The sequence below is a fragment of the Crinia signifera genome, chromosome 19 (genome assembly GCF_055691185.1).
Source record: "Crinia signifera chromosome 19, ASM5569118v1, whole genome shotgun sequence".
Lineage (NCBI taxonomy): Eukaryota > Metazoa > Chordata > Amphibia > Anura > Myobatrachidae > Crinia > Crinia signifera.
In genome coordinates, this window is record NC_139226.1 from 130810300 (window position 1) to 130954478 (window position 144179).

Here is a 144179-nt window from a genome sequence, read left to right on the forward strand (position 1 = left end):
CGATCATTACATATGCACGATCGGGACCAGTGTGTAGCGGCTCCCTAACACAGCCCCCTGCCAGCTCTCGGGGCTCTCCCTCTGTCCCCCACAGCCCTCCTTCACCTCCACAGTGTCCGGCGCAGGCAGGGAGGCTTCCTTCTCCCTGCCTGCAGCCGTCCTCCGGCTCCCTGCGGCATTCGCCGGGGGGGTTAAAATTCGCCGCCAGGGGCAGCGAGCCCCTGAGTCGTTGAATAGGGGGTGAGGGAGGGCTGGCAGTGAATGCTGCAGCCCTCCGGAACCCGGCGATTGTGCAGCAAATCCAAAACAGGATTCGCTGCACAAGGGGAAATAAAGTATTGAATACCTGCCTAAGAATAGGAATACAAAAAAATTGTATTCGTATTCTTGATATGAATGACTACGACTGCATACGTCGTATGCAAAGTTGTGTTCGAGGGGAATTTACAAAGCAGTCAAATACGGCTGCCTTGTAACCCTCCGATGGCGTATTATTTCATATTAACGGACGTATATTCTACACAACATATACAGTATATACAATTTATATGTAAATTTTACATTATGATATAAATTATAATATATTATGATATATTTTACACATGACAATTCCTTTTTTGTCTTTAGGCTTATCCTTAATTTGTTCCTACTGTAACTGGGAATCAGGACTCCTTTATCATGGTCCCCCCCCCCTCCCACACCACACACACAAAATCTCCAGATACTGTGATTGCAAGTGATAAAAGTAAGAATTACATACATGATGTGTTTTTGTACCACCGTAATGGGAGACAAATGCAGCCGACTTGTTGCTTTAACTAGAAAATAACACTTAACTCATACAATTAAATTGCAATTTATTGAAAAACAAACATGGTATAAAAATCTCTGCATATATACTCAATACATCATGTAGCAATTTGTCACATTTCAGACATGAAGATTGTGTTAAAGCTTTGCACAGTGTACTGGCTGCACACCAATAGCACACCGCACTTACAAGGCCTGGAATGAGAAGGTTATAATGCGATTTATGAAAACAAGTCAGTGAAGCATCGTAACTACAGTACTCTGTAACAAGGGTTCCAAAATAACACAGCTGACCATAAAAGCATCATCAACAGTCCAATAGAATGAGTTCCGAAATACCTGTCACAGGGGAAGTAGCCATTTTGTTTGTTAGACCAATACTTATGAAAATGCGGAACCGCATCAGTCTCATGCTTATTGGTACTCCACTTAAAATGTCTGCATATACTGTGAGCAAGTTATTGTGCTCTTTAATGTAACATAGTCCAAAATGTCCTTTAAAAAATTACTAATAATAATATAATAAAAAAAAAAAGAAGATACATGATATTTGTTCAGGATCCTTGTTGGGGGATTGGGTCGGAATCCCGGTGTTCAAAATCCCGACGCCGGAATCCCGACCGTCGAAATGCCGAAAAGGGAGGGGGACACACACGTGGATCGCCCCCCCCTCCTCGTGGGCTCGGCCCACTAATTTATTCTCCCGCTATGGGTGTCGTGGACACCAACAGAGGGAGAAAGTGTCTGGAGTTGGGCGGTCGGGATTTTGAATGCCGGGATTCCGACCGCCGGATTTGTAACTGCATCCCCTTTAATGGTCTTTATCTCTGTGCAATATAAATCGTTTATTCAGCAGTATACCTCTTATAGGTATGTTCTACCTCTTAGCTAACAGCATAAAAGGTACCCTCGCTCATTGCAAATATACAGGACGTCTCCAGCACTGTAACAATGTATACAATCTTTATTGAACCCTTGAGATGTAAACTCAAACTAAGGGGCTCATTTACCATGGAGCGATAACACTTGTGCATAAATACACTTCTTGTGTAAGATAAATGGAGTCACACCCCATCAGCTCCGGTCATGGTAAACAATGGACATTTAGGAGCGGATTGGCTGAAGCAACATTCGTCATTTCCCACTCTTTGATAAATCCGCCCCTAAATATGAAAACATCAGTGAAAATAAAAACCATTGTAGCAAATAAGATTTGACCCAATTCTTATGTACAGTATGTTTAATTTGGGTGGCACTGCCAGCGATTTTTTTTAAATTGATTTTAAGTCATCGCAACTGATCAATGTCAAAGCTTTACAAATGGAAAGCACTTTTTTTTTAATGCATAGTAAAATGTAAACCATGCATTCAGTACGTACAGATTTGTGTACATGCGTTTTCATTTATTTTTTAAACCGGTGTAAGATAAAACAAGAGCTGCCTTTGCCAAAGCCTTGTGTTAACGCACTATCTTCAGATGCACATTTGGCAGTTTCCCAGACTTAACTTAAGGGGCCCATATATCCGGCAGACAATCAGTCAATCCCCTGTCCTGACCAGCACCGGGTCAGGTGACCAGGGAAATCCAAAATTATTCAGACCAAACAATTGTGATTGGCGACTACCTAAGTTATTCGATTTTCATCAATGATCATTGGAATGTGGAATCACGCCTTTGATGTGTGGCCTGCATGACGAGTCTCAGCAAGCCGTCGTGCTATTTATTTATTATTAAATCTGGTTATTGTTGTATTGTGCAGGGCTGACTTATAGGTAGGCTTATATATTTGTATAGCGACACAATGTGTTATTTTAGCTGTTTACCAAAACAATAAAAATACTGTATTATAAAATAAAAATGGTTTTACAGGGCAGACTAGCAGCTTTACTTTGAGGACATTCGGAATAAATTTAGGGCCCATACACACTAGGCGATTTTGAGTTCTAAAGGCCCCCCATACATTAGGCCGACTTGTCCTAGGGACAAGTCGGACCCAATTTACCTGCGAGCCGCCCGGCAGCTCCCCGGGAGGCTCACATACAATTTGGCACTTGATGTGCCATTTTTTACATGGGATAAATCGCATGCGATTTATCCCATGTTAAAAAAAACCCGGGGAGCTGCAGGGCGGTGAGGAGTAGTGGGGGCGGGCAGCGGCAGTAGTGGGGGCGGGCGGCGGCTGCGGTGGTGGGGGCGGCCAGCGGTGGTGGTGAGGGCGGCCAGCGGTGGTGGTGAGGGCAGCCAGCGGTGGTGGGGGCGGGCGGCGGGTGCGGTGAGCGCTGCTGACCTGGCCGGGCAGTGTACTTACTTACATAGCAGCAGGGGGGACTGGCAGCGCAGTGGCGGCAATTATATTTTGAAAATACTTGTCAAATGACCGGCCGCTCTCTGATTGGCCGGAGAGCTCTCAGCCAATCAGAGAGCGGCCGGTCATTTGACAAGTATTTTCAAAATATAATAGCCGCCACTACGCGTCCCGTCCCCGCCGCTGCTATGTAAGTAAGTACACTGCCCGGCCAGGTCAGCAGCGCTCACCGCACCCGCCGCCCGCCCCCACCACCGCTGGCCGCTGCCCGCACGCACCACCGCCCGGCCAGGTCATTCAGCCGGTGCTCAGGGACCCGCTGCCCGCCCGGTGTCTGCATGCATATGCCTGTCAGGTGGCAGGCATATGCATACAGGGAGGTCGGACGTGATCGTATGTACAGACCGTCCGACCTCCCTGATCCGGTCCGATGCGCACGGGACCGCGCATCGGATCAGATATCACACACATACGATTTTGGGCCGATTTCATCCGATTATCGGCACCAAGTGCCGAAATCGGATAAAATCGGACCAAAATCGCATAGTGTATGGGGGCCTTTAGTAGCTCACTTTTGGCATGAGCTCAAATGGCAAGTGTTTATGATGGGCAATGAGTGGTTCTGCGTCATCGCCAGCCGACGGTTCACCCCCAATGAAAATTTCTCAGTGTGTATGCACTGAGCAATTTATCAGCCAGCGATGAACACAGCATCGCTCAGCACTGGGCCCAGTGTGTATGCACCCTTGGGAATTAGAGTGGTTTTATATGTAGCCCCCTCTTTTTCAAGGGCCCAAATGAAACTGGACAGTCAAAGCAGCTCCTAATGCAAGTGGAAGATGCCATCTTTAGGCTGCAAATACCTTCCATCAGTGTCACTTGCATGCTCAGCTTTGTCACAGTACTGTAAGTACTTATTGTGTACAGCACAGTAACGACAATGACTTGTTCAGGAGGAGTGGTTAAAGACACTAAAGAAAAACAAAAATTAATATTAACCTAAACAGCCCATACACCAGGGTAGGAAAAAGGAAATTCCTAGTTCTTCCAATGCCTGGGTTGGAAGATTGAGGATTTCCAACACTGGATTTCACCAATTATTTACGATTCTGAATACAAAATTATCTGGAGATTTTTTTTTACTATTTTCCTGACATAATCGCTTATTCTCAATGTTATTTATGCAAAATAAAAAAAAATATTTTTATATAAGACAATGGACAGTAGCATTATCTCAGTGGTTCTCAAACTCGGTCCTTAGAATCCCAAACAGATCAGGTTTTCCAAGTCACCCAGCAGGTCTACACGCAAGTCATTACTCAACATACACAGGTGGATACAGTTCTATCATTTGTGTTTCTGTGAGGAGAACTGGAAAACATGAACTGTTCTGGTTCCTGAGGACAGAGGTTTAATAACTTATATAAGGCAGGTTGAAAAAAGCTATTTATTTTGTAGAGAAACATACACCCCCAATGGAACACTCTTCTCTGAAGTTTCATTTGGAAATATAATTAACTCCAACAGTGCAGAAATACACCATGTATGTGGGAGTGTTTTTTCCTATAACCGTTTTGGAAATAAATACTTGGTGGGGGAGTTTTGTTAACTGCAATTGCATGCATCGTTAACGATACTGACCATACACACTGGACTATATACATGCAATATTGTTTACTATTCCTGACCCGGCCATCAGGAAATCAAGAGTATCAGAATAAACAATAAGAACAAAAACTGGGGAACAAAATATAGAAACCCCTCAGTTATGATGGTAAGTCACGATGGGACTTGTAGTTCCACAACATACAGCCAGATGTAGCGGGTGACCAGATCTGCCTTTCCGACAGTATAAATACACAATTCTTCCAACAAAGTGGACAAACTGGTGGAGTTTCCAATGGTGTATTTGTGTACAGGTACAAGCACAATGGTAAACATCATTACAGTGTATCACAAAGGGCAGGCGGTGGCTGGTACTGCTGTAGTACGCGAGAGACAAATCTATTAGACAATTTGGCCGCTACAAGCTGAATGATTCCCTTATGTTTGCAGATGGCGGTGGAGAACGCTGCGCAGTTAGGCGTCGCTGTCCTCCAGCACACTGGCAGCTCTGTACAAACCCGTTCTTGCACATTGCTCAGAAATAACTTGAATGTTCTTTAAAACAAAAAGTATTCTAGGAATCAATCCTTCCATAGGAAGAAAACACTGGAATAGAATAAAACACACATTACTTGGGATAGAGAACACAAAGCTTATGTGTAGTATTAATAATAAAACAACAAATGAACAGCAGCCAAGTTTACCTTTCCAGTACGGGATACGGTCGCATGGTTGACCATAAAATGGTCGACAGTCATTAGGTCAACACTGTTAGTTCGACAGGGGTCTAGGTCGACAAGGGACTAGGTCAGTGATGGCTAACCTTGACACTCCAGATGTTGTTGAACTACACATCCCAGCATGCCCTGCTACAGTTTTGCTATTTGGCCATGCTAAAACTGATGCAGGGCATGCTGGGATGTGTAGTTCAACAACAGCTGGAGTGTCAAGGTTAGCCATCAATGGTCTTGGTCAACACATGTATTAGGTTGACATGGGTTAGGTCGACAGTCAAAAGGCCGACATGGTTTTTTTTAAATAGTTTTTGAGCCGACGTGCCGACAGGCGGTATTTCATGCCCTACCATCCACTAGAGTGTGGTGGGAGAATAAAATAGTGTGCCAAGCGCAGCGAGTGATGTGAGGGGACGCGGTACACTTCAATTTGTGTCCATGTCGACTGTGTCGAAATTTGGGTTAAAAAAAAAACAATCAAAAAACCCATGTCAACCCATTCAGCATGAGTTGTAGTTTTGCAAGAAATTGTAAAAGTACAACTCCTTCCACTAGCATGGCACGGGTCACCCAGCAAAGGGCAAGGCTGCCTGCCTGCGCAGCTTAGCTGTAAAGGAAATCGTCAGGCCACCATTTTTCCTATCGTAGTGGCCGTGTGTGATTTCAACAGCCGCTACGACAAGCCGCGCGGAAACATTCTGGACCATGCCGCGTCGACGCTCTCCCAATGCTGCGTTGCCGTTTGAAGCTTCATAGATAGGCGGAGAGTCCTAGGGGGAGGGTTTCAATAGAAAGAACGGAAGGGGCAAAGTATTAGAGGTGAGAGTGGGAGGAGGTAGTCATTTGGTAGGAGAGGCAGCACCCAATTGTGGAGCGAAGTGGGTGGGCTGGCATGCGAGATAAAGAGGTTCTGAACGTGAAGATAAGCCAGAGCAGGCTTGTAGGAGAGGAAGGCAGATGAAGTATGTTTGGAGGGGAAGATGAGAGGAGGGTACAGAAATCAAGTCAGGAAATGGCCAGTGAATGAAATAAAGGTCTTCTTTTCCTACAGGGTGAGAGAGGGTCTGTTCCTTGAGCTATTTGGGAGATGGAAATGGCAGGAATGACACGGGTACTGGATGTGAGGTTGGAAGGAGAGGTAGGAGCAAATAACAAGAGTAATGGTAGACTTAACTTTGTTAACTTTCTTCGAAGGTTCATGGTTCCCACAGGGATAGCATTGGGGGGTTGTAGGTGGATCCAGAGGACTGGGCACTAATCAGCTAAGTTCTTGGGACTCCCAGGATGAATGTCTCCTCTCGTTTTAAGGACAGCCCTGTCCGTGTGAAAAAGAAGACCAGCACGAAAGTGCACTAAGGTCAGATACATGTCTGGCTGACTCTATGGCTAGCAAAAAGACGGTCTTTGCAGTGAGCCATTAAATCCCACGGGGCCGTTGAAGGAACATAAGGAGGCTGAATACTTATTACACCTTGAAGAAAAGTATGTAGATCAGGTAAAGAAGACGTTTTTCTTTGAAACCATATTGAAAGGGCCGAGATATGAACCCTGAGAGGCCAACCTTAGACCCAGATCCAATCCTCTTTGGAGAAAAGAAAGAATTCTTGCGGTCTTGAAAATCTTGGTGTTATAATGTCTTGAAGCACACCAGAAGTACGTATGAGATACTCTATCGCAGTGGTAGCCAACCCTAGCCCTTGAGAGCTACCAACAGTTCACATTTTCCAGACAACCTAGCTGCTGCACAGCTGCACTCATTAATCGCTGACACATTTTGAAAGATCCACAGATGGAGCTAATTAGCTCACTTGTGAGGAGACCTGCAAAACATGCACTGTTGGTAGCTCTCGAGGACTAGGGTTGGCTACCCCAGCTCTATAGTATATCTTTGCTGAAGAAGGTTTTCGGGCCATAATCATAAGTTGAACTACACGGTCACAAAACCCTTTTTGCTTAAGGATGGCAGATTCAAGCGCCATGCTGTCAAAGACAGCCACTGCAGATATGGATGCATGCAAGGACTTTGGCTGAGATGGTCTGGCCTGAGAGGTAATAGTAGTGGCTGGTCCACTGACAGACAATGAAGGCCGGGAAACCAATGATGTCTGGGCCAGGCAGGGGCCACTAATATGAGGTTTCCGCCTTCCTGTTTGAGTTTCCAAAGAACATGGAAACTGGAGGGCTGCAAGACGAAACTTCCACTATATTTATGGTGCGTCTGTAAATGACGCTTCTGAATCTTGGGACCATGACCTGTAAGCAGCTACCTTGAGACAGTAGCGAGACACCATCAGGTCCACATCTGGATGATGGTCCGCTAGAAGTAGGAACACTTCTGGGTTGAGGGACCATTCTCCTGGGTGAACATCTTGGCGACTTAGGAAGTTCTGCCTCCCATTTCAAGATTCTGGGAATAAACACTGCTGACAATGCTGAGACGTGTTGTTCAGCCCAAGCCAATATATTTTAATACCTTTCTCATGGCTTTGACACAATGCCACAGTTGTGACATTGTCTGACCGTACCTGTACCGGTTGACCCCGGAAAAAGTATTGTGATTGGCGTAGTGCATTGTACACTGCCCGCAGCTCCAGAATATTTTTAAATAATTGAGCCCAAGTCCATTTTCCTTGTATGGATCGGGATTCTACTACGGCACCCCAGCCTCGCTGGCTTGTGTCCTAGTTAGAAGAACCCAGTTGTTGATCCAAAACGGCCATCCTTTATTTAGGTGATGATTGTTTTGTCACCATGTCAAAGACACCCGCACTACTGGAGTCAGAATCATGAATTGTGACCTGATACGATGCTGCTGGCCATTCAACCTGAGTAAAATCATAGGATGTAGCGGACGAGAGTGATATTTCAACCATCAACACCATCAGCCCTACAATTTGCATCGCCTGATGAATTGAGACCCTGGGGTGTCAAAGAAACTTGTCTGGTGTCAGAAACAGTTGTTGTCTACTGGAATCCAGTATTGCACCTAGATGCAGCATCCTCCGTAACAGGACCATGGAGGATTTTTGCCAGTTGAGGATCCACCCATGTTGTTGAAGAAGTGTCAATGTTCTTTGCCAGTGTTCGGACAACACTTCTGGTGACTTGGCTACAAACAGAAGGTTGTCCAGGTATGCGGTGAAGATGTGCTGACATAGCCGCCATGATTTTTGTGAAAATTCTTGGCGCCGTGGCTAAGACAAAGGGGAGTGCCTGAAACTGGAAATGTCGGGACAATAAAGGGAAGTGGAGGAATCACTTATGTGATGGAGCAATAGGGGTATGTAAATAGGCATCCCATATATACAAGGACATTGTGTAGTCCCCTGGTTCCATCGCCAACACTATAAGTCCACAATGTTTCCATCCTGAACCTGGGCACCTTCACAAATTTGTTTAGCAAGTTTAGATTCAGTATGGGTGAACGTCCCATTTGGTTTTGGGACCAAAAACAGGGGCGAATAATATCCAAAACCCTTCTGGTGCTGAGGAACAGGCACTATCACATTGGACTGTAGTAGGGATTGTAATATCACCTTGAGACTATCCGCTTTGTGAGCCTCTGACAGGAAGCCCATGCAGAATAATAGTACTTCCCCTTTAAAAAGTAACATTTCTAATGTCCTTTGGACTCCAAATCAGCTGTCCATGGTCGCAGAGCATGCAACGAGCCAGCACTAAGTTTGCGGAGGCCTTCGCAGCAAGCACACCTGCGTCAGCAAGAGCCTCGTTAATGTAGACAGCAGCCTGTCTAATATGAGAGAGGCATAGCTTACAATCCTCTGAGGCATCTGCAGGCAGCTCCTCCTCTATTACCTTCAGCCACGGTACCACAGCTTTAGCAGCCCAAGCTGCAGCCACAGTGGGCCTGTGTATAGCCCCTGTGAGTGTGTGAAAAGACTTAAGAGACTGCTACATTTGTCTATCAGTTGGGTCTTTTAAGGAAGAACCCCTGGTAACCGGGAGTACAGATGAGAGTGGACTGGGGGAGGAGTCTCCCATCATTTACAATCTTCCGGTGGAAGAGGGTATATAGAAATCATATTTTTTTTTCACATAGGAGACCTTTTACCCAATCTTTTCCACTGATCTGTTCTGATTTCCGATAGTCAGAACGTGGAATTTGAGTCTTGATGACCTTTTCTTTTTTGCTGCTTTGCAACTAGTGCCGGTTCCTCATCCTCGGAAAACAGCACCAGTTTAATAGCATTAATTAGGGCCGGTACATCAGCTACTATTTGAGATTGTGTTAGTGTCATCCTCTTCATCAGCCTCCTCCTCAGATGTCTCATTTGTATCAGACACTAAGGTAGACTGAGAGGAAGACCTAGGTAGTGGTCACCTAACAGCCTTACTAGGCAGTAATTTCTGCATTGCTGCTGTAGTCTGTGCCACTGAGTAGACAACCCATGGCGGCGGTGGCTGTACTAGGGGTGGAATAACATGCATAGGAGGACCCATAGGAGTATGAAGGCGCTCCATCAAAGCCCCTAGGAGCTGTTGAAAAGCAGCCCAGGGAGGCTCCTGTACAGGAGCAGAGGGATGACCAGGAGGGAATGTAACAGTTTATACATAAACCATCCTGAACAACATCCTGTTCAGACAGAGCTGCAGCACAAGACCTAGGAGGACTCAACCTCTAACCCCTGTGGTTACAGAGTGTAGGTAAGCAGATGAGACAGCAGTAAGATATACTTAGAGCAGACAGCACAAATAAACTAGCCCAGCAGTCACATACAATGCAGAATATATACTGTAAGTCCAATACCGGTACAAATAACTGCAAATGCTGCTCCAATCAACTACTGTGCTGTTTAATGAGCAAGTAGAATATGAATACTGTGAAAAACAATCAGCAGCAGATGTTTTTACAGGGGAGTCTAACCCAAAACACTTCTGGGACCAGTGATTACAAACAGCTTGAGGGTGTGAAACTTCACAGTGCATCGACGCCCAAAGCCAGGGGGGTGCCGGATGCGTTTCCGACAGTCGGGATCCCGACCGTCATTTACCCGACGTCGGGATCCCAACTGTCAAAACGCTGACAGCCGGGTGCCCGACGGCCACCCGCTATTTTCCCTCGTGGGGGTCCACGACCCCCATAGAAGCTGCAGCGCTGTAATGACTAGGACTTGCAGCGCTGTATGCTCATCAGTGTAAAAAAAAAAACTCTTCAAAAAACTCTGCTGAATAACATGGTGCACCAGCTTCCTGCTGGCACCAACAAAAATAACTGACGAGCTTAGCATGGAGGCGGGGTTATATGGGATATGAGTTGTGCATCATGGGAGTTCCAGGAACTTAGATAATTGGTGCCTGGGTCCTCTGGATCCACCTACAAATGTTCTCCCTGTGGGACCATGAAACCCGAAGAAGAAAATATGATGTGTACACACAATATGGTCGCTGAGCGATTTTGGCTTAATATCGCTCAACAATATATTGCTCAGTGTACCGTTTTCATCAGCGACCAGCAATTTTGGCTGAAAATTGCAAGGAATTGTGTCTCATTTTGTCTGTACCTCATTTTGACTAGAAATCGCAGGTTGGTGGTGCACAGTGTATTGTGCACCAGCAACCACCATAATCGCAGGAGCATGTTCCTGCGACCAGCGACCATTAAGGGCTGGAAGCAGGAGCGCTCCCCTAACAATTTATCTCACAACACAAACAAAATACACTGGTGATATGGTCGCTCAGTGACCATTTAGCCAGTGATAATACCTTAAATCGCCCATAAGTACAGGGCGACAGAGCATTTGCAAGCCAGACGAGATTGTGGTAAAGTCAAAAGATAATGAAATGATGGGAGGTGAGTTTATGTGGGAATTTGGAAAGATTATCGGCTCAGTCTAATAGGGCCTAAATAAGAAGCATTTTCTAAGAAATCTCACTAGATCACTTAGAAAATGCCCCTAGGCCCCATCACTCCATAAGTAGGGGCATAGCAATGGCGGAGAAGGTGGTCCATACGGTCAAACGCAGAAGAGAGATCAAGGAGAATAAGCAGAGAGTAGTGGCCCTTGGATTTGCCAGCAAGGAAGGTCATTGGTGACTTTAGACAGAGAGGTTTCTGTGGATCAGATGAAAGCAAGAACGAAATAAATTGAGCAGGGAGTGAGAGGAAAGAAAGGGCAGTTGTAGGCAATACGCTAGCATAATTTGGAGGTAAATGGGAGGAGAAAGAAGGGGTAATATATATATTATATGTCAGGATCAAGGGTATTTTTTTTTTTTAAAGAATGTGAGTCTAAATAGAATGCTTGAATGTAGAGGGGACAGTTAATGATAGGGACAGATTGTAGCGATAAATAAGGAGGGAACAGGTAACAGGAAAGAGAGAGCGCAGGAGGCAGGAAGGTGGACGGGAGGGGGAGGGGGGGGCTTTCCTCCAGATACGGAGGAGATTTAAGTTATTTACAAACTACTATGGTTATTCTTCACACCAGATACTGACCATGTATTGCCCTAATGGTATAAATAATTGAAAAAAAACAACAACTTACTTCTTTCTCTCAATCCTTGGCCAAAGCTGCGATACACACGGTACAAAGACCAAAACAGCACAGACTTAATAACCACAGAGATGAACGAGCCGGTCACGGCCGCAGCTTCCAGGGTGTACGAGTCTCCTTGGCCCCATTCCATGGCCACCTGATGGCAAGATATGAACGTTTCAAGTCAGTTGTCTGACACAAAGAATACAAACAAGACCTACCAGTCAGCAACAGATACCTCAATGTCAGATAGCACAGACTGAGCTAGAGGATGACAGCTGTAGTAAAATAACATGTAGAGAAGGCCATTGCTTTTGAAACTCCATTTAAAAGTCAGTATAACAGGATATTTGGGCCTTCAGTGACCTACTAGGACCAGTACGGATATAACAACAGTACAGAACTCTCCAGGATTCAGATATCACTTTGGTTTCAGGTTCAGGCTCAGAGCAGAGGTCCCGTGGTTGTGAAATGATCCTCAGGGAGTGGGATCTGGACACGTCGACCCCTTTCCCACCAGCCAAAATAACCCGGGTTGATGTGCGGGGAGGCGCATCGACCTGGTTTTTCTGCTTCCCAAATCTCTCACTTTCTGAATCTCTCATCCTATTACATTTCACCCCTAGTTTATCCACCCAACTAAATGGCCGATTTTCATTTTGATGTCAATCCTTTTCGGTACTTATGTAATATCTGGGCTCCCGTTTTTCTTATGAGGCCGCGTCCCCTCGCCACGCTTCGGGCACGGTGGCTCGCTGCGCTCGCCACACTATATAAAATCAACTCCATGCGTAGTTGGATAGTAGGGGTATGAAAAAAATGGGGAGCATTTAACATGGGAGTCCAGATAATACATAAGTACCTCCTTTTCTAATGTTGAAATCCTGCCATATTTGTGAGGTTCCTCTTCTTCGTGACCGTTTCACACTTCGCAAGCAGTTTCTGAAAACAGGTGGTCTAACGCCATTGTTTAGCACACTAGCATTCCTGCATTCCGGCTACTGATAACACATAAGTCCCAAATAATAGCATCCGCAGACAATAATCCTGTCGGCTTCTTCACATTCAGAGCACTGGAAGCAGTCCAATCCTCCAGTACGCAATATTTGGGAGTATTCCAGAATCTGCGCATCACTACTGAACACAGCAACGGAGGGGGTAGAATGCTCCACACTGAGGGACCAGCTTATGGCACCAACGATTAGCAGGAAAGAGTACACTCGAAACAAAACTCCCATCTCATCTATATTTTAGGGTGAAGCTACAACTGCTCTGTCCTCTCATTTCCAATGGACACAGAATATGTTTGTTATCGCGATTTTTCTTCATGTACTTTTCATTCAGAATGATCAGAAACATCATTCTCATCACATCTCTTGTACTTGATTTATCCCCTAAAAACAAGTTACTGTATTACAGTTGTGCAAATGTTTACAAAAATATTGATTTTACCTTGTATAAAAGGTACACCAGGTAGGCTACTTCTGGAAGGTTCTGCAGGAGAAATATCCACACGAGAGGCTTCAATTCTTTCAGAATCTGCAGAAAATATTAAAAGGGTCAAAATAAAAGGAAGATTATTCAGAATCAGTCTATACAGTAGCTACGTTAAATAAGTTTGTCCCAGTTGCCCGGAGGCAAAACACACACACACACATACTGTACAACGTTCTTCAAAATATAGTCTGTTATGAAATATATACAGGGCCGGTGCTAGGGTGTCCAGCGCCCTCCTGCAAACCATACATTTTGCAGCCCGTTTGTGGGAGTGTATGCAACATGCGATCCTATGAAAGATCTCGGGTGCATGTACATGTATGCATACACCATCTCAGTGCTGTGTCCGCAAAATGTTGCAGGCACTAAAGGTGCCCATACACGCTGCGAGAATTGCATACGTTATGGGCTAGATCGCATCGCACGGCATGCATGCAATGTGTGTGCGATGCGATCCGAAAGCAGTACAAAAAGTATGTGACTGAGGGGGAAAGGAGGGGAGAGAAGGAGGAGATAGAGGGGGCGGAGTGTTGAGGACTGGCAGCGGCACTGGCACAGCACACTGAGAAGAGGGAAGGAAGGGGAGGCGGCGCTGCTGCCGGTTTGTTATTTGATTGACAGCTGACAGGCGCAGGGAGCAATGGGTAGGGGGCGGATCCGGACATGACATGTCATCCAGGCATTCACAGACAGCGCTACATGCCTCAGCGCAAGTGTCCTTGAGGAAGAGGGGGCAGGTCGCAGGAGGAGGACAGTGTGTGCGCGGTGCAGGGAGCTGCTCAGCCTCTCCATACAGCCACCCGCTGTCAGACAGGCGCTGCGGGCGGCATGCAGTGACAGTGAGGGCTGAGGCAGCTTTAGCAGAGCAGGGAGGGAGACAGCGCCTTTGCAGCATGGCGCCTCCCTGCTTTGCAGGAGCTGCTGAGTGGGTAGCGCCGGCCCTGAATATATATTATATACTATATGTATATACAGAAAGAGAGGGAGAACACATATATATTTCAGAACTCAGCCACAGAAGCGATTTTGATGGCTTTCAATTAATGGATTTAAACTGGCAGTGGTGGAGAGGTGCCCCCTTGAGAGCAGGAGCCCGGCGACAGATGACTCCATTGCCTCCCAGAGTTTTGCCTCTGCGTTAAATGTACGGTGTATTCTTTTCATTTCTTATATTTTATTTTCTAATATTATGGAACAAAACTTTCATTTCTTCTCCAACAGGGCAGTAGTTTCCAAACCGTTTGCTGCGATTTTTAACCATTGATACATTAATGGCAAAATATTTAAGAAATGGAAATATTGGTATTGATACGATGATGATTATTGCGAATTTGGTTTTATTCCATCAGACTCAATCCTGAGGAGTGTTCTAAGTATCTTTTTCTGGCCTAAGACTACCATAATAAAAATAATCAATGAAGGCCCCATGAACCAACAAAGTTTTGGAACTACTACTGTAAAATATTTAATGTGTGTTTCCTTGGAGAAGCAATGCTTTTGTACAAACCAGTAAATGGCAAGTGCGGTCTATGGGTTTATAACCGTAGTATAAAGCAAATAACATTACTGTCCACCACTGTAAGTTCTGTCAGTGGATAAGACGTTCAGATATGTATTTGTGAATACAGGTCTTCTGCACAGTTATCATGTAATATCGGTTTTTATGAGCCTTTGATACAACTTCAGAGCCGGCGTCTCCTGCTGCCTTCTCCATATAATTTAATAACCCTGTTTGACCATACGAGAAAAGAAACCCTTTCACGCAAACGTACTGCGCACAGGATTCAGGATAAGTTCCCAGATCCATGCGTTTTCACAATCACGGAGCAGAAAACTGGACAGTTATTAGGAATTTTTTTCTTCTGCCTCTGGGCAAGTGGAAAAAAATCTCCAATACGGTCGGCTTTAGGGGCTAACTGTATAGTGACCAGGGGGAACAATTAGATATTAGAAGTTATACATTTACACAGCAGCAAGGATCCGTCAGTGCTCTCTGTATACAGTAGAATATATTTTATGCATATCTTTTTTTATACACGTGGTACAGGATATGGAGATTTAATGACAGCAGTGCATTCCTGGTAGAGGAACTGAAGATTATTAGTTAAAGAAAACAGGAGTACAGTCCAAATGGATATACAGAAGGGAGGTTTTAGCATTTCATGCAAGGGATGCAGTTTAGATTCCCTCATGGTGATGCATCATTTCTAGGCTTAATAGCAAATTTGTGTTTCGTACGGTCGTATACAGTAGCAACATTAAACCAGTCATTCTTCTCAGGGCCAACACCAGTGGCGTAACTATAATATATCTCCCCCCCCCCGCCAATAGGTGAGTATATTGTGTGACTGTTTGTAGTGTGTAATAGACTTACATTTTTCTAATGTGTCTGTGTCTTATTTAACTATTTGTTATGTCGTAGAACTACAAGACCCAGCGGGCCCACGCGGTGCAGACTTGCTAGGACTTGTAGATCCACAACATAACACAATTTTTCATCTAAATTGACACTTGAATCAGCCTGGTGCCCACCGCCCTGTGGCACCGGGGACAGCCCAGGTCTTTAGCCCAGGCAGGGTTATTGCTAGAGGGGAGGGGTGGGGGGTGCACTCCCCCAGGGCCCCTGCCTGGGCTGAACATTCAGGGGGATAATGGTTTGGCCGGAGGAACTTATATAAATAGTTTCCCCCGGCTGTGGCATACGGGGGACCTCTACTCATTTTGTCCCCCCCGTATTTGGGAACCAGGACCAGCCCTTGAGCCCAATGCTGGGTTTAGAAATTACTGGGATCCCCTATGTTTTTTGCCCCCTGAATTTCTAAAACCAGGAGCAGCACTTTAAGCCCAGACTGGTCATAGCCGTGAGGGTGGCGGGTACCCACGCCATTTTTTTTTTTTTTTTTTTAAATGTATATGATTTTTCTTCTTGTACACATTGAAGCCTGCACGGATCTGATTGATCCGAGCAGGCTGACGATGCGTATTTGTATTTGGTGGTCGTATATACTGCCGGCAAATATGAATACGAATGCATACCGCCGCCTACACCATAGGGAAATCCATATCCTGTACATACGGCAGATGCCCTAAATCTGCCCTATTTACAAATTGTATTTTCTCGAAAACACCAATACCGTTTTTTATGCATTCATATCCGGCCGTATTCATATTTTTTGTAAATTTCAACGAATTTGTAATTGCGTGCGAGACCCTTAAATTCACTTGTCTATTACAATAGTAATCAATAAAATGCATTTACATGTTATCACACATGACTGCACCACCCAAATACATTCATTGTCTGGTTTAGGAACATTAACGTTGAAGATACAAACATTAATACTCACAGCCAAAATACCAATGGTGACTTTCAGAAAAGCCCAGATCAAGCCAATGGTGAGAATGATGCTATGAAGAGTAGAGATTTCGTATAAGCCGGAAAGGAAGACCAGGACTGTCAGACAGAGCTAGGACAAAAAACAGGTTCATATTTAGTGGTCAGACTCCCGTATCGCAGTTTATCGCTGTGTAATCATTTCCATCTTATCGTTATCAATGCTGAACTTTTGCAAGGAAAGATGTCACCAAATCTACCGGCAACATTTGAGACAGTAACATTTTTTTTATTAAGCATACTATTTTTCTTATACAAACACACCGCCCAGCGAGATAAAGAAAGTGTTCAAAGGCACCCGATGTCTGCACACAATGGAGGCTGCCATATTGTGGATGGAGTCAGAATTCATGAGAATGCAGCCTATCAAAACACATCTATGTGAGACTTGACAGGGATTTACGGTACTGGGGCCTAGTTATATGCTGCTTTACCGCAGGGCTGCCCCAAGTGTCCGATACCAATTCAAAAAGTCTCGCACTCTCCCCTATATCTAGTAAAACACAAGCGGTTTGTCTCAGATATTCCACTAAGACACAAAGGGATCTATTCAATGTGGCGTACGAGGGGGTCAAACGGCGGGGATCATCGAAAACAAGCGTTCCTCGCTGTTTAACCCCCACATCGGCCCTCACCCTAATTCAACGCCCCGGGGAAATCCTCGTTGTCGGACAGCAAGGATCGCAGCTAATGCAGGGAGCCTCGCTGTTTTAGCGGCTGCACATGCCGTTTCCCCCTCGCGCCAAAAACCTAGCGAGGAGGCAAACGGCATGTTGCAGGGGGGTCCGTTGAATACTGACCCTGCGCGCCGTGACAGCGAGCAGTCAGCCCTGCTCGCTGTCACAGCTCGTAGAAAGCATTGAATACACCCCAAAGACTTTTCATCATAAAACTACACAAGTTTAAGAAAAAAAAAAAGTGTATCCCTTTAATGGAAACAAAAAGGCGGATGAGAAACGGAGAACATACAGAAAAACAAAAATGATAAAACGCCTAAAATTAGGTATACTGTTATTTGTGCCGTGCAGATTGCATTTAATGGAAAGTGTAAAAAAAAAACCGCATAATATACTTTCGTTCAATTTCACACCACACTCAAAACATCCAAACTTCGTGGACACAGCTGAATTATTTAGAAGCCCGCAAAGCACATTATTCCCATTAACCATTACGGGAAGCAGAAAGGTCCATTTTTAGCAACTTCTTTCCATTTCAGCTCTACTAATCTGTTTCCCTACAATGCCACATCCTGAACTGAATCTCAGTAATGGTTACAGTCAAATTTCCTAGGTATTCAAGCCGGATAGCAAACGTGATATTTTCAGTACCCCAGAGGTCGCTAATTCACAGCGCTGTCAATTAATGCCGGCACATATTTCTAGGTTTCAGCGGAGGTTGATAAACTGCAAATTATTTTTTTTGTATTGTTAATGTAATATAATGGCGCTTCATGAGGAGAAATAAGTACTAGGGCCGTGCAAAATAAGAAACATTTTTAAAATGTACAATTAGCCATAGGAAGGACTGACAGAGAGGTAATGTAATAAGGTCATCGATTATATTTATGGAATTGCTGGAAAGTTTATGGGTAGGATAATAATCTGACTTTTGTTGTTCTATTATATTTTAGCCTGGATATACAGGACACACAGTCCTATTAGGTGTATATGTATACCAAAACAGGTCTACGATCTTGTCCTCAACGCACCCAACAGCAGTTGTGCAATATGAAGTGCCTACAATCAGGGGTTCAGGGAGGGGGACAGAGTCGTAATTACTGGGGCCCTGGTCTGTTGCGGGGTGGGGGGAGTTCTCCACCTGTGTGGGTGTTCCAGTTTGATAGCTTCCCAAATAGGACCGGATTCTGGTTCGCTCGGTAAGCTGAGAACATCGCAGCTTACCGAGCACCTGAGATGCCGATCTGCCAAATACCTGCCCCCCGATTCCCTTCGGTACCATGCGAGGGGACGTGTAATGAAAACACATTCGCTCGCATGCCTCCAATGCAGGAGAAATAATTTGATCGAATGATTACCCCTGCCTTTGCAGATACAAGTCAGTGAAAGCGGACTTTTATTCACGCGTGGCCTGACGAAGGAAGACAGGGCGTCCCTGACAGGCATCAGGCCTGTGTAACCATGGGAACAAACATGTGTGTGCTCCATTCCAGCCGCCATCTGCGCCTGGCCCGCCCTGATAATTGCGTACGGCTCGGCGACTATGCGCATAATAGACCATGTGCAGTCCCTAAAACATTGGGATGGGGCCAAACTGGCAACATAGCGAGTAAATCAGAATCACCCCTTTACTTCAATGCCACCATCATATCATCACATTGCCTCTCTCACATGTAGTTCTGTCCTCACTGACACAATGCTGTCACTACTTCTAAAAAAAAGGGGTCAGCACACAAATCTCCTGAAATATTCTGTGCTGCTGTGAACAATCCAATGATCTGATTACTGAGCAGAGAAAGTCAACTTGAAGCTAAACTACTATAGGCTGAGTCTCCCTTATCTGTGTATTCCAAAAACCAAAATATTCCGAAAACCATGTTTTTTTTTTTTATATATTTTAGGTTTTTTTTTTGTTTCCCCCTCCTCTTTTTTCATACTGCTCTCGTCCCCTGGTGTCCACGGCGGCCATCATAATCCTCTTCGGTAGCATTCCGGTACTAAGGATGCATTGTGCGGGCATGCCGGTGACGTCACCGGTGTACGCGCGCAACGCATGCCTGGGATCAGATGCCGCTGAAGAGAATTCCGAAAGCCACCGTGGATGCCGGGGGACAACGCCAGAGGACCAGGTAAGTAGGAAAAAATAAAAGATCCAAAATCCGCAGAAATTCCTTATACAAAATGTTCGTGGTCCCGAGCATTTCGGATAAGGGGTACTCAACCTGTATTACCTTGGTACAAATACAGTGGTTTGCCGTCACCCCACATTGCCAGTCCTGTTCGGTCTCTCAGGTAAGGGATGTTGTTTTACTAAGGCACGGCCAAGAAGTTGTCTGATCAATAGTAACAGAAACCACAGGTCAACATTACTAATGAGAAACGGTACAAAGGGACCAACCAATGTCCACTCCTAGTTGTCCAAACCTATCTTGCATAGGAAGCGATGAGAGGAGGAGACACTTTATCACTGCACGCTTATTAATAGAAAATGTCAAGTACAAGTTACATTAGCGATAGATGTACATACACATACATACTGCTGAATGTCGGTGTAGGAAGACATAAAGCAGACTTCCTCTATTTCAAATGTATGTTCTCATCCCACAGTCATACTTCAAGAACCTCATCTGCTCCCAATTTTCTAACTTCCTGCCGCCCACCCCATCTTGACTAATTTCTTTACGCTCTGTCCTTTGACTTTGCCACGTACTTCACATCCAAATTTACTTCATACGTGAGGACAGCACATACAAACAGATGCTCAACAACTTGCCACCTCCTTTCCCTGACCACCCCTCCCAATCCATTTCACCATTCCCACCTTGCCCATCTTCTTAAACTCTCCATCTCATCAGGCACTGCCCCTCTGCCTTTAAGTATGCCATTGTCTCCCCTATTCTTAAAAACCTCCCATTGTTCCTAACACTTTCTCCCACTACCGACCCATCTCTCTTCTTCCTTTTGCTTCCAAACTCATCGAGCGTATGTCCACAACTTTCTTATTGCCTTTCTTCCTCCCACCACCTGCTTGTCTCATTTTAGTCTGGCTTCTGAACTCTCCACTCCAAAGGGTGGCCCTTTGTAGCATCAGATTCTCCCCACTGTAGCAGCCCATTCCTCCCTCTTCTCCCTGTAGCAGCCCATTACTACCTCTTCTCCCCGCAGCAGCCCATTACTACCTCTTCTCCCCGTAGCAGCCCATTACTACCTCTTCTCCCTGTAGCAGCCTATTACTACCTATTCTCCCCGTAGCAGCCCATTACTACCTCTTCTCCCCGTAGCAGCCCATTCCTCCCTCTTCTCCCCGTAGCTGCCCATTCCTCCCGCTTCTCCCCGTAGCTGCCCATTCCTCCCGCTTCTCCCTGTAGCTGCCCATTCCTCCCGCTTCTCCCCGTAGCAGCCCATTCCTCCCGCTTCTCCCAGTAGCAGCCCATTCCTCCCGCTTCTCCCAGTAGCAGCCCATTCCTCCCGCTTCTCCCAGTAGCAGCCCATTCCTCCCGCTTCTCCCAGTAGCAGCCCATTCCTCCCTCTTCTCCCTGTAGCAGCCCATTCCTCCCTCTTCTCCCCGTAGCAGCCCATTCCTCCCTCTTCTCCCCGTAGCAGCCCATTCCTCCCTCTTCTTCCTGTAGCAGCCCATTCCTCCCTCTTCTCCCCGTAGCAGCCCATTCCTCCCTCTTCTCCCTGTAGCAGCCCATTCCCCCCTCTTCTCCCTGTAGCAGCCCATTCCCCCCTCTTCTCCCTGTAGCAGCCCATTCCTCCCTGTAAAGCATGAGTGTACGTGACATGGTAACAACAATGACATTATTACTGGATCACCTACCAATAACAATCTAGAATAATACAGTGTTACAGTACCTGTGCCTGCAGGTCAAAAGTCAGCAGTGAGAAGCAAAGGCTTAACATGTTGTACTGCAACTGCAGACTTTCCAGAGCACCGCCAACCCGGAACGCCATCATATTCTGCCCTAGTACCAGGCTCAGGGCGCAGACCACATGGATAAGACCCACAAGGAGGATCACGATAAACCGCGGCTGAATGGACAAAACAGCAACAGAAAGATGTAATAGTGACTGAAGTAATAAAGGACATAAGCATAGTAGCTTTTGTCTGACGAAGTGAGATCATAACAACATCATACAGGAATAGTTGACTTATAACATAATTCCAGCTGTCTTATGAGATCATTGCTTACTATAGTATGAATTAAGACCACATGGGGTTCTAGACAAAATGTTATAATGGGTCCCTATATACAGAAAATAGCAAAACAAAACAAAAAAGTACAACTGGGTTACAGTGAAACAACGGGCCCGAGACTAGTCTGATGCTCACCAGTATAGGACCTTGCAAACAGCAGCTCTTCTGATCAATGCTTATTAACCTAAACTACAAAGCAAAAATGTGCGGTACTTATGTAATAGCCGGGCGCCCAATTTACATACGTACGACACTGTAGTGAAATCGCATGCGTTTTTTTTTGCATGCAATCCGATCGCATGCGATGCTATTTTCCTATGTAATTTATTCACTGCTCTCTGCCCTTGGGCGGTGCGATGAGATCGCATCGCATGCGATCGCATCTCACCTCCCGCAAAATCGCATGCGATTTTATAGGGTGCATTGCCATTTAATGTACAATACACTTGTATGACATACAATGGGATTTAGGCACCCCCCCCCCTTCACTATCCAGGCCACCCCAAGTGTGGCAAGCGGCGGCGGTACGCGTCCTCCCAACCTTTTCATACCCCCACTATCCACGTCGGCGTGGAGTTGATTTTATATAGTGTGGCGAGCGCAGCGAGCCCGAAGCGTGGCGAGCGCAGTGAGCCCCCCGACGGGACACAGAATACATGTAATGTAATTCGCGTGCGCTTGCCACGCTTCAAACTCGTAAATAAGTAGACATGGTCTGAGTTGACAATGGCCAACATGTCAATTGTCGGCACAATTTTTGAAAAAATTTTTTTGACCAACTTGTTCTTACTTCAAGACCAAGTGGGCATAGACGGAGAATATAATAATGGATGAAGCATGGCAAGGGCAGCCCTTTCAATCCATACGGGCACCACAGCCCCACCTAGCTCTCTCTGTCAGACCTACCCACATTATGCAAACCATCATTGTGACACCCATTTTAACATGTGATGGTAGAAATGCCGGGCCACCTGCTTATGCATTCCCCCAAAGCTGAAAGTTGCCGGGCCCTGGTCATGTTCCAGAACACATTTTAAGGGGTAAAACGTAACAAACTCACTTGTATATCAGGTTTAGCATCTTTGGAAAGAACACTGAAGTTGACAATGGAGCGAATCATTTCCAGCAAGATAGAGAGTACAAATACAATGAGTTCCTGGCGATTCTCCTGTAGGATGCCCCGAGTCACGTAATAGATGCAGAACACTGATAAAGAGAACACAATTACCAAGAATCAGAGTATATATATATAATTATAACCCTACACATTATAGCTCTAACAAGTCATTTATATTCCTGCTGCTTGAGCCAATCTGTGGCAACGGTTTATAAACAAGTCCCAGCATGCTTTGTCAGCAAGCGCTACAAGTAGTAACATGGAATGCTGGGACATTGAGCTCCGCGCTAGCTGGAGACCCATGCGGTTTGAACTGATTCTTTAAGGACATTTTGGTACTTGTGTATTTTGGCGGCGCCCATCGCATCGCATACCATAACGCATACGATGGTATGCGATGCGACGCGATATCGTACGATAGTGCACGATGGCATACAATTTTGAAATTGTATGCCATTGTACATGGCATACAATGCCATACGATGCGATGCGATTAAACATTGTATAAGCACCCTAATGGGTGCTTACAATGTTAAATGCACCCCCACGCCACCCCCCCACTATAAACGTGAACCCGAAGCGTGGCGAGCGCTGCGAGCCCGCGAGGGGCGGCGGTACGCGTCCTACGACCTTTTCATACCCCCACTATCCACGTCGTCGGCGTGGAGTTGAGAATAGAATAGTGTGGCGAGCGCAGCGAGCCCCGCGTATACCTGTGAAGCCCGCGAAGGGACGCGTTTACCGGTGAAGGTATCCGCGTCCGCTCGCCTCGCTGCGCTCGCCACACTATTCTATTCTCAACTCCACGCCGATGTGGATAGTGGGGGTATGAAAAGGTCGTAGGACGCGTAACGCCGTCGCTCGCCACGCTTCGGGTTCACGTTTATAGTGGGGGGGTGGCGTGGGGGTGCATTTAACATTGTAAGCACCCATTAGGGTGCTCAAAAGCACCCTTTAGGGTGCTTATACGATTTTTTATCGTATAGGGGGTCAAAATCGCGTCGCGTCACATCACATCGCATGCCATCGGGTACATGGCATGCGATGCGATACATTCATCGTACGATGGACATCGGGGGTGCCGCCAAAATACACAAGTACCGACATTTTAAGAAACAATTGACTATGTTTGAAATGCAAAGACGTGAGCAAAACAGATGGGAAGTTACAGCAGATAAAGAGAGACGAGAAAGAACCACCCCAATACAAGTATTGTGCCCCAAATAAGGACGTGTGCACACGTGTGTTAAAACTACTAAAAGAGGTTATTCACATATAAAAGTGAAACATCGGAAAGACTTAGGGCGGCATTCAATGTGAATACCGGCGACGTGCAGCGAATCCTGTTTAGGATTCGCTGCACATTCGCCACTGCTCGCTGCGTTCCGGAGCCTCGCCGGCTCCGGTATTCAACGAGTCAGGGGCTCGCTGCCCCTGACTGGCGAATTTGAGCTCCTGCGGCGGACGCCGCAGGGAGCCTGAGGACGGTGGAAGGCAGGGAGATAGAAGTCTCCCTGCCTGCCCCAGAACATTTGTGGGGGGGGTGGGGTGGGGGGGGGGGTGGGCAGACAGGCTGCCCCCCCGGGGGTGCCAGCAGGGGACCGGGTATATTCACTACACCCGATCATGCATATGTAATGATCGGGTGAAGTGAATATATGAATATCTAATGAGCGGCTCGGCTCCGGCCCCCTGCTGGCTGGTCTGTGTAAAAATAATAATATAAAATAGCATGCCCCTCCTCAGAATAAAATTCCAGATTTTTTGACACCAATTGTAAAAAACAAAACACTTTGGCCCTTATTCTGGTTGGTGCGGCCGGAGCCGCACACGGTGCTCCGGCCGCACAAACCAATCCCCGCCCACGAGACGGATCGCCACGGCCGTCCGTACACGGACGGCTGGCGATCCGCATAAAAATGGTGGGGCGTACCCCTCCACCATGGTGGGAGCTGCCCCCTGCATTCGATGGTCGTCGACCATCGAAGGCAGGGCCGCACGCCACAGCAGCTCCCGCAAGCTGAGACCACACGGACAATCGTCCGTGTGATAGCTTGTATGGGGGCTGAGAGCTGACATCCGGCGACGTCAGCTTTCCGCCCCCATCAGTGGCGTCATACCCTGATTAGCATGCATACGCCCCGCGTTTGCATGGGAACGCCCATGAAACGCGGGGCGTATACATAGGGAAATGAGGGTATGAAGCCCCTCACGCCCCTATACGCCCCCTTTGCGGCGGACGAAATACGTCTGCGGCGAATGGGGCTGCACATGCGCAGATTGACCTCTGCGCATGTGCAGACTAAAAACATCGGCGGTACGGCCGCACGCGGGCCGTACCGTCCGATTCAGAATAAGGGCCTTTATTTTAAAAGTTCACCTTCCACTTCACCATAAAAATATAGCGATTGCTACTCGGTGAATCATGGCGAAAAAAACCTTGAAATGTGTTCGCTATCTGGTCATTGAATAGGGTGATTCACCGTTTTAGTCAGAAATTCGCCTTACAGGACAAATTCGCCATAAAAACCTGGCGAATCAGCCTCATTGAATACCGCCCTTAATGTATGCTGTATTCATAAAGAAGTAAAGACCATCCAGTCTTCAAGTGGTTAAATATACCATATTAATTATAATATGACCATATAGTGCAATGAAGGAATATATATAAATATTAGGATCTTTAACAGAACAGGAAATACATTGTCAAATGTCAATAAAAAGCATTTACAGGCTAATATAAATACATTAACTGTCTTTATAGGATTTGGTTTTGAAACACCAATATTAATTAATAGCAATAAACACGCCTGTATACAAAAGGGATAAAACTTTTACGACACGACTCCATTTTTACGGCTGGAGTTTTTAAAGATATAAAACAACAACACAACTGGGGAAACTCCACACTTTAACACACAGACACACCCAAAAGGCAAAAGTACATACACAAACAATGGCAAACACTGTCTAACATTGTGTTTACAATAGTATTAAAGTATCTCCATTTAAATATTATAATTATTTCCTGGGAAAATGACTGCAATAATTCTTAGAGAAACCTGTGGTGAGAGGATGATGACTTACGAAATTACTAGGAGCAGGTTTGCTCAGCACACATCAAAAGAATAAAAAATGAGCCAATAGAGGGGAATTCAAATGTTGGGCACCCGAGCGCGCCCGCCATTAAAATATTTCTGGCGACGGGCATGCACAAGTATTTTCAGCTAAAAAAAGGTGCCAAGGGGGACTTTTCTCGTCGCACCCATTAGTTTTGTCGGGTTTAGGTGCTTTGCTCTCCTAAACTCGACCTTAATGGGTGTCAAATGTGTGCTAAAATTCACCATTTGAATATAGCCAGGTGATCTCCCGTCAACTTTGAATTCCCCAAATTAAGTCAGAAGCCAACGCATTTTATAGATTTGTTTAACATCTGAATAAAAGTACACAGGACAATGACCTAGCTGGGAACCCAGCAACTCTGCACAGGTGTCTAGCAATACTCCATAATAGTGTTCCGCTCATATTAACAGAAACCAGTAATATTTTCAGTAGAAGACCCCCCTTGCCGAGTAGAGCATTAGAGGGGAACATTTGTACGGAAACAGCTCTCACTAGTAACAGCTGTTACTGCAATTCAAAGCGGACCCTGAGAAAATGGTTGTGCATGTTTTAGCTTGGGATGACTTTCTTTGGTTGGGTAACTGGCTACCTCTAATACAGGTCAGTACAGTTCCCACATATCCAGGCTTAATCTTAGTATGACAAAGGTCAATTTACAAACTAAATGAATGACTTTGGGCTCTTTGTCTGTCTATCTGCCTTCAAGCCCATACACACTAGACCAGGGGTAGCCAACTCCAGTCTTCGAGAGCTACCAACAGTTAACATTTTCCGAATTTGTAATTTGGCAGTGAGTAATGAGTGCACCTGTACACCTGCTAGGTGGTCTGGAAAACATGAACTGTTGGTAGCTCTAGAGGACTGGAGTTGGCTACTACTGCACTAGGCGATATTTATGATGTTCAAAAGAGTCAGCGTTTTCTATGAACTCCAGGGCAAACAATATTGAGCATACAAACTGAGTGATATTGGAAAACAATATCATTCAGTGACTGCTAAACATGCCGGTCATTGGCTATATGTTCAGCAGACTGGAGGGGTCGTTAAGGCATGGAAATGATATTGGGTGTCACTCAGAAGGCACTTTCACATTTTGCCACTGGGATTTTTTGCCCATTCCTCAAGTCAAAACTGCTCCAGCCCCTTCATGTTCGATGGTTTCCACTTGTGAACAGCAATCTTCAAGTTGGTCCACAGATTCTCTATTGTATTGAGATCTAGGCTGTGACTAGTAAATTCCAACCCATTTAAATGTTTCCCCTTAAACCACTCGAGTGTTGCTTTAGCAGGATGCTTCGGGTCATTGTCCTGCTGGAAGGTGAACTTCCATCCCAGTCTCCAATCACTGGCAGACTGAAACAGGTTTTGCCCAAGAAAATCCCTGCATTTAGCACCATCCATCTTGCCAATGACTCAAATCAGTTTCTCAGTCCCTGCTGCTGAAAAGCACCCCCACAGCATGCTGCTGCCACCACCATGTTTCACTGTGGGGAAGGTGTTCTTGGGGTGATGGGATGTGTTGGGTTTGCTCCAGGCATAGTATTTTGTTTGGTGGCTGAAAAGTTAAATTTTAGTCTCATCTGACCAGAGCACCTTCCTCCATACTTTTGGGGAGTCACGGACATACATATTGGCAAACTCAGAAAGTGCCTTCTTATTTTTGACACAAATTAATGGCTTGTTTCTGGCCTCTCTTCCATAAAGCTCAGCTCTAGGGAGTGTATGGCTTATTGTGGTCCCATGTGCAGACACAGCAGTCTCCGCTGCGGAACTCTGCAGCTCCTTCAGGGTTACCTTTGGTAACCGTGCTGCCTCTCTGATTAATGCTCTCGGTACTTGTTTCCTAGCACGGCGCCCATCGCATCGCATACCATAAACCATACAATGGTATGCGACACGATAGGCACCCGATGGTATACAATTTAAAATTGTATATGGCATACAATGCGATGCGATTTTAATTTGTATAAGCACCTTAATGGGTGCTTACAATGTTAAATGCACCCCCACTATGAACGTCAACCCGAAGCGCTGCGAGCGCAGCGGTACGCATCCTCCAACCTTTTCATACCCCCACCATCCACGTCGGCGTGGAGTTGATTGTAGATAGTGTGGCGAGCGCAGCGAGCCACCGAGACCGAAGCGTGGCGAGCGCACGCGTATTACTTTACATGTATTACGCGGCACACCCCGCGTAATACATGTAAAGTAATACGCGTGCGCTCGCCACGCTTCGGGCTCGGTGGCTCGCCACACTATATAGAATCAACTCCATGCCGATGTGGATAGTGGGGGTATGAAAAAGTCGGAGGACACGTACCGCCGCAGCTCGCCACGCTTCGGGTTGGCGTGGGGGGTGCATTTAACATTGTAAGCACCCATTAGTGGGTGCTTATACAATTTCAAATTGTATTTTGGGGACATCTAACATTGAATAAACCCATTAGGGGGCTTATACAATTTAAAATCGCATCGCATATGGGCATATGGCATGCGATGAAAAAAATGCCATGCGACTGAATATCGTGGGCGCAGTGCTAGGAAACAAGTACCATGCTCTCCTTAACCAGTGACTTTTGGTGGGTGGCCCGCTCTTTCCAGGTTTGTTGTTTCCATTTGAAGATAATGGATTTGATGCTGATCCGCAAGATCATCAAAGATTTCCATTTTGTTTTTCTCTTTATAACCCAACCCTGACTTGTACTTCTCAACAACTTTGTCCATGACTTGGAGAGCTCCTTGCTCTTCATGGTGTGTATGATGCCTCTTGCTTAGTGGTGTTGCAGCCTCTGGGGCCTTTCAGAAAAGGTGAGTTTATGCTGACAGATCACGTGACAAGATTGCACACAGATGGACTTTCATTATTGTGTGACTTCTGAAGGTAATTGGTTGAACTGTTACCAGGGAGCCCTCTTTATGGCTGGACTTTTTCCAATAGTGGAGTAGCTTCAACAAGGAAGGCACTAAATAGTGATGACTCTACAGGATTAGTACCCACCTGTAGCAGATCCTCACATACTGTACAGTATGCAGCAAATCACAGCTACTGAATAGCCCCATTCTTAACCCCTTCCCGACATTTGACGTACATTTACGTCATGGCCGGGATGTACTTCCCGACACATGGCATAAATGTACGTCATGGCTTTAAACTGTCACCGCGTCTATAGACGCGGTGACAGTTTGGAGATGTCTGCTGTCCCTGACAGCAGACATGTCCCAGCATGTCCAGGGGGGGCGGCGATGCCTCCCCCCGTCGGCGATCGCTGTGATTGGCTGTTCAAATGTGAACAGCCAATTACAGCGTTTTCTGTGTACCGGCGAATAACGTTCGCCGGTGACACAGGGATCGGTGGTGATTGGTGCTGTAAAGTACAGCACCAATCACCACGGGGTGTAAGGGTGACACTGGTGTCACCCCACCTCACCCCACCCGCCCCCAAAGGCCGTGATTGGTTCGTCGGACCGACGGACCAATCACAGCCATGGAGGGTGATTTAAACTAACGCCGACTGCACTGCAGACGCCATTCCGGTCTGGAATTGCGTGCAGTGCGGTCACCGTGCCTATCTGCCGTGATATACTGACCTGATCCTTGCAAATACTTACCTGATCACTGCTTGTAGCGTGCTGGATGCTTCCTGGATCTTGTGACTTCCTGTGTTGTGCTGCTGCAGTGTGATAGAGTTATAGATAGAGAGAGATAGAGAGAGATAGAGAGAGATAGAGAGAGATAGAGAGAGATAGTGACAGAGTGCTATATTTTGTGTCTGCTGCCCCCCCCCCCCCCCCCTGTTGTGCTGATCAGTATATCTGTGCTGATCAGCACCTTTTTGGGGGTGCTGGTTTTTTTTTATATATATATACAGCTGTGCTGCGCGTGCAACTGACTGCTGCCCCCCCTTTTGTGCTGATCAGTATAAATTAACTGATCAGCAACTTTTTGGGGGTGCAGAGTTTTTTTTTTATATATATACCTGTCAGTGCTGCTGCTGCTGCAGTGTCATAGAGTGATAGATAGTGAGAGATAGAGAGATAGAGAGAGATAGTGACAGAGAGTGATAGAGAGTGCTAGAGAGTGCTATATTTTGTGTCTGCTGCCCCCCCTTTTGTGCTGATCAGTATATCTGTGCTGATCAGCAACTTTTTGGGGGTGCAGAGGTTGTTTTTTATATATATACCTGTCAGTGCTGCTGCTGCAGTGTCATAGAGTGATAGATAGTGAGAGATAGAGAGATAGAGAGAGATAGTGACAGAGAGTGCTATATTTTGTGTCTGCTGCCCCCCCTTTTGTGCTGATCAGTATATCTGTGCTGATCAGCAACTTTTTGGGGGTGCAGGGTTTTTTTTTTAATATATACCTGTCAGTTGCTGCCAGTTGCACTGTCAGTTGCACCAAAGGTTGTGCACCTGCTGCCCCTCACTGGTAATCAGTGTCGCATCAGTGATCACCTTTTTTTTTTTTTGAGGGTGCTGTGGGGTCTTTTTTAAATTTTTTTTTTACAAACACTGTGATTTTGTGGGTGTCCTGTGGCCACTGTGCGCTGATCAGTGACGTACATCACTGATCAGCTTTTTCGGCACAGGGTTGATCTATTTTTTTTTTTTTTTGATCAAATTCCTGTTGCCTTTGAGCGCTGTTCAGTGACGGACGTTACTGACCAACATCTGTGCTCAATTTTTGGCGCAGGACCTTTTTTTTTTTTTTTTGCACTACATACACACTACACACTACATACCCCCCCGGGTTGAAATAAAGTTTGTACCCCCCCTACACTATACACGTGTTGAAACATTTCACTACCAGAAACACAAAAATAAAAATGGCATCCCAAATGTCATCCCAGTCATCCAGAAGAATGTATTCAGCGGAGGAGGCATATGCCATGCTTGCCTCTAACTCTGACACAGCCAGTGATGCAAGCGGGGAATTTGAAGGATTCATCTTAAGCTCCTCTTCCTCCTCTAGTGATGAGGGACCCCCTCAAAGACGCCCCCGTAGAGCAGCTGAGACCCCCCCCCAATAATTGATCTCGTATGGACCCCACCACCAGACAATTTTGAGCCCCAGGTTCCTGAGTTTTTGGCCATCCCAGGAATCCAATTTGATTCCACAGGTCTCAGAGAAATTGACTTTTTCAAATTATTTTTCTCTGATGATTTTATAAATTTAATGGTGGACCAAAGTAATTTATATGCCCAGCAGTTTATTGCTCAAAACCCCACGTCATCATTTGCTAGGTGGACCCCTGTAGATGCAGTAGAGATGATGACGTTTTGGGGTCTGGTGTTTCATATGGGCATAGTAAAAAAGCCAGAAATTAGGCAATATTGGAGTACAGATGTTCTGTACAGCACCCCACTTTACCGTATGGCCATTACCCGGACTCGTTTTGAGTTAATCCTTAAATTTTTGCATTACAACGATAATGCACAGTGCCCACCCAGAGATGATCCCACCTTTGACCGGCTATTCAAAGTCAGGCCGGTCATTGATCATTTCAGTGCCAAATATGCAGAGATGTACATCCCAGATAAATTCATTTGCATAGACGAGTCCCTTATACATTTTAAAGGAAGGGTTAAATTCCGCCAGTACCTTCCCAATAAGAGGGCAAGGTATGGCATAAAAATGTATAAGCTGTGTGAAAGCACCTCAGGGTACACCCACAGGTTTAGGGTATATGAAGGGAAGGATTCAAGAATTGAACCGCCAGAATGCCCCCCCTCCCTCGTAGGTGTTAGTGGAAAAATTGTCTGGGATTTAGTGCACCCCTTCCTGGATAAAGGTTATCACCTCTATGTGGATAACTTTTACACTAGCATCCCCCTGTTTAAGGCCCTTGGTTCAAGAGGTACAGCAGCTTGCGGTACTGTGCGCAAGAACCAAAGAGGCCTCCCAAAAACGCACATTGCCCAAGTAATGAGAAGGGGTGAAAGCAGGGCACAATCCACCGAAAATATGTTGTTGGTCAAATATAAGGACAAGAGGGATGTCCTTATACTGACAACAATTCACGGAGACAGTACCACCTCCATCCCTGTACGCGGTACCAGTACCCACACCTCCAAACCTAATTGTATCCTGGATTACAATAAGTACATGGGCGGAGTGGATCTTTCAGATCAGGTACTGAAGCCGTACAGTGCCCTGCGGAAAACAAAAATCTGGTACAAGAAGCTGGCCGTGTATATCATCCAGATGGCACTGTATAACGCTTACGTGCTATTCCGTTCTACCAGCCAGAGGGGGACATTTATGCACTTTCAAGAGGAAGTCATAAAGGGCCTAATATTTGGGAACCAGCAGGCAAAGGGCCCCAGTACTTCTAGTACTGGCCCCCGTATTGTACCAGGGCAGCATTTTCCTGATGAAATCCCCTCCACTGGGAAAAAGGGCAGGACACAAAAAAGGTGCAAAGTTTGCTATAAAAAGGGAATAAGAAAGCAAACTATTTTCCAGTGTGACACTTGCCCCGACAAACCCGGCCTATGTATAAAGGAGTGTTTTAAAATATACCACACATCTATGGCTTATTAGGTTCATCATTTCACCGTGCTTCGGGGGTCTTGCTAATGCCACATAGCACCCACCATTCATTCCACCAGAATCTGAGCCGCAAAATCCAAAAATCACTCCTTCCCTTCTGAGTCCTGCCATGCACCCAACTGGTATTTTTTGGTCACATGTGAGGCATTGCCGTACTCGGGAGAAATTGGGGCACAGATTTTGGGGTGCTTTTTCTCCTTCATTCCTTGTGAAAATGAAAAATCTTGAGCCAGAACTGCATTTTTGTGTAAAAAAATGTAATTTTTCATTTGCACAGCCCAGTTGTATCAAAATTGGTGAAACCCCTGGGGGTTTGAAATGTACACTATACCCCTAGATGAATTCCCTGAGGGGTGTAGTTTGCAAAATGGGGTCACTTGTGGGGGGGTTCCACTGTATTGGTGCTTTGGGGGTCTTGCTAATGCGACATAGCACCCACCAACATTCCACCAGAAGCTGTGCTGCAAAATCCAAATATCACTCCTTCCCTTCTGAGTCCTGCCATTTTTGGTCACACATGAAGCATTGCCGTACTCGGGAGAAATTGGGGCACAGATTTTGGGGTGCTTTGTCTCCTTCATTCCTTGTGAAAATGAAAAATTTTGAGCCAGAACTGCATTTTTGTGTAAAAAAATGTAATTTTTCATTTGCACAGCCCAGTTGTATCTAAATTGGTGAAACCCCTGGGGGTTTGAAATGTACACTATACCCCTAGATGAATTCCCTGAGGGGTGTAGTTTGCAAAATGGGGTCACTTGTGGGGGGGGTTCCACTGTATTGGTGCTTTGGGGGTCTTGCTAATGCGACATAGCACCCACCAACATTCCACCAGAATCTGTGCTGCAAAATCCAAATATCACTCCTTCCCTTCTGAGTCCTGCCATTTTTGGTCACACATGAAGCATTGCCGTACTCGGGAGAAATTGGGGCACAGATTTTGGGGTGCTTGGTCTCCTTCATTCCTTGTGAAAATGAAAAATTTTGAGCCAGAACTGCATTTTTGTGTAAAAAATTTAATTTTTCATTTGCACAGCCCAGTTGTACCACAATTGGTGAAACCCCTGGGGGTTTGAAATGTACACTATACACCTAGATGAATTCCCTGAGGGGTGTAGTTTGCAAAATGGGGTCACTTGTGGGGGGGGTTCCACTGTATTGGTGCTTTGGGGGTCTTGCTAATGCGACATAGCACCCACCAACATTCCACCAGAATCTGTGCTGCAAAATCCAAATATCACTCCTTCCCTTCTGAGTCCTGCCATTTTTGGTCACACATGAAGCATTGCCGTACTCGGGAGAAATTGGGGCACAGATTTTTGGGTGCTTGGTCTCCTTCATTCCTTGTGAAAATGAAAAATTTTGAGCCAGAACTGCATTTTTGTGTAAAAAATTTAATTTTTCATTTGCACAGCCCAGTTGTACCACAATTGGTGAAACCCCTGGGGGTTTGAAATGTACACTATACACCTAGATGAATTCCCTGAGGGGTGTAGTTTGCAAAATGGGGTCACTTGTGGGGGGCTTCCACTGTATTGGTGCTTCAGGGGTCTTGCTAATGCGACATAGCACCCACCAAAATTCCACCAGAATCTGAGCTGCAAAATACAAAAATCACTCCTTCCCTTCTGAGTCCTGCCATGCACCCAACTGGTATTTTTTGGTCACATGTGAGGCATTGCCGTACTCGGGAGAAATTGGGGCACAGATTTTGGGGTGCTTTGTCTCCTTAATTCCTTGTGAAAATGAAAAATTGAGCCAGAACTGCATTTTTGTGTAAAAAAATGTAATTTTTCATTTGCACAGCCCAGTTGTATCAAAATTGGTGAAACCCCTGGGGGTTTGAAATGTACACTATACCCCTAGATGAATTCCCTGAGGGGTGTAGTTTGCAAAATGGGGTCACTTGTGGGGGGCTTCCACTGTATTGGTGCTTCAGGGGTCTTGCTAATGCGACATAGCACCCACCAAAATTCCACCAGAATCTGAGCTGCAAAATACAAAAATCACTCCTTCCCTTCTGAGTCCTGCCATGCACCCAAATGGTATTTTTTGGTCACATGTGAGGCATTGCCGTACTCGGGAGAAATTGGGGCACAGATTTTGGGGTGCTTTGTCTCCTTCATTCCTTGTGAAAATGAAAAATTTTGAGCCAGAACTGCATTTTTGTGTAAAAAATGTAATTTTTCATTTTCACTGCCCAGTTGTACCACAATTGGTAAAACCCCTGGGGGTTTGAAATGTACATTATACCCCTAGATGAAATCCCTGAGGGGTGTAGTTTGCAAAATGGGGTCACTTGTGGGGGGGTTCCTAACTTTTAGCATCTTATGGTGCCTAGAAACCTACATGGTGCCTAAAAAATAATCTCATAAAAAGGAGGCTCCAAAATCAAGTAGGTGCTCCTTCTATTATGAAGCCTGTGGTTTGGTCAACGTGCACACTAGGGCCACATATAGGATATTTATGAAAACAAAAGAATTGGGGGAATCAATTTTAGTCACATTTCTCTAGTAAAATGTACTGTGTTCCTTAGAAAAATGTATTAAAATTGAAAATCTGCAAAAAAAATGAAATTTTGAAATTTCACCTACACTTTGTTTTAATTCCTGTGAAACACCTAAAGGGTTAACAAACTTCCAAAATGCTGTTTTGAATACTGTGAGGGGTGCAGTTTTTGAAATGGCATCATTTATGGGGGTGTCTCACATACAAGTCCCTCAAAGTCACATCAGAACTGAACTGGTCCCTAAAAAAAATCAGTGTTTGAAATTTTCTTGAAAATTTGAGAATTTGCTATTCATATTTTAAGCCTCCTAGTGTCCAAAAAAATTAAAAAGGAGGTTGAAATAATGATGGCAACATAAAGTAGACATATGGTCTATGTTAGTTATTAACTATTTTGAGTGGTATGATTATTTGTCTCACAAGCAGAAAATTTTACATTTTGAAAATTGCAAAATTTTCCATTTTTTTACGACATTTTGGTATTTTTCACAAAAAAACACAGACTGTATCGACGAAAATTTACCACTAACTTGAAGTACAATGTGTCACGAGAAAACAATCTCAAAATCACTGGGATAAGTAAAAGCAAAAAAAAGTTATCACCACTTAAGTGATACATGTCAGATTTGAAAAAAAGGGCTCTGTCAGGAAGGCAAAAACTGGCTGCGGCGGGAAGGGGTTAAGGGGTGTACACATGGCACAAATTTGGCAGGTGATTCTGACTAGTCAAAATCACCTAGGTTAGCTAAAATTTCACAGCGTGGGTGATAGCGATGCGCGGACTGCTAAGTCAGTATTGCCTAAAGCCCTGTACACACGGGGCGATATATCGCTCACGCTGAGCGATATATCACTCGGTGTCCCATTTGCATCAGCGACCAGAGATGGTCGCTGATGAAAAAGAAACTGCCGGGGGAGCCCGTCAGTGGAAATCAGCTACAGGCGATCACTACGGGCAGAAAACGGGAGCACGCACCGGGCGATATATCGCCGGTGCACACTCCCATCGCTGGCAATATGGTCGCTCAGCGACCATATTTCCAGTAATATTTGCTATAATCGCCCCCATGTGTACGCACCATAACATAGATAGACTGCGCAGGCAAGGCAATTTTGACTAGATCACAGACTATCATTAATTAGACAAAATCGCTAAGTCAAAATCTCCAGTGCACCTATCCAAAACTGCTTGTGCATCTCGTCAAAATTGGCAATTAGCAAATATACAGTGTGTACACAATTTGACAGTCTTTTTGTATAAAAGAAAGTCCTGCAAAGTATAGTGTGGGCAGCTGATAATGTGCCAGGTCTTCACTGTAGCGAAGCACACGCACTTTAGCAATGTTCCTACAAAACGATGGTATCCCGATGGGCCCACAGTTTGGTCCCCATCGGGAAATGGGGCTTCAGTGTGAAAGGTGTCATATTAGCTGCCGCAGTTCATTCCAGTTACAATCGTTGCCAATTAAGATCAGCCTCAGGGGTGTATATATTTTTTTAGGGGGGGGGGGGGGGTATTTTTACTACATTGCTTTTATAAATAGGAATTATTTATACCAACTTATTTATAATTTCTTACTTGTGACAATTTTTATCAATTTATTTCCAGTTCCTTATATAGCGCAGCAGATTCCGTAGCGCTTTACAATTGTAGACAGTGATAGAACAAACTGGAGGACAGAGACAGACAGACAGCCATGGAGGTAGGAGGGCCAATGTTACTACTCTAGGATCCAGTCATATCATAATCAAAACAACCCGGTTTACCCAGTAAATTCCTGCATGTCTAGAATTGACAGTTTTAAAATGATCGCAAAAGTAACAAAAACAAAAAACTACACAAACAAGTTCAGCTGCACCCTAATAATGTTTTGAAATTAATATTTGCGAAACCTAAATCTTTATCTGGAAAAAGGGGAACTTGTGCCTTAGGCTCTGAGTGAAGACAGGTGCGTCGAGGGCATGGAACAATTTGTCTGAATGGGTGCGGTATATTTAGAAAACCTTAAGAGACACCAGGTCGACAGGTACATTACGTAGACAACAAAAATGTCAACGTGTCTATAGGTTGACAATACGCATAGTCAAAGTGTTGTTACGGTCATAACGTCAACATTCCAAATCCAGTCGACTATAACAAAGCATGCTGGTTAGTGTAGTTCCACAGCAGCTGGAGTGCCTCATGTTTCCTAACTCCTATGCTACACAACTTGATATGACAATAAGACACATCAGACAATACGGCGGACGTGGCCGACTCGGTTTGTCGCATTATTATTCTACCCACTGATTACAATGTTCTTGTCAACCTAATGACCCTGTCAACACTTTGGTTGCCTACATTTTGACCAGGTTGATATTTTGGGGTTGAGCTTAGGATTGTCTAGAATTCTATTATCAATATCTTGACTACATCCATACAAAGCATTGCAAATACTTATAGAGTGCATCATTTCTTTAGTTCGGAAGTCACAATTGTCGCAGCTAGTCCAAAGGGGATAATCACCCATACAGAGGTATAACCAAGGTGAGGGAGGACCGCACAGATTAGAATTCACTATCTGATTGGTTCCTGTGCCAGCTCTAGGGAACATTATATAAATCTATGGGCCATGCCGTGAAAATGTTCCTATACGCCACACTGTACATGTGTTTTATTGGCTTTTTGTGGAAAACATCCTATTCACAGAAACAAGAACTAATGTTCCCGTACACACAGTGTTAGCATTGCAGTAAGCATTGGTGCAATTTCCTCTGGGTAACTAGCAGAAGTTGTTCCGAACTATGAGGACAGCGAGTGACACACAGTAGTTAGAGACAATCGCTGGATCGGCTTCCACTCAGGGCATCTCTACATTAGAAGGTCTGTAGCGCTTCCTGGAAATTTAGAAAAAACAAAGTGTACTCTTCAGAAACAGGAAGCAAGTGGAGGCGTAGAAGAATTGGAAGCGAGATGTCGCAATACAAACCTATGTGCAATTATTGTTGTTTAAAAACACAGAACAAATATATACGCGTGTGAAAATACAGATTAAAAGGGCCACTAACCCCCAAATGAAAAAGCTTCAGCAAAGAACCCCTGTTAAGCGCATTGGGTGTAATTCAGAACTGTCGCTTTGCTGATGTTTTCACAATTGAAAGATTATCGCGACACTGCGCATGAACCGCGAAAGTAATGTGCATGAGTAATGGTGGCTTTGCGAGTCCGCTCACAATGAGCATTCCGCTGCAGAGTGATTGGCAGGAAGGAACCATTTAGGGGCGGTAACGGGGAGTGGCAGTACAAGTGCAGACATGAACATGTACAGAGAGAAACATGGTGCCTTTATCACTACCGCTGTGCCCAGTTTGCATATCCATAGACCTACTCACCCGGTGAATGTTCGCAGTTATTATTGTGTATAGGCTGCACATGTGTGTGAATGAGTTGCTATAGCTACGGTGGGCAGCTCTTTTCATCCTGCACAGCAGCTTCACATGCGAACATTAGCAGTAGCAAAGCCTAAAAAAAACCCTGTAATCGCATTAGCTTACAACTCTGAATCAGGCCCATTGTTCATCGGTAAACTGACTTTCCACACAGCTCAGCTAAAAAAAATATTGGTACTTATGTAGTAACTGGGCTGCCGATTTTGAAATCGGGTCCATCGCATCGCATCGCACCCGACCATATCGCATGCGATGCGATGCGATGGACCCGATTTTTCCATAGGATTCAATGTTAAAATGGACTGAGTCCATTTTAACATAGAATTCAATGGGAAAAGGGGTCCTTTTCATACCCCTACTATCCAAGTGGGCATGGAGTTGGATATAAACCTGTGGCGAGCGTAGCGAGCCACCGAGCCCGAAGCGTGGCGAGCGTAGCGAGCCCCGCGAGGGGACACAGAATACCGTCCGCTCGCCACGCTTCGGGCTCGGTGGCTCGCTACGCTCGCCACAGGTTTATATCCAACTCCATGCCCACTTGGATAGTAGGGGTATGAAAAGGACCCTTTTTTCCCATTGAATTCCATGTTAAAATGGACTCAGTCCATTTTAACATTGAATCCTATGGAAAAATCGGGTCCATCGCATCGCATCGCATCGCATGCGATATGGTCGGGTGCGATGCGATGCGATGGACCCGATTTCAAAATCGGCAGCCCAGTTACTACATAAGTACCAATATTTTTTTTAGCTGAGCTGTGTGGAAAGTCAGTTTACCGATGAACAATGGGCCTGATTCAGAGTTGTAAGCTAATGCGATTACAGGGTTTTTTTGGGAAAAATCGGGTCATCGCATCGCATCGCATCGTCGTATGCGATGCGATATCGCATCGCATCTGATTGTATGCCTTAACTTAAGGCATACAATCAAAAAATCGGCAGCCCAGATACTACATAAGTACCAAAATATTAAGTCTACACTTCATCAGAAACAACCGAAACACCTTCCGTACACTGTATACAGAAAGGAGTTTCATGCATATGAGCCGCTGAATCATCACGGGCCCAGGCCCTATGAATGAATAGGCCAATGAATAGGCAAAAGCAATCTGCTTTGTAGTCAGCCAGGGCTTCTTCACTAGTTAGCAATGTGCTTTAGTCTCTATTATGGCAACTTCTGCTGGAATAAAAGTGGGATGATCGAGATATAGAGGCAGGTTGCCTCGAAACGTCGGTTTTCATGTGTGAATTCAAGAATTTATCTGCACCAATTCCCGTGAGCGCTGCGGCAAATCTTTGAGCACGCATTCAGTATATCTACGACAGACCCCCTGTGCGAATACCTGCGGTATGTGTAACCCTCGCCGAGGCATTCACATGAGCAAGAGATTTTAGGGGGGGGGGGGACTTCCTCCATTTTTTTGGGCATCCTCATGATAACGCTGGGTGTTCCCCTGGGAAAGCAGGCGAGAGGCTGATGTCAGCACCCGCCTAATTGTTGTTTGCATTCTACGACAGTAATAATAGTCAGTTCTGACTTATTTCTGAAGGGGGTGAGAAATCATTTGATGGATGGGGTGTTCTTTAGTTTCCCGTATGACCCTCCTGTGGCTCATAGTAAATCGGTACCACTTAGCCTAATCAGGTACAAGAATGAATGATACCATTTGGATGAAAACGATGAAGAACTTCGTATGTGTACCCACTTTCCCTTTGTGTGTTATAGTATCCCACGTGAATGTATTTTTCCACTTTGCGGACTTGTATTCAATAAAAGTACAATACTGTATGTATACATAAGTGATTGGACAGCCCCACACAAGCGTTTTCATGATGTATAACAACCAGTGGAACGGTAGAGGTGTGTATTATGGAGTGACAAAGCACGAGTTACACTTGTCACAGGAGAGGAGCGTATTTGGGTTTGGTGATTGCTAGGAGAATGTCTGATGTCAGAGTGTACAGTAGCTACAGTAAAGCATGGAGGTGGTGACTGTTTCAGCTGGTTGGCATGGGCACACTAGGTGTATTGCATGGTCACATTACTCTTGCCCCTGGTGTTTGCAGTCGCCGCGTAGCCCAGGACTTACTTGATGGATGCAAACAAAAAAGCTGTTCCGGACGGCTGCTGAGGTCATTTCCGCTCACCAGCAGGCATAAACATGGCTGCGTTTTTCCAGAAACTCCCAGCGTTTCGTGGGGCACGCCCACGGTTATTGCTGGCACGCGGATGAATCGCCCCAGATCTACCCCCATGTGCCCAATCCTTGTCAATCACGCTGCCATCGGCTTGCAAGCTGAAATAAGTAGCCCAAACGTTGGCCAAACCGATGAAATCTGAATCGGACCCTTTGTGCACTTACCGATTCCTATGAGCTGAATGAGAGAGACTGTTGAATCTTCGTTGCTCTGCTTCACAAGGTTGGAGATGGTTAAGCCGAGCACACACAGAAGGGAAAGGATGGCCAGGCAGAAATAGGTTTTTATTGGCCATGGTAACTCTGCCCAGGGTTTGATCTGTCATTTAAGAGAAAAAAATATATATATTAAGGGCACAGATATATACAGCCAGGGCTATTTTTCAGTAGGCTCCAGCAGGAACTGAGGCCCTTATTCTAGTTCACTCTGACAAAATATTTCTTAAATGGACAAAACCATGTGCACTGCAGGTGAGGCAGGTGTTACTTGTGCAGAGATAATTAGATTTGGGTGGGGTTTTACACCTGCCTCACCTGCAGTGCACATGGTTTTGTCCATCTAAGAAATATTTTGTCAGAAAGAGTGAACTAGAATAAGGGCCTCAGTTCCTGCTGGAGCCTACTGAAAAATAGCCCTGTATACAGCCATACTTATAGTACTATATGTAAAATATATGCCCACCTGTGGACTGGTGTTAGAGCACCTCACAATCACATAGATGAGCAGTACATAATCGGGGTTATTCTGGTTGGTTTGCAAAAGCAAATGGTGCACAGAAGTTTATAATGGTCGGGATGGCCACAGCCCGGCAGCCATCTGCCATCTGTTCCAGTGGTGACATCCGGCTGCAATCATCTGGCCCGGAACGTGGCCGAACCGTGTGAATGGACACACTACTGTCCATTGTTAACTACTGTGCATGGCATGGCTCTTGGCCGTGTGGGCTTTCGCTGCCCGGTGTCTGCCAGAGCGCGTGAAACAACAGTAACTCTCTCTGCACGTTACATCAGCCCCCCCTGCAGTGCACATGGTTTAGTCCATTAAAGAAGGCATTTGCTTTTGCAAACCAACCAGAATAACCCCCAATGTGAGCAAAATTACACAATTAGTAACACAAAACCAGCAACACATTATATGCAGCACTTCTCTGTGTGTATAGGAAGAGGCAGTGCTTAGCCAAACCTTAACAAGGGGGCATATTACTGACAGGAGGTTCCTGTGCTGTAGAATACATTCCTATATTTATTACCAGTTCTTTCTATGAAATTAAATCCATCAGTTCAACTGTGTGATCCGACATCTCAGGTTACTCCGATGTCCAGTGAAACCACAATATACAATGAAGCTGGAGGCGCAACCACTGGCTTTCGCATGCCCAGAATATGGGGCACCCACAGCCATGTTTTCTGGAACACTGTGTCCACCCTCCCTTAACCCAATCTTTGTATACGGTATTCCAATGCTGCTAATACCTCTGCACGCTCTGCTATATAAAGCAACTGTAAGTGAATGGAGCCCTCTAGTGGTAAAAGAACACATTTATTTTATGGTTCGAAATGTAACTGTTCTGAGAACTATGCCAAACAGGCCAAACATCCAGCGTCCATTTTATTTGTCACCAAGGCTGTATTTATATGTTCCAGTAAGTCAGTAGCACAGAATATAGGGTAGCACTGCAAACATCAAGCACTTTTTTTTAGAAATAGAACAAACAAATACAAAAATGTGCAAAAATAGCAAAAAAAGCAATAGAACATAAAAACTACATTCCGTGCGTGGAGATTTTCTGTAGAAAGCCTGTGTAGTTTCAGCCCCCCCCCTCTCTGCCAGTCCACATCAGTTCTTTAATGCAGAGAGCCATATCACACTGTGTAGGTCAGGCAGACGCAGCGACGGAGCACAACGAGACTCTGTTATTATCAATTATCTTCTTGTCCAGTGGAGCAGAACAGAGAGCTTGAATATGGAAGAAGGACTTTAATACATATAATTCAAAACGGTCTGCTACGCATGAGCCTTGGAAAAATACATCCAGACACAAATAAAAAGGGATCTGTGAAGCACTGGATGATGACAGAGATAGATTAATAAAAGGGGGAATCCAATCAAAATACATTTGTTACCCCTGATCCTCAGACATGTTATTAGAAAGTGGATTTAAAAAGGACATAATATAACCAAGCTGGAAGAACAGAGCATGAAATCCCATGGAGAACCATGTAGGGCCAGATTAACTATGGGGCCGATAGAGCTGCAGCTCCATGCAGTCACATACAAATAGGCCCATCACCGGCAACCCATGGGCCATAAATCAGAACTATTAAAATAGCATTTCAGTTTTACACATTTATGTAATAGTTCTTTTATACATTTCGGGAAAGACTGGAACTTATAGTGTATGGGGGTTCTACATGCCTACATGGGGCTGGCCCCACCAACTTCACTTCATATAATAGGCCCTTGGTACTTGTGTATTAGCAGGGCACCGTAGGTAAAGCGCATCGCATGCGATTTTCCTATGTAATCCTGCTCATCTGCCCCACCTGCAGTGCACATGGTTTTGCCATACAATAATGCCATGCCATGCCATGCGATTTTTTATCGCATCCTATCTTTTTAATGGATTCACTGACACAGAGCAGTGAATACATTACATAGGAAAATCGCATCGCATGCCATACAATATGGCACACAATGCGATGCGATATCACTACCCTGAATAGCCCTCTACGCAAATGGAGTAGTGGGCGCCGTGATAATACACAAGTACCAGAAATTATAGAATAGATTGGATATATTCTATATAAAATACTACACACTTGCAGTTAATCTTTTTTTTTCTGACTATGGGCTGTATTCAATTATTCTCCGTGCATGGCGAGAGATTTTTTCTCTCGCCATGCACTCGCCCTGTTCCGGAGGGCTCGCTGCCACTCCTGCTCCCACTATTCAATGTGGTTAAGACTCGCCGCCACTCGCGGCAGGGAGCTGGCAGGGAGCCGGTGGCAGCCAGGGAGATTAAAGTCTCCCTGGCTGCCCCAGAACATATGTGGAGGGGAGGTGGGCTCCCCGGGACCCAGGCAGCACAAGCTGCCCCCCCCCCTATAGCCAGCGGGGGACCCAGTATTCACTGCACCCGATCGTGCATATGTAATGATCGGATGCAGTGAATATATGAATATCTAATGAGCGGCTCGAGAGCTCCGGCCCCCTGCTGGCTGCTCTGTGTAAAAAAAAAAAAAAAAATTTAAAAAAAATATTAATATATATTCATGTGCTATAAGCACATGAATAAAAATAACATGCCCCTTCACAGAAAAAAAATCCTGATTTTTTGACACCAAAATAAAAAAAAAAAAAAACCTTTTAGTTTAAAAGTTCACATTCCAGCTCTCCATGAAAAGATGGAGAATTGCTACATGGAGAGACACGGTGAAAATCACTTCGAAAGACGGCGAAAATATCACATTGTATAGGGTGGTTCACTTTTGGAGAACAAAATGCTCCTTCCAAAGCGAAAATAGCACAAACTCGCCATAAAACAGGGCAAATTTTTCTCATTGAATACTGCCCTATGCACCTGGAACATCTCTCGAGCCACCAGCAATAGTCCACAAACTCACGGATACGTTCTCTACTAACTATGGTTTTTTTGTGTGCATTGTGTTAACACTATTCTGCAGGAGGCTGCGAGCTATCACACCCACGGCTCTCCAATTCAAGTGAATGGATCGCAGCTGCGTGCACTCACACCCGGAAGTCACACTGCGTACTTTATGCGGCAACATTAGTAAAGGCCACATCTGCATTCACATCCCAGTGGCCCTGGTATCACTGTTCCATCACTTGAATGTCTTTATGAATGCCCTTGCTCCTCAATGAGATCAGAAAAATAGTCCAAATGAAAGCTGGGAAAATGCATCTTTATGGACATATTTTCAGGTTTAAATGGGGGGGGGGGGGGGGGGGGGGGGGAGAGAGATAACTTTGCATGAGTTTCCTGACCACATGTTCGTACTCTGGGCTTCGAGGGTTACCCAGAAAGTTTGTGATGATAAAATGGAACGTGACCCAGACATTTCTCTCATTCTCCTTCATTCGTATGCCTGGTGAAGTATCTGATATGCACCCCAGCAGTGTAACATGATTTGTGCATAAAGATACATTCCCTTAGCTTACGTTTACACAACTTTCCAGAAAACTGAGGAAATCTCATGAGGAGTAAGAACGTTGTCATCAAGGAGGTGAATATCATTGTGGACTATTATTGGTGCCTCAAGAGACATAATCTAGGTGCAAAACACACAGGACGTTTTCTGAAAAGGACCTTTCTTCCAGAGTACATGTAATTACTGTACGTACTATTTCATTATATTTATGTACAATGTAAGTATACTTTCAAACAATATTACAATCTCCAGACTATATTTTTTGGTACTTGTTCCTGGCACGGCGCCCATCGCATACCGTATGCGCTACGATATTCGGGTAAATGACCCGGAATGTACAATTAAATATCGCATAGCATCTCATGCCAGCATATGGTATGCAATGCGATGCGATTTTTAATTGTACAAGCAACCTGATGGGTGCTACAATGTTAAATGCACCCCCATTGTCAACGCCACCCCCACTATCAACGCAACATGAAGCGTGGCGAGCACAGCGAGCCCGCGAGGGGCGGCGTTACGCGTCCTCCGACCTTTTCATACCCCCACTATCCACGTTGGCGTGGAGTTGACTTTACATAGTGTGGCGAGCCCGGCAGGTGACGCGGAATACATGATAAGTAATCCGCGTCTGCTCGCCACGCTTTGGGCTCGCTGCGCTCGCCACACTATCTAAAATCAACTCCACGCCGACGTGGCTAGTGGGGGTATGAAAAGATCGGAGGACGCGGGCTCACTGCGCTCGCCACGCTTCAAGTTGGCGTTGATAATGGGGGTGCATTTAACATTGTAAGCACCCATAAGGGTGCTTGTACAATTAAAAAAATCGCATCACATCGCATGCCGCTATATTGCATGCGAGGCACTTCAGGGGCGCCGTGCTAGGAAACAAGTACCTATTTGTTTTTCCAAAATATGGACTTAAAACTTGAGATAGCAAAAAAAAACACCCTAACTCTATTTAGCAAAATAAATTCTATTTTTAAATCTGCACAATAGCTATACAACATCACTGATGAAAACCTTAACCTTTAGAAAAAATAAAAAAGTCAAATGCAGACCAGTATAATCATACATATAACTAGCATTTCTGTGTTGCCAATGTTTTAAAATGTGGCTTGTGCAAAATAATAACGGGCTGGCACCAAAAACTGAGCTTAGGGCCTGAGTTGAGTTGAGCGCTGTTGTCCGAATTCGCAATCCGTTCGCTTATTGACGGCACATGCATACGGATTGTAGCACCGATTGTGCACCAGCGAAAATAGCAACAAAAATAGAGAAAGGATCTAATTACAATCCCTTCGAAATATGTGGGGGCCGTTTTCTTGGAGTGTCTGAAAAAATGCAGCATGCACAGACGTCGGTCAGCCTGTCTCTGTAGCAGTTGTGGAAGGGTCAAACGTTCTCTCATTTGCACAGATTGGGGAAATCATTTGAAGGCTGTTGAATTTTTTCACAGGACGGGTTTTCTTTCTCTCTGGGTGGTGGCTATTTACTCACAGTCTTCTGCAAATATGCAGATAAGCGATCAGGTCTAGAGTGCTGCAGGGCTTTCAGCGTGATTTCCAAATCAAAACACATCAGAGCTTATAAAAAGGTTTATATGAATAAACACTACACAAATAAAACAAGTAAACCCAGTAATAAAAATCAATACGGTGTCTCACAGGGCTGAATTTTACTATAGAATATAAATACCGACCCTGGACAGGAGCTGGGTCGGAGTGCCTGGATTTAAGACCCGTGTTGACTCTTTCACACCACTTAAAAACCCTTTTTTCAGCAAATTACCAGGTTGAAAAGCTTTAACCTGGTAATTTGTGGGTGGTATGAATGGGGTCCGGCTGCAACCGGCAAAATGACCCGTAATAATTGCCGGGTGGCCGGTGCGAAAGGGGTATTAATATAGTATTTGACTAGGAAATCACATTGGCTTGGAATAGGTATAAAAGAGTTTCCTCATAGCTTAAAAGAAACACTGAGGAAGGGAGACACAAAAGGACAAACTGTAACCTGGCTGTATATGCAGTATAAATCTAGTCATCGCCAGTGTTCTCTCACTAGAAAACACTGCCCGTGAGATCAATGGTGCATCACTGTGCGCTGCGCAATCTGTGCTTAGCAGTATCCCTCAGCACGGCGGCTTAGTTGCCCTGTGTGTATAGCGCATAACTGCCCCCACCATAACGTAAAGCTAACTGCCCTCTTTGGGTTGTCTATGTTTTATCCAGATACGTTGGGAAAAATGTAATAGGGTGAGAGAATCAAAAAGTGAGAGATTTGGTAAAAAAATGTCCAGATTTTTAAAGCGGCAATCATTTACACTGCAAATCAACCTGGTTTTGCAGTGTAAATGATTGCCGCTTTAAAAAAAAAAAAAAAAAAAAACCTGGAAATTTCTTATCAAATCTCTCTTTTTGAGTACCCTGTGCATACTCAATTAGTATAGCAACTCCCCACTAATACGGTAGACAGCAAAATGAGCATTGTGAATACAGTATATCTAGCTAATTATTAGAGACAGGATTATATGCATTTGCATATTTGCATATGCATTTGCATATTTTGCCCATTCTCACTGGTTATTGCATATTTTACCTGAAATCTAGTGATGGTGCATATTTTAGGCCCTGCCTCCATTCCACCCGCGAGTCACAGCACTGCTTTGCCCTGCTGCTGCTGGCCAGGTAGTGGTAGAGTGTGCAGGCTAGGGCAATATGTGCGCAGTGTGGGGAACCTTGGATGTATGATATGTCTGACACTGCTGTAGGCTGCCAATCCATGTTGATAAAAGTCAGTCAGGGCGGATGCCATTACGAAGCTCCTGAAATTTTGCCTGCCCCTGGCCTGGGACTTTACACCAAGAGACAGACTTCTGCAGCAGAGGAGGCGGGCAGAAGGATTGTGACATCACGCGGCTCGGAGGAAATGCAGTGTCACAGTATGCGGCGCAGGGAGGAAGCCTCCACTGCACCACCCTCACACGCTATGCTGACATTTGATCCATCGGCGCTGGAGATGAGGGTCCGTGTAGTTGATGCAAGAAGAGCTTTGGACGCTGCAGTCGGCTGTAGCAGCCAGGAAGAAAAAAAATCCTGTGTACAGCATTAGACATCTGCAGATGCTGTGGGCCTATTTTTGAGGTTTATTTGCAACTAATTTTATGCTGATTTTTAAATAAATAAGTTATTACGTTTTTTTATTATTTAATGTAGCATATTTTAACACTTTTCATGCATATTTTAAGTATTTTTTATGCATATTTGCATGCATATTTCAAGCTTTTTATGTTGCATATAATCCTGTCTCTACTAATTATAAATATTTCATATTTTACAGCAGACAACCTTTGATACATAAAATATTGAGAAGTGATACATTGCACTGCATGCACAGCCATCTTTCATATACAGTACGTGACTGAAGGCCAACACAACAGTTTCATTATGTCCACAATAGTTGCATAATCAGTACTTACAGGACCGCATGGTGTAGGAATTAGATCCTGGTGCCGGGGCCGCAGGTTCGGCAGAGGCACTTCGCAGGCATCACCGTTTTGTGAAACAACAGACCTGTGGTGATGAAAAATACCAATTACCAAACGCTGAGCAAGAACGGCCCATTCTGATTCGTCACACATTGTATGCAGGGCCATCTTAACGCATGAACTTATTGGGCAGCTGCCCTAGGGCCCCACAATTCTAGAGGCCTTCAAGCAGGGGTTTGCTGGTGCCCCCGGGTGCTTTGATTATGAATTACAAAAAATCAGAGCTGCTGGGAAACATTCTTTACAGGCCTACAGCCAACCAGTTACTGGCTGTACGCTGCTAATTGCTGCATGGCTGTGGAGAAACACCGTAGGATGTTAGGATTTTTTATAACGTTAGGGCCTCCAGTACCGTTAAGATGGCCCTGATTGTATGCCACAATACAGTAGAACTTGTGGCCAGACCTTTCTTGAACACATGGCCTGCAGTGGATTTCAACCGAACTCTTAATTCAATTCATTTTAATTCAGGCTTTAAAATAACTTGGAGTGCAATCAATTCTGAAACATGATCATTGTGTCTGAAGTATACATTGCGTAGTTACATTACGTGGGACTAAATGGAGACAATAATACAGTGGGGGAGACTATAGTGCTTCCTGCTTTCATTGGATCGACCACTGAGTTTTTCAGGGTTTTTTTTGAGCCGACATGTGCCGACAGGCGGTATTTTATGCCCTACCATCCACTAAGGCATGGAAGGAGATTAGAATAGTGTATCCAGTGTAGCGCGGCACCGTGCTCAAAGCATATTTTTAGGTACTTGTGTACTATCACGGCGCCCATCGCATCGCAGACCATAAGGCATGCGATGGTATGCGATGCGATGTGACGAGATTTCCCCCTATGTCATACAATGTTAAAATTGTATAGCATTGTATATGGCATACAATGCGATGCGATTTTAAATTGTATACGCACCCTAATGGGGGCTTACAATGTTAAATGCACCCCCACTATGAACGTGAACCCGAAGCGAGCCCGCGAGGGGCGGCAGTACGCGTCCTCCGACCTTCTCATACCCCCACTATCCACGTCGGCATGAAGTTGATTTTATATAGTGTAGCGAGCCACCGAGCTCGAAGCGTGGTGAGCGCAGCGAGCCCCGCGAGGGGACGCGTAATACATGTAAAGTAATTCGCGTCCCCTCGCCACGCTTCGGGCTCGGTGGCTCGCTACACTATATAAAATCAACTCCACGCCGACGTGGATAGTGGGGGTATGAAAAGGTCGGAGGACGTGTACCGCGGCCGCTCGCCACGCTTCGGGTTGGCGTTCATACTGGGGGTGGCGTGGGGGTGCATTTACCATTGTAAGCATCCATTAGGAGGCTTAAAGCACCCTCGTATAGGGGGCTTAAATTGCATCGCTGTGCATCGGGTGTATGGCATGCGTGTATGGCAAGGGGGCGCCGTGATAATACACAAGTACCTATTTTTATTTCAATTCTGTCTGGCCATACAAGAGATAAGAGCAGGGGTGGACAATTGTTTCAGCTGGAAGGGCCACTTAATACTTCCAGCAGATTTTCGAGGGCCGCACTCCAGAAATAGACGGTGTGGTCACTCAAAAGGGGGTGTGTCTTTGAATGTATTGTAGCACACCATATACCCCTTTTACACATCATGCAACACAACAGTAATTCCACACACCAGCTTCCCCTTAGTAATTCCACACATCTGATCCCATTAGTAATGCTGCACATGCCCCCCCCCCCCTTTCCACACACCTGCCCCCATTAGTAATGTAACACACCAGCCCCTCTTTAGATATTCCAAACACTTGTGCGCCAGCCTTGAAAAATGACGCAGATTGCAGCCCCAAACAGTTACGGCGACTCAATCATCCTTGGCAGCGGTGCTGCGGCTGTAGTGACATGTGGGGGGTGGGCGGCTCAGCGCTGCTGTAGGTGTGTCCGATAGCAGCTGTGTGTGCTACGCACAGGCTTAGCATCGGCTACACAGGACTACGCAGCGCGCACACACACATATATATATTTTATATATTAAACATCGGCACTCATCTTTCCTAATTTTGGGGTGCCCTATGGCTTGTGACCACATTATTTAAATAGAAATTGTAGGGGCTCTGCACTAAATTAACTAATATTAATAAACAGTGGAGATTTAGTTCATGTATTGATAAATGCATTTAAGCCTGCAGCCCCCTTCCCAGGACCCTACTTTTCTGCAGGTCCTAACACGATTGCTCAAAACTATTTATAGGGAAATCTAAGTTCTGCTTTGTTCTAGTGAAAGGGCAGGAAGCATCAGTACATATGTGTTATGTTAATATGATTACATTTTATTTATTGTTTTTGTGTAATGTTGTATGTGGTACCTTATGGAGTTGTGGTTACTGGAATAAATTCCTTGTGCATCTTGATACACTTGAAAACAATAAATTCTGATTATATATTTATTTCTCCCCAACTTTCAGCATCCTTGAAGTGGGACTCCTGCACATTGAAGCCATGCCGGGAAGGGGAAGCGGTACTTGTTTCCTAGCACGGCGCCCATCACATACCGTACCTAGTGGTGTGCGATGCGATATTCCCGTTAAATTAACAGGAGTGCTTATACAATTAAATATCGCATAGCATTGCATGCCAGCAAATGGCATGCAATTTTTAATTGTACAAGCACCCTGATGGGTGATTACTATGTTAAATTAACCCCCACTATCAACGCCAACCCGAAGCGTGGCGTGCGCAGCGAGCCCGTGAGGGGCCGCGGTACGCGTCCTCTGACCTTTTCATACCCCCACTATCCACGTCGGCGTGGAGTTGATTCTATATAGTCTGGCGAGCGCAGCGAGCCAATGAGCCCAAAGCGTGGCGAGCCCCGCGAGGGGATACGGAATACGAGCCCAAAGCATGGCGAGCCCCGCGAGGGGATGCAAAATACATGTAAAGTAATCCGTGTCCGCTCGCCAAACTTCGGGCTCGGTGGCTCGTTGCGCTCCCCACACTATCCAAGACCAAATCCACGCCGACGTGGATAGTGGGGGTATGAAAAAAGTCGGAGGATGCGTACCACCGCCCCTCGCTGTGCTCGCCACACTTCGGGTTGACTTTGATAGTGGGGGTGGCGTTGAAAATGGGGGTGCATTTAACAATGTAAGCACCCATCAGGGTGCTTGTACAATTAAAAATCGCATTGCATGGCGCTATATTGCATGCGATTGTATAAGATGCACTTCGATCAAAATCGGGGGCGCCGTGCTAGGAAACAAAGCAGGGGCCCCTTTTTGGCATTACTGCGGGGGCATGCCCCCAGTGATTAGACACTGTGCACATGTACAGATGTAGCCACTCTCATAGTTGCGGCACCAACATACGCGGTGATTGGTGCAATCCTGTCTCCATGCTCCTTATTTGCTCCTGTGACTCATAGAAATGCATTGAGTGGCGATGTCGCAGCATGGTGACACCGCTCCGTGGAATTGAATTTGGCCTGCAAAACAGGAACGAGCGATTCCTCTCCTTCAGGGAGAAAATGCTCTGTTCCTGGACTTTCCTGCTTTGTGGTGAAACACCTTTCTTATCAATTGGGATGCAGTGTAAATCCCGGCGGTCGGGATCCCGGCGTTCAGAATCCCGACGCTGGAATCCCGATCGCCGAAATCCCAACACTTTCTCCCTCCACGACACCCCTGGAGGGAGAATAAATTAGCATGCCGAGCGTAGCGAGGGGTACCGGGCCCGCTGCGTGGCGAGCGCATCGAGCCCGCAAAGGGGGGGGGGGGGCGATCCACGCGCCCCCCTTGTCGGGATTTCGGCGATCGGGATTCTGAACGCCGGGATTTAATACTGAATCCTGTCAGTTACCTAGCTCACCACAGGTGATGGTAATCCTACATTACCAGGGAAGTCCAGGAACAGAGCATTTTCTCCCTGAAGGAGAGGGTCAGGCAAGCAACCATGGTATATCAACATTGGTGGCGCACTCAGAGAGATATACACACACACACACATATATATATATATACTAGGTGATTCATCGCGCCCTACGGGCGCTCTTCACACCGTCGTAAGGGGCTACGCCCCCTTAATTTGTGAACGTTTGTATATGAGAAATATGGTTAGAATTGTATAAAGGTGCCCTGTATTGCAACTTAGGTGTCCGCGAATTGCGGGAGGGGGGGTCGCGGAGGGTGCCGCGAATTGCAGGAGGGGGGGTCGCGGGGGGTGCCGCGAATTGCAGGAGGGGGGGGGTTGTGGGGGGGTGGATGCTGCGAATCGCAGGAGGGGAGGGATTGCAGAGAATCGCGGGAGGGGGGTCGCGGGGTGGGTTGCCGCAAATCGCGGGAGGGGGGTTACGGGGGCGGGGGTTGCGGCGAATCATGGTAGGGGGGGTCGCGGGGGGTGTGCCGTGAATCACGGGAGGGGGGGTCACGGGGTGGGGTGCCGAGAATCGCGGGGGGGGGGGTGTGTGTGTGCCGTGAATCGCGGGAGTGGGGGTTGCGGGGGGGGGTGTGACGCGAATCGCCACAAGAAAAAATCAACACAGAAAGGTCAACACATGTAAATGTTGACATAAGTGTGGCACTTCATTGGTGTCCATGTCGACACATGAGAATGAATATGAAAACATTCAAAAAATGAAAAAAAAAACTTCAAAAACTCATGTCAACCTTTTTCATTGTCGACCATAGCCATGTCAGTGTTTTCCATGTGCAATTTAATTCTGGAGCTGCCGCGAATCACGGGGGGTGCCGCGAATTGCAGGAGGGGGGGTCGCGGGGTTGGATGCCGCGAATCGCGGGAGGGCGGGGTTCACAGGGGTTCTGGGGGGGGTTGCCGCGGGAGGTGGGGGGTCACGGGGGGTGCCGCGAATCGCGGGAGGGGGGGTTGCGGGGGGGTGTGACGCGAATCGCCACAAGAAAAAATCAACACAGAAAGGTCAACACATGTAAATGTTGACATAAGTGTTGCACTTCATTGGTGTCCATGTCGACACATGAGAATGAATATGAAAACATTCAAAAAATGAAAAAAAAAAACTTCAAAAACTCATGTCAACCTTTTTCATTGTCGACCATAGCCATGTCAGTGTTTTCCATGTGCAATTTAATTCTGGAGCTGCCGCGAATCACGGGGGGTGCCGCGAATTGCAGGAGGGGGGGTCGCGGGGTTGGATGCCGCGAATCGCGGGAGGGCGGGGTTCACAGGGGTTCTGGTGGGGGATTGCCGCGGGAGGTGGGGGGTCACGGGGGGTGCCGCGAATCGCGGGAGGGGGGGTTGCGGGGGGGTGTGACGCGAATCGCCACAAGAAAAAATCAACACAGAAAGGTCAACACATGTAAATGTTGACATAAGTGTTGCACTTCATTGGTGTCCATGTCGACACATGAGAATGAATATGAAAACATTCAAAAAATGAAAAAAAAAAACTTCAAAAACTCATGTCAACCTTTTTCATTGTCGACCATAGCCATGTCAGTGTTTTCCATGTGCAATTTAATTCTGGAGCTGCCGCGAATCGCGGGGGGGTGCCGCGAATTGCGGGAGGGGGGGTCGCGGGGGTGTGCCGTGAATCACGGGAGGGGGGGTCACGGGGTGGGGTGCCGAGAATCACGGGGGAGGTGTGTGTGTGTGTGCCGTGAATCGCGGGAGTGGGGGTTGTGGGGGGGGGGGGGGTGTGACGCAAATCGCCACAAGAAAAAATCAACACAGAAAGGTCAACACATGTAAATGTTGACATAAGTGTGGCACTTCATTGGTGTCCATGTCGACACATGAGAATGAATATGAAAATATTCAAAAAATGAAAAAAAAAACTTCAAAAACTCATGTCAACCTTTTTCATTGTCGACCATAGCCGTGCCAGTGTTTTGCATGTGCCATTTAATCCTGGGGCTGCCGCGAATCGCGGGGGGTGCCGCGATTTGCGGGGGGGGTTGCGGGGGGTGGGTGCCGCGAATCGCGGGAGAGCGGGGTTCATGGGGGTTCCGGTGGGGGGTTGCCGCGAATTGCGGGAGGGGGGGGGGTCGCGGGGGGGGTGCCGGGGTGCCGCGAATCGCCGGAGGGGGGGTTGCGGGGGTGTGACGCGAATCGCCACAAGAAAAAAATCAACACAGAAAGGTCAACACATGTAAATGTTGACATAAGTGTGGCACTTCATTGGTGTCCGTGTCGACACATGAGAATGAATATGAAAATATTCAAAAAATGACAAAAAAACGTCAAAAACTTATGTCAACCTTTTTCATTGTCGACCATAGCCATGTCAGTGTTTTCCATGTGCAATTTAATTCTGGAGCTGCCGCGAATCACGGGGGGGGGGGGGGGGGGGTGCCGCGAATTGCGGGAGGGGGGGTCGCGGGGGTGGGTGCCGCGAATCACGGGAGGGCGGGGTTCACAGGGGTTCCGGTGGGGGGTTGCCGCGAATTGCGGGAGGGGTCGTGGGGGGGTTCTTTTTGCAGCGAATCGCGGGAGGGGGGGTCGCGGGGGTGTTTTTGCTGCGAATCGCGGTAGGGGGGGTCGCGGGGGAGCGGGTGTTTTTGCAGCGAATCGCGGGAGGGGGGGGCGTGCGGGGGGGGAGGTTTTGCCGCAAATCGCGGGAGGGGGGCGCTCACCTGGTGGCTGTGGAGTAGTAGTGCTGGGCAACATGGGAAGGCAGTGGTTGTCTGGCACTGTCTGTGGGCTCACTGCGCTGGTTCTCTGTCACATACCTCCCAACATGACCCTCTCCAGGAGGGACACAATGCTCTGTTTCTAGACTTCCCCTTAATGTATGATTGCCATCACCTGTTTTAAACAGGTTAATTTCTCAGAAAGGTGTTCAGCACAGATGAAGGCAATCACACATTAAGAGGAAAGTCCAGGAACAGAGCGTTATAGACACAGACACCCACTTTGAGTGACAGATGTAGCCAAATATATAGGAGATATATATATATATATATATATATATATATACACACACACACACACATATAATCCCCCACAACAAGAGCACATGACATGTGTGTGCAGTATCAGGTAGTATCACTAGGTTACCTAGTACAGGGACGGTATCAGTCCCAGTGGTAGTATAATACTAGTATTGCCGCTTTATGATGATGAAGTGGTGCTAGTGTTCATTGTAGCACCCGCCAACTTTGAAAACCCATGCAGTTCCTCTTCCCTGCCCGGGGTGTCGCTGTCTGCTGTGCTGTTTCTAGCACAGGTCTGGTTTGTATATCAGTGCTTATATACAGACCACACTGTGGTAGAAGCACTGCAGCAGACAGCGACACCCCAAGCAGGGAAGAGAAACTGCATGGGTTTTCAAAGTTGGCGGGTGCTACAATGAACACTATGGTGCTGGCACATGACTGCATGTGTGTGCAGTATCAGGCAGTGTCACCAGAGAGCCTAGGTTACCTAGTACAGGGACAGTATCAGTCCCTGTGGTAGTATAACACTAGTGCAGCTGGTGTATGATGATGAAGTGGTGCTGGCACATGACTGCTTGTGTGTGCAATATGAAGTGGTGCTGGCACATGACTGCATGTGTGCGCAGTATTAGGCAGTGTCACTAGGTTACCTGGTACAAAGACGGTATCAGTCCCAGTGGTAGTATAACACTAGTACAGCTGGTGTATGATGATGAAGTGGTGCTGGCACATGACTGCATGTGAGCGCAGTATCAGGCAGTGTCACTAGGTTACCTAGTACAGGGACGGTATCAGTCCCTGTGGTAGTATAACACTAGTACAGCTGGTGTATGAAGATGAAGTGGTGCTGGCACATGACTGCATGTGTGCGCAATATGAAGTGGTGCTGGCACATGACTGCATGTGAGCGCAGTATCAGGCAGTGTCACTAGGTTACCTAGTACAGGGACGGTATCAGTCCTTGTGGTAGTATAACAACAGTACAGCTGGTGTATGATGATGAAGTGGTGCTGGCACATGACTGCATGTGAGCGCAGTATCAGGCAGTGTCACTAGGTTACCTAGTACAGGGACGGTATCAGTCCCTGTGGTAGTATAACACTAGTACAGCTGGTGTATGAAGATGAAGTGGTGCTGGCACATGACTGCATGTGTGCGCAATATGAAGTGGTGCTGGCACATGACTGCATGTGAGCGCAGTATCAGGCAGTGTCACTAGGTTACCTAGTACAGGGACGGTATCAGTCCTTGTGGTAGTATAACAACAGTACAGCTGGTGTATGAAGATGAAGTGGTGCTGGCACATGACTGCATGTGTGTGCTGTATGAAGTGGTGCTGGCACATGAGGCAGCTGCTGTCCTGTTACACAGGTGGTGGCAATCAGTAAATCTTCAGAACTTGTAGAGGTTTGTATGCTGTGACTTGTAGTTCCACAAAGTGTCAATGGAATGGCACCTGCATCCGTATGAAATACTGTGGTGGAACATGAATAGAGGAGGAGGGGGGGAGGGCTAGTATCCCCTCAGCTGGGGAGCAGTGCAGCAGCCTATGGCCGGCTACATGACGGGCAGTACACAGCACGGGTATGACGGTGAGAGGCACCACATAACGGTCGTCACCTGTGATCATCCTCCTCCATACTGCAGGTTCCCTGCTGGGCTCCCTCCGGGAGATCCGTCCCTCCGCCCCGGCCGGCACTGACGGGAACTCACTGGCGCAGCCTCACGGACGTCACGTCACTTCCACGGCAGACGCAGAATGGCCACCGCCGCAGCCGCGGACCTTGTAGCCCGGCCCGGAGTGTGAGTGCAGCTCCCGCAGCTGCTGCAGCAGGCCAGGCCTGGTGGCGGCTCCCGGTGCATCATGGGGAGTGGCAGCATCCAGTTCTGCATTCCGGGCTCCTCTCTTGCACAATGTCAGCTATTCCCGTCAGCCAGCCACACTCAGGGAACCAGCTGGCTTTTTGTTTCGTTTCCTATCATTTGCTATGAAGGCATTATTGTTCTGTTGTCAGTAACCACCAATGTCTTCCCCACCAGTCATATCTGTAAGAACAATGGGCCTGATTCAGACCTGTGCGCTAGACAGCGTATATTTGCTGCACAGTGAGCAGGTAAACGCTGACCGATCGCATGCCCCCCTCCGTCTGCCGTACGAACCCCAGCACTAGCATGTGAGCGGTTGTGTACGCTTCCACATCTGCTCTATAAAGTTATGTGGGGTACACACCACGACGACCCGCTCACGATGCACATTGTGAGCGGGTCGTCAGTGTTTCTTCCGACCCGCTCACAATGACGCGGGGGGGCACGACCCGCTCACGATGTGCACCGTGAGCGGGTCCTATCCGATGGCGACCTGCACCCGGCAGTATGGTCGTTATTCAGATCCTACCTGCAGCAGGTAGGATCTGAATAACGACCGCCCCGCGGGACCGCGCATCGGATCGGTATCGGTCCACACCAGGATAGAAAAGGGCCCAATCAGCACACAATCTACATCCAATTGGTCGGAATTGGATCTAGATTGAGGGGATCGGGCCCTAGTCATCCTGGTGTGTACCAGGCATAAGTCTATACTTACTATTTAGATGGCTGATATCTGCCGGATTGGGAGCAGGTGCTGACGTCATGTGATCGCAGCCGCCTGCCCGAGTATGCATGGGCACGCTTGTGTTCTCTGGGGTTCGTCCTGTGTTTCTATGGACACGCCTATAAAACACTGGTTAGTCCTCTGCGTCCGCGCCCTGCCTGCTAATCATGTTGTGAATGCCCTGGCAGGTGTATAACTCGCTAATTACTCTTCCCATACCCCCCAACATTTTTATTCCCAGTCCCGGAACTCCACCAGTAAGGGCATATGAACTTGCGTTTGCCGCGTCACTCCTTTTTTTATAGTGCCAGCTGCTTGGCTGCCCTATCCTCTACTGACACCTAATTGACACCGCTCAGAGTGTGCCGCCGTGCCCCCCCCCCCCCCCCCCCCATTGCACAGTGCCTGAAAAGTGGGACTATCCTGACAATTGGTGGGTTTGTAACTCCCATATCTCAGATCATTGTTTAAATGGTAATTACTCTATTGTCAGATTTCCCAATATCCAAAACATGAAGCATTCCAGAGCTTGGTATTGGCCCTAGTACCTAATGTTATCTACTGTATATTAACCCCTTCAGTGGTGTTTTTTTTAGGGAGTGCTCCCAACTGGGCGAGTTTTTAATGGGGAGCACTCCCTAAAAGAAAAACACCACGCTGTCTCCCAAGGCTGGGAATCGCAGCTGAGCACTATGTCAGACGCTGCCCGGCCCTGCCCCCGGCATCCCGCCTCTGCCCCCGTCAACCCGACACAACGTTCCATTCCATCGCAGACTGTAATACAACAGCCGGAGGGCGGGGAGAGGAGAAGGCGCGGCCGAGCAGAGGGAGCCGGGCAGCGCAGAAGCTACTGTAGCTGATTTCACTGATCAGCTCAGCGGGGCTGCCCGGCTCTAAGCACAGGCAATCCCGAGAATTTTCTGGGTTTGCCAGTCTGGGCACTGAAGCATAACCCGGAAAATTCTCGGGATTGCCACTGAAGGGGTTAATAACTCCTTACCTGATATGCATAGGCGAATCTAGAATTATGGTAATGGGTGGTCCCAGATCTAGATATAACAGTAGGGGGACCTTTGCGCGGCGCAGCCGCGCGTCAAAAATGGGCGTGGCCTCGTGGGAAGGAGGCGTGGCATCACAAAAAGGGGTGTGGTATTACACTTTAGACCATACACAGTAATGCCCATTACACATTTTAGCAAACTCCGTAATACCCATTACACATAAAGCCACATGCCGTAATGCCAATTACACATAAGGCCACACACCATAATGCCCATTACACATTGTGCCACACATCATGATGCCCATTACATACTATATAACAAACCGTAATGCCCATTACATATTTGCCACATAAGTGCTGCTTACCTACGTGCTCATTGCTAGGTGGTTCTTGCTTGATGGCACTATAGTACCCATTACACATGATGCCGCACACCATAGTACCCATTACACATGATGCCGCACACCATAGTACCCATTATACATGATGACGCACACCATAGTACCCATTACACATGATGCCGCGCACAATAGTACCCATTACGCATGATGCTGCACACATAATGTCCCTTACACATGATGCTGCACACATAATGCCGCTTACACATGATGCTGCACACCGTAATGCCCCTTACCCATTAAGCCACACATTATGCGTAATGCCCCCACATAATGCCACTTGTAGCGTCCCTTAAGCAATGCCCCCAAAAGTGCCACTTACTGTAAATTTTTATATGAGCCTTCACTGCTGCTGCAGGGAGAGATGGAGAGCGGTGCAGCTGCTTCTATGGGGAGAGGAGCAGAGCGCAGCGCAGAGCACGCTCCCACTCCCCTCCTGGTGTCCCCTCTAGCCGAGAGGACATTTTAAATATTGTGCGCGCTGTTGTTGTGCGTGGAAGCTGCAGGGGTGACAGTCATTGACAGTTGGGCAGAGAGCAGGGGGCTGCCCGGCTGTATTCAGAGCACTGCAGGTCACGGCTGTTTGAAATAATACCCCTTTCACAACAGAAAATGCAGGGATTTACCCGGGAATATGGTCCCAGGATTATGCAGGGACATTCCCACGCTGACCCCTTATACACCAGCCTAGTCCCTGCATTTTCTGGTGCGAGGGGGAGAGACAACCACTCCCCTCTCCCTACTCCCCTTTAACCAACCAGCTATATCTTCGAAACCAACTGACCCATTTACATAAGACACATATCATATTGAAGAACTTTTGAGTTGGCTTAGAATGATTTTGGTCCCGTGAAACTGGGCTGTTTGGTTCCAGAGAAATCTGCCCTCAAAGAACATAAACAGCCATGAAATTACATTTAAGAAATGAAAAAAACGGTTTAACCTCAATATCCCTGGAACCAATTAACCCATATGAATCCAGCCTGGTATCAGATTGAAGGCCCAGCGATTTGGGTTCGACTGAGATCAACCTCGAGCTTCAGTGATGCCGAAGGGGGAACAGGTAGCCGTTGAACTGGGTGGGGGTCGGAATTAGCGTGTCCCATGTTATCCTATAGGGAAAACGTTCCAGCTTTGCCTGGCCGTATCTCCGGTTCCCAGAGGGCTAGAGACACGGGGCTGGGCTCGTTGGAAAGCCCTGGTCCTCAGCTACAACATGGGCTAATGGGTGGTCCTGTGCACCCCCGGACCACCCCCTAGATTCGCCTATGCTGATATGGTCGCACCAGATGTGACAACACCAAGCCGGGCTTTACCGTCATCTGACTTTGTTCCGGTGGATAGGCTGACAGTGTCTATGTCGACAGTCAATAGGTAGATATAAACAAGGCCGACATGCAATATTTCGACACAAGAAAAGGTTGACATGCGTTTTTCTTTATTATTATTTTTTTAACCAACTTGTTCTTACTTCTCCATCCATGTCGGCTAGATACATCCATGTCGGCTAGAGTAAGTTTATGCTAGTGTGCTGAGCATAGCATGGCAAGCGAATCGAGTCATGATACGGGACGTGTTACTCTAATTTGGGGTCCATGTTGACATACTGTATACCGACATAGACACCAACAAAATTTTAAAAACACATGTCCTTTTCCAGTGTCAATCTTTTCCATGTCGACCTTTTGTGTTGATCTTTTGTCAGGGTCGACCTTTTGGATGTGTTGTCTTTTTGCCTGTCGTCTGTGTCAGAAATCCATACCAGAAAGCAGGGATGGACTGGGCCGCCGAATCGGCCCTGGCATTTGTGCACGTGCATGCGTGCGCTGCTGATCCCGGCTTGCAGGAGAGGAGGGAATAGCCGCATGTGATCTCCTGGACCTGATCGTCACACAGAGAGAGCTGCGAGTCCAGCGTCTCTCTTTGTGCGCCGATCTGGAGGCGGTGCTTCCACCTTGGACTGACAAATCCGCCCACCTGTCCATCGGCCTCTCTGGCATTTGGCAGCAGGGCCAGGTGGCCAGTCTGGCCCTGCCAGAAAGTGATCTTCCAGGGCTGCTTTGATGATGAGGCAGTGCTGGTCCCTTTGTCTCCTTCTCCCTTTCCCGGGCACATGGAATCTAAAATTATGTGTATAGGGATTCAGATTTAATAAATAAACCTTCGAAGGTGTATTTTGCTTGTCGGGATTCGGATTTGGTATCGTGGGAAGGTATCGAACAAATTTGGTTGTCAGATTAGATTGGGCAAATTCCTGGGCTTATTTTTCTTTTGGTAAACTGTATGGGAAATCATGGCTCCTCTTATCGTGGCTTTGGAGGCTTGCCAGAACAGAGTGGGGTTGGACTGGACCGAAGAGCATTGTCTAAGGCGTAGGTATCCCATGTCTTTAATATGACAGATTTTAGAGATTCAGAGGTGGATAAGGAGGTACGGCAGCGCCACAAAATTAAAGTGCTTTTTTCTGAGGGAAAGATGTAATGATAGCCATATATTGGGGCAGAACGGATGGTGTAATGGTTAGCGTTACTGCCTCACAGCGCTGAGGTCATGGGTTTGATTCACACCGTGGCTCTGACTGTGTGGAGTTTGTATATTCTCCCCGTACCTGCGTGGGTTTACTCTGGGTACTCTGGTTTCCTCCCACAATCCAAAAATATACCGGTAGGCTAATTGGCTACCAACAAATTAACCCTAGAATGTCTGTATGTGCGTGTACATGTGGTAGGGAATATAGATTGTAAGCTCCACTGGGGCAGGGACTGATGTGAATGTTCAACTATTCTCTGTAAAGCGCTGCAGAATATGTGTGCGCTATATAAGAAACTGTTAATAAGTTACTGAGTGGTCAGAAAATGTGATAGGCTCAATATGGGATGACAACATTTTCAAGAATAGGTCACTGCATGTGAGGATATAATCAATTCTAGATAGAGTGCCAGTAGCAGCCAAGAGGCAGGTATGGTTCAGTAGGTTGAAATACACGCCAGCTGTCGAATAATGCCGTGTTCACACTGCGCGTGTGAACTCCACAGCATTTACCCGGCATTTAAATGCTGGAAGCGGTGGCGGCGACAGACCCCCGTTCTCACTGCTAGGCAAATTCCCGGGTGAAGCAGTTCTATCCGGTAATTTGCCTTTCAACACGGGTTTTTTGCAGTGTTAACCCGTGTCTGCATACCCGGATCTCAAACACGGGTAAAAAGAAGGGTTTTACCCATGTATGAGATCCAGGTATGCAGATAGTTCACACTGCAAAAAAACCCGCGTTGAAAGGCAAATTACCGGATCGACATGCTAGACCCGGTAATTTGCCTTGCAGTAAGAACGCGGTATTAGTGAAGTTTGGTAGATAGGGCAGGGATGCCTATTGGAGGCAGTTTCCTGGAATTCTGGAATTGTCTATCTAATTTCATATCCAAGATTAAACTAAAGCCACCACAGAGGTGAGTGTAAGTGTGGGGTAAGTAGTTTTAGGATGTTATGGTAGAATGATAAGAAGAATTGGGTGCATATATATTGAGAAGGATGGAATGATGTTGCTCATGGGTGATACGGCATAGAACATACACCTGCCACTGTACGATGTTGAGTTTAGCAATTTCTACTGGAGTGAGATGAGTCTCCTGTATACATTCGAGGTGAAGCTTATTCAAATACATTAAAATGCAATTGTGGTCTTGTGGGGAATTAATGCCGCCCACATTCCAGCTTCCAATTTGTCCCATAGCCATGGTAGAAGATGGAAGGTGGGGTTCACTATCAGTATTAAACCTGCCAGTATTTATGTCAGAGGGAGGGAGGAGGCTGTCATAAGGAAATTATGGAGGATATAACTGAAATAAACAATTTTATCATGGAATTCCTGTAGTATAGTAATTAGAATATGTCCAAACAGACATAGTATAACCAAGTGTTGCTCCTGAACCATGGAGCCGAGACAAATAAAACAAGATAAGTGAATTTCACAGCAAGCTCGCAATAATCATGTGAGGAGGGAAGGAGTAAGATGAGGGAGGGGAGTTTGTCTTCCAAACAGAGGTTACGTTGAAGGGTATGTTCAGTGGCGGAACTATGAATTGGGCACCCCCCCCCACCATTAATGGGGGGCGCACCCCGCCGCACCCCCTGCCCGCAGCCTTACCTGTCTTGCTGGTCCCGTCCCCCTTGCTGGCTTCAGTCTTCTGCTAGTGAGACGGACCAACACAAAATGTCCGCCCCCATACAGCAGACAGTTTCAGAGAACTGTCTGCTATATGGGGCGGACATTTTATTGTGGTCCGTCTCACTAGCAGAAGAATGAAGCCAGTAAGGGAGCCGGGACGGGACCACTGAAGTCAGGAAAGGCTGCGGGCGGCGGATTGGCGGGCGGCAGATGGGCGGACGGGAGGGGGCTAACTATAGCACCACAGCCCCCCGGCGTCCACACATGCACAGCGCCCCCCCCCCGCGGCCGCGGGGGCTGCGGTGCTATAGTTACGCCTCTGGGTATGTTACATCCAAATGTTTGCAAGAAACATAGCAATATATAATTAAAAAATATGTAAAAGAAAAAAGGGGGAGAACACTAGCAGAGATCATGTATCAAAAACATGTTAGCAGCAATCTCAGAGGGAAGCAGAGTATGAATGTGTACGGATCAAGGGTGGCCAGGCCATGGCTCATCGAAATGGGTAGAGGAGCTGGCTTACTTCAAGTATGCTTCTGCATCAGGGGGGAGACAAAAAGTCTTTGAAGGAGGTGCGGTCGTATATTCGGAGCCATGCTGGGTACAATATGGCAAGTTTGATGCCATCTTGGATAAGCTTGGAGCAGACTAGAGAGAAGTCCTTCCGAGCTTTGGAGAGCTGCGCGGAGTAATCTTGGAATAACAGAATCTTGTGACTTTGCCAGGTGATGTTACAGAGCTTGCGGGAGGGGAACCAGAGAAGCTCTTTGTGAAAGAAGTTTAGTGTCTTGAAATCACAGCCTAGGGTCTGGTGCCATCTTGTGGCCTAATGGAGCCAAGACGATGAGCCCTTTCTATTATTTGATTGCACTTTACTTACCTGGAGGCTGGGATCAAATTGATGTAAAGTGGACAGGACCCCTGCCTTTAGGCGAGTATTGCTTTTGATCTCCAAGGGGTAGGTAAATAAAATAATTTGGCTTTCAGCCCTCATGTAAAGAAAGGAACCAGGACTCCAGCCTTCAAGTAAATAAATGGGACAAGACCCTCAAACTAAGGCGAATATTGCTTATGGCTCCAAGCAGTTAATTAAAACTGATTGGATCCAAGGCTTTAGGTAAGTACATCTCACAAGACCCCACATTTAGGGGAGTATGGCTGCTTGGTTAAAGGGAGGTAAGTAAAACCAATTTAATCCCATCTTCCATGCAAGTAAATTGTACAGGACCCTCACTTTTAGGTAATTATGGCTGTTGGTCTCTGAAGAGTAAATAGGTAAATCTGTTGGAATCCCAGCCCTAGGGTAAATAGAAGTGGAGCAGGATCCCAGCATTCAGGAAAGCTACAGTACCACCGACTAAGTATTTCTTCTGGCTCCAAGGAGGCAAATTAAACCATTCAGACCCAACCTTCAGGTAAGTAAAATCAGACATGACCCATTTCAGGAGAAAATGCCTGCTTGCCCCAAAGATGTGAATAAAACAGTTTGAATCCAAGCAATTAGTCCGGCCCCCTTCCTTTAGGAGAGTATGGCTGTCAGGCTCCAAGGAGTAGGTAAGTAAAGGTGCTCTGATACCAGACTGCCAGTAAGTAAATCGGACAGGACCTCTGCCTTTAGGGGTCTATGACTGCTGGGCTCCAAGGATTAGCTAAGCAAAACTCTTTGGATCCCGGCACCCAGGTAAGAAAACGGACAGGACACCAGCTTTTAGGCGAGTATGGCCATCAGCTCCAAGGACTAGGTAAGTATAACAGTTTAATTTGCAACTTCCAAGTAATACCCCTTTTACACCAAAAATCCCAGATCCGACCCGGCATTTGGAAGAAGGATCCAAGCCAGTGTAGACGGAGGCGGCGCATCATCTCCAAGTGCTGGTACCGCGGTGATCCCCGCCGGATACACCAATCGCCGTGTCGTGCCCAGCCCCCATCCAGCGGTCGTCCAGGAGGTGAATGGATGCCGCACACAGGCATCCATTCACCTCCTTCGCTGCCGCCTGCAGAGTATAGCAGACAGCAGCTGCTGTGTGTGCTCCCCCATCCAACCTGCGGACGCTGTGGTCCGCAGGTTGCACGACCCCCCATTGATGTAAATGGGAGCCGGGTCGGATGACCTGGCGTACCCATTTACACCGCCCTCTACCCAGGTCCTGGCCGTGTTCTACCCAGGTCAGGACCTGGGAAGAAGTCCCGTGTACAGGGACATGGCGTGACACATTTACACCACCTCTGACCCAGGGTTTTCAGGCGGTGTAAAAGGGGTATAAGTAAAAGTGGAGAGAACCCTGTCCATTAGGAGAATGTTTATCAGTTCCAAGGGGTAATCAAAACCATTTGGATTCCAGTGCTCAGGTAAGTAAAAGTACTAGGGCACCAGTCTATCAGTAAGTAAAGGTCAGGGCCACTGCATTTAGGAGACAATGGGGGTTATTCTAGTTCACTCTTTCTGACAAATTCCTTCTTAGATGGACAAAACCATGTGCACTGCAGGTGGGGCAGATGTAACTTGTGCAGAGAATTAGATTTGGGTGGGGTTTTACTTCAAAGTGAGAGCTATATTGCAGTGTAAAAATAAAGCAGCCAGTATTTTCCCTGCACAGAAACAAAATAACTCACCCATATCTAATTATCTCTGCACAAGTTACATCTGCCCCCCTGCAGTGCACATGGTTTTGGCCATCTAAGAAGGAATCTGTCAGAAAGAGTGAACTAGAATAACCCCCAATGGCTGTTAATCTGCAAGGAGTATTTACAGATCATCTGGGTGATACTGAAAACTGAGTCCTAAAACTACAAAGCAATGATTGATTCCACCTCATGTCTACACCCACAGTTTTGTAATTACATGTGATTAATTAAGCCTGTTTTCCTGACCAGCGTTGAAAGAAACAGATACCTGTTTTTTTATTTTAAATCACTATGGCGGCCATCGTCTGTTTCTCCAACCCTGTTTAAACTGGCTAATATTTAGAGGAAAAGAAAAACCAGGATCGGACCGTTGTAACTTTATAGTTTTCGGGAGGCAAATCCTCCTAGAACATACAGATAGGGCAGGCCTTATGCTTGCCGGCGAATCGCCAGCAGCATGCTGCTGGCGATCCGCCAGCAACACGGCGCGCCATCTGACTGAGACGCGCGTGCGTCCCCCACGCACGTGCGTCTCAGTATCCGGGCGGCCGGCGGGCGAGGCGGACGCAATACTGTCCGCCTCCCTTTCGAGGGGGGCTGGGGGGACCCGAGGAGGCTGTGGGGGGGTGCGGGCGCCCGGTGTGGGCACCGGGCGACCGTCGGAAGGGGACGGCAGCACCGTCGGAAGGGGACGTGCGCGCGCGTCCCCTTCCGACACACAGATGGCGCGGGAGCAGGGAATGGCGAATGGCGTCGCCATCGCCATCCCCTGCAAAGATGAGCCCGGCCCCATCTGTACCATGTACACACAGAGGTGATGCTGCTTCCTTTACAGTTCACCATGTTGGGGCGACACCAGACCGTTGATCAGCAGTGATGGGCTGCGCAGTCGGCAAGGAACTAGGAAGCGGAATGGTTTGGGACGACTCGAGAGGCACAGTTGGCCTTTCTGGTCACATCAGATGCAATCACACTAGTCAATTGTTTAATAGTATGATCATTTTGTGGGATATTGCTTACAAAGTAACACACACACACACACACACACACACACATTTGTTTTTCTGTGTTTCTTTATTTTGATACTGGTAATGCTTATTCCTTTAGGCCTCCAATACAAATGAAAACATATATACTTTAAAAGTGAACCAAAACTATCTGAATAATAGTCTTCATTCTAGCACCCTGCTCCTTGAAAAATCCTTGCAGTTCCTCCTTCCTGCCTGGGGTGTCACTCTCTGCTGTGGTGTTTTTACAACAGTCTGGTTGTATCTCAACATTGAGATACAAACCTGACTGTTGTAGAAGTACCACAGCAGACAGCGACACCCCAGGCAGGAAGGAGGAAATACAAGGATTTTATTAGGAGCAGGGTGCTAGAATGAACACTAGAATAAGGATTATATTCCTTCTCAAAAAGCCTTCACAAAACTGCTGGTGTAATTAAAATAATGTATCATTTTCTGATTCTACACTTCAAGAGACAAATGACATAACTGCATTGTCAAGCCTTGATAATAAGGGGCGACACCAGGACGCTGATCAGCAGTGATGGGCTGCACAGTCGGCACTGGGGGGGGAAGGAACTAAGAAGCTGAATGGTTTGGGAGGCACATTGTCAAGCCTTGGCAATAAGGAGGAGATATCCCTGCTACAATTCTGTGCCACCCCTCAAATCCCCCCCACCCCCCCACACACACAAAAAGTGGTGTATTGTTGCCCAATGTTTGACACTGGTTATTCAATTATACCTTTCTTTGTGAAAATGTTTTCAGTTTTAATTTGCAAAACTCATAGGTTCCAGGATACATTCTTGGACCCGATGTGTTTTCATGGTAGTGGCTGTGAGAACAGTGCTGCTTATCTGGGATTTATGCCAACAAGTGAATTAACCAAGGGGGTAAATTACTGCCGCTAATTTTCATTAAGACGAAAGCAGATGGCTTCAGGATTATGATTAGATTTGCTGGATGTTTTGGTCACACATGAAATACTACCAGTACTAGTAAGTGTTCAACATGCTTGGCCTGATGGTTGCGTGTGCAAAAAGCACTATTTTTAATATAAATAAAAGGTTTTATTATCTATTGTGGTCTTTTTTTTCATTAAATATTACAAACAATATTTAAAATAAAATCCTACAACAATGTTTTTAGAGGTAGGGCGTGAATAGCTGCTCAAAATAAATAAGGTTATTTAAATTTCTAAATATCTAATTTAACCAATTCCTAAATATAAAATTGTTTAAGTTACCGCTTGTATTCCAGCAAATATATTTATGCACAATACTACTACACAATGGAAATTAATATTTTGCTAACATGCTTAAAAAAGTGTTCCTTATGTAGCTGCTCCAGTTAGCTCTGGGGGGGGGGGTTAATTTACATTACTTGGGTGGAAATTACATTTTATATACAAAATTCATCACATGAAACAGACATTAGCTATTGTTTCCATTGGTCACAAACATGCATTTTAAAATCTTAGCAATAATAGGATTTTAAAACGCAACCTAAACTTTTATGATAGGAGATATGAATAAATAAATCGGCCACAAAAACATGCAAAATGACACTAAAAAAGGAATGAGCCATACAAACACCACAAATAACATGTACACAATGCAATAAAACAAATCTAAACATAATATGAACAATCCCCAAGTATAGATTGACAGAACTATTGGGATCAGTCTATTTAATTCCTAAAAAAATCCAACGTGCGGATTCACCCGAGAGATCTCATTTAAGAAGCTTCACATTATTATTTTTTTGGGTGGGGGAATCAAAGGAAAAGTTTCTGGACACGAACTATGACCGTTAATACCAACACAGACATTTTACACCTGGTGTATGAAAACCAGTGAAATCAACTTGATGAAAACCATACATGCAATTTACACATCACATATCCAAAGTGCATGGTGCTGGTAAACCTATAGTGAAACAAAGTTATTTTAGTCTAGCAGGCTAAAGTCCATGGTTTGCATTGGGATCTATAAACCCGAGTGGACTCTATGATGCTCTTCCTCATGGGATGCCATCCTTCCTCTGGCAACACTGGGACGGGGGCACTGCCCAGTCATAGATGTAAGATAGCCTGAGTTTGATCTCCTCTTTGCACAGCTTGCCTTCCTTGGCCAAGGTCTGATGCTTCTCCAACATGTCTTCAATACTCTGCTTGTGGGTGACAATATATTTGTTGTTACAGCCCCTGGACTTGTATTCGGTGTCAAATCGAGGATCATGGACCCGGTTTACATCCAAAGGGCCGAGCCAGGCCCCCAAAGACACATCTTCACTCTGCCATTGGGCGAGGTACTCTCTGCTGAGACTCAGGTAGTGGACCAGGTCCCATGATAGCACATACCCTCCTCCCAGGGCATAGGGCAGGTAATAATCACACAGCACCCAAGAGCTCTCCTTCCATTTTCCACCAGACTTCACCCGTCCGCGACCAGAGAAGAATCCCCAGTACAGCCGCTTGGGTTCCTTGGGCTTCAGCTCCTCCAGCAGCACATCCAGACGGGCGAACGTGTCATCGTCAGCCTTCAGCACAAACTTGTAGTCTAGGTGGCGGTCCAGCCAGGCGTACATAAGCAGCAGCTTAGCCGTCAGGTTCTCGTAGGAGTCGCGCAGATCAGGCAGGAGTAGCAGGTCACCGTGTCTTCGCTGCTCCACCTCCAGCGAGGTGGCTTCCTCCTCCCCCAGCCCCGCTGTCCCCACCACAAAGCGGCACCACAGGTCCCCGCGGGGGCGGGAGGTGGCGGCAGCGGACAACCAGGTACTGCGGATGATGCTGCGCCGCTCTGTGTACTTGGGCCCACTGGCAATGAGCACAGCCAGGAAGGTGGAGGTGATCTTCTCTGGCACCAGGGACTGGGGGTCACCGGGAGCGCGGGGGGCATGGGGCTGCTGGTGTGGGAGACCCCACGGGCCTGGAGGCTTCAGGGTCTCTGAGGTGCACTTTGCCAGATAGAGTAGCACCATGGAGAAGAAAGACAGGGCGCCCAGGCCCAGCGCCGTCTTGTGGCGACACACCAGCCGTACCACGTTCATGGCGGAAGGAGGCAGCAGCGTCCCGTTACTGCGCCGCCATCCCGCCCGGTGACCGGGGACAGGTTTCCCGAGCCTCCGTCACGCGCCCGCGGATGGCCGGCGCGAGCAGCTCCGGGCCTCATCCGGGCCAATGACGGCGGTTCCTCTTCCCGGTAGCACGCGATAACGGCTCGGTGCTCTCCTCCCGGTCCTGCGAATCAGAGAGAGAGATGTGAGTGTCGCACACTCTTGACGTCACCGTGACAGTCAGGGGCGGCTGATTCTGGGCTATGGCTCAGCTGCATCATGGGAGCTGTAGTCCCTCAGCTGAGTAATCGTCGCATCAGTAGGCTGCTGTCTGCTAGTGTGATGTTGTGACGTCAACACGAGGCGACGAGCTGTCCAGCTGGCTCTCTCCCTGGGCCAGATGCACTAAGCTAGTAAGCTTCAAAAAGTGATGAAATGGAGAGTGATAACCAGCCAGCCAATCAGCTCCTGCCTGTCATGTCACAGGCTGTGATTGAGGAATGTCAGACAGGAGCTGATTGGCTGGCTGTTTATCACTCTGCATTTTATCACTTTTGAAGCTTAGTGCATCTGGCCCCCTTGACAGCTGAAGACGTGCACAGTAACAATGCTGCAACCCTGCAAAGCGTAGACAAAACAACATTCTTTTTTTCTCCCATCACAATAAATTGACACGTATGTTTCCACATTACTGCACCACACTTGCCTATCCTCCCGGAATGGCTGGGACCAGGGGCGAATTTAGGGGTCAGGCCGCCCCTAGGCACAACATTTTTGCCCCCCCCCCCCCCTATTTTAATATAATCATTATTAAATGATAAGTCCTAACTTGCCAAGTTGTCTTGAAAAAGGGCATACTAGCCCTAAAACATTCTTCCTCACATCATATATATATATATATATATATATATATATATATATATATATACAGTGGTCGAAGTGGAAATTTTGAAGTGGGGGTATGGAAAAGTAAAGAGTGAATATAGTGCGCACCTTCGGACACCCCCCTGTCCATCAACGTCCCCTGCCAGACTGCCCCGTTGTACAGGGGTATTACAAAAGCACAATATGCGCTGCTGAGTGATCAGAGAGCATCCTGAGGGGATTTTTTTTTTATCTTCAGATTAAAGTGGCGGTATGGCATACCCCCGTATACCGCCCCACTTCGACCACTGTATATATATATATATATTTATTTAAATAAACAATGGGTGCCAGCAGCAGTAAGCATGAGCTCAGCCATTCAGCGCACCCAGCGGCGGAGCCCTCCGGACTCTGGACGCGCAGTGGGATCACTCCGAAAGATGATGTAATGTGCATGACAGTCAGTGGTGTAGCTAGGTGCTACGGTGCCCGGAGCAAGGGCATGTTTGCGCCCCCCCCCCCCCGATTTGTAGTAGGCGGGGCTCTTGCGCAGCGAAAAGGGGGCAGGCCTAACGGTACTCTTTACCTAGAACGGCGCCCATCGCGACCATCGCGGCCATCGAATGCACTAAAAAAAGGGGGCGATGCGATGCCCGCGATGGCTGCGATTTCCCATAGGGATCAATGTTAAAAGTGAGATTGGACGCGATTTTAGTGTTCAATGCCTCAATGCCCGCGATTTTTACATAGGAAACAATGTTAAATGGGCCACAGAGCCCAAATAGTCACCGTGAAGTCTGAAATGGCCCCCACAATTGTTAACGCCACCCCACGATCAACGTCAACCCGAAGCGTGGCGAGCGCAGCGAGCCCGCGAGGGGCGGCGGTACGCGTCCTCCGACCTTTTCATACCCCCACTATCCACGTCGGCGCGGAGTTGAGAATAGAATAGTGTGGCGAGCGCAGCGAGCCACCGAGCCCGAAGCGTGGCGAGCGGACGCGGATACTTTCACAGTTATACGCGTCCCCTCGCGGGCTTCCCAGGTGTCCATGGCGACGCGGACACCTGGGAAGCCCGCAAAGGGACGCGTTTACCTGTGAAGGTATCCGCCTCCCCTCGCGGGGCTCGCTGCGCTCGCCACGCTTCGGGCTCGGTGGCTCGCTGCGCTCGCCACACTATTCTATTCTCAACTCCACGCCGACGTGGATAGTGGGGGTATGAAAAGGTCGGAGGACGCGTACCGCCGCCCCTCGCGGGCTCGCTGCGCTCGCCACGCTTCGGGTTGACGTTGATCGTGGGGTGGCGTTAACAATTGTGGGGGCCATTTCACAGTTCAAGGGCACTATTAGGGCTCTGTGGCCCATTTAACATTGTTTCCTATGGCCAAATCGCGGGCATTGAGGCATTTAACAGTAAAATTGCGTCCAATCGCAGTTTTAACATTGATCCCTATGGGAAAATCGCGGGCATCGCGGGCATCGCGTCGCACCCGTTTTTTATGTACCCGCGATGCCCGCGATTTTTTACCCCCGACGCCCGCGATGCTAATCGCGGGCTCCGTTCTAGGTAAAGAGTACCGGCCTAACATTATACCACACACCGTAATGCCCATTGCACATTTTAGCAAACTTTGTAATGCCAATTACACATAAGCCCACAACTGATGCCCATTACGTACTATATAACAAAATGTAATGCCCATTACATAATATATAACTTTCAGCTGGTGATTGCCAGCTCCCTCGAGCGGAGATAGCAGCCGGGGTTCAGGACGTGCTGCATGGTTATAGCGGCATCCTCTCCTTATAAGCATTGCGATCTTCGTCACCTCAACAAAGCACAGGACACACTCTGCTAAGGCGTGCTGTCTCCTCACACTGGGTGCGCTGACCCACTAAAGGCGCGCTGGTGCACAACTGACACATTGTGCGGAGACACTGTAAGGAAAGGGGAGCGCAGAGGGACAAACAGCCTGAGGGCTGATGCTGCTGCTCCTGATGCTCCTGAGACAGGTGCTGAGCACACCTTACGAACATTAGGCATACTTCACCAGGTAGTAAATAAAATAAAAAATGGAGAAATGGGAATAGAGGGGAGAAGGAGGGAAAGAGAGGAAGAGAGTATACATGTGATGGTGGGAGTAAATGGGTAGGAGATTAAGAGAGAGGGAGCGGGAGAGAGGGGGTGTGTGATGGATGGAGAGAGTGGTAAAGAGAGAGGGGAAAGTACAGATTGACAAATAGTGATGGAGAGACAGAGGGGAGTGGAAGAAATAGAGAGAGGGATGGAGGGTGTCCCCAGCTTGTGTTATACCACTTTTACACCAGAATACCGGATAGGACCCGGGAAATCGAACACGGGAAATTGCCAGGGCATGCCCTGCCTCAGACCCCATTTACACTGCACTTCAATCCGGGTTATTCCCGGGTAAGGCCCTTTCACACTGAAAACGGATCAGCCCTGTCTTTCCTTGCTGGTGTCATTAAAAATGGACCTTTGGGCTGTTTGAGATGAGGTCACAAGAAACGGAAAAGGGAGGGGGTGGGTTCTGCTCCCAGCATTGCAGCAAAGATGGCAGACGGAGTAGCTGTGTTGCAGTTGCAGACATGATGGTGCAGATCAGGTTTGGGGTCAGCCAAAGTGGAACACACTGCGTGACAGCCAGTGTGTGCTGCAGCAGATGAGGCTGTAAACACAGTGTGGAGTGTGCTTGCAGCACAGAGCGTGGTAACGCTGCTGCTGCGCTGCTACATGCGCCCTGTGCGGGTCTCCAGCAGATTACATCATCTGCCAGAGCTGCAGAAGCACCAATCAGCTCTTTGCGCCCCTCTACCCACCAAATAACCCGGATAATGGCCATTTACACTACCCTGAGCCCCGGATAAGCCCCGTGTCCGACCCTGAACATTTGCTGGGTCAGATTCCCGGGGAACAGTACCCGTGTTATTTTTTTTAAGCCCATTTACACCATGCCCTGCCCCGGACTGGAGCGGCAATATCCCGGGTCCAAACTCTGGTGTAAAAGGGGTATTAGGCTATTGGCAAGAGTCAAACAAAGTGAAAAACTTTTTTTTATTGCATACATACTCCCTGTAAAATCTAATTACATTCACCCTGCTCTCACTTCACTAATAAAAGATCTCAACCCTATTCTCCTCCCCTCCTTGGACCATATTTGCCTACCTGACCCTCTCCATGCGAGAGAAAATGCTCTGCTCCTGGACTTCCCTGTTAATGTATGATTGCCATCACCTGTGGGGAGCTAGGTAATTGATAAGAAAGGTGTTTCACCACAGGTGATGGCAATCCTACATTACCAGGGAAGTCCAGGAACAGAGCATTTTCTCCCGCATGGAGAGGGTCAGGTAGGCAAGTATGCCTTGGACCCCACCTCTAACCTTACAGCCACGGCCACACCACCTCACCTCCCCACCTGGCTCCAGATCCAGGACTTCTGCTGCCTGAAGAAAAGACGACCAGGCCAGGGTGCAGAACATATGTCCGAGTCTGCGGCTGAGAGCACGTCCAGTATAGGCAGCCGGGGAGTGGTACAGACGGACGAGCCTGCGGCCGGGAGCGCACGCAGCCACAGCACAGACAGCTGAGTGAGCCGGCCCCGGCGGCCACGGCACAGGCAGTACAGTACAGCCAAGCAGCAGCGGCCGGGCACAGAAAGCCAGCCGGGAGCACACAATAGACGGGAGCATGTCACTTCTGCCACAGCCATGCTCAGCATCTGGGGGTACGTCAGTCCCCCTTGACTTCCCCTATTGCCAGGCTTGGCAGGGAGGGGGGAGGCTGGAGCAGAGTGGCAACGAGAGCAGCCAGAGAGCAGCCTCAGCCTGCCTCCAGGCTTTCACATTTCAGCATCACGACCCTGCGCCCCCCAGGCAGAGCAAGGAGCGGGTGAGGGGGGGGGGGGGAGGGCTGCACGGCTCTGGCGCCATTTGATGGCTCGGCGCCTGGAGCATGTGCTCCTCCCTCCCTACCCCCCTGATGACAGTGTGGGTGGGCAGCGGCGGGTGATGAGCGGCACTGCCTCCGACATATGATCAATCATGTCGGCAGCGGCGCTGCTCGTCACTCGCCACTGACCGCTCAGCTCCGCCAGCTATTCATTTATTCACTTAGTCTGCCAATGCCGCCCTAAATTGGTGCCGCCCCGAGGCCCAGGTACCCGGGGAGGTGGGCAAGTCTCCTGCAGCCCTCGCACCCCTCTTCCCTGCTGGAAGAAAAAAAATGGACTTTGCGGGTCTGCGGCGAGGGGGTGGGTCTAAAATGATGCGAATAGCGTAATTTGGCATCTTTTTAGCCCCAATACGTTTTACCCCCAAATTGCGGCATTTGAGTGGCTTTTGTGATGGAGCTTGGAGATATCAGCCCCCCCCCCTCTCTTCTTCCAGGGTGAAGATAATACAAAAGTAGGCAAGAAAATAATTTTTTGTATAACAAATATTACAACTTAAGCTGGGTACACACTAGACGACAATTTCAGCGATGTGTCTGTGTCAGGACAAATCATTCAAGTTGCATTAATGTGCCCTTCCTACATCGCTAGCAATGCAGCCCAACATACCAACAAATGGGACTGGTAAATATTTACATCACAGCCTCAATATAGTACTAATTGGCAAAGAACTTTATTAATAATAATAATAATGATAGCCAAATAAGCCTCACAAAGAACATTTAAATATTGCCTAATTTTATATGTGTTATATGTTGTATGTCCAGCGGCAGCTCCAGCATTGGGCACCACAATCTTGGCCGCATCACATGACCAGGGGGTGGGGCTACCTATTAATCCCTCTGTTCTGGTGTCAGCCTATCACAGTGCTGCAGGGGCAATAAATCCCAGCAGCCTTGGTGCCTCAGCACTGGTGCAAATCCTAAATTGCAGAAGCTGGGTGTTTGTTCTGCCCCACAAGCTTCCTGCTCAGTATCTGTGTTCCTGGCTTTATTTTAAACCAGCCATTCCTGTATCTGCGATTCATAGCCTGCATTGGTCTTACTAACTAGTCCCACAAGAATTTATTAGACTGGTCAAGTTCCCGATCTTGTTCCCGGTCAGCCTGTCTTTCCAGTTCCAGTGTCTGCATCCCCTGTCTATGCCAAGTTGGCCCTTTAAGTTACCATTTGTACCTAAGTTCCGTTACCCTGAAGCCAAGTCTGCCTTTTGAGTTCTTTGTTATCCCTGAAGTTCCAGTGTCTCGATCTACCTCCTGTCCTGTTACGCTATTCTCTCACCATAAGGGAGTTCTCTTAGTGAGGGGCCACAACCTGCTGTCCAGATGCAGCAAAATCCACACTTCCTTGTGGGGGTCCCTGGCAAAGACCGCTGGGCAGTTAGACTCCGCACCTTCACCAAGGAGGTCCACCAATACTCATGGCCAGAGAGTTTATGCATAGGCCCTACATCCTACCCGTCAAGCTTCCAGCACCACAAGTGCAGCCCGTCCTGGGACTGCAGCCTGAGACAAATCCTCAACAATCATCCAGTGTGGCAGCATGCTGACCAAAGCACACCAGATTTATAGGCCAGATCTTTAAAAATGTATATAGAGGGCTGGGCTACATAAAACTGGCAGCCATTTTTACTGTTTGCACTTCTGTTTGCTTTGTGACTAGAGAAGTTTGGTTTATACCTGCTGATAGTTCCACATTGCTTTTAGGCTCTCATGTACTAAAGGACTGGTTACTTAAAAGGCCTGCTCTGTTGCTGGGTCTGGTGATCCCCTACATTGAGATGCAGGAGACCAGATGGCAGGTTCCTATCTCTGCTCAGGAGAGGCTCGTGGCAACCCTGTGGTAACTGGCTACTGGGCAGTCATTTGAGGACCTGAACTTTGGGACCCACATCTCTACGCAGGCTTTGGGACACATCATACCTGAATCCTGCAAGCTTTTTGTAGAAGAAATGTTCGATTTTTATTACAAAAATATTTGGCCAACATGGCTGAACTTTAGCAAGTTAACGAGTTTGCTATATATAAAAACAGATGTGGTGCATTCTGATAAAAAATGGTAATTATATCTAAACAAAATTCTTTTTTTTTTTTATAAAAATGTGGCCAACATGGCTGAACTTTTTCAAACACAATGACTTCATAGTAATGTATCTTTAAATGTTAATTTTACATATAAATCTGGTGCAGTATGATGGTGTTTTTGGGAGTGGCAACACTTTTAGGGGCACAAAGCACACATGCAGGTAAGCCTGGCTTCAGGCTCCCGGCACCATCAACCTGACGCAAGCTGCATGTGCAGAGGCGGAACTACCATTGGTGCAGCAGGAGCATTGCACTGGGGCCCCTGAGGACTAAAGGGGCCCATTGCTGTCTAGACCAGCAGCTTGTACCCCTGCCACCCACTGGTGTGGGGTCTAAATTGTTCTTTTGCACCTGGGCCCACCACTCACAAGTTCCGCCACTGTGCATGTGTGCATTGTCCACTTGAAAGCGGCACCACTTAAACGCCATATATCATAGTGCACCCAATATATGGCAATATATACCAAGGGCAGCAGGAATTCAATATACCAACAAATGTGGTGCATTCTAAATCTACAGTGAGTGTCACCAGTGCCAATGTACACATGCAGCTAGGGGAAGGAAGATGGGTCTCTGGTACCATTAACCTGTCCCTAGCAGCATGCGTGCATTGTCCACCTGAAAGCATTGACACTCACCATAGTATCAGAATACACCACATCTGTTGGTATGTACAACAAGGGCAGCAGTATTTCAGAATCACCCTACATTTAAGAGACTTGTTTCCTCCACCTCCTCCTGATCCCCCTCTGACATCAAGGAGGTATACATTATGGAGGGGATGGTGGGTGGGTGTCTGGCTTAGGAAGGGTAGTAAATTGAGGAGGAGATTGCATAGTGTGGGAGGGGTGGGGTTTTTGAGAAGGAAGGGTTTGAGGAGAAGAATGGAAAGTAGAAGGAGGGTAGGTGGGTGGAGCCCATGATTGGGAATAACTGGAATGGTAGCTGGGATGTGGAGGAAGATGGGTACTGGAGGAAGGGTAGGTGAGTGGTGAACTGAAGGTAAAAGGGATATGAGGACCATGTGCTTGAGGTTCTGGCCCATGAAGGTTCCACTCTGGTGTCAGTTGTCCTGTGAGTGTTTTGTACAATACTTGTGACTCCAGGCGCTGGCACTCTACTGGCAGCTGCTTGAAAAGCGTATGCATGGTTTTGCTAACATATGATGCAAGTCATCAAATTCATCAGATTTCTGGAGCAGTTGTGAATGTGCCTCCAATAGTAGCGGGTCCTTAATAAATTTGGTTTTATGTGGTTTCCTTCTGGCACTCTGTCGCTGTGGAGATTTTGGTTCCTCTAATGATGCATCTTCGAGGTCAAGGGTACGGCTGATGTCTTCAGGTGTCTGTAGGTCTTGTGTCTGTAGGGAAAAAAACATCTTTCTAAAATTTTCAAACATTTTTTTTTCTTTTACAATTCCCTACAAGTGTGGAAGAACAGCAAGCTATGGCAGAGGACTTTGACAGGCGGTGGAATTTCTCTGTGGTGGTGCGATAAACGGGAAACATGTGCGCATCACCAAACCCACCAACAGCGTGTCAGACTACTTCAATTATAAAGGCTACTTTAGCATTGTTCTCATGGCGGTGGTCAACACAAACTATTCATTTATTTTCCTGGATGTTGGGAAAAATGGCTGCTGCTCAGATGGTGGAGCCTTGAAGAATACACGTTTCTATGAGAAGCTTACAACCAACTCCATTCATCTGCCGTCTGTTAAGCAAACAAAGAATGACCTGGGATTTGTGTTCATGGCAGATTAGCAGGGCCGGTGCAAGGCACCGGAGCGCCCCAGGCGAGTCAGGGTGGGGGCGCCCCGGTGCCGGGGGGGGGGGTGTACCTGTCCTGCGGCTGTGTATATAAAGCTTGCGGCGGCGGCGGCAGCGGGGGGTCCCTGCAGTCAAGAAATAACGAGCGCTATCCGCCTGGCTATGCGGAAGCGCTTCTGTTGTGAAAACACTGGCCGCACGGCGCACGCTGATAGGCTGCCAATCAGCGTGCGGCCAGTGTTTCCACAACAGAAGCGCTTCCGCCTAGCCAGGCGGATAGCGCTCGTTATTTCTTGACTGCAGGGACCCCCCGCTGCCGCCGCAAGCTTTATATACACAGCCGCAGGACAGGTACCCCCGCGGCACAGGGGGGGGGGGCAAAATGCCGCCCTCCAGTGGCGGGCGCCCTAGGCAAATGCCTAGATTTGCCTAGTGGTGGCGCCGGCCCTGCAGATTAGACCTTTGCACTGGACAAACACATAGTCAAGCCCTACCCGCAGAGAGTCCTGAGCCACAATTGGCACATTTTCAATTACCGCCTTTCTAGGGCCCATTGGGTATTTAAGAATGCATTTGGAATTCTCAGCAACTGACCCTGTTACTGGACAAAATTTACTATTGACTAAATTGACGCAGGGCCACGAACAAAATGCCTTTGCTCTCAGCAGCCAATGCAGTATCCTTATGCATCAGTGCAGGGGCAAAAGAGGTCTGGGAAAATTACAATGACATATTTAATGAGAAAGGAGCGGTGGCATGGCAGGAGGAAGCCATCAGAAAATTAACTTTTTTTTTAAAAGCAACTTACCCCTTTGTCCTCCACATCCAGACTTCCCACCTCGGACTCTTTAGATGACATTTTCTCCAGGAGGAGGTTTAGTTCTTTGAAATACCACAGCTGTGGGACATAGACCTTTTCTGCACTGACCTTTGACCTCTTCGACTCCTCCACTTTGCGGTTCTCTTTTACGAACACTCTCCGCATATTCGCAATTTTTTTCCGGTCCCAGGTCTCCAAGGCACCAAAAGAAGGTGGGCTTGAAGTACTCCACCAGGCGGTTATAGGCAGCCTCCCTCTTCTGCTTGTTGCTGTTGTCTAGTGAGGACATCAGCAAAAGATTCTTCTTCTCACGGTACAGGCTGATAAAGGCTGATATAAATTTGTGGCTCTCATAGGACATCTGCAGAATAATAATAAAAAAAGAACAATTAATAAACATGAAAAAAGTTTATCCTGGTTAAATAAAGTTTTTTTTTCTAGTTACTGCTGTGAATTATATGAACTATGTTGTGGTTATACATTGTGCAGCAACATAATGGTGGGCAGTGACTTGCAGTGGGGTAGCATACTGGTGGGCAGTGGGTTGCAGTTGGGCAGCATAATGGTGGGCAGTGGCTTGCAATGGGGCAGCATAATGGTGGGCAGTGACTTGCAGTGGGGTAGCATACTGGTGGGCAGTGGGTTGCAGTTGGGCAGCATAATGGTGGGCAGTGGCTTGCAATGGGGCAGCATAATGGTGGGCAGTGACTTGCAGTGGGGTAGCATACTGGTGGGCAGTGGGTTGCAGTTGGGCAGCATAATGGTGGGCAGTGGCTTGCAATGGGGCAGCATAATGGTGGGCAATGACTTGCAGTGGGGCAGCATAATGGTGGGCAGTGGCTTGAAGTGGGGCAGCATAATGGTGAACAGGGCGTGGCCAGTAGCTTGCAGTGGGGCAGCATAATGGGCAATGGGCCAGTATAATGGTGGGAAGAGCAGCATAATGGGGGGCAGTGGTGGTAAAACAACATAATCATCATTGGTGGCCAGTGGTGTAGGCTGCCTAGCTTGTCTGCAGTTTGGGAGCCCAGCAGCGTGCTTCCAGCCTCTTCCTCAGTCATGTGCACAGTGGGAGGAAGAATAGTGGCCGGGAAGTGAGCAGAAATCTTTACATATCATACGTCGTACTGCGATAAATCAAATGTGCATAAAATAGCATGCGATTGCACGTGCGTGACGATAAATAAGACAGTCTGTGTCCCTCAGCCTGGGGTACTGGCTCACACAGACCCTGCTCTGGTAGCGTTTCTTTTTTTCTGGAGGACTTAGCACAGATCTGTATTAATTAAAATAAGCAGCTGTCAATTAAGGAATACTAAACCCTTATATCTAGGTATACCAAAAAGAAGAAAAACAAGTTTGACAGCGATCTTGGAATATAACAGAAATACTTTTTATATATTTTGGTACTTATGTAGTATCTGGGCGCCCGATTTTTTGATTGTATGCCTTAACTTAAGGCATACAATCAGATGCGATGCGATGCGATGACCCGATTTTTCCATAGGATTCAATGTTAAAATGGACTGACACAGAATACCGTCCGCTCGCCACGCTTCGGGCTCGGTGGCTCGCTACGCTCGCCACAGGTTTATATCCAACTCCATGCCCACTTGGATAGTAGGGGTATGAAAAGGACCCCTTTTTTCCCATTGAATTCCATGTTAAAATGGACTCAGTCCATTTTAACATTGAATCCTATGGAAAAATCGGGTCCATCGCATCGCATCGCATGCGATATGGTCGGATGCGATGCGATGGACCCGATTTCAAAATCGTCAGCCCAGTTAGTACATAAGTACCTATATTTTTATTTTAAAAATACATGCAATGTCATACACATTTACCAACAAATAAAAAATGCATAAATAAATTCATATACAAATAATTCACACATATAATACACACAGAAACATATAACAACATACACTTATTAATACTATGGCTAATATCCTTTAGACTTTGTAAATGAAGCAATGTAACTATCCCACTAGAGGCTTTGGTATTACTGCAAACAATTTTATTATGTTGCAGTCCAATACTTCAATCTCACTTTAGTAATTTGTAACAGTAGCCATAGAGGGTTATAGCCAACTTTGTTAGTAAAAGCAGTTTTATCCAGAAAGATTTTAGTTTTGGAATTGGCTTTTCAGAGGCGCTTCCCGGCTGAGGAGCAGGAATGCAGCCTTATCTGGAATGTTCTCCGGGACATGATCCGCAATTCACTCCTGCTGGTCAGTTGTAAACAAATATGGAGCTCCTGTGACGCGTTTCCCCGTCGTTTGAAATCAGCGGCTTCCTCAGATCCAAGATGGTATATCCCAAGTGCGCTGTCAAACATCTTTCCTGTTATGTCTTGTATGCAGGATCCACCAAGATAGAATCTCCTCCATTGAGAAACTGTTCTCCATGTATACCTGGCTGGTGATATTCCATGTGCTCAGCCGGGTGCTGGGGAGGTGTGCATGACACGAACAGCCAATCAGCTACGGCGCTCCCATGAAGCCCACTCCTGATTGGCTGGGGAGGACCCAGTGAATGGCATCACCGGGAAACCCCTCAGTCTCGGAGGAGGAGCTACAAGTAAACACTTAGTTCGGTTTTACGGGACACTTCTTTTTTTTTGGGGGGGGGGGGGGCGAGATGTACTAAGCCTCGAAAAGTGATAAAAGGGAGGGTGATAAACCAGTAGCCAATCAGCTACTACCTGTCATTTTTCAAACCCAGCCTCTGACATGGCAGTTACGAGCTGATTGGCTTGCTGTTTATCACTCTCCCTTTTATCACTTTTCAAGCTTAGTACATCTGGCCCATGCCTTCTTTGGAACAAAGAGGACACGATCTACTCCGGAAGAGCTGGTGAGTATGATTTATTTTCACAGGTACACTAAGGATTTCTCTTAGAGAAGAGGACAAGTCTACGATGACTGTAGTATGTAGTAAAGTTTTACTTTTCTGGTTGTGTGTGATTTATTTGGACATTTATTTTTGTTGTAGAACTACAACACCTAGCAGGCCCATTATGGCCTTAAGGTTCCGCCCACCAGCCAAAGGCTGCTTCTTATTGGATGGTGGTTGGGACTATTCCCTGGCATGTGGGAGGAGCTAGGAATGTAAAAAAAACATTTGGACTTCACTAGCAGGGGTACTGTCAGGCGGAGAAGTCAGTGATCTATCCGGAAGCTATGCGGTGAGTATAATTCCCTCAACAGGTACTTGTTTGGAATCCATAGGTAGGTAATGTATGTGCGAATAATTGCCGGGTCGATTGTGTCATCCGGGGGGAAGAGCGGCAGCGTGTCATGTGGGGGCACTAAGTGATGCTGCTGCCTCCTCCACAGCAGTGAATGGGAATGGGGTTGCTCGACCGAGGTTACCCCTTCAGACTGTCCAACAACCCAGCTCCGACCTGGGTAAAACCCTTCTTTTAACCCGGGTCGGAATGCCAGGTTGCTGGACCCTGGTTTTTTAAAATGGGGCTTTCACACCTCACAGAGAGGGTCGACACATGATATTTGTGTGTTGTGAAAGGTGTAATAGTGTCACCAGCAATTAATACAATTTAAAACACAATTTTTTTATAATAAAAAAAGGCGGGAAAGGTGGACATGTTGGATTTGTTTAAGTCATCCCAGTCTTTATTAATGACTGCTAGCAGTCATGTGTTACATGCCAATTTCTAATTCCAGGGGACGCATTTTGTCATCCACATACAGGTAAGAAAATCCAAATCCGACATCACGTTAATTGTAACTCCACAAATGTTGTTTATCAAATTCTATGTTCTTGTGGACTCACATATGTTGGTGAAACTGACAGGAAATTTAGGGAACGAATGACAAATGGCTTTAACTGTAGGGAATAGCGAACAACCAGCTGCCCGCCTTTTTGCTGACTGTTTTCCAGTCCCGGGCCCCATCATTTCTGATGGGTATACATTTGTTAGGTTGAAGAACCTAATGTTGACATGCATTGGATCGACCACTGAAAGTTGACATGGTCTTAGGTCGACAGGTTCTTTAGGGAAGGTTGACGTGGGTTTTTCACATTTTTATTTTTTAGCTGACATGTGACGACAGGCAGTATTTCATACCCTACCATGCTACAGGCACGGTGCCTCACTATTATATTCCCCCTCCATGTCCACTGGGATGGTAAAGTATGAACAAGTTAAATGTCGGTATTTTGACCTTGTCCATATTTTGACCGTCGGGATTTTGATTGTAGGTAAATTGACTGCATTCCGTGTATACATATGACACCAAAAACAACATTGCTTTCAGCATCTGTTTTATATTATTAAATCTCTCTCTCTATATATGTTATCTTCCCATTAGGAATTTAGTTCTAAATGAAACCCAATATAAAAAACTATTGTGGAAATATAATTTGCTCTTTAAATAATGACATTCCTTTGGACAAATCTAACATCTCTACATTGATATTATGTACATTTTGTTGTTGCCTCTCATATCACATGTGACCTGCAGAGGGCGATCTTGCCTCATGTCAGAATTGTAACAAACCTGATTATCATCAGACATATAAATACAGTATAAGCCACGTTATTTTATATGCTGCATTGTCGTTTGTTCTGTGTTGATTAATAGATATTTCTTTAAAAGTTACATATGATTAGTGACTATCAGCAAATTACTTCAAATTAATTCATAAATCATCTGACTTACAAATACCAGTGAAATGAAGAGTGGATATTGTTATGTAGCAGCACATATTAAATACGGTATTGTGAGAACTCTGTAAACTGAAAGAAATATTAATACATCCAATTGCTTTGGAAATAGATTTACCATCTTGCTGTTATTCTTCGTACTCTCACATATACTGATTGAGACTGAATTCATATGGATGACTGGTGATGGGCAGGACCAGATTTCCCACTAGGCCTGTGAGGCATGGGCACCTGCTGGGGGCGGCAAGGCAGGTAAGGGTAGGTGGCAGTGTGGCGGCTCATGGGGGGGGGGGGGGGGTAGTATAGCTGTGCTCCTCCAGCAGGTGGAACACTGGCAGCTACTGACTGTGAAGCTACTCCCCTCTGTCCATGCAGCTACTCCCCTCTGACTGTGCAGCTACCATCCTCTGACCGTGCAGCTACTCCCCTCTGACCGTTCAGCTACTCCCCTCTGTCCATGCAGCTACTCCCCTCTGACTGTGCAGCTACCATCCTCTGACCGTGCAGCTACTCCCCTCTGTCCATGCAGCTACTCCCCTCTGACTGTGCAGCTACCATCCTCTGACCGTGCAGCTACTCCCCTCTGACCGTGCAGCTACTCCCCTCTGACCGTGCAGCTACTCTCCTCTGACCGTTGAGCTACTCCCCTCTGACTGTGCAGCTACCATCCTCTGACCGTGCAGCTACTCCCCTCTGACCGTGCAGCTACTCCCCTCTGACTGTTGAGCTACTCCCCTCTGACTGTGCAGCTACTCCTCTCTGACTGTGCAGCTACTCCCCTCTGACTGTGCAGCTACTCCCCTCTGACTGTGCAGCTACTCCTCTCTGACTGTGCAGCTACTCCTCTCTGACTGTGCAGCTACTCCTCTCTGACTGTGCAGCTACTCCTCTCTGACTGTGCAGCTACTCCTTTCTGACTGTGCAGCTACTCCTCTCTGACTGTGCAGCTACTCCCCTCTGACTGTGCAGCTACTCCCCTCTGACTGTGCAGCTACTCCCCTCTGACTGTGCAGCTACTCCCCTCTGACTGTTGAGCTACTCCTCTCTGACTGTGCAGCTACTCCTCTCTGACTGTGCAGCTACTCCCCTCTGACTGTGCAGCTACTCCCCTCTGACTGTGCAGCTACTCCCCTCTGACTGTGCAGCTACACCTCTCTGACTGTGCAGCTACTCCTCTCTGACTGTGCAGCTACTCCTCTCTGACTGTGCAGCTACTCCTCTCTGACTGTGCAGCTACTCCTCTCTGACTGTGCAGCTACTCCCCTCTGACTGTGCAGCTACTCCCCTCTGACTGTGCAGCTACTCCTCTCTGACTGTGCAGCTACTCCCCTCTGACTGTGCAGCTACTCCCCTCTGACTGTTCAGCTACTCCCCTCTGACTGTGCAGCTACTCCCCTCTGACTGTGCAGCTACTCCCCTCTGACTGTGCAGCTACTCCCCTCTGACTGTGCAGCTACTCCCCTCTGACTGTGCAGCTACTCCCCTCTGACTGTGCAGCTACTCCTCTCTGACTGTGCAGCTACTCCTCTCTGACTGTGCAGCTACTCCTCTCTGACTGTGCAGCTACTCCCCTCTGACTGTTGAGCTACTCCCCTCTGACTGTGCAGCTACTCCCCTCTGACTGTTGAGCTACTCCCCTCTGACTGTGCAGCTACTCCCCTCTGACTGTGCAGCTACTCCCCTCTGACTGTGCAGCTACTCCCCTCTGACTGTGCAGCTACTCCCCTCTGACTGTGCAGCTACTCCTCTCTGACTGTGCAGCTACTCCTCTCTGACTGTGCAGCTACTCCCCTCTGACTGTGCAGCTACTCCCCTCTGACTGTGCAGCTACTCCCCTCTGACTGTGCAGCTACTCCCCTCTGACTGTTCAGCTACTCCCCTCTGACTGTTCAGCTACTCCCCTCTGACTGTGCAGCTACTCCCCTCTGACTGTGCAGCTACTCCCCTCTGACTGTTGAGCTACTCCCCTCTGACTGTGCAGCTACTCCCCTCTGACTGTTCAGCTACTCCCCTCTGACTGTGCAGCTACTCCCCTCTGACTGTGCAGCTACTCCCCTCTGACTGTGCAGCTACTCCCCTCTGACTGTGCAGCTACTCCTCTCTGACTGTGCAGCTACTCCTCTCTGACTGTGCAGCTACTCCTCTCTGACTGTGCAGCTACTCCTCTCTGACTGTGCAGCTACTCCTCTCTGACTGTGCAGCTACTCCCCTCTGACTGTGCAGCTACTCCCCTCTGACTGTTCAGCTACTCCCCTCTGACTGTTCAGCTACTCCCCTCTGACTGTGCAGCTACTCCCCTCTGACTGTGCAGCTACTCCCCTCTGACTGTTGAGCTACTCCCCTCTGACTGTGCAGCTACTCCCCTCTGACTGTTGAGCTACTCCCCTCTGACTGTGCAGCTACTCCCCTCTGACTGTGCAGCTACTCCCCTCTGACTGTGCAGCTACTCCCCTCTGACTGTGCAGCTACTCCCCTCTGACTGTGGAGCACAGGACAGCTGACTGCACACAGCTTTCCGCCCGCAATGCCTGGAGGGAGGGGAGGTGGTGGCTCACAAATAGCCAGTGAAAGGTAAGAGGAGTGCTGGCATCTCCGTCTCTTTCTCTCATGGGGGGGGTAAAAATACGTAGTACCCAGGGGCATATAGCCACTTAAATATGGCCCTGGCGGTGGGGATGCCGGTGGTCAGAAGAATACTGACACTGGCATCCCGATGCATGGAATCCTAACATGGGTCAATTAAGTATGTTCACCTTCCCCCGGCCCTCCCCTAACCCTCCCTCCTCACAACCTAACCCCCCTTCTAAGTGCCTAACCCTCCCCACAGCCTAACTGTAACCTTCCCAACTCCCTCCCCCTGGCAGCCTAACCCTACCCTTTCTACCAGGGGTAGATCCCTGGTGGGCTGACGTGTCTGTGGGGGTGCCTGTGGCCAGGAGAGGTGACAGACTGAAGGTGTGGGAGTGATAATGGGTAGTGGGAACTTGCTCTACGCTGGAGGACCTCTGTAAGTATGGATTGCTTCCACAGGTACCCTCATTGGATTACTACAGGAGCAGTGGACGGATGGAGGTAGACCTACCTACGGTGCCAAGACAGGTAAGTATCTGTACGAAAGGGCTCATTGTGTAATAAAGTTGTATTTTTCTGGTGTGTGTGCATTTATTTAACTAATGTTTCTGCTGTGGAACTAAGAGTCCCAGCAAGCCCATTACTGGGTCGCATGCTGGGACTTGTTCTCCAAGTCCCAGTATGCGGACCAGGTTTGCTGGGTCCAGGCTTGCCACAGCAGAACCCAATGGTTTATTCTATTTTTGTTTTTTTGCACACAAATCAGCCCTGTACCCACAGCCCAGGGCTGGAGGGAGGACCCCTTCAGTGGGGGGTCACCACTTCCCCAGGATCCCTGCCCAGGCTGACTGGTCAGGGGCTAATGATTTGGCCACGGGACCTTATATAATAATTGTCCCCCGTCTGTGGCATTACCCTACTGGCTCGTTGGGCCTGGTGCTGGTTCGCAAAATTTGGGGGACCCCTATTCGTTTTGTGCCCCATATTTTGAGAACCAGAACCGGCCCTTGGGCCTGGTGCTCGTTTCAAAACTACAGGGAACCCCTACTGGTTTGGTTCTCAGATTTTCTAAAACAAGGACCGGCTCTTTGAGCCTGGGGCTGGTTATGCCCATGAAGGGGGGGGGGGGGGATCCGCTGAATATGAATCCATACTATATCGGAAAATACAAATCAATCAAATACGTCTGCATTGTAAATATCCTTCCGGAATACGAATTTGTAAATGAAATACGACACCGATAACAGTCGTACGCATTCGTAATCAGAAACCCAATACGACTTTTCATATTCATATTCTTAGTAAATTTTGCCCATAGTATAGTGGGTGTGGGTCATATGGTCAAGCATAAGCTGGTCCACAGTCAATAGGTCGACACCACTAGGTCGACATGCTGAAAGGTTGACATTGGTCTAGGTCAACATGGGACAAGGTGGACATGTCATAAGGTCGATATGATCTAGGTCGACAGTCAAAAGGTCGACATGGGGTTTTTCACTGTTTTTTTACCCAAATGTCGACACAGTTGACACAGGATAAAGTGCACCACGTCCCCTCGCATGGCTTGCTGCGCTCACCATGCTTCGGACACGGTGCCTCGCTATGTTATTCTTCCGCCACACCCTAGTGGATGGTAGGGCATGAAATACCGCCTGTCGGCACATGTCGGCTCCAAAAAACAGTGCAAAACTTCATGTCGACCTTTTGACTGTCGACCTAGACCATGTTGACATAATGCTTGTGTCGACCTAATGACCTGTCGATCGCGTACACGTCGACCTAGAAAAATGTCGACCTTTCAGCATGTCGACCTAGTGGTGTCGACCTAATGACTGTCGACCTAATGACCACATCCCAGTATGGTAAGACTATCTGTGAGAGACTGCTTCCTATGTCTTTATCTGGGCATGTCAGCAATGAATTTGGCCATGTGACAAACGTTTCCCTAGCCTTCCATCGGCCATGGAGCTAAATTTGAGCAGCCGACAATTAATATCTTTCCTATGAAGTCAGAAGTACATTTGTGAGGATAGTCAGAGGTAATGTCAGATATTAGAGTAATGTACATTCTAAACCGTGTCTAAACCTGCTTTTCTCAATACAGAAATCCCCTGTTTTCTGACCATAGAAGTATGCAAAGTGACAGCTGTCACTGTAGATTATTATATAACTGAATACACCTGAATTATTGTCTAGTGTTGCTATTCAAAACATATTACATTTCAATAATAATGTTTTGAGAAAGAATAGCATCTTTCTTGTATGAAAAATACTACTGCGATCATACCAGGCGATATATCATAGGCCCCTAAGAAAGGAAGGTGCGCAGGGATTTAAATGGAATCATTGTGGATCAAAATGATGCAATTATTGGGCAGCATGGATAGGGTCAAGTTAATGCGATTCACCCATAGTTACCTCCCCTCATGCTTTCTGCAGGAGATTCTCTGACATAGCAGCAATCTCCCTCTCTCCCTCATTAGTCTAGCAATCTCCCTCATGTCACCTAGCCCACATTACACTGCTACATCATAGTTACCTCCCCTCCTGCATTCTGCAGGAGACTCCCTGACATAGCAGCAATCTCCCTCTCTCCCTCATTAGTCTAACAATCTCCTCATGTCACCTAGCCCACATTACACTGTTACATCATAGTTACCTCCCCTCCTGCATTCTGCAGGAGACTCCCTGACATAGCAGCAATCTCCCTCTCTCCCTCATTAGTCTAGCAATCTCCCTCATGTCACCTAGCCCACATTACACTGTTACATTTTTGGGGAAAAAAGCAATGAGAGACAGATACATTTACATTGAATCATCAGCACCATTTCCCAGCACTTTACCAAGTATAGTAACTCTTACTAACTGCTTTGGGGCTCATCTACATTTGGATATAAATCATTGTAAAAGATTCCTCTCAGATGTAGCAGTACACACCCACACTTCTAGGTGCCACATTCACAATCTCTTTTCACAATATCTCCATATATATGGAACTAGACACGCCCTTAGGGTGGAGCATGACACGCCCCCTCAATATGGCGCTGTGTAAAATTCTGCTACCAACTATAATCTCCCTGAAACTCGTTTTCAAAAGTAGGCAAGTATGGATTCACCATAACTGACATCATAAGCCCCCTCCTTCCCCCCCTTTTGAGGAAGTGGGCAGTACACTTGACTATTATCATGGGTGTTCAGGAAAGCTCCCAAAAAAATCAGACATTCCGGTACAGTAGGCAACTTTTACTCCTTTATTATTCTCATTTCACACCACACTTCGGACCTGGGATATTGCCGGGTTGGTGACGTAACAACCCAGGTCGAGGTGTATTGTGAATGCGCCAAACCTTATAACTCGGGTGTGCCTTCAATTCAACCCAGGTTAAAACTGGGTCACCCTCTGTATACTGGGTGACCCGGGTTTAATGTGAATTCGCCAGACCCGGGTCAGAGCCATGTCAGACCCGGGATTGCGATCCTGGGTCTAAAACATATTTGCAATCTGAAAGGGGTATATCTGTTATTTACAGGATTTCAGCATTTTTCCTAGTATACAAATATCACAATAATGTAATATCAAAGTGGCAGACAACTAACAAATCCACTATTCCAATGTTTAGCTTTAGTGAATTAAAAGTGACGTATTCTTTTTTTTGTTTTGTTTCATTTGTTACGGAGATTGTTGGATTGAAACATTGCTACAAACAGAAAAAACAGCAGTCCTGTTACATGTCTGTCAAATCTGTAGATGACTTCACATGTTCCGTAAATATGACATATTTCATGTCTCTGACACAAGATGATGTTAGATGATCACTATGCGGGATAGGCCAAAAATATGTTATCCGAACAGTTCATGCTTCAAGTTTTCTCTCACAAGCAGTTATCCCAGCAATGTCTGCCTTTCTCCAGATCAGGTAATGAGAAATGTACACGCCTATTTCATTCGGAGAATGACAGCATTGTGCCGCAGTATTCAATGTTAAGGATTTGCATTAGTAATTCATCCTTTATTTGGTAAGCAATCTTACTTTATACACTATATCCTGTGTATGCTGATTTAAGTAGTCTGGCAAAATCTATCCTATAATGAAAATTCATAAGCAACCTCTACATGCTTTATTGCTAGCATCAAAACTCCTCCTGTTGGCACTAACATAGAGAAAGTTGGGTAGTTCCAAGGCGACATTAAGTCTTCTTGTAATGCCTGCAGGGTATTCAGTGGGAGGTGGCGCGGCATAATGGTGAGAGCATAGTGTTCCCTACCCTGGGGTCATTATGCTTGTCTCTTCTCTGATCCTCTTATTTCCTGATACATATATGGCCACTGAGAAAGCCAAATATATAGTTTAAGGAACATAATATAGGACATGATTATTATGCGCTTTCACTGATTTCCATGGGCAGGCCTAGAATTTGAAAATTCCTTATTGCAAACAATTGTTCTTTGTTTTTCCCTTTCATATATTGTTTGGTTCCAGTTACCTTTAGTGGTTGTTATGAGCAATTTTCAATACTAGCTATTATTCTTATGAGTGAAGTGGAAATGAGTGGCATGCGGTCCTTATGTGTGTCCTTATTGTAAGGAGTAGCGGAGGAGTAGTGTGCGGTCAGGAATTGGGTCCCTCTGTGTCTGGCCGCTGGCTGTGTACTGTCTCCGGTAGCGGAGGAGTATTGTGCGGTAAGGAATTGGGCCCCTCTGTGTCTGGCTGCTGGCTGTATACTGTCTCCGGTAGCGGACGAGTAGTGTGAGGTCAGGAATCGGGTCCCTCTGTGTCTGGCCGCTGGCTGTGTACTGTCTCTGGTCGCGGAGGAGTAGTGTGCGGTCAGGAATTGGGTCCCTCTGTGTCTGGCCCCTGGCTGTGTACTGTCTCTGGTAGCAGAAGAGCAGTGTGCGGTCAGGAATCGGCTCCCTCTGTGTCTGGCTGCTGGCTGTGTGCTGTCTCTGGTAGCGGACGAGTAGTGTGCGGTCAGGAATTGGGTCCCTCTGTGTCTGGCTGCTGGCTGTGTACTGTCTCCGGTAGTGGAGGAGTAGTGTGCGGTCAGGAATCGGCTCCCTCTGTGTCTGGCCGCTGGCTGTGTACTGTCTCTGGTAGCAGAGTAGTAGTGTGTGGTCAGGAATTGGGCCCCTCTGTGTCTGGCTGCTGGCTGTATACTGTCTCCGGTAGCGGAGGAGTAGTGTGCGGTCAGGAATTGGGTCCCCCTGTGTCTGGCCGCTGGCTGTGTACTGTCTTCGGTAGTGGAGGAGTAGTGTGCGGTCAGGAATTGGGCCCCTCTGTGTCTGGCTGCTGGCTGTATACCAGGGGCGGATTGGGGACCAAAAGTGGCCCTGGAAAATTTCTGGAAGTGGCCTCATGTGGGCGGCACCAAATCAAAATGGGCGTGGCCAGCATAACAGTAGGCGGGGTTACTACATCAGTATTGCTGCCGAACTTGAAGCTGAAAGATGCACGTGTTTCCACCTAGTTACAGGTGTTGGGATCCCGGCGTTCAGAATCCCGACGCCGAAATCCCGACCGCCGAAATACCGACATATTCTCCCTCCGTGGGTGTCCACGACACCCCTGGAGGGAGAATAAATTAGTGTGCCGAGCGTAGCGAGGCACCGGGCCCGCTGCGTGGCGAGCGCAGCGAGCCCGCAAGGGGGGGGGGCGATCCACGTCCCCCCCTTGTCGGCATTTCGGCTGTCGGGATTCCGGCGTCGGGATTCTGAACGCCGGGATCCCGACCGCCGGGATTTAGTACTGAATCCTTAAAAAATATGTATATGAAGTTTTCAGCCCATGTATAATTCTGAACAATGGGAGGAGGGAGAGCACCTCTCAGGGATGGGGAACATGTTCATGAGCTCACCTCCTAAAGCCTTAATGGGGCAATTTCAGACCCTTTTCTAAGCGATCTGACTAGATCACCTTCGCTTGCCACAACTTTACTAAAGGTAATACATGGTGGCGTGGACACATATATGTTAGAAAGTAGTCCAGCACTTCACTGACACAACACTACTGCCCCGGTGCCCTCAGCGAAAACAACACCTTAATAAAGGGGTTATACACCTCAAAATGCTGTAGTATATGTGACATACTGTATTAAAACAAAGTTTTGCACAAGCCCCTGAGTGCCGATGCTTTATATATATAATATTCCTTTGCCCCTAAAGGTAGGGGCCCACTATATATACTTATTTATTTTAATTACAGTTGGAGCAGTTTTCATTCAACCCAACAATGCGGCATGTCTGCCCATCTCGACGCACCATTAGCTGAGATTGGGACGTGCGTGCGTGATACTTGTGCACCACATTCACAGCAATGGGACACGCAAGTGTTTGAGACGCTAGCGTGTCCCCCCATCTTGGCGCATTGTTGGGCTGAATGAAAATGGCGCCATATGTAAATACAAATGCTGCCTCACACACACTTGCACTTACTGTAAATATTGGGACTCAGAGCCTGAAAAGCAGCACAGCAACAGCAGAATTTGTGGTTGCTCAGTGTTGTAACTAGACTTCTTACATAATTCGTCCCCTCCATGACGTTTTACCGCGATTATCGGGCCTGTGGGGAGGGGGAGCCAAATTAAATTACAATTGCATATGTCGGCTTTGCTATCACCCCACAGGTCATCGAATCGCAGTAAAATGCTGCGTGGAGAGGGGGGCAGCACGGGGCTACGATTGTGTAATGAAATGCATTAGAAAAACCATTTGTGGTCAGGGCCGGTGCTAGGGTGTTCGGTGCCCTCCTGCAAACTTTACATTTGCGCCCTCTCCTAATTTACAAAGGGACCGCGCACACAAAAAAACGATGTGGATGGGGCAAGGCCACTCATTTCAACTTACGTCACACAGTAAACCATCTTATTCACATTATACAGCACCAGTGCCATAACTAGACATTTTGGTGCCCTGTGCCAGAAAGTGAATTTGTGACTGCCCCATGAACTGGGGCACGCCGTAGGCGCGCGCCAAAAAATAGGGGTGTGGCTTCATGGGGAAGTGGCATGGCAACATAACAGTACCAATAACACCATAATGCCATTACACATTATGGCTCACGTGGTAATGCCACAGTGCTGCCTATTCCACATTATGCCACACATTGTGTTGCGCTTACACATTATGCCACACGCCGTAATTCCCCTCACACAATATGCTGCACACTTTTATGCTCATATGACACTAGTGCCTTTTATTCACATTACACTTCATAGTAGTGCCCATACACAAAGGGGGAAATTTACTAAGATGTGAGTTGTATTTCACATGGGATGTTGCTATGGGCAACCAATCAGATGCTATCTTTTATCTTCTAGAAGGTGCTAAAATAATGAGAAGTAGTTTCTGATTGGTTGCCCATAGCAACATCCCATGTGAAATACAACTCACATCTTAGTAAATTTCCCCCAAAATGTCCACAGTAGTAGCTTTGCATAACATAAACGCCCACTGTGCCCTCAGTAGTATCGCTGACTATACGTATTGTCCGCACCAGTTGCCAAAAGTCTTGGCACTGATTATACGTAACACACACACACCAGTTGCCGACAGTAGTAGTGCTGCCTATACATAATGCCCACACCAACTGCCGACAGTAGTAGTGCTGCCTATACATAATGCCCACACCAACTGCCGACAGTAGTAGTGCTGCCTATACATAATGCCCACACCAACTGCCGACAGTAGTAGTGCTGCCTATACATAATGCCCACACCAACTGCCGACAGTAGTAGTGCTGCCTATACATAATGCCCACACCAACTGCCGACAGTAGTAGTGCTGCCTATACATAATGCCCACACCAACTGCCGACAGTAGTAGTGCTGCCTATACATAATGCCCACACCAACTGCCGACAGTAGTAGTGCTGCCTATACATAATGCCCACACCAACTGCCGACAGTAGTAGTGCTGCCTATACATAACAACCACACCAGTTGCAGACAGTAGTAGCACTGCTTTTACTGTATGCCCACACCAGTTTCCAACAGTAATAGCGCTGCATTTAGCTAATGCCCACACCAGTTGCCGACAGTAGTAGCGCTGATTTAAACTAATGTGCACACCAGTTGCTGACAGTAGTAGTGATGCCTAACACCAACACCAGTTGCCGACAGTAGTAGTGATGCATAATGCCCACACCAGATGCCAACAGTAGTAGCGCTTCTTATACCTAATGCCCACGCCAATTGCTGACAGTAGTAACGTTGCTTATAACTAATGCCCACACCAGTTGCCGACAGTAGTAGCGATGCGTAATGCCTACACCAGCTGCCAACAGTAGTAGCGCTGCCTATATGTAATGCCCACACCAGTTGCCGACAGTAGTAGTGCTGCCTATACATAACAACCACACCAGTTGCTGACAGTAGTATCCCTGCCTACATGTAACGCCCACACCAGCTGCCGACAGTAGCACTGCCTACATGTAACGCCCACACCAGTTTCCGACAGTAGTATCGCTGCCTATATGTAACGCCCACACCAGCTGCTGACAGTAGTATCGCTGCCTATATTTAACGCACACACCAGCTGCCGACAGTAGAAGCGCTGCCTATATGTAACACCCACGCCAGCTGCCGACAGTAGTAGCGCTGCCTATATGTAACGACCACACCAGCTGCCGAAAGTAGTATCGCTGCCTATATGTAACACCCACGCCAGCTGCCGACAGTAGTAGCGCTGCCTATATGTAACGACCACACCAGCTGCCGAAAGTAGTATCGCTGCCTATATGTAACGCCCACATCCGCTGCCGGTAGTAGTATCGCTGCCTATATGTAACGCCCACATCCGCTGCCGGTAGTATGGGGGGGCAAGCATTGGAGACGCACAGATACCAGAATCCCCAGCGCACTCTCGCTGATTGCTGCGCCAGGGACAGGTACAATGAGGATGGCTCCATCTGGACACAGTTTGCTGACAGTATAACTCGCTCTCATACACTTTTTTTTTTTACCTTAAAATCTGTGGCAGCTCATCTTCTCCTTTCATCAGCCCTGCTGTTCTCCATTGTAGCTCCGCCCCCTTGCCCCGTGTGGCTCCGCCCATCTGATCCGTGTAGCTCCGCCCCCTGTCCAGTCTCTGGTGACAGTCACTGATGTACAGTATGTTAAAGGGGGTTGGGACATTGGAGCTGGGAAGGGCTTCATTCTGCTGGCGCTGCTGCCTGTAGTGTGACAGGCAGCAGCCACTGAAAGCAGCAGCAGCAGCAGCAGCAGCGCGGGGGAGAGAGGATGTGTTCTCTGCTCAGTACGCTCACTGACTGGCTCCCCCGTTGTCTTGCCAGCCGCAGCTGCACCACCTGAGTTGCTGGTGATCGCTGCGGCTGGCCTCCTCTGTAAAAATGAAGAAGCAGGAAGCCCCCTACACGCACAAAGCTGGAGATGGGGACCACTTCCGGGCACGGCCACTGGTGCTATTACCCATAACCCCGCTGTGGCCGGCCCCTTCAGTCACATGTCACAGTGTCACCAGTAGCTGTCGGCCTCACTATCGGCCGGCCTCCCGGGAAAATTCCCGGTAACTTTAATGGCCAATCCGCCCCTGCTGTATACTGTCTCCGGTAGCGGAGGAGTAGTGTGCAGTCAGGAATTGGGTCCCTCTGTGTCTGGCTGCTGGCTGTGTGCTGTCTCCGGTAGCGGAGGAGTAGTGTGCGGCCAGGAATCGGGCCCCTCTGTGTCTGGCCGCTGGCTGTGTACTGTCTCCGGTAGCGGAGGAGTAGTGTGTGGTCAGGATTCGGGTCCCTCTGTGTCTGGCTGCTGGCTGTGTACTGTCTCCGGTAGCGGAGGAGTAGTGTGCGGTCAGGAATCTGGCCCCTCTGTGTCTGGCTGCTGGCTGTGTGCTGTCTCCGGTAGCAGAGGAGTAGTGTGCGGTCAGGAATTGAGTCCCTCTGTGTCTGGCTGCTGGCTGTGTGCTGTCTCCGGTAGCAGAGGAGTAGTGTGTGGTCAGGAATTGGGCCCCTCTGTGTCTGGCTGCTGGCTGTGTACTGTCTCCGGTAGCGGAGGAGTAGTGTGCGGTCAGGAATCGGGCCCCTCTGTGTCTGGCTGCTGGCTGTGTGCTGTCTCCGGTAGCGGAGGAGTAGTGTGCGGTCAGGAATCGGGTCCCTCTGTGTCTGGCCGCTGGCTGTGTACTGTCTCCGGTAGCGGAGGAGTAGTGTGCGGTCAGGAATCGGGTCCCTCTGTGTCTGGCCGCTGGTTGTGCACTATCTCCAGTAGCGGAGGAGTAGTGTGTGGTTAGGAATCGGGTCCCTCTGTGTCTGGCCGCTGGCTGTGTACTGTCTCTGGTAGCGGAGGAGTAGTGTGCGGTCAGGAATCGGGCCCCTCTGTGTCTGGCTGCTGGCTGTGTGCTGTCTCCGGTAGCGGAGGAGTATTGTGCGGTCAGGAATTGGGTCCCTCTGTGTCTGGCCGCTGGCTGTGTACTGTCTCCGGTAGTGGAGGAGTAGTGTGTGGTCAGGAATAGGGTCCCTCTGTGTCTGGTCGCTGGCTGTGTACTGTCTCTGGTAGCGGAGGAGTAGTGTGCGGTCAGGAATAGGGTCCCTCTGTGTCTGGTCGCTGGCTGTGTACTGTCTCCGGTAGCGGAGGAGTAGTGTGCGGTCAGGAATCTGGCCCCTCTGTGTCTGGCTGCTGGCTGTGTGCTGTCTCCGGTAGCGGAGGAGTAGTGTGCGGTCAGGAATCAGGTCCCTCTGTGTCTGGCTGCTGGCTATGTACTGTCTCCGGTAGCAGAGGAGTAATGTACGGTCAGGAATCGGGTCCCTCTGTGTCTGGCCGCTGGCTGTGTACTGTCTCCAGTAGTGTAGGAGTAGTGTGCAGTCAGGAATCAGGTCCCTCTGTGTCTGGCCGCTGGCTGTGTGCTGTCTCCGGTAGCGGAGGAGTATTGTGCGGTCAGGAATTGGGTCCCTCTGTGTCTGGACGCTGGCTGTGTACTGTCTCCGGTAGCGGAGGAGTAGTGTGCGTTCAGGAATCAGGTCCCTCTGTGTCTGGCCACTGGCTGTGTACTGTCTCCGGTAGTGGAGGAGTAGTGTACGGTCAGGAATCGGGTCCCTCTGTGTCTGGCCCCTGGCTGTGTACTGTCTCCGGTAGTGGAGGAGTAGTGTGTGGTCAGGAATCGGGCCCCTCTGTGTCTGGCCGCTGGCTGTGTACTGTCTCCGGTAGTGGAGTAGTGTGCGGTCAGGAATCGGGTCCCTCTGTGTCTGGCCGCTGGCTGTGTACTGTCTCTGGTAGCAGAGTAGTAGTGTGTGGTCAGGAATTGGGCCCCTCTGTGTCTGGCTGCTGGCTGTGTACTGTCTCCGGTAGCGGAGGAGTATTGTGCGGTCAGGAATTGAGTCCCTCTGTGTCTGGTCGCTGGCTGTGTACTGTCTCCGGTAGCGGAGGAGTAGTGTGCGGTCAGGAATCAGGTCCCTCTGTGTCTGGCCGCTGGCTGTGTGCTGTATCTGGTAGCGGAGGAGTAGTGTGCGGTCAGGAATTGGGTCCCTCTGTGTCTGGTCGCTGGCTGTGTACTGTCTCCGGTAGCGGAGGAGTAGTGTGCGGTCAGGAATCAGGTCCCTCTGTGTCTGGCCGCAGGCTGTGTACTGTCTCCGGTAGCGGAGGAGTATTGTGCGGTCAGGAATTGAGTCCCTCTGTGTCTGGTCGCTGGCTGTGTACTGTCTCCGGTAGCGGAGGAGTAGTGTGCGGTCAGGAATCAGGTCCCTCTGTGTCTGGTCGCTGGTTGTGTACTGTCTCCGGTAGCGGAGGAGTAGTGTGCGGTCAGGAATTGGGTCCCTCTGTGTCTGGTCGCTGGCTGTGTACTGTCTCCGGTAGCGGAGGAGTAGTGTGCGGTCAGGAATCAGGTCCCTCTGTGTCTGGCCGCTGGCTGTGTACTGTCTCCGGTAGCGGAGGAGTATTGTGCGGTCAGGAATTGGGTCCCTCTGTGTCTGGCCGCAGGCTGTGTACTGTCTCCGGTAGCGGAGGAGTAGTGTGCGGTCAGGAATCGGGTCCCTCTGTGTCTGGCCGCTGGCTGTTTACTGTCTCCGGTAGCGGAGGAGTAGTGTGCGGTCAGGAATCGGGTCCCTCTGTGTCTGGCCGCTGGCTGTGTACTGTCTCCGGTAGTGGAGGAGTAGTGTGTGGTCAGGAATTGGGCCCCTCTGTGTCTGGCTGCTGGCTGTATACTGTCTCCGGTAGCGGAGGAGTAGTGTGCGGTCAGGAATTGAGTCCCTCTGTGTCTGGCCGCAGGCTGTGTACTGTCTCCGGTAGCGGAGGAGTATTGTGCGGTCAGGAATTGGGTCCCTCTGTGTCTGGCCGCAGGCTGTGTACTGTCTCCGGTAGCGGAGGAGTATTGTGCGGTCAGGAATTGGGTCCCTCTGTGTCTGGCCGCAGGCTGTGTACTGTCTCCGGTAGCGGAGGAGTAGTGTGTGGTCAGGAATTGGGCCCCTCTGTGTCTGGCTGCTGGCTGTATACTGTCTCCGGTAGCGGAGGAGTAGTGTGCGGTCAGGAATTGAGTCCCTCTGTGTCTGGCCGCAGGCTGTGTACTGTCTCCGGTAGCGGAGGAGTATTGTGCGGTCAGGAATTGGGTCCCTCTGTGTCTGGCCGCAGGCTGTGTACTGTCTCCGGTAGCGGAGGAGTAGTGTGCGGTCAGGAATCAGGTCCCTCTGTGTCTGGCCGCTGGCTGTGTACCGTCTCCAGTAGTGGAGGAGTATTGTGCAGTCAGGAATCGTGCCCCTCTGTGTCTGGCTGCTGGCTGTGTACTGTCTCTGGTAGTAAAGGAGTAGTGTGAGGTCAGGAATCGGGTCTCTGTGTCTGGCCGCTGGCTGTGTGCTGTCTCCGGTAGCTGAGGAGTAGTGTGCGGTCAGGAATCGGGTCCCTCTGTGTCTGGCCGCTGGCTGTGTACTGTCTCTGGTAGCGGAGGAGTAGTGTGCGGTCAGGAATCGGGTCCCTCTGTGTCTGGCCGCTGGCTGTGTACTGTCTCCGGTAGCGGAGGAGTAGTGTGCGGTCAGGAATTGAGTCCCTCTGTGTCTGGCCGCAGGCTGTGTACTGTCTCCGGTAGCGGAGGAGTAGTGTGCGGTCAGGAATTGGGTCCCTCTGTGTCTGGCCGCTGGCTGTGTACTGTCTCCGGTAGCGGAGGAGTAGTGTGCGGTCAGGAATTGTACCGTATGAAAGGCAGGAATAGTACCGTATGAAAGGCAGTGCGGATGGTGTAGTGGTTAGCATTACTACCTGATGGGTAGTAATGCTAACAGGTCATGGGTTCGATTCCCACCATGGCCCTAACTGTGTGGAGTATGTATATTCTCCCCGTGCTTGCGTGGGTTTCCTCCGGGTACTCCGGTTTCCTCCCACAATCCAAAAACATACTGGTAGGCTAATTGGCTGTCAACAAAATTAACCCTAGAATGTCTGTGTGTGTGTGTGTACATGTGGTAGGGAATATAGATTGTAAGCTCCGCTGGGGCAGGGACTGATGTGAATTGTCAAATATTCTCTGTACAGCGCTGCGGAATATGTGTGTGCTATAGAAGAAACTGTTAATAAATAAATAATAGGATTATATAATGGTATAGTCCATTGGTCATGTCATGCTGGGTGGTGTAATGTCCTGTATATTGTATAAAGCACATGACTGACCAGTTTTTTGCCACTTCTCTGATGAGATCCGATGCAGCAGAGTCAGCAACGTCTGCAAGGAATGCTCAGTACATGTACTGCAACAAGTGACATTTGGGGATTAGCTGAGAAATGTTATACAAGATTATGTAGTCTGTGCGACAGTTCATCTTTCATGAAATGGGAAATTTAAACATTCTCCACCTGCCACCTATAGATATGAGTGGTTCTCTGCAAGCTCCAGTCACGTTGAAAGCACTGGCGGTAAAATGCGGTCAGATCATTTGTTTCTTTGTTTGATTTTAACCAATTTGTACCTTAGTCCCTTTTAGCATGTGACATCGGCCAAAATTTGGGGGGGGGGGGGGGGGGAAACACAAAAAGGACCTTCAGTTGGTATTTTTTTTGTAAATAAACTCCCAAGTCTCAAACTAAGAAATGAAGCTATTGATTCAGACCCTAAAGCCAGAGAATCTGGACCTATTTACAGGGGATGCAGAATCCCGGCGGTCGGAATCCCGATGGTCAAAATCCCGACACCGGAATCCCGACCGCCGAAATCCGACACTTTATCCCTCTATGGGTGAGGATTCCGGCGTCGGGATTTAGACCACCGAGATTCCGACCGCCAGGATTTTGTACCATTCCCATTTACAGAGCCCAAATATGTGTCCAGCCCAAAGAGGTTTTAAGAGAATCAGGGATTTAGTACATAAAATATTCTCCAAGCAAACATTAGTCATAAGCCACACCCATCGACACCGCGTAAAGAGTAATTTGCTTAGATGCGAGCAAAACATTTAGATGTATTCTTGACAATGTGTAATCAGGAATGGTAAATTCCTTTGGGTCAGATTCTCTAAGCTTCAAAAAAGTGATAAAATGGAGAGTGATAAACCACCAGCCAATCAGCTGCTAACTGCCATGTCACAGGCTGTTTGAAAAATGACAGGTAGGAGCTCATTGGGTGGTGCGTTATCACTCTCCATTTGATCACTTTTTCAAGATGATTACATCTGGCCCTCTGTGTCACAAATCTAATTCTCTCTGCACATGTTACATCTGCCCCACCTGCAGTGCACATGGTTTTGCCCATTTTAAGAACAAACTTCCCAGATTCCAAAATCTCTCCACTCCAATCTCAATGCTGCTGTATAGCTTGTTTTCCACTCCAATCGTATTACATCTGCCTGTGTCAGTAAGTGGTGTCTGTGTCAGTATCTGTGTCGGTATGTGGTATCAGTAAGTATGTCCCAGGAGCCGTCAGTTTTCCATTTGCTCTGTATTGCCCCATATATTCTAATCTTTCCACATCGGCTGTTTTACCCCCATTGTTGCAACACTAGAAGACGTAAATTGGAAAGTGGGTAGTTGTTTCCTAGCACGGTGCCCATCGCATCCTATATCATAAGCCATACAATGGTATGTGATGCGATGCAAAGTTACGTGATGGCAGCCGATGTTATACAATTTTAAATCGTATACCTTCGCATTGCATGCCATTGTATGCCATATACAATGGTATACGATTTAAAATTGGATAAGCACCCTAATGGGTGTTTTCAATGTTAAATGGGCCCCCTATAAGATTATTAATTGTATAAGCACTGTAAGGGGTGCTTACAATGTTAAAAGTACCCCCACGCCACCCCCACTATCAATGCCAACCGGAAGCATGGTGAGTGTAGCGAGCCCATGAGGGGCGGCGGTACGTGTCCTCCGACCTTTTCATACCCCCACCATCCACGTCGGCGTGGAGTTGTGTTTAGATAGTGTGACGAGCGCAGGGAGCCACCGAGCCCGAAGCGTGGCGAGCGCAGCGCGCCCCACGAGGGGCCGTGGAATACATGTAAAGTAATACACGTCCCCTTGCGGAGCTCGTTGCGCTCGCCACGCTTCCAGTTGGCGTTGATAGTGGGGGTTGCGTGGGGGTGCATTTAACATTGTAGGCACCCATTAGGGTGCTTATACAATTTAAAAATCGTATAGGGTGCTTAAATCGCATCGCATGTGGCTATATGGCATGCAATGCGAAACAATGCATAAGATGCGATACGACAGAAAATCGGGGGTGCCGTGCTAGGAAACAAGTACCGGAAAGTGTAAGATACGCACATTCATGTTCGTGGGGATCTGTGCTTTGTGATCTTTCCATGTGAGGAGACAGGGTTCCCTTTAAATGTTGAGTCACCACTGCAGAGGTCTGGGATATAGAGCAGCAGTGATGGGGACAATCCCCTTGGGACCAGGGAAAAATCACAACCCCCCAATCCTGGGGGGATAGCAGAAATGGGACATGTTATATTTCCCTGATTTGTTTTTCTTTTTTTATTCTGATGCCATGTGTTCCCGATGCCTTCGTCCGGTTGTTCTCTCTGCATGCATCACCCCCAGCAGGGGTATCTGGTAAAAAAAAAGGGCATAGGAAGGTCCCAGTGAATTTCAGAGCATTCTGTCCTTTCATGTATCGCGCTCACCATGCGAGTACGGTAATGCGATTCTGATGTTGCCACGGGAAGTAGGAACGTCTCCATGGTAACCCACGCTGTGACCAGCACTAGGCAGAGAAAATCCCTGTTTAATGCAAAACATGGCTTTTCTCTTCTTCATAGATAGACCCCTATGTATTTAGCTTCTGATTCAGACCTGCTGGCTGGGCTGCCAATGTTTGGAGCCTGCTGCTTTGCCGAACACATGCCCCCCCCCCCTGCATTTTCCCGTACCGCTCCCCAGCTGCAAACGCATACGCAGCCGTGCACACAAGGGGGAAAAAATCTTTCCCCATTGTGATCCGGGACTCACTCGGCACTGCGAAAGCTGCGGGGAGGACGTCATCAGCGGCCTTCCCTCCCGACGGCCGTCAGCACGCCCCCAAACGCCCGCAGGGTGTGAACCACCCTGCAAGCAGTAACTGAAAACCAGCCTTCGCTCTATGCCTTCAGACGGACAGCTCACACATGCGCACTGCGTACCGTGCGTATGCGCGATCCTTCGAATTCGCTGCCCGTCCAAACAGGTGGGAATTGACTCCTTAAACAGCTTCATTTATCTGTATATATATATTATCTATAGTCCATTTTAATGACTAAATAACACTCAGTATTATGCAACTAAATAATTCCATACACAAATAAATAAATAGATGCTGTCTACAGTGCGGTATGCCAATTTTCCGTGCACAATTTTCCATGTTCCGCAGTATATAATGATGGCACCGTGCCACTGATTTTTCTTTTTTTTTTTTATGATTATTCTTTGAATTCATACAGAAAAAGTGTTATGCTCAGCTAGACGCTGCGCGAGTGTGATATATGAGTTAAACTATCAAGGTAGTCGCTGACATCATAACCCAAAAATGTAATTATGTTATTTTAATTAGAGTTCATTAAATAGGGAAAAACCAACACGTTAATTACTTTAATAAAGTGCCTTGTGAACAAAACAGGTTCTTGTCTCTGTCTGGATCCTGAGACAGGAATAAGGTAACGTACGGTGTTATGAGACTTTCTACAGTCTGTCCTTTCCCAACCTGACTCCATCCCTTGGGCTCACTGCTGCCTTTCTCTCCTAGGGTAGAGGAGCAAAGTGCGTCATGTCTGCTCTCATGGCATCATTGGGACTTAGGCAAACCAGCGGCCAGTGTCATGGGTTAACCCCTTCATTCCTAAAATCTATGCGAGCCGGGGGTGAGTAAAAAAGTAAATTGAAACAATTGACAGTTCATGAAGGTGGAAGAGGATGACTTATATAAGACAAGTATATGTATGCGCCATGACTGCTGGTCTAAGGGCCTTATTCTGGTTCACCAGGTCGGGCACGTATTTGCACGGGGGACTGATGTTTTGCGTACTCGCCTGCGCAGCTGAATTTCTGCGCATGTGAATACGATGGGAGTGTGCGAACTCGGCGTAAAATCTGTTCGCACGCTCCCTGCCTTCTGAGCGGGGGTGGAGAGGGGCGTGGGGTGCTGGCCAGAGTTATTAGCATATGCATACACCCAGCGTTTCATGGGCGTTCCCAACAAAACGCTGGGCGTACACATGGTAAATCGGTCGTGATGCACGTGCGGGGGGCAGGCAGCTGACAACCATTCAGTGACCATTGAAAGATGGGGGAGGTTCCCACTGGCATGCAAATGCCAGACAAATAAATTCGGTGTATGAATGAGGGCGGGCATACCACCATTCGCCGGGCAGGCTCTGGATGACTCACAAGGGAGCAAATTCGCACCCGAGCAAGTCAACCAGAATAAGGCCCTAAGTGTGTACCTCCACAAGTGGATTATGTTGAAAAGTAACACAGTATATAGCCTAGAAATTAATTATTGTTCCTTAGGCTAGTTGTTCCCAACCTTTTTTCTTGGGTAGGCTTTTCATTTAGGAGTACCCCTCCTCTCAATTTGAAATATCCATAGTATTTTCGAGTGGAGTGGAAGTTTTCCTTAGATCCTAAGAAGACACTACATACAGAACCGGAAGTGACGCAACGTGGTTCAACTTCTCAGCCTTGGGAGACTTCTTTGGCCAACGAGAGACTGCTTTCTCTTCTTCCACCATTACCAATATTAAATGTAAGTACCCCCAAGTAACCGGTCTGCAGGGTACCCCCAGGGGTACTTGAACCCCAGGTTGGGAACCACTGCCTTAGGCCACAAACACTTCAATAACCACGCAGAAAACCTTTTTATAAGGATGAATAGCTATTCAAAAGTGAAAGTACACTTATGACATGGACAGATAAGTCAAGAATGCTAGGGATAGCTGTTGTGTGCAGTGTACACCAGCGGTCACTACGGTGAAGGGGTGCCACCCTCCAGAACCCCTTCACCTTCTAGATCCTGAATTGATAAAGCCACCCTGAGCGCGGCGAAACGCGTTTTCTTCTAAAGGATCCGTCTACTTTCCTGCACAGTGGACATTGCCTGCAAGCACTGCCTACCATATCTCTGCACCATTAATTGGCGGGTCCCTTTGCGATGGAACATACGGCGGCAGCAGCTTCACATCTTCTGGGCTGTCCCTGGCCGAACTGCAGCTCACATACACCGCCCAACTACCGGCACGTATCACACGGTGGTGAGCAGCACTGCGGCTGCCTGCGGAAACTGTGGCAGACATAGCCAGTGTGTTGCTGAATAGATGCCCTTACCATTGTCATATGCTTAAAAGCGGAGAGATTGCGGACACCGGAACCCGCATCTGTGCTCCTGCCACTCAGTGATATATCACCAGAAACATCTTAAGGACTCTCTGTGTGAGTAAATTTCACCTCAGGCACTACTATGCTTAGACTCCAACTGGAGGCCTAAAAACATCTGTGTCTAGGAAACACTCACAAGAGACCGGCTTCACTGGCTAACGGTTACCCCCGGGCGGTATAACATTATTATGCCAGCTGTCCTGATGGCTTTTCGGCCTCAATGTCGATGACTGTAAATAAGGCTCTTTTATATTTATTTAATATATATAATTATTAAAGACCGTGGAGTGATGCTGATTTCTTTCTCTGGAACAGCCACAGTTCTGTACGAATGTACTGCATTATGCTGGTGCCTTCACTGTTTCCGACAGCATTGAAGGGAGTTTCCGACAAAACAGATCTGACTTTATCTGTCTTGTTGGAAACGGTCACGGATTGTAGAATTCAAGGCTGTTTTCCGGCAATCCGTGGCTATCTTCCACAATCCGCGGACTGTCCAACACTGAACAGTTAGAAAATTGAAATAAGACTGTCGAGTTTCTCTTGAACGGAATGCAAACGGCCCGAGATTCTGATGTTCCTACAGTCAGTATCCCAGATGGAATAGTCTCCCTGTGGGGTTTGATGATTCAATCTGATACAAATGTCGGTGTAAAGGTGTGTACACACAGTGCAATACTGGCTCCTGGATGCCTCTATGTTATCTGGCCTATTGCCAAATAGACTGTACACATAGGGATATATTCAATGCAGGCAGCGAGCCACTGATGTTGGATTTGCCAATTAGATGCATTAACACCATGGGGATTGAACAAATGCATTGGATTGGATTGTTCCCTATATAGTTGTTTGCACTGTGGACCAGCACACTTTCATGCATGTTGTCAATAGGAAACAAGTTTTCTGTCACAAATAGTAAACCTAGTGACATCTTCAAATAAAAAAAAGTATTACTAGTTCTGGCATCACCCGCGCCCCCGCGCAATGCATCATGGGGAGCAGGGATGCCTCAAAAGATGGACGCGGACCAGGTGAGTATGAAAAAAAAAAAGATATTCCAAAATCCAGAATAATCCCCTTCCGAAATGCTTCTGATCTCGAGGGATACTCAACCTGTACTAGGTGATATTAGAATATTTATATATAGCTCTCAAAATGTGGCTAAAAAAACGAATCCTCTTCTGAGTTCCCAACCCATTAACATAGCTTAAGGAGAAGCCCATTGCAGCCAATCATCTGTCATTTTGTTTAAACAATCTTTCTTTTATTGAAACTCCGTCATGTGGCAATACAACAGTTACAGTTGCAACATAACTGTATATGAACATATAAATCAGCCCATTACGTCAGAAGAGAAATAGAATAATGGAATTATTGTACTGACATACTGAGTATAAGTAGAAAGATCCATTAATATATATATAGTCAAAAAGAAATAGGGGGGGTCATTTAGCAAAATGCAAGATTCATACCAGAATGTATTGCGGAAACATTTAGAGACTGCTACTTTAGTTCTTTCGTAGAGATCGGCAGAACTTCTGTGAAACTCTCCCAATTTTTGGGCATGACTCTCTTTTTAAAGTGATGCTCCAGCCAAATGCATATGGAAAATGAAAATGAGTTTCTCTGTATCCATAATTGTAAAATAGTTTTACGGGAACCTGATGAAATTGCTAGTAACGATTTATTTTTGTATTTATTTATTAACAGTTCATTATATAGCACAGTAAATTCTGTTGCATTTTACAAGTGGAAACAGTGATGAAACAATCTGGGTAGTTACAGGGGTAGGAAGGCCCTGCTCACAAGATTACAATGTATAGGGGAATAGGTATTGATACACAAGGATAGGTTCAGTGGCGTAACTACTGTAAGGTAGCCCCAGCTGCCGCTTGGGGGAGCAAGCCACAGTGGGGTCTATGTGGGCGCCAGCACCCGCTGGACGCACTGACATGCTGCTGCCTGCCACTGCCCACTGGCTGAGCACCGGAGGCGAGTCAGTCGCAGCGCGGGTGCGGCCATGGCAGAGACGACAAATGCCCCCCACTGATTCAATTGACTGTACACAGAGCCGGCTATTGGCTACTGTGTACAGGATGGTCGTGCTGGGGTGGCCTGGGATGCACCGGAGCCAAGGGAATCAGCAGTGTCTGCTGGTTTCTCTTCTTCCATCCTGCTTCAGTTTGGAGGAAGGGAGGGGGCACAAACTTTTTGGCAGGGGAGAGCAAAATTTATAGTTACGCCACTGGATAGGTTTTATCTATTGCAAACTGGTCCACCAGATTACAAAGGTTCTTGGTGGGCTGTATGATATGGTCACCTAGCAATGCTGGTGTGGGGTCAGGATGATTGGAAAATAAACAAAGAGAAAATAAGTGAGGATATGTGTGGACTGTAGAGTGGGGATGTAATTGGATAGGAAAGGTACTGTAAGTAAAAGTATTGTATATTGAATCCAGTAACCTACAGTTTCCTCATATATGATATGATATGATGGATGCAGAAGACCAAAAATTGCAGGGCAATTATCTAAGGGGTCAAACGTATACCGCCAAATTTCTAACCAAAATCTTTTGATAAAGGGACAAGACCATAAGCAATGATAGAGATGGGTTGGTTTATATTTATGTCTTCAATATGGTTTATATTTATGTCTCCAATATACAAATGCAAAATCCTCTAAAAGGAGAGATGTATTAATTATGGAACATATTAAGGTGCAGTTCTCCAAATGTTGCCATCAGGAAAATCTTAATAGAATATAATTAGCATACGCAGGAGGTCATCAGTGCAAAAGGAAGGGAAATATTCCAACCATTGGGCCATACCTGCCTTTACATAGGAGTGTTTCACAGAGGCTATGAGAAATATATAATATTATATAAAATCCCTTAGATAAAGTAGATTTGCCACAATCTCCTACCAGGATGACTTTAGAAATTTGCATAAATAACATTGAGCATGTAGAAAATAGGTACTTGTGTATTATCACGGCGCCCACTAAGCTATTTGCTTAGTGGGCTATTCTGCGTAGGGAAATCGCATCGGCCATTGTAAGTGCCGTGCGATGTGATGCGATCCGATCCGATTTTCCTATGTATGGACTATCTATGGACTTTGTACAGTGGGTCAACTTATCGATTACCATACTCATATATACGTCTCACTCAGAAGCCATTGCCAATTTTCCTATCATTGGTGCTTTTAATTTTTGGTACTTGTGTATCATCTCGGCGCCCAAGTTTCTTAAGTATGGCACCATAGGAAAATCGCATCTCATCGCATTGCATGGGCCATTGTAACGGCCATGCGATGCGATCCGATTTTCCTATATAATGTATTAAGTGCTCTTGTATTTATATTGTATAGGGTGCACAATGCCATTAAGTATACAATAATGATATACAATGAGGTTTTAAATGTGGCGAGGGGCGGCGGTACATGCCCTCCGACCTTTTCATACCCCCACTATCCACGTCGGCGCGGAGTTGATTTTATATAGTGTGGCGAGCGCAGTGAGCCTCCGAGCCCGAAGTGTGGCGAGCGCAGCATGCCCAGCGAATAGCACGCGGAATACATGTAAAGTAATCCGCGTCCCCTCCCGGGGCTCACTGCGCTCGCCACACTTTGGGCTCGGTGGCTCGTTGCATTCGCCACACTATATAAAATCAACTCCGCGCCAACATGGATAGTAGGGGCATGAAAAGGTCGGAGGACGCGTTCCACCGCCGCTCGCCAGGCTTCAGGATGGCGTGGATAGTGGGGGGTGCCTAAAACCTCATTGTATATCATTATTGTATACCTAATGGCATTGTGCACCCTATATACAATATACATACAAGAGCACTGAATACATTATATAGGAAAATCGGATCGCATTGCATGGCCGTTACAATGGCCCATGCAATGCGATGCGATTTTCCTATGGTGCCGTACGTAAGAAACTTGGGCGCCGTGATAATACACAAGTACCAAAAATTAAATGCACCAATGATAGGAAATTTGGCAATGGCTTCTGAGTGAGACGTATTTATGAGTATGGTAATCGATAGTTTGACCCACTGTACAAAGTCCTCCTGTGTTCCAGTTAGAAAAATATGTTTAGCCCTCACTGTTTCAGAAGTTAGGATTTTGCAAAAAAGGCAAATGAATAGTATATTATTGTGGGCTTTAAACATCCTAGCATCTGATGCGTGGCCTTTATCATGTATAACATTTCACATTCAATGATCTTACTTATCTAAAACCTGAAATAACAACTCAGAGACTTGTGTTAGCTGAATTTATTTAAAGCACTTTCATTTTATTATAATTAATTAATGAATGGTGGTCAAGAAAGAATGGCTAATTATCTAAGTTCCACCCCACAACTGACATACGTAAGCAAACATTCCCTAACAAGCAATATCTGTTCCACCTACTACATTGACTGCCCACCCATCCGGGTTGGGTCGCTTTCCCGGAGCGGGTGATCCAGCGAAGGCCTATAGTCAATGAAAGGCGACTGCACCGAAAACAATGCATATACACTGCATCATCACTTAATGAAGACCTAAATCAATTAACCTGACATCTCCACCACCTATCAGCCAACGCAATTAACATCCACCCACCAGCAAGCCAACAAGGGGAGGGAGGGAGGGGAAACATTCAGGAAAGAGAGGAAGACTCCTCCCTTTCCTATCCCTAATATCCAAGCTAACTCTGCCATCCCCTGCATCTTTATTGGATCTAAGGAGGTTATTCTGATCGGTGCGGCCAAACGTGCGTACGTTCACTATTAACGTACGCTAGCTGTTCGCGGCCGTTGGGGTTAAGTCCACCCACAAATCAGCCGCATACGTACGGCCAGAAACAACGTAGAAGGGGAGTGGCGTACAAATGAGCGTACGCCAACGTACACGGACGGACCAGCCCTTACACTCCGACAACTGGCGTACAATTGAGCGTACGCCACCGTTTACGGACGTCTCTCGTCCGTCTTCCCACCGACTTCTTGCGGCTATCTGAGCGTACGCCAGCTTGCACGGACGGGTCCCTATTGTTTTCAATAGAAAACTCAGCTTATGTCACCGCTCGTGAGAGTGAGCGTACGTCCGTGTACGCTGGCATACCCTTCACATATATGGACCTGCAAATCTTGCCTTTCAACTATAATTATGAAAATTAATTAATTGATTGAATTAATTAATGTGCTAAATAGTGGGCATGGGCTTAAAACATTGCTGAAACATCCTTTGTAGGTGTTAGATGTGGTTTATGTTATTGTATCATAAATACAAAACCTATGTTTGTATTAGAGTGAACACGTTGACACATGTCGACTTGTGTAGATTGAGTGTGCTACTGTGTAAAGTCTATGAAAGCACGTAGTGAATGTGTGTAACTGTTTAGCAAATAGCTACCTTAGCATATATAAGCAGGTCTTAAAAAGATTCTTACCTTAAATTAAACAAACCTTTAAATGTCGAGAAGTATAGAAAGATAAGCTTCCAATGTGTTTGCGTGCTGTGTGTGGCTTGCAGGTAGTGAAATCATGGTTTGGACTTAATAGACTGCAGCATTGCTTATTACATTCAGGTGTATGTGTTTGAGTAGTAATCAGCGTAAATTAGCAAACCCAGGTGCACGCTGGCATGCGGTATCTGTAGGGGTGGTTTGAGATGGCGGTTGGCGGCCGCCTGTTTTGTGTCCGAAATGAACGGTGCCTTAGTCGATCGTGCGGTAGTAGCACCGCTCATTTTTGGTGCACACCCCCGTGTACGCCCATATTTACGCCCATTTTCCCTCATTATTTCGGCCGCTCCCCTCTTCACGCCCCTATGCCGCCCACAATGCCCGTACACTCGCGTATAGGTTTTTTCGCACGTAGAGGCCCGTCCGTAAGCGTTGGTGAGTGGTCGCGCCTGCGCATTAGCGAATGTACGCATGCGCAGATCATAAAAAAATCCCGGGATGTACGCGTACGGCCCGGCCGCTCCAACCAGAATAAGGCCCTAAGTCACATGCTTCCCTAGGTACACACAGCCTTGGATGTTCAACTCTCTACATGCCTATTGCAGTCATTCCGTTATTCTTCTGGGTAGTCATGGGAAGCGGGTTATCAAGGATTTCAATAGGTAGATCTCTATCTGACATATGTAAAAAGGCTGCCAGAGAGACTATACATACAAAGTTTTGTTCCAATAGAGAATTAATGTAAGTCTCATGAGCTGTTAGGCAATCCTTTAAGTAGAAATATAATCTTGTATAATTATATGTCAACACATCTGTAGTTAATCGGAAAAGGTACAGATTGCTGCTCCCCTAAACCTCTGCCTCAGGCTGCCTCACTATCAAAAGGCCCCTTTATACATATGTATACTAACCTGACACATTATAAATAAAGGGGAAAAATAAGATTAGTTCCTTTAAGGAATATGTAAATGTAAGTAGACAGCTGATGCCACTAGCAAAACATCGATGTCATTATGTGATACCATTGACCCCATTGCTTTATATGGAAGCTACATAGGTTTCAATCAGTCAGTTAATACTTGTAGTGGGAATAGAGATATACTTGAACCAGTGAAATGGGGGCGCTACACCAGGTGATAAGAGCGTAGAATGTTCTAAAAGAAAGGAGACTGATACTCCCCTGTTTTAGACCTCCTTTTGTCCTCCTTTTCAGAGTCTCCCTCCGCGTGTATATATATATATATGAAAGAGACAAAAAAGAGGAAGAAAGAGGACAACTTTCCTCGTGTGATATCGTTGTGACTTGTTTACAATGTTTATAACAGGGTGCTCATCTGTTGCAATATCTATTCAAAAGATATATATGATGGAGGTAGTGTCCCCCCTTTTCAGTGCACTCACAAGATGGCAAATCACAACAGACTCCTCATAAATCTTTTGAAATATGGTCACACAGGATTTCTTAAACCGGATAAGTATTAGGGGTGGATCCCCCCTACCCAGTATACTCACTCAGAGTCAGACAAAGATTTGCATATCTCATAGGTCTTTGATCTCCAATATTCTCTGTTCCTGGGTGCTGTGATATTATGGGCGTTCCAGGGCAAGAGAAAGGGAGGAAGGGAAAGAATTGGCACTGCGAGATACTGTATGTTAAAACAAGTATCTCTTTATTTGTACATTAACAGTGTCATTAAAAAGCATATGTTACTATGTAACAAATTCCACTTTGGAGCCACTGGAACTAAATTGGACCGGTGTAACCTGGAGTTCTTTAGATGTTGCGGTGGTGGACAGGGTACGTGGGGCCCCGTTAAAAACCCTGACCACAATAACTTCCAGGTGTTCCCGTCCAATAGACCACAGGCATCCAAGAAGGAAAGAAAAGTTTTGATGTGTAAGGAGAGGATCGTCCACCGACGCGTTTCAATCCAAAAACGGATCTTTTTCAAGGTGCATCCTCTCTCTATAGCTCCCTTGTATATATAGTGGTTCCAGTGTGATTAATTAGGGGCGGGTCCTACCCGATTCCCCCCATTTATAGAAGCGCTGTATAGTTCATAAAACTTCCCCATATTCATGGTTATTTTATACCTTTATACATGTTCCTCCTATGGGGAAAAGAAATGGTTATCTCCGGATGTCTCTCTGACTTCCGGGTCCGGCTGGCAATGGTTGGTGTCTCAGCATAAGATCTTCCAGATCCGGCCGGCAATGGACAGCGTCTTAGCGTCATATCCGGCCGGCGTCTGGGTGGCGTGTTGTCATCATGATTTCCGGGTCTGGCTGGCAGTGGATGGCATCTCGATGTTACGTCCGGCCGGCGTCTGAATGGCGTCGTCGTCATTTCCGGAAATGCGTGTCACGGACTATAATGCGTCCCAGCCGTCGCTTCCGCCTCTCAGTTGGTTATTTGCAGATGATGACTTCCGGTATCTCCGATCTTTTGCGTTCCAGGCTCGCTTCCTATTTGCGTTCCATATGGAGATTCTCATTCTTATTGTTGTTTAACTCCCTCGAGTCTGTCAGATGTTGTTTAATTCCCTAAGGGAATTAAACAACATCTGACAGACTCGAGGGAGTTAAACAACAATAAGAATGAGAATGAGATACCGGAAGTCATCATCTGCAAATAACCAACTGAGAGGCGGAAGCGACGGCTGGGACGCATTATAGTCCGTGACACGCATTTCCAGAAATGACGACTACGCCATTCAGACGCTGGCCGGACGTAACATCGAGATGCCATCCACTGCCAGCCAGACCAGGAAATCATGATGACAACACGCCACCCAGACGCCGGCCGGATATGACGCTAAGACGCTGTCCATTGCCGGCCGGATCTGGAAGATCTTATGCTGAGACACCAACCATTGCCAGCCGGACCCGGAAGTCAGAGAGACATCCGGAGATAACCATTTCTTTTCCCCATAGGAGGAACATGTATAAAGGTATAATATAACCATGAATATGGGGAAGTTCTATGAACTATACAGCGCTTCTATAAATGGCGGGAATCGGGTAGGACCCGCCCCTAATTAATCACACTGGAACCACTATATATACAAGGGAGCTATAGAGAGAGGATGCACCTTGAAAAAGATCCATTTTTGGATCGAAACGCGTCGGTGGACGATCCTCTCCTTACACATCAAAACTTTTCTTTCCTTCTTGGATGCCTGTGGTCTATTGGACGGGAACACCTGGAAGTTATTGTGGTCAGGGTTTTTAACGGGGCCCCACGTACCCTGTCCACCACCGCAACATCTAAAGAACTCCAGGTTACACCGGTCCAATTTAGTTCCAGTGGCTCCAAAGTGGAATTTGTTACATAGTAACATATGCTTTTTAATGACACTGTTAATGTACAAATAAAGAGATACTTGTTTTAACATACAGTATCTCGCAGTGCCAATTCTTTCCCTTCCTCCCTTTCTCTTGCCCTGGAACGCCCATAATATCACAGCACCCAGGAACAGAGAATATTGGAGATCAAAGACCTATGAGATATGCGAATCTTTGTCTGACTCTGAGTGAGTATACTGGGTAGGGGGGATCCACCCCTAATACTTATCCGGTTTAAGAAATCCTGTGTGACCATATTTCAAAAGATTTATGAGGAGTCTGTTGTGATTTGCCATCTTGTGAGTGCACTGAAAAGGGGGGACACTACCTCCATCATATATATCTTTTGAATAGATATTGCAACAGATGAGCACCCTGTTATAAACATTGTAAACAAGTCACAACGATATCACACAAGGAAAGTTGTCCTCTTTCTTCCTCTTTTTTGTCTCTTTCATATATATATATATATATATACAAGCGGAGGGAGACTCTGAAAAGGAGGACAAAAGGAGGTCTAAAACAGGGGAGTATCAGTCTCCTTTCTTTTAGAACATTCTACGCTCTTATCACCTGGTGTAGCGCCCCCATTTCACTGGTTCAAGTATATCTCTATTCCTTCTTAGTTTTCACAAAAGGTCTGGGTGGGTCCTTTTTTCTTACTTGAACCTGAAATACAGGCAGCTTCCACTGCGCGGATTAACATAGACCCAGGGCCGGTGCAAGGCACCGGAGCGCCCCAGGCGAGTCGGGCTGGGGGCGCCCCGGTGCCGGGGGGGGGGGGGGGGGGGTGGGGGTGGGGGTGTGTGTGTGAGGTGTGAGGTGTGGGGTGGTACCTGTCCTACCGGCGCTGTCTATTTCAATCTGGCGGCGGAGGCAGCGGGGGTCCCTGCAGTCTAATAAAAATCACGAGCGCTATCCGCCGGGCTATGCGGAAGCGCTTCTAGTGTGAAAACTCTGGCAGCACGCTGATTGGCTGAGATCAGCGTGCGCCGTGCTGCCAGAGTTTTCACACTAGAAGCGCTTCCGCATAGCCCGGCGGATAGCGCTCGTGATTTTTATTAGACTGCAGGGAACCCCGCTGCCTCCGCCGCCAGATTGAAATAGACAGCGCCGGTAGGACAGGTACCCGGGCGGCATTTTCCGCCCTCCAGTGGCCGGCGCCCTAGGCAAATGCCTAGGTTTGCCTAGTGGTGGCGCCGGCCCTGCATAGACCCCACTTCTTCACTTCTAAAAATACTTGTAGTGGGACTTCTTTGAAAATGCCAAGTTACCAGGTTGGATGGAAGCGACTTTTACAAAAATTCTAATGTGTAGGATTTGTATATAAATCAGCATGATATGTGTTGTGTTCCGTGTCATATCTCTGCACCAGCCAGTGATTGCCCCCTACTTGGCCAACATCGTGTCATGTTGCACTGATGGCCACTGTAGTCAGTGCAATCACCTTTGTATACAACTGTTAGAAATCTGAAAGTTGCTTTATACCAGTGCAATTTGGCTATACGCATTATACTAGTGGTCAGTCCCTTACAAATGGTGACTTATAAAATAGGTTTTTGAAGTTCAATCAACCGGTACCAACAAGGCTAAACTTGAAAAGGGTCAATGTATGACATTAGATGGATACATGATGTACAGGAACTTATAGATTGTAAGCTTGCAGCAGGGCCCTCTTACCTCCAAGTCGGTCTGATGTTACCCAGTTTGTGTTATCTCTTTGGGGGTTATTCTAGTCCATTCTTTCTGACAAAATCCTTCTTAGATGGACAAAACCATGTGCACTGCGGGTGGGGCAGATGTAACTTGTGCAGAGAGAATTAGATTTGGGTGGGGTTTTTCTTCAAAGTGAGATCTATATTGAAGTGTAAAATCATGCAGTCAGTATTTTCCCTGCACAGAAACAAAATAACTCACCCAAATCTAATTCTCTCTGCACATGTTACATCTGCCCCCCTGCAGTGCACATGGTTTTGTCCATCTAAGAAGGATTTTGTCAGAAAGAATGAACTAGAATAAACCCCTTTATCTCTTTACAATTGTAAAGCGCAACGGAATCTGCTGCACTATATAAGACACTGTAATGGAATCTGCTGCGCTATATAAGACACTGTAATGGAATCTGCTGCGCTATATAAGACACTGTAACGGAATCTGCTGCGCTATATAAGACGATGTAACGGAATCTGCTGCGCTATATAAGACACTGTAACGGAATCTGCTGCGCTATATAAGACACTGTAACGGAATCTGCTGAGCTATATAAGAAACTGTAGCGGAATCTGCTGAGCTATATAAGAAACTGTAAAAAAAAAAAAAAAATTCTTATACACTCATCTGTTCCCCAGGTCTTTCACATTTATTTGTCATGATTAAACTAATGCTACAAAAAAAAAAAACATTAGGACAGTGGGTTGGGTACAAAATGTTAATAGCTATAATGTCAACATTCATCATGTTGCTGAGAGGCCCATGATGACGGACTGCTGAGAGGCCCAAGATGACGGACTGCTGAGAGGCCCATGATGACGGACTGCTGAGAGGCCCATGATGACGGACTGCTGAGAGGCCCATGATGACAGACTGCTGAGAGGACAATGATGACGTACTGCTGAGAGGCCCATGATGACGGACTGCTGAGCGGTCCAAGATGACGGACTGCTGAGCGGACCATGATGACAGACTGCTGAGAGGACCATGATGACGGACTGCTGAGAGGACCATGATGACGGACTGCTGAGAGGCCCAAGATGACGGACTGCTGAGAGGACCATGATGACAGACTGCTGAGAGGACAATGATGACGGACTGCTGAGAGGCCCATGATGACGGACTGCTGAGAGGCCCATGATGACGGACTGCTGAGAGGCCCATGATGACGGACTGCTGAGAGGCCCATGATGACGGACTGCTGAGAGGCCCAAGATGACGGACTGATGAGAGGACCATGATGACAGACTGCTGAGAGGACCATGATGACGGACTGTTGAGAGGACCATCATGACGGATTGCTGAGAGGACCATGATGACGGACTGCTGAGAGGCCCATGATGACAGATTGCTGAGAGGCCCATGATGACGGACTGTTGAGAGGACCATCATGATGGATTGCTGAGAAGCTCATGATGACGGAGTGCTGCAAGGCCCACAATGATGGATTTCTGGGAGGCTCATGATGAACGCCTGCGGAGAGGCGCATGATGTTGGAGTGCTATGAACTCTTACTGAAACATCGCAATCAGTTTAGCACACTTGCAGATATTGATACTTGACTTAATTAGATTCCTCTCTAGTACTCTCTTTGCAATTTTGTTTCCTGTTCTCATGGCTGTATCACAGCCCCAGGTGGATAACAATGTATCTACCAAATACTGCCAATTGAATGTAAGCTTACCTGCAGTTTCAGCTGTGGGTTTTAGTATTATAAACATGCTCAACTATTCTTGGGGGGGGGGGGGAATTAGTATAGTAATAATAGATGGAAAATAACTATCAACCACACAATGAACATTGAATTTTCTTTGGCCAATCAATTGTTTTTGTGTGGTTACGATATGCCGGCTAGGTCTCACTGGGTTAATTCTGCGCTGCCAGGCGTGAGTTATAAATACATTACTCTGAGATAGATCAAGACTTTTATGAACAGAGCGATTTGCCTTCCACCCCCTTCTAAACACACAGCAAGAGACCTGAAGTCTGAGGGTACATATTGTTTGATAGATTTTGTACCTCCTCATTAATCTCTTTCTCGTGCCTGAGACATGAGAAGGGAGCTGGGATTAACATAAAACTGTGTAAACAAGACTGAAAGGAGAGTCAGAGAAAGCTGAACATCTCAGGACAGGGAAGGAGACAGACGGAAAGCTCTGGTGGAGGGTTAGTTAGAGGGGGATTGAGGGATAAGAGATTTCAGGTAGCAAAGCAAAAGTCAGATGACGTACTGTATGGCATTTTGTTGGCTAGTTGTTATATATACATTGCAGAAATGAGCTAATCAACTTGCATTTGTAATATACACACAAAGCTAGGTCAAGTGACTACATTTGCCAGTGCAGATACGTTCAGTTCTCTGCATTAAAAAACTCCAATGCCTTTTATACAGATTAGTCCTAACTCCTTATAAATCAGGGTTGCCTACCCCCCCCCCCCCCCCCCCCCCGGAATGGCCGGGAGGGTCCCGAAAATCGTGTCACCCTCCCAGCCCCCCGGAAAGGTGGGCAACCCTCCCGGATTCTGGGGGACCCCCCGCTCCCCCCCCTGATTGCCGCTCCCCCCCCCAACCGCGGTGTTTAAATGACCGTTTCTGCCGATCTCCGGGGAAAGGGCGGGGCTAAAGTGTCATCATCGCATCATTTAGCCCAGCCCCCTCCGCGGAGATCAGCAAATGAAGGCACTTTTCTTCATGGGGCGGGGCTTAATGATGTCACATTTAAGCCCGGCCCCCGAACTCCTGCTGAAAGCGTCTATTAAGAGAGAGGGACCGGGGGATATAGCCAGCAGCACACAGAGCATTGGCCATGCCCCCCACAGCGACAAAAACAGTGCGTGAAATCGTGGGAGTGCCAGAATATTAGGCCACAGCGCCTGACCAAGAGTCCACACCCCTAATTACGAGACGCGCATTTGTCCCGCCAGCACATGAAGCTAAGTTGGGATGCATGCAATAGGCTGAAACTTTAACCGCACAGGAATTTGGAGTCTATGTGCTAAGTTTAAGATAGAGATAAAGGACCAGCCAACCTGCTTCTTACTGCCTGGCTGTGTTTGAAAAATGACAGTTAGGAGCAGGCTGGGAGGTACTTCATCTATCTCCACGACTTTATAGCTTTAAACACATACACAGCCGTAGATGAAGCACAACAAAAGTTGAGCCTGATTCACACCTGATCACTGCTGTGGGAATTCGCAAGGCGGCGACTACTGTATGACTGCGCGTGCATAGAGATTGTAGCGTTTAAGCGTACGGATTGTAGCATGCATGCCCGTGCCTAAACATCAACAATGATCTATTCTGATTGCAAGCTGTTTGAAAGTTAATTGACAGTAAGCCGCCATTTGTATGTCACCCCTTAGGCAAACGCAGTGGGGTTTCTGGTTACCCGGAAATCCCCCTTTTCTTGGCACTTGCCTTAAATAATGAAAACAATAGCACTGGTATATAATATGATCAATAGAGGTGCAACCACATCATGCAGTGTAAGGAACAGAGCAGAGTTGCTGCACATTTACTGTATGTGCGGATCTGAGCCCTCAAACATTGCAATGGACAAGAGAGCAGCTGCCAGGAGAAAGAGACAGGAGCCTTGCCATGAAGTCGGAAATTGTGAACTTAGAAAGTGCAGTACTGGTTCTGTTTGTGTATTTATTATATGTTTATCCTTTTCCTGGCCACTTATCTTATTTAAATGTTTGAAACAGACCATCTGTTCTGTTGAATATATATTAATGCTGTATTCCATACAATATCCAGTGTATAAAAATACCTATTTATCGACTACGCCTAGTAGCTAATGACCCTCCCATCACATTTGATGAGATAACGACCTAATTTCACTATTTACAGATTGGGCTATGGGGTGGGGTTGGGGGGGGGCGGAGTCATGAGATGAGAGAGTTTCAATTATTTATTAATGTATTTGTCTTTATTTTGTGTAATATTTTATTGTAATATCTCTTTTGATATGTTTCTACCATGGACACAGGTTGTTATTGCACAACAAGGGATCCTATCTTAATCGTCACTCATATTTTATATCGTTCATTATCTCGAACATTTAATTCGTTATTGTTAAACGTATGGATATACCACAATATTAAGATTAAAAACTAAATCATATCTATGCATGTATCTTAGTTTGACATCAGCTTTGTTTCACTGAAAATGAGGACACTGTTCAACCTTCAAACCTATAAGTATTCTATTGTCTAACATACCGCGCCTTAATAAAAACATTTTTTAAACAAAACAAAAATACCTATTTTCAGGGCTGTTACCGCTCCCCCAGACTCCTGTACTTACTCCAATGCGCTGCAGAGTGGAAGATTTTGAATTACATTTGCAAACCCCCCTCTAAAAATCGTTTTCCACTGCACCCGGACACTTTTTGGGAGCGTCAAGAAAAACGCTGGTGTTACCAAGTGCTTTCAGGGAGGGTCTGTGATGTCATCTCCGGCCTAGATTAGCCGATTTCTATCACACGTGCAGAGTAGGTTCTGGGTTACGCACAGACGCTGACCGGTGGGATTTTCAAAAGCCGGGATTTCACTCTGTCTGGGCGGTGGCTATCTGATTGCAGGGCTCTTCTAAATTGCCCAGCAGCGATCAGCTGAATAACCCCAGTTAGAAAAAGCCACGGCTGCAGCATTTGTATACAGAGTCAGACTCATTCACAGTGTACAGTGTGATATCTATTAACCCCTTGAGTGGTGGGATTTGGTGGGGCAGGACAAACCTACCAGGGCAGGTTTGTCTCCTGCCCCAGCAAAACCCACGCCAGAGCTCCCCTGCCACCTGCCAGTCATCACAGAGGCGGCCGACTCAGGGATGTTTCGCTGCGGCTCGGGAGGACTCGGGTGCCTGAGTGCTCCCGAGTCCCCCCGAGCCGTCCAGAACATCCCTGAGCCTGCCGCCTACGTCATTGCTGCAAAATGAATCGCGGCAGGCAACTAGAGGCTGGGGGAGCGGCAACGGTTAAAAGAGCTCCGGCGTACAATCGCCGGAGCACAGGTGATTGGCGGGGCTGGGGGATGTAACGGGGGGGGGGGGGGCTCAAGAGGTGGTGGGCCTGTGGTGCACACCTGGACACTACTGGCGCGCACCTACTTCATATTTGTGGTATGCCCGGAAATTTTCTGGGACAGCCCGCAGCGGCAGCGCATACCACTCAAGGGGTTAAAGTACTGTAGCTTTGCCACTTGCAGCTGCTTCACGTATGCAAATAAGAAAATAAGATGCACATTTTAATTAAAAGGATGCTCAGCACAGTCGAGTGGCCCAGGACCTGGTGTGCTGGGAGGGGCTGTTTGGTGCTACTGAAGCCACAGTGCGTGAGGACACATCTGTACCATAGTTTAGATCTGTTTATGTTTAGATCTCCAGGAGAAGCCTACAGAGGAGATGCTGCTTACACTTCGTTGTCAGTGGGCTGAGTTGGGCTGTCAGTCACAAAGCAAGTTCTCATAATTAAGCCTCGCCCCCTTCATGTGGACCTGCAATTCTCTGTAAAATCTCTTCATCCTGCCCTTCACTAGTATTTGGTCAGATTGGATTGGAAGTCTCCTGGCACTTACAGTATGATAATAAAAATAATGCTGGACAGTCCCGCTAATTGCAGACTGTCCCACTGTCCCTAATGCGGGTCACAGTGTCCAGCGGGCAGGGGGAGGGGGGGCAGTTAGGGGAGCAGAGCCGGGGGCTGTGATCATTTTTTTGAACGCAAGAATTTATTTTCATACTTGAAATGACCAATAGATATCAATAAACACACACAACAGAAACCTCTCCTCGTATTTTATGTAAACTCGCCTATACACTGCAATAGCCAGCAGCATCTACTGACGTTGGCTACTTATTTGTTCTATTTGGTATTTGTACTGTGATTGGTCCCCACTGTAACCAATCGGCTCAGCTCTTTTGCGGTTATTTGCCTAGATTACTATAGTGGCATTTGGACTTTGGGTTCATATGCATTAGGTTGACAGTCAATAGATCAACTACTATTGGTCGACATGTATTAGGTCGATATGGGCAATAGGTTGACACGGTAATGGTTGACACATGAAGAGGTCGACATGAGTTTTTTACAACTTTTGTTATTTTTTTTTTTTTACTTGTACATACTTTATAAGCCACATGGACTAAGACTGGGAATGGTAAAGTGTGATGAGCACAGCGAGGCTCTGCGAGGGGACGCGACAGGGGCGGATTGGCCCACCAGGAAACCGGGCCATTTCCCGGTGGGCCAGCCCAAATCTCATTAAAAGGGGCCAGCCGCGCTCCCCCCCTGGGCTGGCCGGGCCGCGGACAGCGGCCGCAGCACTTTGCCCAAATAAAAAATGGCCGCGCATGCACCTCCCAGGCTCCCTGCTCCCATTCCCCCTCTACCTGGCAGCTGAAGAACAGCAGAAGCAGCAGCAGGTAAGCCGCCCACTAACCCCTCCCCCGACCACCCCCCCCTCCCGGGCATACTGCCGCCACCATCACCCCCTCCTCTCCCCCCCCCCGCGGGCATACCGCCGCACCCCCCCACGCATACCGCCTCCGACTCCCGCCCCCCCTGCTCTCCCGGGCCGGTTTATATCTGCAAATTGAAACCCAAAACATGTTGAACATTTCCGTGTCGACACTGTATATTAAATGACAGCTATGATACTGCGCCAAGAGCAGCTATATGAAAACCATCACAAAAAAGGTCGCCAAACCTTTTCAAACTCGAAATATAGAAAACAAAAAAGGTGACGGCTTTCTAATCGCGCTCTTATCACCTGATGTACACGGCGTAAAGGGTAAAATCTTCCTTGTCGTACTTCTTCTATATGTTGCTATTCGTATTCCTCAGAAGATATATGTAAATAACAAGAAAGGAAGAAAATATAGTGTAATACGTCTAAATCAAGTCCACAACAAAGTCCAACTTGGTATATAAATCTTCCCCTTATGGGTGGTATGGGGTTATTTCTCTTAGGGGATCACCACAGTGCCAACTTAGGGTCGCTTACATGAAGCTTACATTCATTCAGGAAACCAAAAACACATAAAGGTATCTTTCACCAGTTCAAATACACCACATATAAGGATCATCAATAGGTGCTCACACAATCGCTTACACGGCTTACTGTGCATCGTCCTATAAAGGTTTCTTTTTCAAATGAATTCTTCTGGTTCCAGAAAAAAACTTTCTTTTTATTTCAATGTTCAATAAAAATATCTGTAATTTTTAATTGAACATTCAAATAAAAAATTTGAATGTTTTATACACCAAACAGGCCATTACTATTCCTAATATTCTAGTACCAGCGTCGCTCACATTTGTTATATAAATCTATGATATTTGCTATATAAAGTAAACATTACAGGTCATTATGATGAATAAAAATGGCACTCAAAGGGTTAAGCTAAATAATCCGTTCTCCTGTAAATGACCTCTACATTGTTTAATGTCATACTAACAAGCTATGTTATAGGTACGGGTTCTGCTAAACTTCAAACACAGCAATTTAATAAACTAATCCGCAAATCAAATGGCAGCAGATTTCCTCTTTACTTATCATAATAACCAATCAGGACGATGTCATGTTTCTTCAAATATAAACCTTTCCTTTACATTAATCATTGACATTTTTGAAATGTACTTATTTCATTTGTAGGGATCTGGAAAATATTGCTCCCCCCAATAGAAGGTTTGAGCAGAACGACCCACAAACACCCCCTTTCCCCCTCAACACTCTTTCCACAGGCCAGTTAGAATATTAGGCAACTGCCCGCGCTGCAATATGAAAAAGAAAACTGGTGAAAAGATCAAGGGGGTGCAGGGGATAGCCCCCTGGGCCCCCCCCAAGCCCCGGGCCCCATAGCAATTGCATCCCCTGCACCCTCTATAGTTACGCCACTGGAATTACGCCCCCAAATGCCCGGTGCTTGGCAATCACCTTGCAAGTGGCCAGCAAAGGCTAGCCTACATGTGGTCCCCATTCGCACAGGGTACCGTGCACATGTACGGTCATTCGATAATTCGCAGCCCGGCAAGCAGGTCTGAATCAGTCACATAATTACAGGGTTTTCGGGAGCGTATTACGTCCTTATTAAATATTGTACCTCTCCTGTTTCTTTATTGTTACAACGGCTTTTTATGTGTTGAAAAGTTGATTAATACATTCCGCCTTGTCATATTTTTGCATAGGAATGTAGCACCTTTTTAGCGATGTGCAGCATTCCAGCACAAACTGTTTATATCTTACATTATTTAAAGCAGAGCAGAGATTTTCCATTATCATAGAAATATATTTGTTCTCAGCTATATGCAGCACAATGCCACCAGCGTTGAGAAGGATAACACAGCCACCCTGTGCAAGCAAAGGCTGAGACTGTGGAACTGACTGTAAAATAACCAATGTATCTCATTTATAAGCTGGAATATATGACAATTTAAAATAAACATTTTTCCTTTTATAGGTTTATTTCATAGATGCCAACTTTTTAATACTCCTCTCCGGGAGAAGCCCGGAGAGGAGTGAAAGGGGGGCGGGACATGGCTTCGTTTTGGGGGTGGAGCAAGACTGACATCTCCAAGCCCCGCCCCCATGACAGTTAGTCACATTCATTCGTGGGTCCGCTGTGGGGGAAGGGTTAAAATTACACAAAATGATGCGATTCGCTTAATTTTTGTCACGCCCCCTCCCTGTGGACCCGCAAAAATCAGACTTTTATACCGCGGGGAAGGGGGGACCATGGGGCTGTGGTGTAATGCGGGAGACTTGCCTTCCTTCCCGGGGGGGCCGGGTGGGGGACCCGAATTCCGGGACCCTCCCCGCCATTCCGGGAGGGTAGGCAAGTATGGTTTATTTCCACCTTAAGGGAAATCCATCACCACAAGTACATACCTCCCAACTGTCCTGATTTTCGTGGACAGTCACATTTTTTGAGGGCACTGTCCTGCTGTCCACCAATGGGCAGCAGTGTCCCACGGTGGGGGAGTTAGTAGGCCCCTTTTTCCATAAAAAAAAAAAAAAAACACAAATCGAAAACCAAAACCAGCAAGGGCGGTTTTGTCAAAACTAAATACTAATCCAAAACCAGAAGAGTGACAGGACCTTATTCTGGTTGACACGCAACGCTGCAAAGTTTGCAGCGCTGCATGTCTTTTTAAGCCCGCCCGCTGCTCGCTTTGCCACCCGCCCCCCTTCGCAGGGTGAATTCGCCCACACGGCTGTGAATGGATATTTTGCATAACGATCCATCGCCGGCCATTGAATGATGGCCATTGACACTCTCAGGTGTCTTAGTTTTGTGTGTGTCCTGTGCGAGGACAGGGTGGGCAGCTGGCATTCGGTAATGTCAGCTGCCCGCCCCCGGCACCCGAGTCATTGGTGCATTAGCACCCCAGAAATTATATGACACACTTGGCTCATCCCAGAAATGATATGACACACTTGGCTCATCCCAGGAATTATACAGAACACATGGCAGCACCCTTTGACTGATACGGCGCACATGGGGCACACCTGGAATTATACGGCACAGATGATGGCACCCCTGACCTGAGACAGCATACATGGTGGCACCCCTGACCTGATACATCATAGATAGTAACACCTCTGGAATTATATGGCACAGATGGCGGCACCCCTGGAATTATACTGCATAAATGGCGGCACCCCTGGAATTGCATGGCACAGATGGAGGCACCCCTGGAATTATACTGCATAAATGGCGACAACCCTGGAATTGCATGGCACAGATGGAGGCACCCCTGGAATTATACTGCATAAATGGCGGCGCCCCTGGAATTGCATGGCACAGATGGCGACAACCCTGGAATTGCATGGCACAGATGGAGGCACCCCTGGCATTGTATGGTACACATGGCATTACCCCTGGCATAACCCCACAACACACAGTGGCACCCCTGCAGTACAAACTTTTTATTATTTAATAAAATAAGGGCAGCACCCCTGGAATTATACAGTTGATTTATCAGCACCTCATAAATGATATGACACACTTGGCTCACCCCTGTCTATTATTTATCATTTATTAATTTTTAAAATATATTATTTTAATATATTCACTTATGTATTAAACTTTTTAATCTTGAACACTGCACAGTACTAATGTAGGGTACACACCAGGACGACCCGCTCACGATGCACATTGTGAGCGGGTCGTCAGTGTCTCGTCCGACCCGCTCACGGTGACGCGGGGGGGCACGACCCACTCACGATGTGCACCGTGAGCGGGTCCGATCCGATGGCGACCCGCACCCGGCTGTATGGTCGTCATTGAGATCCTACCTGCAGCAGGTAGGATCTCAATAACGACCGACCGACCCGCGGGACCGCGCATCGGATCGGTATCGGTCCACGCCAGGACAGAAAAGGGCCCAATCACCACACAATCTACATCCAATTGGTCGGAATTGGATCTAGATTGAGGGGATCGGACCCTAGTCGTCCTGGTGTGTACCCAGCATTATTTAGCACAGCAACACCCATCTTTTTCTCTTATTGTATACATGGGACTGACCCCCCACAATTCTATGCTGCAGCTTGGCCAGACAGCCCATTAACAGCGCCCATATTGATAGTTAGCTATCACCCCCACATTCTATAAAGGCACGCGCCTGAAGAGACTTATCCAAAGCAATCTTTGTGAGGTTACCCTAGGAAATCTTTATTACAATGCTATGCTTAAGGCAAGTTGGAAGATAGCAATTACTTTCTAATTATACAAACTTTCGAATTATATTTCATACTAGAGTCTAGTAATAATCTTTCTCCCATGTCCCATTATTCACTGTAATTCCATCTTGTACTTATAAGCAGGGGTTTATAATGCCTGCTGTCCAGTGCCAGCTGTCTCAAGTACAGTTATTTTAATTCCAAGACAACCAATTTGTCAGTAGCCAGCAGTTGATTTATACCATAACAAAATCCAAAGTAAGTGAAATAAGTGAAATCTTTGTAAAATGAAGGATTTTTGTTGACAGCACCTCTTACAGCCAGCCACACACAGGGCACGGCTGGGGGTGAGAGGGGGAATAGGCTACTGCTTGTAAGTGTGTTTATGCAAGGAAACTTCAGCTGTGGTCATTAAGATAATCATGTCATGCTGGGGACATCACTTCTCCGACCGACATGGCATCATCTCCAAGTGCAGAAACAAATAACTTACACATGGTGTTTTCCAACACGTACGAGGAATTTCCAACCCCCTAGAGCCCCTCTTCTTATTAGCTGTCTACTACTACTACTGTGAGGTTATTACTTACAATTTCAGGTGGATTATACACTCATATAGGCATGTTAAAATATAGTATGATTCTAATTAGAAATGTGCAACGGACACTTCTCGTGTTTTGTGTTTTGGTTTTGAATCTGGATCTCCCTTCGTGTTTTGTATCTGGATTGGTTTTGCCAAAACCACCCTTGCGGGTTTCGGGTTTTGGATATGTATTTAAAAAAAAAAAAATGAAAACAGCTAAAATCACGAAATTTGTGTTAATTGGTTCCAACAGTAATATTATAATATTAACCTCAATCATATTCATTTCCAGTCTATTCTGAACGCCTAACAGAATCCCCTGGTAGCATGCGAGGGGATGTGTCTGAAAACACATCCCCTTGCATGCAGTGAAAGGGAAGATAAATCATTTGATAGTCACTGACTGACCTTTAATTCCATCACTGTTTGCCATAAAGGCGGCGGGCGCTGACATATCAGAATCCGTGGATAAAAGTTTTTTTATCCACTAATCCAGTATAAGCGCCATTCAGGGTGACCACCTTTTTTTTTCTTTGCATCTATTGAAAGAGTGGGTGTGTACTCTTTTTCGGCCACAAGGAGGCTGCTATACTAGGATTAGGTAAATAGTGCGCACAGACCCCTTACACCTTTTCCTTGTCCAGTTCTCCGCAGTTCTGACTACCTTTTGGAGTCTGCATTTGTCTCTCTCATTGGCGGAGCCGCACCAGATAGGGAGGCCAATCCCGGGGCATTTTTTCAATCCCGGGATTCGGGATTGAAAAATGCTCAATAACAGGATCCCGGGAATCCCGGGAATCCCGGGATTGGCCTTCCTAATAAAAAAAAAAAAATGACCCGCCCCCCAAATATCAATATAAATGCCCTCTTACTCCGCCCCGCCTGCCCATCTGCCACTCTTCCCCATCCCCCTGCCCTGCACTGTCACTTACAGAGGTAGTGGTGACAGACAGCAGCAGGAGCGATGTCCATCCATCCAGCGCCAGCGGTGGGGCGGGCAGGAGGTAGCAGTACAGCAGGCATGTCGGCGGACGGGCTGCGCAGCGTGGCGTGATGTCAGGGGTCACGCTGTGCAGCCTGGGTGCCGTCATGCCTGTCATCACAGAGCACCTGCACACAGTGACAGCGGACCAATCGGCCACCGGGGGCTACGCAGCAGACAGCCGGGCAGCATCTGAGCCATTCTAAAGTGCTCAGCGCTGCCCGGCTTTGAAAAAAAAGGTACATTTAGCACTGGGATACTAATCCCGAAATCCCGGGATTGAAAGTTTAAATCCCGGGATTCAAATCCCGCCAATTTTAGGCCTAAATCCCGGGATCCCGCCGATCCCGATCCCGGGATTGGCCTCCCTAGTACCAGACCAGTATTGAGGAGCACAGTACAGATTCCACAATCGCGGAGTAGAAGAGGAGCAGAAGCTTCTGTGGGATGTTGAACTTCCTCAGTTGCCTAAGGAAGAATAGCCTCTGCTGTACTTTTCCAACAATAGTATCAGTGTTGGGCCCCCATTTAAGGTCCCGGGAGATTGTGGTTCCTAGGAACTTGAAGTAGTCCACTAGCAACACCACACTGTCAGAAATTGTTAGCGGAGGAACACCAACAGACTTCTTCCTAAAGTCCACTACCATCTCAACGGTTTTGAGTGGGTTGAGCTCTAGATGGTTGCTGCTGCACCACCGGGGTCAATCGGTCCATTTATTGTCTGTAGGCCGATTCATCCCAGTCCTTGATAAGGCCAATGACTAGTGTCATCAGCGAATTTGATTTTCTTTACTGATTGCGCCTTTGAGGTGCAGTCGTTGGTGTACAGGGAGAAGAGCAGGGGTGAGAGTACACAGCCCTGGGGGGGCTCCTGTGCTGATGGACCACACTTGGGAGGTGAATTTCCCCTCTTTCACAACTTGTTTTCTATCAGTCAGAAAAGCCACAATCTGAGAACACGTAGCTTCAGGGACTCCTAGGCGGAGTAGTTTGGGGTGGGGGATGTTGGGGATGATTGAGTTAAAAGCCGAGCTGAAGTCGACAAACAGGACCCTTGCAGAGGTACCAGGCATATCCAGGTGCTGCAGAATGTAGTGCAGGCTCAGGTTGACTGCATCCTCAATGCATCGATTTGATCGATAGGCAAACTGGAGGGGATCTAGCTGGTGGCCAGTCTCAGCTTTCAGGTGGTTCAGTACCAGGCGCTCAAATGTTTTCATGATCACAGACGTCAGAGCTATCGGCCGGTAGTCGTTCAAATTTGTAATATTGGATTTCTTGGGGACCAGAACAATAGTGGAGCTTTTGAGGCAGGAGGGAACATTGCCTAGCTGCATTGATTTGTTGATGATCCTGGTGAATATGGGGGCAAGTTGACACACGCATACTCTCAGGGCAGACGGTGACACCCCGTCAGGACCTTGTGCTTTCCATGGTTTGGTCCTCTTGAACATCTCCTCTACCTCTACTTGGGTGACCTGAAGTGACTGGAGTTGGCTGTCGACATTTGAGACAGCACAGAGGGTATAGTTTGGTTCACAGTGGACTACTTTTTCAAGTATTTCTCAGAGAGCGCACTAATTCAATAATAAATGATTTATTACAAATATGAATCAAAGTAAAAATAAAACAGCACAATTATTAAAGGACAATAAAAATACACAAAAACACATAAATTTACGAATAAAGATAAAAATGAAAACCACTATTTTCCACAAAAAAATGAGCAATTGATCCTCTTACAATTATAAAAGATGGCTTAAAAAATCCCTTTCATTAGTAGCACTTAATTAGTAGATAGTATTAATGTGGGATAAGCAGTGCCAGATTAAGCCTTCGATGGGCCCATATATGTATGTATATATATACATGTATGTATGTATGTATGTATGTATGTATATATATATATATATATATATATACATATATATATATATATACATACATGCATACATGCATACACATACATACATACATACCACATGAAAAGCCTGTGTTTGTCCTTCTGTACCTTACTCTGTAGGAGCCCTGACATGCTCAGCGCTGCCTCTGATTAAAAACCCTCCCATGACTAGGCTGCTGCTGCTGTCCACCATGGGCCAGAGAAGCATGTAATGAGCTCCACCAATCAGAGCTCAGCACAAACCTCTCAGCCTGTGACCTCTTGTGCAAAGTTTCATGGGACTTAGTCAACTCCCAGTAATGCACTGCACACTTTTGCAGTCAGTGTGCCTTGGCACCCCATGCTCAGCACCATTAATCATTGTCACATTGGCAGATAGGTGAAGCTGCAGCACTACCCCACTCCCATGCACAAAACCTTTAGCTAAAAAAAAAATATTTTTTAAAATACATGCCAACCACAGGGGGCTCCTAGCTACAGGGGGGGGGGGGGGCAGGGGTACTGACCCCTTTTGCCCCTGCTTTAATCCGTCCCTGGGGATAAGATGCCTTCTGATTGTACTCAAAAGAGGGGAAACAAGTCATCCAATGTTATAGGGCATCAGAAACCACCAGATTGCTTCTATCCAATTTGAGTCAGGGATCATTTACTGTAAAGCCGGTAATGCCGTTGAAATCGCTGATGTGAGTAAGCTGCCATCTCCTGCAGAGTCACCATAGGGCAACAGGGGGCACGGTCATCAGCGGGTGGATAGAGTGTAGCTTAGATGGAATAGCGAAGAGCAAACCGGGGACCCATGTGCGCACCGGCACCGATGTCAATACTGTGCAGCTGCAGTTGTTTGGCTAGCGTCTGTCACTTGTTCAAAGGGTGAATAAGCGGGCGGTCTGCTCCCGGTAGTCTGCCCGTGGGTAGTCTGCTGAGCTGGGCGGCTTGAGGAGTGAACGTATTCTAATCCTGATGGTAGGTCTTTAATGCAGAGTTTAGCGGCTACATTACGTGGAAAGGACGGCAAATAGTTGTAAGTCCAATAAGCTTAACGCGTTTCTCCGCACTGAGGTATCTGGCGGTTTCTTCAGAAGGTAGTAGTGCAGTCAGATGCTCGCTCCTTTTAACAGAAGCCATAGCCAATGGAATGTCCATGGTCCATATAGTGTACAGGTGTTGATCGATTGGCAAGAGGAAACCATTTGATAGGTAACAAACTTGTACATTATCTGTACTTACCAACACGGACTGCGAACTCTCATCCAGATTTGCCATGTCATCTGCCTCATTCTCCACCATCATAACCACTCCAGTCCTCTGCGACTCCTGGCTGAGGGTGAATTTGAGTCAATCGTAATACCAGAGGGATTTGGTATACCTGGTCGGCTGCGGCACCTGATCTTTTGGATGTCTCCATCTTTTTTTGTTCTTTAAGGAACACTGTCCTCAGATTCTAGATCCGTTTGCGTACCCAATCCGCGTTGGCCTTCGGGTGGAATGGGAGGCTACACACCCCAGTGTTGCAAGTAAGGGGGTACGGCGTGGTACGGAGTACCTGTAAGAAATATGTTGCAGGTACGCAGTACCTCTTACCCCTGATCCACTGTCATTTCTATTTTCATTTTAAGTCTAAATATAATGCATTTGCAGCCCGCCCACCCAGCATTATGATTGGTGCTGTATGCAGCTACCGGCTACTGCTGATTTAGCCGGTCACACTGACAGGCATCAGCGGCGCCGACAGCATGAAGAGCAGGCTCCACAATTGTAAGCACAAGCTGCCTGGCTCTCCCCCAAGCAAGAGCCAACCCACCCCCAGTCATTCCCTGTTTCTCATTCCCTGTCTCCTGTGTCCACGCCTCTATTGTCATTTAGTCACTCCTCTAGCTTTGTGTGACCACGCCCCCTGATGACACATGACCATGCCCATTTTTGGTGGAGGCTATCAGTACCACCAAGAAAAAAATTCTACTTGCACCACTGACACACCCTAATACCTATTACATATTATGCCACACACCATAATGCCTATTACATATTATGCCACATAACCACCGCTTACCTACATGCTCATTGCCAGGGGGAGTTACACACCTTTTGCCCAGTGGTGATTACATGCTTATTGCCATGGGGGAGTTACATGCTCATTTCCCTGTGGTGATTACATACTCATTGCCACGGGGGAGTCACATGCTCATTGCCACAAGGGAGTTACATGCTCATTGCCACAAGGGAGTTCCAAGCTTGTTGCCAGGTGGGGTTACATGCTTGTTGCCTAGGGGGAGTTACATGCTAGTTGCCCAGGGGAGTGACATACTCATTGCCCCAGGGTGCTCACTGTGCACCAGTGCTCCCAGAATCTGCACTTCTGGGTAGTGCTGGGCACTCTGCACTCCTGTCAGACACTAGAGGTGCAGGAACATCTCTGGCATTTGTCTGGAAGCAGGTGACCATCTTTGGAGGGGCACATGGTTTGTATGCTGACTACTGTGATTTTTTTTATAGAAGGAGCTGGGCCAGGAATCCAGTGGCCTCATGGTTCCCGGTAACTTTAATGGCCAATCTGCCACTGAATACAGCTCTGTATGCAAATATAAAACTATATTCAATTAAAAACAGAAGCCCTTCATCTTCTCTTTCTTAAATGGTAAGTGCCCTAGCTGCCATGGGCTGACTGCTATCCCAAAATACATTCTACACATCAACTGCAGCAGTCAGATCATGTATAGTAATATCATCAATCAGGGGATCAGATGCACTCAGTCAATCACAAGTGACATTCAGGAGTAGTGCATGTGTTGCAGGAAGAGTCTGTTACCTGCAAATGATAAGTCCTGATAGGCGTATATATATATATGAAAAAAGGTGCAGCGAAAGCTGTTTAGAGCGCTGGTCGTGGTTGTTTGACTTAGGATGAGCTGCTGCAACTAGGGACTAGTCAGGTCCCTGGTGAGTAATACAAAGAGAAAGAGGGAGTTGTTGCAGCGCTCTCAAATTTTAATGAGTAATTAATTGTCAATAATCATAAAATTTAATAACACATGACATACAATAAAGTTGTTAAAATGAGTAAAAACAACAGGTGGACCAATTAATAAGTGGAGAATAGAACCTGCTCTGGTAGACAACCAATTAGAGGAGAGCACTGGAGTCCAATTTGAAGTCCCAATTTGTAATCCCAATATGTCGCTGGAGGTGTCCCTGTCCAAGTTTGGAGAATGTTGCTTGTAGGGATCCTCTCTAAGGTGCGAGTTAGTGCAATGGGAAGAAGGGGAAGGTACTCCAAGAGATATAACCAAGCCGTGATCTTTTACCCCATTCCGGATTTGTGCGGGGAGGCTGAGGATGAAAAAGTGCTCTGTGCCAAGGAAATAATGTGCTCCAAATAAATGTAAAAGCGGTTGTGGGGTCCCAGAATGATTCAGCAGGTAAAGTATATAGTCCACAGAGGATGGTCCACCCTGGTCACCAACGCGTTTCGCTGTCACTAGGGACGACCTTGATAAAGCTGTCCCTAGTGACAGCGAAACGCGTTGGTGACCAGGGTGGACCATCCTCTGTGGACTATATACTTTACCTGCTGAATCATTCTGGGACCCCACAACCGCTTTTACATTTATTTGGAGCACATTATTTCCTTGGCACAGAGCACTTTTTCATCCTCAGCCTCCCCGCACAAATCCGGATTGGGGTAAAAGATCACGGCTTGGTTATATCTCTTGGAGTACCTTCCCCTTCTTCCCATTGCACTAACTCGCACCTTAGAGAGGATCCCTACAAGCAACATTCTCCAAATTTGGACAGGGACACCTCCAGCGACATATTGGGATTACAAATTGGGACTTCAAATTGGACTCCAGTGCTCTCCTCCAATTGGTTGTCTACCAAAGCAGGTTCTATTCTCCACTTATTAATTGGTCCACCTGTTGTTTTTACTAATTTTAACAACTTTATTGTATGTCATGTGTTATTAAATTTTATGATTATTGAGAATTAATTACTCATTAAAATTTGAGAGCGCTGCAACAACTCCCTCTTTCTCTTTGTATATATATATATATATATATATATATATATATATATATATATATATTTTTTTTTTATGTCTGTTTGAGCCACAATTGCAGCAACACTAGTGGATATAGTAAAAGATATCGCTCAGAAAGGGCTTTGTGAGTTATAAATATAACTTCTAGTATGTACACTCACACTGAATATCGACCTATTGCGCTCTACACCAATTTGGTTGTACTGCCAATGACCTGCATGCTCCATGGGTCCTCGTTACCATTGGTCACCCGCGGTCGATATTGCAAACAATATCGGCTGCATCCTACATCGCCTAGTGTGTATGGGGCGTTATTGTGCAATTCTTACACGCCTTCTCCAGTTCTCCAGTCGCAAGTCCAAACATATAATATAATAATAATAAAATCTACTCAAGGATAAAAGAATAGTTTATTACGCTTTTCACACAGAAAAAGTCTTTCTCTACCTCAGCCCCATGGTGTATTTTGCCTTTAACAAGATCTGGTGGATCCCTAAAGTAATCCAGTTAGAGCCTCAATGTCTGATATCATCAGTGAATCCAGATGTTCCTAGAAGATATATTCGGAAGTCTCCAGTGGGTTACGTCTTGTGTTTATTTCCAGCACATTGAATTCAGAGTGAGCTCATGCCAGTCACAGCTAATTTGAACACCAAAATAATGTTGATCTACCCAGACTTCCGATACCTATGACTGGAGACAAGAAGGATTTTCTCTTTTTTATTGAAACAATATTGACAACAATTCAGTGAGGACCATTAGCATTCAGCGCAACGTAATTCAAGAAAATTTAAACTCTAAACTAATTTCCAATGTCATTATAGTATTCATAATCCCCCTTCAAAATATGTCTGAGGGGTTCTTTGTTTCCTAATAGGCTGCCTATAGCCCCAAAAGTGATTGTGCAACTAAATCGTACGTTGTAGAGCAGGCCTGGCCAACCTGTGGCTCTCCAGATGTTGTGAAACTACAAATCCCATCATGCCTTGCCACAGTTTTGCTATAAGGGAGTGTTAAAACTGTGGCACGTAATGCTGGGATTTGTAGTTTCACACAGGTTGGCCTGTCCTGTTGTAGAGTATTCATGGCAGTTATTGCCAGACCAAGATCTGTGAATACGGTGCACTGCATTGAAAACATTTTCACTATTTTAACTTGTAACAGGAGTATACCACATACCTCCCAATTGTCCCATTTTTCAAGGTGGAAAAAGCTGCATTTGACCAGCGAAACGCGTCGGTGAGGGGGCTCTAGTACACAACTGGCACCCATTCCTTCTATCCAGATGAACTTGGCAAACACCCCATTCAATCTGTAAACCACCACCTTGGAAAAATACCGCATTCTAGTGAGGATGGCTTTGACCTCCTGGCATAATGCAAAACTCCAGCAGCTAATTCATTTACACCTCTGCTGCAAAATCTTTGGAGAAGATACCGGAATTGTCATCTGTGAGGAGACTCCAGCGGTTAATACCACCATCCGCATAACCAAGAAGACCCACATCCAATTGCCTATTATCAATTCCTCCAGCGGTGAGATACACACTTTGTCAGTCCAAAGAAATGTACTGTTACTAATACCCACCAACAATTGAGAGACTGTGCCAGATATATTGTGCTTTCCCCCATGCCAATGTGCGGTTCAATTCAGACTCATCTCTGAAATTTTAGGTACTTGTTTCCTAGCACGGCCACACCGATTTCCATCGGGGTGGTCGCGTCGTAAAAATCGCGTCGATCGCATCGCATGCGATGCGACCGACCCGATTTTTTAATTGAATCAAATGTGAATAGGTTCCCTGGGACCCGATTTTACATTGGATTCAATGTAAAATATTCCCTAGACCCCCAAATTTTACAACGTAAACCCCACCCCACGATAGACGCCAACCCGAAGCGTGGCGAGCGCAGCGAGCCCGCGAGGGGCGGCGGTGCGCGTCCTCCGACCTTTTCATTCCCCTACTATCCACGTCGGCATGGAGTTGAGAATATATAGTGTGGCGAGCGCAGCGAGCCACCGATGCCCGAAGCGTGGCGAGCGTAGCGTGCCCCGCGAGGGGACGCGTATAACTTCGGGCGCTGCACTTGCCACAATTCGGGTTGGCGTCTATCGTGGGGTGACGACGCGGCTATATATATTGTGAAATGGGTCATATTGGCCCATTTCCCATTTTTCACATTATTTCTTATGTGAGATGGACTTAATCAAGTCCATCTCATCTTGTGCCATTATAATGGCACAAGACCGACGCGATGCTCCCGATTTCAATGTTAAAAAATATTTTAACATTGAAGCCTATGGAAAAATCGGGGGCATCGCGTCGGTCGCGTCAGGACCAATGTTAATGGTCCCGACCGACGCGATGCCCCCGATTTTTCCTTTGCCGGCAAAATGGACCTGATTTCAAAGGAAATCAGGTCCATCGCGGGCATCGTGTACCTTAACTTAAAGGTACACGATCCCAAAGATTGTGGCCGTGCTAGGAAACAAGTACCAAATTGTATTATTATTTTTTCTTGTTATATTTTAATTGTCTTCAATGTTTTTTAATAAAACATCAACTAACTATACAGACAGTCCCGCTTGCATAGATATGGAATTAAATGTTAAAACTAGAGATGTGCAGCTTCTTATTTACTCTGATTTCAAAGCAGGGTCTTATTGGCTATCCCAAATCACATGACAGTTGTTGACAGTTGCTAGCCAATAAGATCCTGCTTTGAAATCAGAGTAAATCAGAGCCTAGTTAAAACCTTAGCGCTGCTTTTTCCTGTTTTCCATATTGACACGCTGGCAATGGAACTGATACCATAATGTATACTTTTGCCTGATTTGTTCATTATGCCTATTAAATGTCCTTTTCAGCTGCTGTGTTGTGCATATGGACTATGGTGACAGGATTAGAAATCTATCTGTTTGTATGATATGAAGGTGTCCAGTGCTGGTTCTTCTTATGGTTCATTCATTGGGACCTATGAATGATGATTTATAGTTCCAGATACAACCGGCACTCCACTGGTTCTGTAGTGTATGCTGCCTGGGTGCCTTCCATAGTGTAACACACTGTATAGCTCAGGTATCCAAGGGCTTATTCAGCATAAAAGTATGACAGACACAACTGTCTAATGCAGCAACAACGTTTTGGTCTTTGTTTGACCTTCGTCAGGTTTTTGCTGGATTAGACAGTTGTGTCTGTCATACTTTTATGCTGAGTAATCCCTTGGAGTGCCGCCACCATCCACTGTGCTACTGTATATATATCACAAAGTCCCCGTGTAGCTGGCGAATCAGCTCCAATAAGGCAGACGGCACTCCAACGGCAAGTGTTTAAAAGATGTAATTTTATTTCAATGTGCCATTGTGCACAGCACTTTGTCTTTTATCTGCACGCCCTGATGAAAAGACGTATGTCTTGAAACGTAGGCAATGGCACATTGAAATAAAATTGCATCTTTTGAACCCTTGCCGTTGGAGTGCCGCCTGCCTTATTGGAGCTGATTCGCCAGCTACACTATGTGATATTGCTATTATAATCCAGGAAGGCACCACAGGCCGTTCCAATTATCAGCAGAAGTGCCGATCTCCAAGTCATGTATATATATATATATATATATATATATATATATATATATATATATATATATATATATATATATATGTATGTGGAAATGGATATAGAGAGCGCTGAGATGAACCCTCCACCTTAGTGCAAGACTTAATAGTGGGTACAATTTTTTATGATTTGTAAAAAGAATTTATTTAAAATATATATTACATAGTATAATTCCGACACTGTGAATATTTGACATGATTATTTGACAATACAAGGTTTCCAGATGGAGTAAAGACCCGAGTAGAGACCCAGCGCGTTTCGTAGATGATCGACTTCTTCAGGGGTTAATTGTCTCGTATTTTGCGCTTGGATGGATGAAAATTTAGTTTTGAAAAAAACTTCTTAAAGGGACGCTTGATGACGTCCAGTGGGATCACAGATAATATGGGCTCCATTAGAAAAAAAACTAGTGAAGGCGTCCGCTTTGGGTACAATAGGGTTAATTTACATTTCTTTTTATATCTTTATAAAAAACGGCACAAAAATGTTTGAGAAGCATGTTCTAAGGAATGGAGAAATTCATTCTCCTACTATAAACATTGTTCAAGACATTTTGAATACCAGGAACATATATTGCTGCAAACAGTCTCTTCTTGGGTATGAGATTGCCAACTTTTTCAGAGCACAAACAGGCAGCATTTTTACGCCTTTTCGGATTTGGTGTAAACTTGGATTTTCAGTCGGAACTGAGTCGGCTCATAACTACAAACAAAGAACAAGCTCTTGGCAAGCCATTGTGTAAACAGGAAGCCAAAGAATATGAAATATTCATGAGATACAGTTCTTTTGTCTCTGATTAGTTGTATCGCAATATGAGGGTCAAATAGGTAATTTAAGGTGAATGCCACACAATAATGTCCACAAAATGCCAATCACTATTATTCATTGTGCTGATGCCACCTGGTTGAAATATAAGGATTTTTCACTTAACACTGCGAGTCCATCTTTGTGAACCTTTTCATCAGTATAGTCCGAGTTTTCAATACTTTTTGTGACTGTCCGGCATCCCATCCGTGGGCAGCAGTGTTCCGTAGTGGCTGGGGCAGTTGGGAGTCCCACTTTCACTGCGGTGAATAGTTCCCGTGCGCATGGGCACAGTGCCTATTCACAAGAGACAGAGGGCATTCCCAGCAGCACACAGAGTGATGGCAAAGCCACCTATAAAGATGGGTAACGGGGTGTGGATTGTGGACAGGCCAATTAGACCACTCCCATTTTTGCTAGCACCGCACTCCAGGTCCCGATTCCTTCATTAAAAAGTTTGTAAGTATGTAGTTATATGTATAAAACAGTCCCCAAGGGTCTATTTTGCTAACAAAACTGCTATAATATAATATAACATAATATTACAAAATTAATGAACAAAATATGAAAATGCAGAATGAAGCAAAAAGTCCACTGAACAGTTTTGAAAATTCTGCTAATCCGTAGTAGCCCAAATATTTGAGGGAGACAAATACTGGGAACTCTTCTGCTAAATACCTTAATGAACCTCATCCACCCTTTGCATCCTGTTATGTCAGCCGCCTGCCCCCCCCCCCGCAGGCATTGGCCTACCCCAGTGCCCATAAAATGCTGGGCGTTCCACCGGGCCGGGCTGATGTCCGCCCGCCAGCCACCCTCTGGACTGAAAGGCTCAGCGAGTGCAAAAAATGCTGAAGCCCTTCGCTCTCGGGGTCTGCACGTGCGCAAATACGCATTTTCCCCGTTCCAAATCCCTAGTAGGATGCATTGGAAAACAGAGACGTGGCCTCAACATTCTGAACTGGAACATGAACAAACCGTATAAACCATGAAACATCTGAGGGGTTCCCAACTCATACACCATATGATTAAGCCATTAATAATAAAATGATAATGTAAATATAGGCCCTTATTCTGGTTCACTAGCAAAGGAAAATTCCTCCTCAAATGGAAAAAAAAACATGTGCACTGCAGGTGTGGCAGATGTAACATGTGCAGAGAGAATAAGATTTGGGTGGGGTTTTGCTTCAAATTGAGAGCTATATTGCAGTGTAAAAATAAAGCAGTCAGTATTTTCCCTGCACAGAAACAAAATAATTCACCCAAATCTAATTCTCTCTGCACATGTTACATCTGCCCCACCTGCAGTGCACATGGTTTTGCCCATTTGAGATGGAATTTGCCTTTGCAAGTGAACCAGAATAAGGGCCAAAGACTCAGATATGTAGATTTGGCAGTACAAAAGCTTGCTCGCTATTAATTAAGAGTATTTAAATCCAATTAAATAAATGAAAGTATGGTGGCAGATAAAGGATGGCTACTGTATATACAACTAGCAACCTACAATTCCAACTGATAATGGCCAGGGTACACACAAACCAATACAGTTCAACAACTACATACAACAGGTATACCCATCCCTCCTAACTTGACTACCCACCTTGCAGGGCGATAACGCCCCCCTCTGTCAGGGTGGTCTGGAGACTAAACAAGTAAATGAGGGCGAACACACCCAAAACTGTAACACTAATCAACGTAACCAAAAGCGATGACCTGCTGTCAATTCCCACCAAAACAATAGTTAATGACAAAACCACCACTAAAATAACCATCTGGGGGGGGGGGGGGGGGGGGGGAGCGTGGGAAAACAGTAACAAATAGGCTATTGTAACAGCCCACAAGTCATGATAGCAAAACATGAAAGGAAGCCAGCCCCCTGACCCACTCCGAATCCGCTCTAATGCAATCGTTCAGTTCCTCATAACAATCATCGCTGTCCTTAACTCCAGGCAAGACTAGAAGATCCGCAGAGTTCATCAATAGGAGACTGAGCCCCAGAACTCATCATTTTCTAAGAATTTCTTTACTGTATTAAAAAAAAAACGAACAAACAACCTTCATCAACGTATCAGCAAACGGAGGGCTGGTCTTCTAATCTGTTCTACAACTACTGACCTTTGTACAACATAGTTTTGGTAATAGTTCTGCATATACTGTATTATATATCTCAATTCCACTAAATAGTTTCCGTACAAATTCTTAGGAAACATCAGTACATTATATTGATTCCCTGTGATACATTATCATTATAGTTTCCTTATGGGGCGAGTGTCAGGGCTTGAATCTCTGTTCCCTGCTGACTGTGTAGTTGTAATTCCGTACAGTCATCAGAGGTATTTCTGTGTCTTAGATTTCTGATATTTTAGCATTGCGGTAGACAATCAATCCTGCTTTATCCCTAAATACATAATGAGCTTCACATGTTAGGTCTTTAAAACTCTGTCTTGTTAAAGTCCAGTTGCATACACGCCATTTTAGGATAGTATGGCCACCATTTTGGTTCGCAGAGTTGCGCAAATAAAGTATCCATACCCGAGTCTGTGTGACAAAGTGGACCAGAAGCGCAGCCATACTATTACACATAAATTCATAATACCATATTCACACCAAATAAAATATAGTTAAAGGTTTAGAGCACTACACATAGTTTATTCAGCAATACATACTTCCGTCTGTATAATGTTTAGTACCGTTACGTTTCGTTTCTCATGCGCAGTATTCCGGTCATTGCGAATTCATCGCAATCCATACGGTCCGATAATTACGGACAAAATCCATATTCCCAAGACTGTTTCTGTTAAAATGTGTATTACAAAAGAATCTAGTTATAACCGGTTCTTACTGCTATTTACGACCCCTGACGACGATGCCAACAGACAAAGGACTCCAAAGTTCACTCCCCCTGCACCTATCCAAACCAGGTGCATTATTTTGCCCCAATCACAGAGGACTTAACATATGAACCCTGACCAATAGGAATGGCCTTTGACCTCCCCCTTCTGACCCTATAAGATAGGTGACCCAGGGCGGCCTCGGTCACTTCGGCACAGCTTCTTTTCCCTGACCATTGACCGGGCTATAGTTCAAACCTGAACATAGCGAGCTCCGACCGGACTGCGCTGCGCATATTTGATGAGACGGTAAACGGTTGCATTCACTGTACTTACTTTTATTGTATTGTTGGCTGATTGTATCCTGTGTCTGTTTTCTTTCCCTTAATAGAGCTTGATTATTGTACTCATTGTTAGACGATTGCATTACGTGTTATACTTGTGTTTTCCTATTTCTGTAATCCCCTTTTGTCCATTAGGGACTAAATACATTATTTACGGAGTTTCTATCTCCTCACTTTTACATTGTGGTCTCGTCTGTTATTCGCATATAGCGATAAGGTATAGTACGGACATTGTCCTTAAAGGTGTATTCACAGATTAGAGACAGAGTACTGCGAAGGGATCACATATTAATGAATTGGTTCTTCCGTGTATAATACACGATAAAGGTACGCTACACTGCGCTACGTTTTGTTCGCACGTAGCTAGGAACAAAGGGTACACAGGTTACGGACATTATACGTAACCTACGCTTTTCACTTATTGTTCTTTGATCGTATAAATATCGACATTGATAAATTGGGGGCTGCGTCCGGCCGTTTCACACTCTGGAGCTCGGTACCAGACGCGCGGCTTGACCTATACCAGCAAAAGGGTGGAAGTATTTATTATCCATTGCTGGATAGGCCAGGTCCGCGGCGGGGCAGGGTTCTAGAGGTGCTAGCGTTTGAACTCGAAGTACAATAAGTGAAATCCAAGGAAACATTAAGCCACGTGTTTAAAGTATATTTAAGTGTTTAGTAAGCTGTACTTCTGCCTGCCACAAGTAGTTTAACGGGGTATAGTGTCTTGAGTTGCTTGTTTATCACAGTATATGTGCCACGTGCGATAAGGTTCGCACACGTGGAGACAAAGGCCTGTGTTTATTATAGTACATAGAGGATCCCTTCTGTGCAAAACTATAACTTTTATTGTTAGTTACTGCAGGGCCAGGGACTCCGCCACGTGGCGATAAGTTCTGGGCCTTCTACAGTAACGTGAAGTGTCTATTGTGTATTACGCAAGGTGTGCGCGCGCACGTGCTTACATTGGGAAATTTTCGCATCTTTGTACGTAATTTACGGATTGAGTGCGGTATTTATTTCGCATCTTTATACGTAACTTTCGGGCGAAGTTAAGGGATTTATTCCATATTTATGTGCAATTACTGCGTATAGCGAAACCCGAGCGAGACCTTGCAAATACACTATAGAACACGTGGGTGGCCGATTCATCGGCTGCCTGTGAACAGGTTTAACAAAACACACGTACACACGTGGCTGATTCACTGGCACTGCACATGCAGCACACATAGGAACCCAATGGTGAACAGTATTGAATCACTAGCTTTATTTAAAACAGTATAGTAATATACTGTGGATAAGGCGGTGATTAATAAGAGAAAATAAGTTTTTCTTTTATTGTTCATTTTCTCAAAAACAAGCAACTCAAACATTATTTTAATAGATTCCTATAGCTATTTTAAAGGGATTTATACCTGCATAAGTATCTAGTGAGAAACTACCAACCTGGGAAGATTTTCTGTACAGAAATATTTCAAGTTTAAGCATAAGACCAAGGTGTAACTAGCACCCAGTGTGAAACAAAACTGAGGTGAACGGGTGTGTGACGACACGACTCAGCGCAGTCCAGGGTAGGACAGGAATCGCAGTCCAGTGTAGGACAAGGTGCACGTGACGACGTGCCCATAGGAACTGCCCCTTCCGTGGACCTACCTATTTTGATCCACCGGGAGGGTACAAGAAGCTAAATCGGAACCCAGTGATCTGATCAGCTGCTTTAGAAATACCAGTTTTTGGGGATACAGGAAAAACAAGTTTTGCTGTGTCCTGGAAAAATTTGGCCGCACCTTGCAAGTTGACTAGTGGTGCGCCGCTAGCCGAAAGACTTGGTGATTGAGTACATTACCTCGCATAGTGGGCTTCACGCTTAATTGCGGAATAGTGCCATTTTGTGGAGAAGGAGTGATTTGGGAGTGACTCACTGAATAAACGGCCCACCGGTTTCTGCTAGCTGTGAACTCTTATTCCTGTAACAATGGGAAATAACGGGTCACACAGGGATACCGTGCCAGTTAGGGAGGAATCTAGTCGACCTAAAGAGTCGGCAGCTTTCATAATGTGCAGTAAGCACGGTGAACGAGCAGTTGTTTACCAAAAGAAATGGAAAAGAATGACACAAGGCAGCAAGTTAGAATTTCCCAGTGTTGGTAGCTTTGATCCAGAAATCTTATCGGCAGTAAAAGATGAGATATGTCTACTCTCCTGTCGTAAGAAGAGAGTGAAGCACATAGAAATTCTTAAGTTGTG

The 144179-nt window shown here is 46.8% G+C and overlaps 3 protein-coding genes across 3 annotated transcripts; all 3 read right to left on the minus strand.

The window, feature by feature from the left end:
• Positions 1-5005: 5005 nt before the first annotated feature.
• On the minus strand, positions 5006-57133 carry LOC146043003 (uncharacterized). Its single transcript, XM_083163355.1, has 9 exons — positions 56860-57133; positions 48289-48382; positions 40806-40959; positions 22779-22924; positions 21376-21552; positions 16797-16916; positions 13405-13491; positions 11962-12109; positions 5006-5327 (listed from the first exon to the last, which is right to left on the minus strand). The coding sequence occupies exons 1-9, from the start codon at positions 56877-56879 to the stop codon at positions 5296-5298; spliced, it is 978 nt and encodes a 325-aa protein (XP_083019481.1). The 5' UTR covers positions 56880-57133; the 3' UTR covers positions 5006-5295.
• An 11272-nt stretch (positions 57134-68405) lies between these two features.
• On the minus strand, positions 68406-70369 carry B3GALT6 (beta-1,3-galactosyltransferase 6). Its single transcript, XM_083163356.1, has one exon. The coding sequence runs from the start codon at positions 70085-70087 to the stop codon at positions 69059-69061; it is 1029 nt and encodes a 342-aa protein (XP_083019482.1). The 5' UTR covers positions 70088-70369; the 3' UTR covers positions 68406-69058.
• Positions 70370-76968: 6599 nt separating this feature from the next.
• Positions 76969-95877, minus strand: LOC146042150 (uncharacterized). Its single transcript, XM_083162069.1, has 3 exons — positions 95819-95877; positions 79586-79958; positions 76969-78368 (listed from the first exon to the last, which is right to left on the minus strand). Exons 2-3 carry the CDS (start codon positions 79760-79762, stop codon positions 78126-78128), a joined length of 420 nt encoding a protein of 139 aa, XP_083018195.1. The 5' UTR covers positions 79763-79958; positions 95819-95877; the 3' UTR covers positions 76969-78125.
• Between the last annotated feature and the right edge of the window lie 48302 nt (positions 95878-144179).

Bases quoted from the DNA above. Each gene is read 5' to 3' on its own strand.
- LOC146043003 (XM_083163355.1), bottom strand. From the start codon at position 56,879: ATGGAGGAGGATGATCACAG. The intron at 40,960-48,288 runs GTAAGTACTGAT...CTTAAATGACAG, and splicing joins TTCCTACACCATGCGGTCCT to ATCAAACCCTGGGCAGAGTT. The intron at 22,925-40,805 runs GTAAGTGCACAA...TCTCTTTATCAG, and splicing joins CATTCAGCTCATAGGAATCG to TGTTCTGCATCTATTACGTG.
- B3GALT6 (XM_083163356.1), bottom strand. From the start codon at position 70,087: ATGAACGTGGTACGGCTGGTGTGTCGCCACAAGACGGCGCTGGGCCTG.
- LOC146042150 (XM_083162069.1), bottom strand. From the start codon at position 79,762: ATGCGGAGAGTGTTCGTAAAAGAGAACCGCAAAGTGGAGGAGTCGAAG. The intron at 78,369-79,585 runs GTAAGTTGCTTT...TTTTCCCTACAG, and splicing joins TGGATGTGGAGGACAAAGGG to ACACAAGACCTACAGACACC.